General features: G+C 39.9%; 2 protein-coding genes across 7 annotated transcripts; one reads left to right on the forward strand and one right to left on the reverse strand.

Annotated features, from left to right (window-relative positions):
- Positions 1 to 34298: 34298 nt before the first annotated feature.
- RPRD1A (regulation of nuclear pre-mRNA domain containing 1A) lies at positions 34299 to 80717 on the forward strand. Of its 6 annotated transcripts, XR_014316799.1 has the most exons (9): positions 34300 to 34546; positions 45414 to 45543; positions 46830 to 46936; positions 47019 to 47113; positions 48083 to 48209; positions 48308 to 48483; positions 72127 to 72323; positions 80175 to 80299; positions 80582 to 80717. XR_014316799.1 is itself a non-coding variant. In XM_082752222.1 (7 exons), exons 1-7 carry the CDS (start codon positions 34396 to 34398, stop codon positions 50304 to 50306), a joined length of 843 nt encoding a protein of 280 aa, XP_082608348.1. In that variant the 5' UTR covers positions 34299 to 34395; the 3' UTR covers positions 50307 to 50344. The 6 variants fall into 6 exon arrangements, 5 of the variants coding, with proteins under 5 accessions (XP_082608348.1, XP_082608346.1, XP_082608349.1 ...); XM_082752222.1 differs by lacking the exons at positions 72127 to 72323; positions 80175 to 80299; positions 80582 to 80717 and adding an exon at positions 50250 to 50344 and having other exon boundaries at positions 34299 to 34546; XM_082752220.1 differs by lacking the exons at positions 80175 to 80299; positions 80582 to 80717 and having other exon boundaries at positions 72127 to 77244.
- On the reverse strand, positions 80022 to 84893 carry RMP24 (ribonuclease MRP subunit p24). The gene is made up of 5 exons (XM_082752225.1): positions 84617 to 84893; positions 84464 to 84486; positions 84023 to 84222; positions 80686 to 80894; positions 80022 to 80268 (listed from the first exon to the last, which is right to left on the reverse strand). The coding sequence occupies exons 1-5, from the start codon at positions 84694 to 84696 to the stop codon at positions 80115 to 80117; spliced, it is 666 nt and encodes a 221-aa protein (XP_082608351.1). The 5' UTR covers positions 84697 to 84893; the 3' UTR covers positions 80022 to 80114.
- Between the last annotated feature and the right edge of the window lie 59286 nt (positions 84894 to 144179).

A 144179-nucleotide genomic window follows, 5' to 3' on the forward strand; every position in this document is an offset into this window, starting at 1 on the left:
CATAAGATCCTACTGAGGCTTCAAGAACTTGGATGGTTTCAGTATTATAGCCAAGCATGTATTGGATGGAAAATTCTCTGTACTTCATAAAACAGCAATGGAGCATTAAGCAATGGAGCATTTTTTGCCCCCTTCATTTGACATTTATTTCTATCTGCAGCATTTGGTAGGACCTTTCTCAAGAAATTGGTTTTATACTATGATTCAGCCTGTCATAAAAAGTCTTGTATTTCTATGTTTTGATATGCTTTTGCAATATGCCTTTACCAACTAAGTAGCAGAACAGCGTTCAGTCTTTGTATGAGAATTTTTACTCACATATGTCAAAATTCTTTCCAAATAAGAGTTATTTATGAAACTGAGGCTTAGAGGAACAATTCAATTATTTTGGTGTTACAAATCACAAATAAAATCCAGGTTCCTTAACTTAGTCTAATGACTTTTTCAGTTCTTCCTGCTTGAAGGCTGACTTGGAAAATGTATGTGTATTCTTAATTAACTTTACTTTGAAAAGTTGCATTATTGTTAACAAACTCAGTTTGATATACAATTTTTTGAGAATAATTAATAGTCTTACTTTTTTGGTAATGGTGGTTAATACATTATTACATAGTTGGGATGTCTTTTAGAAATACGAATAGTTTCATCTTAAAGGTTCAGTGGTGCAATAAGAAGTCTTCTTGAATTCTTTTAATAATTTGGTAGACTAACAAGCTTCAAGCTTTTTTTTTTATTTTATTTATTTAATTATTTATTTTAAGAGAGGTCCCACGGGCATTAGAAAGCAAAAACAGTGGTTTGTAGACTTCTGGGGATCCGCAGTCTTCTGGTAATGAAGGCACAAGCTGTAACTAAGAACAATAGGTCTATTATCAGCAGGATTATATTTGCTATGTGGCAAAATGCCACTCCACTGGAAAATGCGTAAGGACCTGCAAATCAAAAATGACGGAAGGGTGCTGCTCTAAACAGACTGCATGCTCCTGCTCCACAACAGAGCCATGACTCGCTCTTTTGTTGTTTTTGACTTTCAAAATCCAAATCATGGCTGCCAAAAATTTTATGAGTTCAGAAATGTAACTAAAGAAATGTGTTAGAAGATCCATCAGAGGCTATGAAGTGCAAGGGGCAGCTGTAAATCAATGGAGGTGGGGAAAGAGTGCTGTGAAATATCAGTCACGGTTTCCCTGCTCTTGTGATGCCTTCTCTAGGCATCCACTGGAGGTCATTGGCAGATATGAGGTATTGGAAAAGATAGGTTTTTAGTCTGTCCTGATATAGCTGTTATTCTGTTGTCTGCCTTCAGAAATGGGTATTGTCAGTGTAGACTTTTCTTGCACAAAGAAGCAGTATCACCAGTTGCATAATGTCTTCTGTCTTCTATGTTTAGGTTTCCCCTCCCCTCCCCCTTTTTTTAAATAAATAAATAAATTAAAAAAAAAAAAAAAATATATATATATATATGTATTCTACCCTATTTCTTTCAAGGACTACTAGAGAAACAGTCCTAGCTGTCTGTTTGTGGATCAAAACCATCTTTTTGATTCTGTAAATTCAGAGTGTAAAATGTCTGAATGCTGGGATGAAAGCAACATTTCTCATATGGAGTTTTCAAATGATACTGTACACAGTGGCCACCAAATCAGGAAATTTGGCAGTAGTCCCTTCAGACAAATTTACTTCATATTACAGAACATGCATGGCCTCTAAAAATAGATCTCATAGCATTGCTGGCCAATGCGCTCATCTGAGGTAACTCCTTTTGTCATTAAAGTTGGTCCTCAACATTGGGTGATAAGTCAGAAAGTCACTGTCTCTGGACTACTTGCTGAGCTTTAGTCTAGACTTAGAATCAAAAGTCTCTAGTTTCTGTGCTGCTCCCATAAAAGTAATTTCCTAGAACAATAAATAACTTGTCCAACATCTCAAATACTTTAAAAGCTACACTTACAGTTACAGTTGGACAAATACTGCACATTTTTAATGTAAATAACTATATAAAGTTTTAAATGGTGCATGGGTCAATCTCACACTCCTTTTACATTCATTTCTTTGGAAACATAAAAGCAATGAAGTTTTAGCAGCACTTACGTTTGTGGGAACAAATTTTTGAGGTCATATGTACTAACATATTAGTGTTGATGAAGGCTAGACTGCACATATAACTATTCAGATCAGAAGGGCCTTTGGTTCACATCCCTGCTCCAGCTCAGTTTCTGTTTGTGCAAGCTAACCATACCCAGAATTACAAAGGTTATCCCAAGGTGTACATAAGCACCTAATAAGAACTTCAAAGTTTTGAGAAATTTCATAGAAAATCACTTAAATTTAGACCCTTAAAGGACTTAGATATATAAAGCTTGACTTAGACACTTAAGTCTAGAATGTATATTGTTAAAATCCTCGGTAGGTGTTTATGTGTTAAAGTCTGTCAGTGCTTAGGCTTTTGATGTGAAAGCTTCACAGGTGCCTAGAAAGCCACCTGTTGGATTATTAATAGTTCTCAAAGCAAAGAGTAGTGCTCCTCTGGTTTTCAGAAGTATGGCCTCACATGCTTCAAGAGATTGCAGCATAATGAATCCAAAGTAGAAAAGATCAGCCTATCAAAGGAAGGGGTTAAGCCTTGCTTCTGTCTGAATGTCTTTTTGTTGATGAGTTTCATCATTTTCTTGTCCTGAAGCTTCCAACTCTGTGCAATGTGTGAGGAGTCCCAGCATCTAGCTTGGAGAATGGGTTCTACCTGAGGATACTCTGATATCAGGTTCTGTGGTGCCCATGCTCCTTAACAGGCTTGAGCATCTGCAGCCAATTGCATCTCATTGAGCTAAGTGCCATCAGTGCCTTGCTGAATCTTTAAACACCTTGTTATCTTGGAAAATATGGCTGGCAAGCTGGCCTGTATCTCATACCCATGGATAGATCAAAGGGATCATTTTACTACCTCACAGAGGTGTTTCACCTCTTATTACTATTTTTTTTGTAAAGGACTAAACTGTATTTCTGATGAAAAGGGTGGGTGAGGTGACAAATACTTAACTGAACAGATCACTAGTGTGCTACAGCAGAAAACTAGGTTATGCTGATCAGATACATTTGTTGTAAATTATTCCCCAGCTTTGACTTGTAATACAAACACAACAGTGTGTTGTCTCTACAAATCTCATCTTGCCTTTTGGATTCTTTAAAACAATAACAACAAAAATAAAAGCTTCCATAAGATTAGGTGCTGGTGGTAAAATTTCCCAAGTAAAGAGGAAAAAAAAAAAAAAAAAAAAAAAAGAGAGAACGTGCATTGACATTAATAGAGTTGTTATTTTCCTTTCCAGACTTTAATCTTGAATTTTTGGATCTTGACTTACACACAGGATCCAAAAATTGCTGACTGAATAGCCATCAAAACTATAAGACGTAATGGCTGATTTTCTATTGTACTGTCTGCAGGATTTTGGTACAGAACACAAGTGGCTCTTAGGAGTTTAGAACCTTGCAGGATTAATCTAAAAAAAAATGAAGAGGGAATATATTTCTATTGAATATAGAGCTCAGCTTCACTTCCCTTTATGTTATAAGGCATTTTATGAAACAATATTGGTGAAAAAAAAAATGAGAAGGAATACCCTATGAAGACATTTAAAGAATTGGTGTACATGTGATGACCACTGAGAGTAAGGATCACAATGTAGTTTTGGAAAGGTTTTCTAAATGTGCTGCAGACATTCTTGGCTGCCTGCAATCATCAGATAAGATTCTACACAAGAATGGTGAAATGAAGAGTAATAACCACATTTAGAAGATTGAGGATTTGCATTGCTAGGTGAATAACTCAGGGCTAGAAGAAGTTAAGTTGACCTGTAAGCAAACAATACTTACTAGGTGAGAGAAAGCAATTCCTCTCTTATCTGGAACTGGAAAGTAGTTCAAATCAATGAAAAGCAATCAGTGAGTCAGTACTAGCAGCTTAGAAATGAAATATAAAGAAGCACTGAAGTTCAAAGAAATCTCCAGGCCATATTGAAGAGATCAGGCAGAGCCAGAAATAGGTAATACAGCCTTGGAAGAACTTTGTGGTAAACAATTTAGCCTCAGCTATTGTTTGACATTCTGAAGACAGGAAGGCAAAACAGCAACTGTTCTCTTCAAAATGGAAATAAATCTATGATTCTGTTCACTTTGAAGTTGCATTTGGTTACATAATCAAACAACGTGAAGCTTGAAGAGATGCCAAGGGTACATACAGCTGAATTTACTGCATATAACAGCACAGATTAACCACAGTAGAATGACTGGTTACAGGAAGAAGAGTCACCAGTAAAATCAAGAAAAGTGTCATCAAATGTGAGTCACAATAACAGTTCTTATTATTTAATAGTTTGGAGATATCCACTAATTAAACTAACAGAAGACTCAAAAAGGAATTTATTCTTATTATTTTTCCCATTTGACCAACTCACCTACTGACAGATTTCTTTAGTTTTTCTCATCAGCAGTGCTGTCCCCTGAGACGCTTGGCTTTTCACAAGCTGAGGGCCAATGGTTTTCTGTGGCCACTCTTTAATAAATTACTAGCAGCATAACACTGATTTGACCCTGGTTATTCAACAGTTATCATAAACCACAAACTGTTATGGGATGTACAATCTAATATTACCTTCCCTAATCTCATTTGGCCTCAGCATTAGACACCTGAGCCAACAGTTATTCTTTTCTGTCAGGAAGAGATTGATCGAAATGACAAATTGTAAATAAAGTTTACAGATTTTTCCTTTTAAACAGGACCAAACTGAGTGCAGTGGGGAGATTTTTCCTTTGATCTATTGAAATTGTCATTGGAAAGGAAAAACACCTTACTCCAAACTGAACATGTTACTTTAAATCTCCATAATGATGTGAGAGATATATTGGCCGGACCTGTTTTGCTCCTGAAATATATTATCCAAAGAGTGAAGTCCTGATGTTCTTGTTTACATCTTATAGAGTTTGATTTGGCAAATATTACAATACAAAAGAAAAGGCCTCGGTAACTGAAAATGTAGGCCTGTATTCATTTAATAGTTCCTCCTGTCCTACAGGTGTCTTTTTAACTGACCTCCATACCTTATACTTTTAAGTAATTTCTAAGAAGGTTTTAAAATCCTATTCATCTACCTGGCTAGGGTATGGAAAAACAGAACGACACACATGGCAAAGAAACTAGAGGGCCATTAATTTTGCTAAGTGATTTTCTGCAAATACATCAGATTCCAAGCTCTTTTGTCCATACTGAAGATGGCTGACTGGCCGCAAGCCTGCACATGATAGAAACCAGACCAGAAACTCAACAGCCAAGCAGGCAGTAGATGGGTAGATGAGTGATAAAAAGCACAGAGGTGGTAAGGTAGATAGCTTAAATTTGTACAAAGTGCAGTCTGGCTTGGATGCAGCCTAGCTTGGAAATATCTCCAGATTATAGGAAGCAATGTCTTTATTCTCAGACGTGCACACACACACACATATGCACAAAAGTAGGTTTTGATAGTGCAGCACATTAGAATTCAATTCTGATAGCAACTGTGTAAAGCAAACTTCAGACTTCTTCTCCCCAGAAGGCTTGCAAATCATTTGCAGGCCCTCATTAAAGAGAACTTTGTTTAGCACAGTATGCTAAGAAAGCATTGCCACTAGATGAGAGCATACTAAAGCTACAGTGAACCATTAGAATCAGGTATCACTTTTTCCATTTGCAATGCAAGATTTTCCAAGTCAGTGTCTGGAATTTAAACCCAAATACGTCTGAATCTCAGATGAGACTTTTATCTGGAGGAAAAATACTCCCATGAAACAAGATTTCAAACTAAGAAGGGAGCAGGCATAAAAATCAGGAATGATTTACCTTCAGTCCCATCTCCATAGTGGCTGTTTTGCCAGAAATATCTCAATGTCTGCAGGAGATCAGTGCAAACCTTTCTTAACATCAATAGAAATGCCATGAAAATACTGCATACACAAGATTTTTTAAGTACCTATGCCTGTTCTTTTGCAGTTTTTCTATGGTTGAATAACAGAATAAAAATGCAGAGTGCTCTTGGCTGTAATCAATGCAAGCCCTAAAGCCTGACAGCTGGTTGGCCTCATTATGGTGCCTCTGTATATGGAATGTAATCAACATAGCATAAGAGATTGCAAAGAACATACGCTGGAATTCAACCTGCTGAAAGATCCTTGAAGAATCTGAGAGAGTTTCCCAGACAGGGAACTGCAGCAAGGAAAACTCCTGCACAGTGAGTTTAGGAGTTTGTTCAGGAGATACTGGTGCAGAGAGCGCACTGTATTCCACAATCTCACTGTAAATTTGCTACAAGATTTTTTTAAGGAAACAGCAAAGGTTGCAAATATTCTGCTGAGTTTTTCCCAGCAACTCTCTTTCTTTACAATAAATCAAAAAGACAGAAGATTATACAAGGGCTACTTTCTAAAATTAAGTGTTCTTTTCTCCCCCACAATGCTGTCCAGTGGAGGAAGATGGTGGCACAGACGAAAGAAATGTCCAAAATCACCAGAAGCCTCTGGTAGAATGAGAATGAGCTGAAAACTGATTTCCAAATTTCAGCTGTAATCAGAAACTATGAAGCACCTCAAATTCCTGACTTTTTGATGCTCAGGAGTTCGTAAATAAGACTTAGGATAAGAGCTGGGTTCAGTGGGGGTAAAGCTCCTTCACTTTCTCCAGTGCACGAGGGAAGTGGGGAGAGACTTCTCCTTGGAGCCAGTTACTGGCTTCAGACAGCAGGGTTCATCTTCTGATGCCTGCCCAGACTCCATCAGCCGATCAATTCAAAGAAGGAAAAAATGTCATGCTGTCTTACAGAGGACAAACAGCAGTTCTCAGAAACACAGCAAGGAAGAGGCCACATTGTACACAACAAAAAGACCCAGCCCCCATGTCCTTTCCCAGTCCCCAGGAGAAAAAGCTCTCTGTGTTGATTATCACGACTCCCGATTTAGGTATTCACCTTAGGTACCAGAGCGAGTAGGCTAGGGACTACCCAGGTGTCTACAGTTGATGAGGAAGTAAAGGCTCCCAGAGTATGTAAAATGAGCTCTTCCACTGCTTTGCTCTGGAAGACCTTCTCTTCTTTCAACTGTACAAGGAGTCTTAGATGATGAGTTGATTAACTTCTAGCGAGCTTAGACTAACTTCACTTCTGCTGCTGCTGCTTCTGCACAACAAAGAGGGAGAGAAATTCCACCTGAGACAGTGAGATCAATATGCAGTTTCATAAACATTTCCACATACTTAACACCTTCTTCACTCCCTGTCCCCCAGTTTCTCAAAAGGGCTCTGGAAATCTTTTTCTTTCTTCTCCACCTCCACCCCCCTCTTTTTTTTAAGGGGAGCATATAAATGTTTCTCTTCCAACAGACTGTCCTGACTTAACACCTTCTTCTGCAGGCCCTGGGACTGGAAATGCAGAGATTTCTCAAAATGTCACATTTTCAGACTGAGGAGATTGTCTCACAGCTGAGTGCAGCTGTTGCCCATAGGACTCAGAAGTACTGTTTGCGTGATTCTATAAACAGTTCCAGGTTGCACTGAATTGTGAATCTTATTATTTGATAAATAATTTTAAAATACATAAAGCATAGGTTTACTTGAAGGCATAAACACAAGGGTTCAAATTAAAGCAGAGTTTTCAGACTTCACTCTACATTTCCTGCCTACTTGATTTAACAGTCTTTGCTTTGCTTTAGTGTTGGTTTTGTTTAGAGTAGAAATTGCTGTATCTTGCTTTGTCCGCCCCCAAAATCATAGTTTATACCTCATTCTCCCCAGACAACTTGAAAAAAATAATCAAAAAATTGGTTTAAAATCAAGAGACTTTAAAAAATGAACCTCGCATTATCTTTTCATCTTCTTTCTTAATTTCCAGGCACTTAATGAGCCTTTCTCAGTTGGATAGGTGGCAAATTCCCAAGTATGTTCTATGCTGGCTGAACTCCCAGGTGTCTGGCGTGTTAGGATTCACAAAGACCCAGTAAAGGCAAGATGGTGGTTAGGAAAAGTAGGGGATAAAGAGGAGTTCCTAGAATGCTGTGGACTATATGTTACTTGTTTAGGACACTGTCAGACTTATTATTTTCAGTACCTGCTTGTCTTGGAAAAGATAGTAAATAATGGTGAAAACAACTTTCAGAATGGTGGAGCTGCTGAAGGAATTTTATATCAAATCTATCTGAAGTATGATTTTTTTTCCAGGGATCCTTGAGCTTGGTTGATGAGAGACAGCTAGGCTGTCTGTTCTTATATCATTCAGGCATCTGAGAGCATTCACTAAGACATACTAGAAAGATGTGAAGATCCTGAAACATGACTACACAGATGATCATTTGGCATGCTTGCTGTGAAATGCATGTCTCATTTGAGAAGACGAGACTATGAGATGCTTCACTCAGATGCACTGACTGGTTGTCAGTGACATGGTACAAGGCATACATGAGATCTGGGGTAGAAGAACAGATTCAAGTGGACTTCTTAGTGACTTCTGTCAATCTACTGTCATTTCATTATTTAGTGTATCTTAGAACTTAACCTCTTTGAAAAGTTAACTTAACCTCTTTTGGAGGCAGGTTGGTAGCAGATTATACATAGAGTTGAAAAGCTACCAGATACTTGGCAGTGAAATGCTCTGAGACCCAGAACATTAGAGTGGTCTTACAAATCTTTATTATGGGAATGCTTTGTTCTATCTATACTGAAGGTAAAACTGAAGGGGAAGAATAGAGCATACCATCTCTAAACTTGCAACAGATGTCTACATGATACTTCCAGTGTTTAGAAAGACACAGTAAAATGGTCTGAAATTAACTATATATATATATATACATATATTAAAGAATGTTAACATCTCTTCCCTACTGCAAACATGAGTGGCATTGCCTTCTGGCTTCCTCAACGGCTAGTGAAATACAACACCTAATGGCTGATGCTAGCCAAAAGAGGGACTTGTCTCATAAAAAAATCTCTCCTATATCCAGCGCTTGTGTTTAAATCAGGTTGGTTACAGACTTTTGACCTGCTGGACTCCTTGAACTGTCAGATGGGAACATGTCTTGTGGAGAGATAATAATAATGTCAGTAATTTACAAAGAACCAGAGATTGCATCATTTCCTATTGGGCTCAGCCATAGAAACTTATTGGGCTTAAGCCATAGAAACTCAGGAAGACCCCTATACTATACGAGATATGGCAGCCAACTTGCTAGCAGAACAGGTTGCTGGGAAAGTATCATTCTACTGCTTTCTCCCCTACAAAGCCCCCAAGGTAACAGACTTACAATTAAGATGCCTGTCCTCTATACTTTAAGCTCCCTGTCAGCTGAGATGTAGATGCTCAAGGCATCTCCTTGTATTTTTCCCTTTCCAAGGTAGTTGTGTTCTCCTGGAATTATAAAGCCATTTGGCTTGTGACATACAGTGGAAAGTAACTGCTGAACTTTCTTTTGGGAATTTATTCTCATAAAGAAGAAGAAAAAAAGGTTGTTATAATCTGGACTAGAGCATTCGCACTCGTTTCACTTGATTTTATCTCAGAAGGACTTCACTTGGGACACCTGGGAAGTGTCCTGGAAAAGAACAGAGCACTCTTTATGCAGTCTCTGTGTTAGGGCTGTGCCTGACAGCAGATACCCTTCCACTGGGTTGAAGCAATTCTTTTTTCTCACAACATGATGACCAGAATGCCCCTCTGTCATGAAAAGAACATCATATGACTGTTCTGTAGTACCACATCATGCTTCTCTAGGCCTTGAAAGAATAGACGACATACTCTGAAAAATATCTTTTAGGTACAGTGAACCTAGAAAGAATTTCATACAAAGATAAATCATGAGGACAGCATTTCTCTACTTCATTTCATCTTGAACTGAATGTTTATGATCCACCCATGACAAAGAACTGTATTTCCATGTTAAATGCAAACATTTTTCTGACACTGTCTGGCCTCCATATGCCTTTTAGTCTAGAGAGCATTTTTTCTTTGCATGGAATGAAAAGAGCAACCTAAAATGTCTACTTGCTAAGCAGCGTGAAAGAGATCATTATCTTTCCTATTCTGACACATCTACATCTATGCTAAATCAGCTCTAGTAGACCAAAATACAGCTCTCCTTTTGAACTGTAGTATATTAGCATTTCTCTGTCTGCAACATGTGTAGGACAGGACTGAATCTTTTTCTAAAAACCAGGAAGAGATGAAAAAAAATTTGTAGTCTTTGCCCATCGATGTTATTTCATTATTAACTTGTCCCTGCCTGATTTTTACAGCCATGGTGTTGAGTTTGATTCTTTTGTCATCCTTCTTTATTTACTTATCCAACAGTAGTTACTCATTGCCAGAAATTACATATGCTAGGCAGATGCAGAATCCAGATATTATTGTGAGTTTTATTTCTCTGGGACTGATATCTGATTTTACCTTTTGCTCCTTTCCTTTTTTGTTTGAAAGCCTTTCTAATGCCTTTTTGGCTGTTATCACTCCTTTGCAACAACAATTTCACGCACAGTGCCAACTTCTGGGGTCAGCAGAAAAGAATCTGAAAGCTGTGACTCAAGACCATCCCTGAAAAAATAGATGTATAACTGAACTCTCTGCTTAAAGACTTCAGAAACAGCCATTTTAGAATCTGCTCTTGTTCAGACTGTAATCAAGAAAGAATTTTACTGCTAATTTTGGGGAAACAGGATTATCTTTGTATTTTATGATCTTAAAAAGTTGGGGAAAGAGTTTACTTCCTGATTTAAACAAACTTTAGAGGAGCCTAATTATGAAAGACGGGCATAGATGAATTCAACCACCAACCTTCATAGTCTCCTGCTCTGTTCTTTTCTTTATGGGCTCTGAAAAAACAAAACAAACAAACAAACAAATAAAGAACATGAAATAAGATGCATCAACATTCCGTTTTACAACATTTATGTTTGTAGTTCAAGACACCATCAACATGCAACAGAAAGAAATAGTTGTCTTCCATAATACTCCTGAGGGCATCTGAGACAATAAATCATCGTATTTAATTCAAGATATGTATGTGCTAGCAAACAGTTTGTTTGCTCTTTACTAAGTAATACAGCTCACTCATTGTTCATTGATGTATCTCATTGCAAGATTATTTGTTCCCATCCTTGCTCCTTTCTGAATTCTGATGACACCGTTGCAAGATACATCTGTTGTATTCAAGAGAAAGAGCAATTCTGCAATGATCCTTAAGCTCCAATGATTTTGAAATAGATATTAATGCTTATACTAGGCTCTGACTTTAGTAACTTGCTCAATTAAGATTTTAAACCACTACATTCACCAGTGGTCTTCTTTTTATCTTTGCATAAAAACATGAAATCTCTTAAATCTGATATTACAACATAATTTTAAAAACACAGACATCTGAGACAACTTCTATTATAAATGTATCATTAAGCATTTCAGTGACTAGAGTTATCCACTGTTAATAGGCTTATTCAGCTGGCATGACAACCCACACATTAATTACTCTGTGCTAACTTCACTGTTGCTGACTGAATATCATAAATCATTCTACTCTACCACTGTCTAAATGAAAAACTACTCATCTCCAAGATAATGATCTGAAGAAGGAGTGAGAAACTGAACTTCCTCACTGTTTCCAGGTGGATCTGGAAAAAATTACACTACAGCACACCTGAGAAGGGGTTATACAGAGAGTTGTGAGCAGTGGCTGATGCAAATATTTCATTGACTAATCCTTCTAATGCAATCAAATAAGATTGCATAAGCTATCTTTTTACTAACATCATGTGCCTATGTTCACAAAATAATAAGAACTTAAATTCTTTGTTTAACTTTTAAAAAATGGGTAAGTTCTATTGAATTTGTCTTATGAAGAGGGAATCCAGAGAAGTCAATTTGTAGCCAAAAGAAATGTGAGATTTTCTGATTCCCAGTACAGTCATTAAATATTGAAAAAGTCCTCTGTGTTCACAAATCCCCATTGTAGCAATCAAAGTAGAATAGCAGGTGCATCTAGGTGCATCTTACCATCCTAGGCCCATCTCTTTCCCAAAGGACAAGGATTCCTGGAGAAATGGTGTGGAGAAACAGGAACCTCCACACAGATTTCTCTGTGGTCTTCTGTTTCCTAACAGGGTAGCCATTTTTGGGTGCTCTAGCCTCCAGTAGGTGCCTATTTTCCTCTTCTTTGAGTATAAAGAACTTTATCCCCAAACTGAACAATTACAATTTGTTTTGTTTTATTCAAATTAGCTAAGGTAGTTAGTTGATGTAAAGCTTGTTTTTTGGTTCTGGTAATGAGACTGAGTCATCAGCCTCAAGAGCAAAGCTATCAAAACTTTCATTACAAAGTCTTTTTAATGAATAATTTACTTCTCATTTTCCTGATGTTTTTTTCCATGTTCACAGAAATAAACTTAATTTGAATGTTAAACAGATTTTTCACCTTTTTTTTTTTTTTTTTTTTTTTTGCCTCTTCATACAATAAATTGGTATCTACCATCTTCACCCTGTGCCTTTATTTTCATACATATTTCTTCACCGTGGTGGGAATTTTTCAGCACTTCCATGCCTTTGGAAAAATATGTGAGTGAAGATCTGATAACTGCTTTGAATTGGAGCACATTGGAATAGCTCTAGAATAGCAAAGAAGAGAAGTAGCTGGGGAAAAAAAACATAACCAACCCAAAATAAACCTTGAACTTTTTTTTCATTTTCTACACATGATGGAAAAAAAAAAAAGCAGAAACAGGAAAAAACAGGTATTTGAATATTCTTTTCCAAAAGGTCACAAACATGTTGGTGGAAAAACTAACGTCTCTACTCTTCAGCCTTCATCGACAAAAGAACTTCGGTATGGCAATACATTTTGCAAAATTATTTTTCCATGGTTTGAACCAGCTCAGGACTAAATGTTCAATTCTGGACAAAGTTCATGTCAACCAATGTGGTAATGTTTAATGGTTAGAGAACTTGTATGAATCATACTATGATTTATACCTTATTATGTGCAGAGAAGTTAATAGGATGCCGCAGCAATTGTCAAGGAACTGGTATGTTATCTTCTGCATAGCTCGCCAGCAGGACTTACACAGTTTGGATGATGTGTTAAAATACTCTTGCTTTAAATTATAAAGGTACAGCAGTAAGCTTAATAGTCCCTATCCAAGGGAAAAAAAAATAATGAAAAAAATAGGTTTGTTTGTGTTCAGTCCCAAAATGTCCTTTCTTACTAAGTACAGATCCGTGCAAGATGGGTTATTGTCAAACGTGGGGTTCAAATTTCCTTAAATTTTGCAGCGTTTGAAATCCAGAACCAGATCTGAATTATAGCTCAAGCTTAATAAAATAAACACAGGTGAAGACCATGAACCTTACAGAAATCGGTGAAAGTTTTATTATCTGCTCCAATACAGAAAGAATTTCACTCCAAACTGCACTTGGAATCAGTGAGTCTCATTGTATTAACGTTACGCAAAAATATAACTGTGCATGACTGTGAATTGGTCCGCAATCAGAGAAATGGATGAAGAATGAAAGGTCCTATTAACTTTGCCACTACAGTCCAAAGAAAATGTGTGTTGATTACATCTGTTACACCCAGGCTTTTCTAGATGAATGAACAGGATTAAATCAAGCTACGTTTCGGAAAGCTACACGTGTATGTGATGGCAGGAATGCATCTAATCATGCATTTTCATTGCCAGAAGGATTTTGGAGTTCTGCCGTTCCAGAAGGGTCATCAGGCAGTATACCATAAGGACAAACTGAAAACTCATATAACTGAATTATTATAATGCTTTAGCAGTTATTTATCACTATTCCTGTCAGGAATTCACAGCAAGACAATTTTGATTGCAATATGAACACAAAAATCCATGGAAAAATGTGGCGAGAACAATCTAGAAATCAAAACAAACTGTGTCTGGCTTTCTGCGCAAATAACTTTGTCTGCAGTCTTCTTTCTTTCTTGTAAATAATAAACGTATTTCTAACACTTGTAGTATTTGGATTCCTGTTGATACAGAGCTGTAACAGCAAGCTGTGTGTGCCTCCAACAAGACATGATAATATTCTGTCAGCTCATCAGTTGGCCCTTTATACTGCAAATACCTGGCTCAGTCACTGTGAGAGAAATCATGCCAAGGCATGAAAATAATGTGATTCCTTTAAAGACAAAAGTTGTTTAAAATGTCCTATCTTGGTTTATGAGCCAAATTCCTGCACTAAACCATCCAAGAATAATTATAATACATTGGAGCTATTGGGAGGCAGATAAGCTGAAAGAGTGTTTATTTTTAAATGGTATACTATGTAAAAAGCATCACACGTCTCAGTAATTTTGACACATTCCTGTTTATTTTGAGTAATCCCTTTTGCAAATTGCTTTGTAAATGCTAATCAGTGTGATGTTTTGAAATCAGTCAGAGCCAGCGAATCTGACAAAGAGCTTCAAACTGTCTGAGCGTACATCTAACAACATTTTGTGACAATGTGACTTTAGTGCATGTCAGCTGGATGCAGTTGGCTTGTGTCGGAGCATTTTTCAGGAATATGTTGGTTCTCCTATTTACCTAGCTCTGTGTGATAGCTAATAACCAGTATTAACACAGTGCAGTACTCCAGATGTTGTAAGCAATGTGTGACAGGACACTGACTTGGTCAGCACGTTGGTGGGGGTCTGCATCACAGGGTGATCTCTACCCAAAAAGTCCTAAAAGGACAAAGTGAAGCCTGGACTGTATCTGTCCAGCTCTAACTGATTAGACAATTGAGGTTCACACTGGAAAAAACAAGGAAGCATAACTGGTGACCACATGGGAGGTCTTACCTGAAAACTCCCTGAAAAAATAAGATGCAAACTCCAGCTGCCCTCTCCAATGGCTATGAATGCACTGGCAGAACCAAAGCAGCACAGTGGAGCTGTTAGTAACTTCACTTTCTTGTAATACATTTTGGGAGAGAAGCTAGAAGGTGACAGTAACTCAGGTGATGACCAAAAGTTGCCTTTAGATATGGAGGAGGAGAGTGGCCTGAAGCTATGTGACCAATGAATCCATGCATGGCTTATGGCACTGGTTAGAAAGAAAGAGATAGCGAAGGGAAGGGGATGTACAGACATTCAACACCAGTAGATGACTGAGCCCAAGGCAGAACCAAGCTGACAGGCAGGACTCAGGCAAAAAGACTCATGAACTTGTGAATTTAAATGACTTTTTATATTCAGCTATCTTCAGAGTGGTCTTCCAGTGTGGTGCTCTGAATCTCCCCTGGTTCACGTGGCAGGTGTCTGTAATTTCCTCAGCTCACGTTGCTTTCTAAACCCGAGCCTGAGTTTCAGACACCTGGTGTTGCTGTGGTTACTGCCTGCAGCCTCAGGAAAATGGCTAACTCAGGATCTATCCTCCTCACTCCTAGGATTTAAAGAAGTTCTTGCCTATCTGTCTTCAGGATGTATCCATCAGGGATATTGCTCCACATTCACATGAATTTATTTATCAATATTGTTGTTTTCAGCTATTTTCCTCTGCAGATAAGTGTCATGTAAGTTTTATTACAGTGTTATTTGTACTTCTTTAGCCATTTTCAAATTTTACTGTTGTGCTGTCAGTCAATCATTGATTTCTTAAGAAGGGACTCCATTGCTCCAATCCAATTCCTTGGATCATTTTAAGCTGTTTGTGGTTTTCTGCTTGATCTCCATCTGTTGTCCCAAAACAGACGGGTTTCCTATAAGACCTGTTTTGTATCTTCCAGGCCTGCACAGATGCCATAGAAGATGTCAGGTAGCACTGGGTCCCCCCATGGAGAAGCAGAGATTCTTGCTTTCAGTCCTTAATTGAAAATAGACATCCCAGGATTCTTGGGTGCTGTCCTATAAGAGCATTAAGTTCAAACCAGATGCAACCCTTTCCAGTCATGCTTTTGTCATGATTTCCCACCAATCCAATAGACTGCCAAAAAATGGAGCAACCTCATGGTTCATAACTTGATTTTAGACTTACCTAAGTCAGCGTGAGTTACTACTGTATCAGATATACCATGTCAGTTGAAAATATAGCCAAAGTGCATTATCACATGCTTACTGGTAGTGTCTTCTGGTAGGGCTGAAATGAGAATAGTCAACTAGAACAAATGCATTGGATTTTTACAGACAGATTAGGCAATTTAACCTGTGACACCTATATGTGTTCTTTTGAAGTTTTGAGAAGTATTGCTCTTTTGAAGCATCTGAGATGAACATTAGCATCTTCCAATGTCTTTGTCCTTCTTACCTCTTACCTAGATTCTTCCTTTTCTCACCAGCCTGCTGTCTTTTAACATTTAATTAATTAATTAATTAATTAATGTTTATAACTTAAAAGTCATTCATTTGTCATGTTTGTACCTCCCACTTCTGCCAAACACATGTTTTGTAGCACCCAATGAATTGAGGAAGGAGAATGCATTTCAGAAGCTTGCTGAAACACATTCACATAGTATACCCTCGTTATTTCTTTCTGTTCTACCTCCTCCACTTCTTATATGGGATTTATTGAAACTTTGTGAGTAAATTTGAAAAGAAACTAAAAGCTGTTATTTTTACAAATGTCCCATATAATTTCAGCAGAAGAACAAAATAAATTTGAATTAATCATTGCACACTATTATAACCCAACATTGATGATATCTGCAGTTACCTTCACTGTGAAACATTGTTGTATGAAATTTACCATGTATCTTTAATCCTGATACACAAATAGCATGAGAGGTGGAATGAAAAGGACTTTATTATTATTATTCTTTAATTATTAAAGAAACACTGGCCACAAAATATAGCTGAAAACTGTCTGCTCTTTCACCCCCTTGGAAATTAATTATTTTCTGGTTGTATATCCTTGTACTTAGATAAAATTAACAGGGAATAGAGAAATATGTTTTTTGTTGCTGTTGGTGGTTGGTTGGTTGGTTATTAAAAGTACAACCAAGCATTCTTCACACACCTAGACATGAAATCAATTGTATGGTTCACATAAGAAATCTTAGGAAGTTCTGGCACCCAACTGTCTATACTGGTAAAATCAAATTTGTATGTCAGCTGTGTGATTCAGTATCAAACATTCTGTCATTACCCTGTACATTGATCTGTCATGGACAAAGATGGGATATGTTCATTGGAAGTCGAGCACGCAATAGAAAATTGCCTCCATTAAGATAGTTCTTTTTCACTTCTGTGTAGTCTCACTGAAATTACTAGAAATTTTACATAAGCAAACGATAGACTATTTTGACTACAGCATCACAGAGAGGAATGTTTTGTGAATGAGAGAGGAAGATATTTAACTCTCCCAGTCAAAACACAGTATTTATGTATTTTAAAGCAGATGGCATTTTAAAAATAATATACTTTCTTTTTTCATTTATAACTGTGACATTTTTCCTTCAATGCTTTTCTAGAGAAAAAAATCCAGCTATGGATATTTAGGAGAATGATTATTCAGTATGTTGTTACCAAATGATTTATTTTCAGCTGAGAGCTAATACAGAGCTTGTTTGTGAAGAATAAGGTAGTTTCCCTAGTGATGGTAATCCTGCAAAAGCTCTTTGTGTCATGCTTTTTAGCAACTCAGGTATGTAAAGTCTTAGGATTGAGGACAGGATGTCTCTCTCAAATAGGCTGTCCTAGAATAACAGCGGAGTACACTGTCTTCAGCTTTCAAGCCGGCAGATATATCTTGTAGTGTACTTCACACCAGCCTTGAGTGCTAGCAGTAGCAACACAGGAGCAAGTGTGAGCATCTAAAGTGATGTTATTGTTCGGGAATGAACTACAGGCCTTGGATAATGTTGGCATTAGCAATTTTTTCAAACAGAAGAGGTCATATTCTGAGAGCTTAAATAACTACAGTTGTTAAAGGGAGTGACTTATTTAAAAATAACTTAGGGTCTCAACTGTAAATGAGTAGGAATTAGTCTGCCAGGTGGTTTGTGCAGCGTGAGTTATTTAGGTTGCAGAGGTTTAGTATCATTACAGCTTTTATGATGAAAACTGCTGTACCAGATGCATATAGATGGGGATTTGCCAGCCTGGAAAAGTGATGACAGAGTGGTGATAACAAAAGTCTGCAAGCAGCAGTTGGTATGGAGAAAATGAGTAGGAAATGATTATTTATGGTTTCTTCCAATATAAAAAATATGGGGGAATTAATTGAATTAATCATCAACTTAAAAACAAACAAAAGGAAGTAATTTTTAACAGACAGTAAACTTAAACTGTGGAATCCATTCTTATAGGATAATTGTGGAGATCAAAGCAAACCACAATTTAGAAATAAATTAGAAATATTCATGGAAGAAAATCCTTCAAACACAAGGATTTAACTTGAGACTGAGGAAGGAAATATTTTGTTACTGAAATGGCACTTACACACACTATTTCAGTAATAGAAATTTGTTTTCTATTTGTTGGTAGAATATAGCTATTTCTAAAAATGGTTCACATTGTCTTCTAGATATTTTTGTATCATACATTTTTAAAGATCACCAGTTTGTATTCTGATTTCAGGTATTTCTTAAAATTGACTTTTGGGGATAGTTTTTTTGCCCTCCCCTCTTTTTTTTTTTTTTTTTTTTTTTTTTTTTTTTTTCCTACTGATTGTAAAGAATAATATTTCTTGCTCTTTCTTCCTATTGATTTTTACCATTTTATCTCCTCCTTTCTTAGTTTTGGTTTGGTGTGGGAGTTTTTTGGGCAATTTGATTTTTTTTTCCAAAAAAATTTAACTGGTGAAAGCTACCACAAGGCAAAGAAACAGGAATGTTTTGTTTTTGTTGTTGTTTTGTTTGGTTTTGTTCTTGTTTGAAAACTGGATAAAATTACAGTGGAAATTGAAAAATGAATGGAACAGATGTCAGGGAAATGTCCTAGTGGACCATTCCTAACTGTAGCAGGAAGAGCAATGCCTAAATCATAATCTACTCAGATGTTGACAGAGAAGGAGAGGAGAGACAGACACAGTCAAAAAAGAATCTCTGAGGAAGATGATAAAAGTCTGTGGCTTGACAGGGTCCTGATCTCAGGCTCTTGGCCTTTAAACCTCTCGCACTGTAGCTAGTCATTAGTAAACAGATTGTTCAGAAGAGGCTGAGGAGGAACACGACAAGAACAGGGCTGCGGGAGCCAGAAACACAATGATTAATGATGTTCTGCAGACATGCAAAAGAAAATGCATTCCATGCTCACGGCATCAACCTCTGCTGCAGTCTAACAATGATTCCTTAATTGTTCTCTTGGCATATGGCACGTAGCTGTTTTTCTAAAAATTATTTTATATTAAAATTCCCAGTAAACCTTTTATCCAGACCAGAATGAGCTGAGTAGTGAAGCTTGCCCTGAGGAAAGAAAAAAATAACTTTGAGCAAAATGGCTGGAGAAGGGATGGAGGAGAAGAGTCAGGCTGGAACAAAGACTAAATATCGTGCTGTAGCCAACTGCACCACTGAATTACTGGAGGAGGATGTGAAATAGCACTGAACCTCACACGTGCCCTAACTAAGCAGACCATCTTTCTGCCAGTGAGTGTAAGACTCTGGCTAGAGCAAACTTTTCTCCTGGGACAAGCATGAAGAGTAAGGTTAGAAGTGGCAGGGCAGAACCTGAGGTACTTTCCCGATCCCTAGCAAGTAGCATGGTGCTATCAAATCCTCTGGTATAAAATCACAGCCCTGCAATGGTGCTAGGCTGGAGTTGAGCTCTACTTTGGGAGAAAGCTTATAAATGCTTAGTTTTACATTTGCATCCACATTTCCTGAAAATATCAAAAAATCTTGTACTTTTGCTGTCCTTTTGTAAGTCATATTCTACCAAGTCTGTTGATAGTTGATGTTCATGGCAGAAAAAGAACTTCATCATTTTCCTGTCATGTCCCTCGCCAGCATGGCTATCTCCCTATAGTTGTAAGGTGTTTGGGTGGTTCCTTTTTGAGGAATAAATTAGTGGGCTCAGGCACAGCCTTCAGATTGGGACCCACTTTTACCTTTCCCTAGTCTAACTCTTGGAGTTCCTACCTCAACAGGGCACAATTCCAGTGAAGAAATTTAACACATAAAACCTTAAAATATGAAAACAATCTAGATGCTGAATAGTTAGTCAGTAACTGAGTCTTTTAACTATGTCATCTTTTACTACATACCGTGAGCCCTAGTTGAGGAACAAAAAAGCCTCAGTTTTGAGTCTGCTGTCTTCAGATAAGTGTTGCTTGTTAGCTCTTGGTTTTCATCTGGGTTACTTTGTCCAAAGACTGCTTTGGTGTTCCCTGTTCTAATGTTCCACTATGAGAGCTTTTCTCTAGAACAGCTTTTCCCTTTCTTAAAATGTAATTTTGCATTGCTCTGCCCAAGACACAAAGGTGAAGAGAGACCCTGAGGTTCTGGGTGTTGCAGGTCTAACACCCAGCCATTCTGCCACAAGGGTTAGATATGGAGGGAATGGGTTGGAGGAAACAAGGTGAAGGTACAGCTCTGCCAGATGGTGTGATCAAATGTTCATCTCAGAAGATGTTAATGGAAAGGCTGTAAGGCTAGCAAAGCTGTAACCACAGGTACCTGCAGGCAGCAGAAGTGGTCTCACAGTTAAGTCACAGGGAGCCGCTCAATTCTGTGCTTCTCTGAGGTGGATGCTTTGTTTTGGCACCTACTTTCCTCTTGGACTGAACAGGACTTCTGGATTGACTTTCCAGGCATGCTGCAAGATCAGCCTAAGCCTTGGGAGGGCTGTGATAGGGTCTGGAATTTACTGGTGAAGGTAATTACAGTTTGAGATTGATTTCATCGCAGTCTCGTTGGTTTCTTATAGCCATTGGTGAGAGAATAAAGCAGATGGTTTTTCTTCAATGCTGTTTTTCTCTAGCACTATAGAAAAGCACTTATAGCCCAGAAAGGATCCAATTTTTATTAATGGAAAAAGGTAAATAATTGATAAAAAGGCAAAATTTACAATCTATAAAACAGTATTTGCAGAACAGAGTGAAATTCCAACCAGTCTTCCTATAGAGATCAACCTTCCATCTAGCACTCCTCAATGAAAATAAAATCCAGTGGACACATCTTACCTATCAAATGATAACTCCGAGCTACAACCAGAGATTCTACCTGGCTAGAAACTGGCTGCACAAAGCATTTATCTGAGATGTGCCATCAGAAACTCCTCCTTACCACACACACACACAAAGCAAAAAGCAGTCGTTAAACAAATAAAAGGAGGAATGAGAAGATTTATTCTGGAGACCCTTGAAAGCCTAACAGGAAGGCAGATTTTATTCTTATCAGCTGGGAAAACAATTGCAAAATATAATTTTGTTTTGCCTGGCTTGCAATTCACTCTCTTTCTTTTCATTTTTAAGATGATACCAGCTCCGACTTCTGTGCAACATTTTCATTTGTTTCACAGTCCATTTTTTGTTCAGAAATTCTTTCACTGGCAGGTATCTGTATGTCACTTTCTATTTCGAAGCAGACGTTTAAAATCTATTCTGTGGCACCAATACAATTAGTGGCATGTTGACTGCTATTCCTTATTTTTTTATTATTATTATATATTTTTTTAGCATTGTATCAGATAAATTTCACAGTCCAAACAGAAAATATAGAGCTAAGTGGATCTTTTTACAGCAGGCTAGAAGTACATCGTGAGCAAAGTTAGTTCTGACAATATATGTAGTGTAATACTAAGGCTGTCTGTTAAACTGAGAGTATAATTTCGTTCATAATCAAGACCAAAGGTAAATCTAAAAAAAAAAAACAGTGAATATCAGTTGTTTGTAATTTGTTCCTTTGGATAATATTTCTTAGATTAAGCACAGTGTAACTACAAAATAGGAAAGAAATTGTTCAAACCTAAGGACTCATTAGAAAATCTCGTGCCTTCTCCCTTGGAAGGTGCTGGCATCAACACAAGCAAAAGCAGGACCCAGTGCACCTCCACGTGCAGTTCAGTGCACTGCATTGTTCACAGCATCACATGCCTATCCACATCCAGATCAGAGTAATAATCTTCAGTGCAGGGAAAGTTCTAGTTTAAATCTAGTGGGCAAGGAAGATATACGCTTGCCAGCAAGCAACTGCACACTGATATCAGTGAGAGGCATGGGCTGTACAAACTAAAGGTGAACTCCAAACATTCCTGTAGGCCCACTATACATTGTTGATGTCTGCTGAGGTCACTGATGGTACTCCTTTATGGGTACCAGTATAAAGTGAGAAACAACTTTGCTGTAAACAGGAAACTCAGATTGTGAGTTTAGGAGGGAATAGGTCTGGAAACCTCAGTTAGCCCTTACCATGCTGAGAACCGATTAAAATTTCACTTACAACAAAGACCTCTTCCCCATTCTTCCACAAACCTGATGGCCTCATGATGCCAAATACTGCTTTCAGTGGTTTACCAAACCTCAAGGTATACTAACACTGAAAGCATTTGGATGCGCATCTGAACATCATGGGGATTAATAAAATTTCCAGCACTTCTCAATTGTTAACCTAATTCCTATGCATTAGGGTGAAAATGGACCTGCAAGACATGTTTCAGTGCCTGTATGATTCCCACTCCAAGCAGCAGATTTGTATTAGGATGGTCAATTTTCATCCCTAAAAGGAAAGGTCAAAGTTTGAGGGTGGAGAGGGCAGCATCTTCTTTCTGGTATTTTTCATGTTGAATGGGAGATGACCCTTAGGAATTTTTAGCAGGACTTTTTAAGCTCCATTCCTGAAGCTCTGCCAGTGCACAGCTGACAGGTGGCAACTGGTAAGGAGTAAGAGCCATGATGGCAGATAGGAAAGACAGATACATCAGAGTGGGAACATTTGGCAGCCATGCACTGAATTTTGAAAGCTATTATGCAGTCAAATGAGGAGCCTACAACACAGACACGGGAGATGTCAACTCAGGACAATTGTCTATGGTGTGTGGTTACCCTCAGTCCACATAACAAGTTTCAGATTTCCAAAAAAAGACAGGCTTGCAGTCATTGCAGGGGGGGATTTCAGGTCATTTTCAGTACAAATCATACAGTAACTGGAAGCGAGCATTGACTACTTAGAGTGAGCCAAATTTCTTGATGATATCATATGAAGTCTGTTGGCATGGTCCTGGTACCTTATGAGACCAATGGAGCTGATGCAGCTCAAGGCTGCTGGAGCTCTTTCCTTATGAAAGAAGCAATACAGGCAGTTCTGGCAATCAATACCTCCCTATCCTGCCATGATCTTCTGAGGCCATTTCATGCTCATAATGCCCAGATGATTTTCTTGAGCTTTTTGGAATATCCAGAGTTAGAAGGGATGCTGAAAAGATGGTTTGTTGAGTACCAGCAAACTGTCTTAATACAGAGGAATTACCTACTTTACATGACCTTTTTTTGTGTGTGCATTTTGAGAATAATATGCCTCTAAAGCTTTGTTTCATCTTAGTGTACTTATCTGTAGAAAATTTTAACTACCCATGCCATGAGGATTGTGTTCAAACACAGATTTGATCATACTTCTTTCTTAATGTGCTCTGAGAGATGCCTAGACCAGACAGTTGGATTGTTTCATTCCTTTTTTCATGAAACAAAAAAGACTTTGATCACAGCTAAATAAGTCTGATTTAAAATATCAAGGAGTAGCCAAAAACTATAATGCAGAATTGCTTTTATATTATTTAAATATGCTTTAAAACCTTTTTATTCTCTTGTGCTTCAGCCCAGACCAGAGATGAGAGGAGTATAATGAAATTAGTTCTGAATTGATGATGATCAGCATGACTCGGAGAGCTGAAAATGTAAGGAAATGCTTAAACTTACATCACTGAATAAGGGCTCCCTTGGGACACATTCCTTCTGTCCTCTCTGCCTGGACTGCAGTGGGAGCCATATTACTGTAGCCAGGCGATAGCAGAAGTTTTGAGGTACAGAAGTTTACTCCAGATACTTCATAGCAGTGGAGTTCTTTCCTGCAAAGACAAATTATATTTATTTTAACAGTGTGAATCTTTAGTGTGCACCCATCCCCTGATCACTGAGAATAATACTGTTATTATTCATACTGTCCATGTCTCTGTTGTGTACTCTATTGAATCTGTATATTTTCATTGAGAAGCATTAAAAATGAATTTCTAACTGCACTATGATACTCACTGAAGGAATCTCAGTAAACTGTGTTTACCTGACAAGTTCTCGGCTTCAAAGAGCTGTGCAGGTCCTGGATTTCTTCTATGTTCTGATTTTTAATGATCCTCAATACCTACCTTGAAAATACGAATAAGTTATATAATATTTTTGAGTTTCAGCATCATATAGTGCTATCATTACTGGATATCTTCTGGAAGGGTAATACAGCAGGTTGCAAGAATGTAGGAAATTTCTGGAGCTCAGATACAATTCTTTAGTGCAGGTACTTATAGGTCAACCATTGGAGGTGCTCTGCTGAATTCCTTACTTGTGAATGAGGAAGTACTGATTGAAGATGTGGTTATTACCAGATGGGTTTCCCACTGTATCTCTGTAGGAACTCAGTGAGATAAACTGGAGAAGTTGATTACTAAGTGAGTGGAACAATGGCTGGATGACAAGGCTCCAGGGTTTGTGATCAGTGGTACAAAATCCATCTGATGGGCTGTTACTAAGTACGTCCCTTAGGAAGGACCTGAAGCAAATACCATGACCAATACTGGTTAATTCCTACTAAAGACCTAGGCAAGGAGACAGCATGCACCTTCTGCAAGCCTGCAGCTGACAGTGTGTTGGAGAGTTGGTAAAGAAGTGGGAGGAAGGCAGTCAATGACCTGGAGGGCAGGGCAACCATTCTGATGGGCCTCAAAAGGTTGGAGAAACAGGCTGGCAGAAACGCCATGAAGCTCAAGAGAGGAAAATGCAGAGTCCTGGAGCTCAGAGGCACGGGCACAACAGCATCTTGGGACTGGGGCTTGACTGGCTGAGGAAGGGCTCTGTGGAAAAGGACTTTTGGATCTTGTGGCAGCAAGTGAAACAGGCATGTGTGCTGAGCCCATGAGACTGGAGGACCATCCCTTACTGGGCAGTATTACTGCACCATGGGCAGGTCAAGGGAAGTGATTCTTGCCCTTTGCTTGGCCCTTGTGAGAGCATGCCTGGGTGACTGTGTCTGACTTTGTCTTCCTTAGTATAAAGAGAAAAGCATAAGACTGGGAAAATCTAACAAAGACACATCATGGTGGTTAAAGAGACACACATACAGGCAAGGGAACTAGGTTTATTTATCTTGATGAAAATAAGAGTACAGAAGGATCTAATTTCAGTCTTCAGTTACAGAGCAAGCAAGCTCCATGCTCTTTTTGAAGGTGCACGGGGAGAAGCTGAGGGGCAGTAAACGAGTTGTAGCTAAAAGAACAAGATAGGAATAAAAATTTATCTGGCATTTCTAAACCACTACTGACACCTAGTTTCCAGTATAACTATCGGCAGCTACATTAGCACTGCAACTTAGTAAATGGATCAGACTGTTTACAATGCTGCTAACTCAGTAATTTGAATGGACTGGATAGCATAGTCCCAAACCTATAGATCTTGATAATAAAAACGTGTGCACTAAATGTCTGCTCTCATAAAAGACATGAAGTTTGAGGATGTAACTTCTTGGTGGAAGGTACTGACACTGTTTTATTTCAGACATTTCCATGTCTATGTCTGTGCTGTCTAGCTAAATCATTAATTGCTTATTAAAGACTAACTTCCTGATTGACCAAGCATATTGACATGCACTCAGAGGACCTTAAGGATGCTACTACCTGGCTCCTCAGGTAAGAAATCTTGGACTTGATGTGGAAGGAGCTGTCTCATGTGAAAGTCTTCTCTCTCAGGCAAGAGAGATGTAATAGGTTTGTCTTGAGCTGCTGTGATTTGTAGTAATCCAAAGATGCTGGAGTACTACAGAGGCCTTGAGCCTTCTTATCTCACATTGGCTCCAGTTCTGACCTGCCACCTGTGTTTCCTTATTAAATTAACTTCACAGCAACATTTTTATTTCTTGGGTAACTCTTGTACTATACATGGGTAACTCTTGTAGTGTTATACTGGCTGTCCAGGTGGGCAGTTCATGACTTCCCTTCACGGCTGGGTGGCTTCAGAGAAAAGCACCTTTGCTCAGGAGAACAAGAAACAGATCTCCTGTCTAGGAACAGCCATGTTCTCTTCTTGGGGACGAGCACAAAGCCCTGGAACACATGCTCATTTGGAAAGTCTAATGGTGAGGGACAGAAAGTCACAGATGAAGGAAGATATGGAACAGCATATCTGACAGCCCAAAGATGGGAAATGTCAGATGACAATGTATTTGAGCAGCCAGTTTCCCAGAATTGCTAAAGCACCCTTCCATCCTTACCCTGTTTTCACTTTCCTGCCTTCTGCCCACCATTTCCCAAGAGAAATGAGTCCCTCTTCTCTAGAAATTAGGGTCATTTTCTCTAACTGTGCAGCAGCTCTGGCCAGATGTGACAGGATGGGGAAATTACCCAATGGCAAAGCATGTTTTGGCCCCCATCAAAAAATGACATGTGTATTCACCACATTATAAACAGCAGAGGTCTGAAGAAACACAGCCTTTCCATTGCATTCACAGCTGACTCCCACACAAAACTGTTAGCCCATCACCACTCTGACTAGGTTTTGAGTCGCATATAGAAAAATGATACCATAGAGAACAAGTACAGCAGAGGACCATATCACTAACTATTGGTAAAATTGAGCCATATTTGAGTCATGTTCCTGAGGATGTTGCAAAAGCAACCTATGAACTCCTATTGCTTGCATAAGCTTCCTTTCTGCATAGCCCTCTCCATATTTATTGTCCTTAGCTCAAAGAGCAGGTTCAGCAGTTTTAGGGTGAACAATTAAACATTCCTGGGAAAGAGCCATCCAGCACTCTGGCAATTCTCAGGTGTGCTTTCAGTGTGAGGAAGAGAGAAGAGCTGTTAGGCATCAGAAAACATGTGGATTTTACCTATCAGCCCCCATACATTTGGGGAAACTGTGACTACTGAAGTCATTGATGTTTTTGGCAGCATAACTGATGGATAGCATGTAGAAGATATGGCTGGTGGCTCTTCACACCTGTGTAGTAAAGACTGTAATAGCAGCCTTTTCCATATCTCACTCTGCCTGCTCACTGTTCAGTAGGAGTTTGGGGTGAGGCACCCTTAAGAAGACAACAGATACTCTCTTGGAGAATCAGGGTCTTCACGATTGCCTGCTGCAGTTGTAGAGCTGATGCCAGCTGACAGCAAAGGTTGTTTTGAGATGTGCCTTTCTTCCTAAATTTCTCTACCAACATTGATTTGATTTGGGTGGGGAGATCAAATATAATGTGTCTTTCTTCTTTCGGTAAGACAAGACTGGAAAAATTGCTTAGCCCTCTGCCAGCTGGTACACCTCTATCTGTTACAGAAGAGGCAACTTGTTCTAAGGTGGATCTACTGCCTATTGTTCAAAGCATCATTGGCCTTCTCAGCAAGATGTGTATTATGGAAATAGCTTCATGTGGTCACTGATCAGCTAGAATGGACCAGTTCCCATCTGCAGGGAATACTGAAGGATCACACAGGCACACAAGTTATCTGAGATGCTTTACATGAAGGACAGTAATGTTGCATAGTTGGACAGCTATCATGCTCTGTGGATACAACTGATTCAAGACAAACAACCTTAGCCCTACAGTGTGCACACAACCTTTCTGGGCAACCTATTCCACTGACTGGTCATGTTGTGAGGGAAAAAAGAAAAAAGAAAAAAGAAAAAAGAAAAAAGAAAAAAGAAAAAAGAAAAAAGAAAAAAGAAAAAAGAAAAAAGAAAAAGGAAGGAAAAGGTTTTCTTTATGTCTAGTCGGATTCTTCTACTTCAACTTATGACCTTCGTCTGTCAGCCTCTCACTATGCGTAACCATGAAGAGCCTGATTTCATTTTCTCAGCAGTCTCCTTGCAGGTAATGGAAAGTTGCTAGTAGGTTCCCCCAAAGCCTTCTCCAAGTTAAACACACCCGGTTCATTCAGTCTCTCCCTTTGGATTCTGTGCTCTAATCATCTGACCATCATGGTAGCCTTCTGCTGGACTTGCTCAAGTTTATAAATATTTTTCCTGAAGTAGGGGACACCAAAACTGAGTGTACTATTCCAGATGTGGTTTGATGAGTGCCAAGTAAAGGTGAACAGGCACTTCCCTCAACCCTCTGGCTAAACTTGTGCTAGTACAGCACAGTAAGCTGGCAGCCACCATCTCCAAAAGCATGAGCTGAGTATACAGAAATAAAAAGAAAAAAGTACGGTCTGATCCCTATACTGGAAAACAAAACAAAACACCAGTGTCTGCTCCCTACAGTTGAATAGTCTCAGTTGAATGTGATCCTCTACTGGATCTCAAAGGTGAACTAGCCCATTTCCTTTGATTTAAAATAAAATTTAAATTTGCATTTTCCAAAATTTTGAAGGATGTTCTTCACTTAGTATATCAATACATCACAGAGTTTTTCTTTGGCTTGCAAAGATAATATTATTTATTGTTAGGAATGTGCTTTACAACTTTTATGCTGTGACTAAGAGCTATATGCACTTTAGGGCACATATTAATGATCCATTAATATATTGCTCAGATGTTTAAAATTACTCAGCCTAATGTTTCATGCCTTTCTGCACACCTGAGTTAATACATACCCTGGAGTGCTTTCTTGCCTAGTTACAGCACTCCCTCTACTAAGGAAAACTGGGACTTGATTGCATCCATATATTAATCACAGGGTATGTTTACACAGTATGACTTCACTTAAAAGCGTAATGATGAAGAAGCCGGATGTACATAGCTGCTCTGGCTGAATGCCTGACTTGGGAAAAGGGAAGGTTTTCTGCAGATGTCTTTACATCTCCACCACAGAGGACCAAAGAAATCACAGAAATGCTAGGGAGAATATTTTTGGATTTTACAATCTATCTTTCTGCATGAAACATGGGGATCCCTTGCTGGATCATATATACATATCTCAGTAAGTGGTTGTTGTTAATCTCCTCAGTAACAATTAATTGCTGCCTAATGTAACAAATTACATTAAAAGGTGAAGTGCTTTGTGGTGGGAACTTGTGGAAAAGAACCATTATTCACCCCAAGGTTTCTGGCTCCAGTAGGCAGATCCTGTGAGTGACTTCAGCAGGCTTCTTCCTTTCATTTAAGATTTCTTTTTTGTTCTCTGCCTGCAGGACTTAACACTGGTTTTTTTTTCTTTTTAAAAAATTTCTGCCAGGGATATGCCATCTTGTTATACGGTTAGCAAATTGGATTTAATGTTTCTGAAGGAATTACTCAGATGAATTACCACCACTCAGTCAGGAATCATTTTACAGCTATATTTCAGAGTCTTCATGTTGTGTTCCTCTGTCTTTCATGCCCTTATTGGGATATGCAAGCAGGATCATTTGCACAGAATTGTGTTGTGCACAAGTATACTGACAGAAGAAAATATTTTGAAGTGTGAAACTTCAGAAACCATTGTACTGAGATATGTTAGAGATGGCCTGGACACTTGGAATATTAAAAAAGAACAGATAAGTCAGTGATGTATTTTTGAGATCCAGGTAGCAATCGGTGTGCTGACTAACAGAAATACGCAGGCAGGAAATAAGACTAGAGAAAACCCATTCCTCCTTTAACAGTGTTGCATCTCCTGGGAGGGACTATTTCAGAAAGAGCTACAAAACAAAGATAAAAATGACAAAAGGCCAGCCTCACACAGGTCAAGATTTGTTCTGTTCTGAAATAAGATCTGGTTTCAATTTATAACAGGGAGTCAGTCACCAGGCAGGAGGGGGAATTGAGGAATAGATGTCCATAGCATCTCAAATTTGTACACGGCTGATGAACAGCATCTAGTAAACCAGTATATACACAGATTGTTTTACTTCTTTATGTATTGAAGTAAAATAAGGTTTCCTAAACAATTTGCGTGAAGTATGGAATATTCCCAAAGACAAATGAATCATCCAGCTACATCTCTGGACTTCAAGAGAAAATGACATATAAAGGTGACAGCTATCTGGGGGGAATATCTGAGTAGAAAGTGCCCTCAAGGAAACAACCAAAGCTAAAATTGATTCTGAAACTACAACACAACCATATCAATAAACGATGAAATGAGATACTTAGGCTCTGTGAACAGCAAAGTAGTAGGTGGTGTCTATATATTTTTTACATAGTATATTCTCCTTGGATATGGTGGAACAGTGCTGTTCTATAGAGCAATACCACTGAATTCATGCTGACCTATGTGAATGCTGAAGTACAGACAATGGTAAATTGCTCTGGAGCTCAGTGATTACATCTGAATCTCCTGAGGGAAGATGATTTCATTTATTTATTGCATAACTACTTTGGATCAGCTAAATAGGACTCTCTTGATCAAAGCACGTATGGATTATACAGTTCAAAAGACAACTTGTGAACCAAGGTAAACAGAGTAGCCCCCAGTGTATGTGAAATAATATTCTGAGTGACATGTGAAAGCTGGGGGCATGAGGTGTGTCAGGCCCTCCCTGCCATGGGAATGGAGGGAAGAAGTGAAAAGACAGAGCTGGGACAGAGACACTGTGGGGGTAAATCTGTCAAATCCCACCACCAAAAGAATAGAAGAGCTGGTGACTGCTGCTTTTGTGAGGGGCAGCTCTGCTTCTTCAGCAGTGCCCCCACACACTCAAGGGTGTGTGCATGTGTGTGTTGTGAAAGCAGCTGAAGTACTGCAGGCAACAGGGCCATCACCATTTTGTTGCTCTGGGCACTCTTTTAACCAAAGCAAACTGCCTTCTCGGCCCCCTCCTTTGGCCCTATCTGAGAGTCGGTACAGACCATCTGCCTTACCATCTTAATGCTATGATCTCTTTTGAAATTTTGCCTTTTCTTGCCAGTTTCAGAGAAAAATACCTAAATCTGTTTTACCTTATATCTTGTTTTTTCTACCTTTTAAATGTTTGGTGATAAAAAAAATAAAATAAAATGCTCCTGTCTTGTGGCAGTTTCATTTTTGTCATGGCTCCATGAGCACCAGGAGCTAAGCCCAGTCAGATCTGTTGAAGGGCTGTCCAAGAGTGGGTTCAGTGCTCTGATGAAGAGCTGGGGTGATTCAGGCAGATGAGGTGCACAAATACAGGCCTGTGCCTTGGAATGATTGCTTTTGGGAGATCCCTACAGAAGAGTCACGATGCTGTGTGTCTCAGCACCATGGCAGAATGAACCCTTCTCTTTGAATTGACTGGAAGACAGCAGTATCCAGGTATTTATACTAAAAAAAAAAAAAAAAAAACATGCACCATAAACATTGCTATTTTAGAGACAAATCAGCCCTTCTAGTGCTTAAGCACTTCCCAAGGTTCCCTCAGGGTAACAGAACTTAAATTTCTCACTTGCTACTGGAGTAAAATTCTCCTCTTAAGAAAGGTTTCAGGTGAATATCCTTGGCTGAGGGGAAAGGAGAAGCATAAAATCTGCTTTATTTATAAGTAGAAGTATTTATAAGTACAAATACATTATTTTATTAAACAATATATTTTAAATAAACATTTAAATACATCCAGATTTTATCTTAAATGTTTTTTATTTATAAATAAAAATAGCACATGTGGTGTAAGAATGCTCTACAGCCTCTTGGTGATTGCAGTCTGAAATGTAATTACATGTTTGAAGCACCTAGAGCCTCCTGATCCCTTGTTCTAATAAAATATCAACCAAGTAATTGCTTCACAGCCATCATCTTAAGTGTACACGGGTCTCACTCTGCTAGGAGCAGGAGAACACAGCAGACTATCACTAATCCATGGTGACCAGACAGAAGGGAAGCAGTGCATACATAATTTTGTTTTTCAGATATCAGAGGAAAGGTGGTTTTAATTTGAACACAGGAATTGGTGGAATAAAACTTGACATCTGTTTGCAACTCTCTGACCCTATGGATGTGGGTAAATTTTTTACAGGTAGGTGAATAATTTGTGCATCATTTCTGAATTAAAACTGAGATTTTCAAAGCTCCACAACAAACCAGTGCTCCATTGTGAATACTTCCTGTTTGAGATTTACTTTACTTTGAGTAAGTCTCATGGTAAATTTCCATGCATTGACTGGAAAAGCATAGTTTTAAAATTAGATTACTGATGTAAACATTTATTATAACAAATTTAATATGTGCTACAAAGATTTATGGGGGGAAATAAAATCTCAGTTTTGCTGTATAATATATTGTGGACTATATTATACACATAATAAATCAATCCCTTGGTATTTAAATACATTAATTTGCAGAGTAAATACCCATCTGAGAGGATTTATTCCTGTTTGCAATATGTTCAGAGAATCTAGAATGAAAGAGGAAGAGTAAACAGTAACTAAAATTGCTACAACTACTACTAAAATGCTCTATTATTTTCCTCTGCTTTTTCCTTATCTTTCTGGCTTTAACTTCTGAATTTTAGTTTGTTCCCAGATCCTTTTTAATCCAGTCTTGTAGGTGAGATAAATGCTGATTCTTCCATAGTTACCCACAAGATTCCCCTGTTAATGTCAGAATTAACATGAATGTTTGGGGAGAATACAGGCCTCCCCCCAAAAAAGGTATTTGAACTGTAGGTACTAAATTACCATTCATATTTCGTTTTCCTAATGCGTGCATCTCTGTCAACTCTGTATTAATGCTACTTCACTGGCCAGTTCTACTTAACCAGAGTGTCCTCTGCTGTACATAACAAAAATAGCAATGTATTACAAGTTCTCCCATTCATGATGATCAAAATGCAGCGAATTGAGAGTATATGAATCTCCTTGGAGACCTGTAAAGCTTATCACTTAAATTTTTCCATCAAGATCATTTCTGCAAAATCCCATCTACTTTCTCAAATATCCATGCCACAGATGATTTTGGGGAATAGAATTCAAGGGAAAACATCTTAACACTCCCCTTTTGCTCCTACCAATATTTTTTGTTTGAAATGGAGTATTTCATCAAGAACCACTATCAGGAAAATTGCCTGAAAATAATGCTCTGTGCCATCTTATCCGAATGTCAGAATGAATTAGGGAGAACATTTCGTGAAGTTTTAAGATTACAGATTGTTTCGTAACTAGCTTTCTGCTGTTTGGTGAGGACAAACTGGATGGGTAAAAGTTTATAGGAATACTATAACCTTGTTTTAAGGGTGGATACTTAACCATTGTCAGGATGTCTCAACAGTTCAGCATATGTGAGTGAGACTTGTAGCAGTTTAAGCGCACATAAGTGCATTTCAGTGTTATCTGGAAATGTTACTCTGTAATTTTTTAAATAAGAATTGGTATAAGCCATTATGAGGTGAGAAAAAGGCTAGAAATGCTCATGAAGCTGCACCTTGAGTACTGTAGTACTGTTGAGTACTGAACAGCTTTGGGCCCCTCACTACAGGAAGGACATCGAGGCCCTGGAGTGTGTCCAGGGAAGGGCAATGAAGCTGGTGAAGGGCCTAAGGGCCTGGAGCACAAGTCCTGTGAGGAGCGGCTGGGGGAACTGGGGGTGTTTAGTCTGGAGAAGAGGAGGCTCAGGGAATACCTTATTGCTCTCTACAGCTACCTGAAGGGAAGGTGTGGGGAGCTGGAAGTTGGCTTCTTCTCGCAGGTGACTAGTGATAGGATTAGAGGGAATGGGCTCAAGTTGCACCAAGGGAGGTTTAGGTTGGAAATGAGGAGACATTTCTTCTTAGAAAGCGTGGTTAGTCATTGGAATGGGTTACCCAGGGAAGTGGTGGAGTCACCATCCCTGGGGGTGTTCCAGGAGAATTTGGACATGGTGCTTAGGGAAATGGTTTAGTGGGTGACATTGGTAGTAGGGGGATGGTTGGACCAGGTGATGCTGGAGGTCTTTTCCAACCTTAGTGATTCTATGATTCTACATTAACACTAGAAACTTTACATATTTTCTGCAGCATAGAACACCTTCCATGGAAGCAGGTGCTGAACAGCCTTCCACCCTTCAGCTTGAAACATCACTGAAGACGGCAGAACAAAAAACCTTTGAAGCAAGTCGAGATATTTATAAAGAGAATCTTTTATATCTGCCACCCTCCCCTCCCCTCGCCACACCCCACCCCCGCCCCATGACGGCGCCGCCTCAGCGCGGCCGGAAGCGAGGGCAGGAGGAGAAGGGGGGCGGCGCCGTGCGGCGGTGGGGCCGCCGCCATTTTGTCAGCGCCGCCGGGCCGCGGGGCCGGGGCCGGGGCCGGGGCCGGGGCTCGGCTGGGCTCAGGCGGCTCCTCCCCTCCCCTGCCCTCCTTTGCCGGGGCGGAGCGGCGGGGCCGTGCCGGGTGAGGGTGAGGGTGGTGGTGGTGGTTCCCGGCATGTCGGCGTTCTCGGAGGCGGCGCTGGAGCGGAAGCTGTCGGAGCTGAGCAACTCTCAGCAGAGCGTGCAGACGCTGAGCCTCTGGCTCATCCACCACCGCAAGCACTCGGCGCTCATCGTCAGCGTGTGGGAGCGGGAGCTGCGCAAAGGTGAGCAATAAAATCCTCACGATTTTATTTTATTTTATTTTATTTTTTTTTTTTTTACCGGCTCCCCTCTGGGCCCTCGGTGAGGGGCTGGGGGCCTGGCGTGGCCCTCTCCGCTGTGGGAAGGGGAGGGAGGCAGCAAGCACGGGGTTTTTGTCTCTGATATTAATAAGGGAGGGCAGGGTTCCTCAGAGAGCTGCTTTTAGGCAGTGCCTCTCCTCTCGCCAGCCGTAGTGTTGGTGGCTGCTGCCTGGCATTGGCTTTGTCCATTTGTGCAGGCTGCTGAGGGTGGGCATGCTTCAGGGGATGAGCAATTAAACACATCCCAAATGGTGTCTTCACAGTTCTTACCCAGTCACTAATACCAATTAGTCAGCATAGTAAAAACTCATGTTCCTTCACCTGTCTTCAATATTTGATGTTGAGTGTGCATACTTAGATTCTTACGTGATTTTCCTTTTAACAGCACTGTTCTGGGGTTGAAAGGCAGAAATGGCCATGTGAAGGTTTATCTGACCTGACTGGAAAATAGCTTGATCACAAGTTGACACATTTAAGTATAAGTAAATAACCTGCTGGAGCTCCGCCTTGCTCTGGAACATATCACCAGAGCAGAGCTTCCAGTAGCTCCCTTTGGATCCCTGTTACTGTATGGTCCTTTAATGGGAAAAGTAGGTAGGTTTCCAGGTGGAGAGGAAAAATAGAGCAGAGTCACTTCAGAACCTACAAAAGAGAAACCACAACTTTAGTTTTGAAGAACTGGAGTGGTTGACCTGCAGGAATGACATGTAGTAGAATGCAAAGGGTATGGCTGGATCATAATTACTTGTTTGGAGTGCATAAGTTCATAACAAACTGAACCACCCTTAAAATAAAAATCTTGTGTGTGAAACAATACCGAACTTTAGAGTATGTAATATGGAAATTGATTCCTATGTGCCCTGTAGCTTTTCAGCTGACTATTGTATTTGTATTTAAAATAGGCTTTTTGCACAAAATGATTTTTTTTTTTTATTTTCAGACCCAAGTTAAATGTTTTTTGTTCTCTAGAAGAAGGAATGTCATGTTAAGGGATATATTAATCCACAAATAGAATTATTTAAATCTGTTACAGATGAATTCCTCAAAAGGAATACATATTTGGTAGCATATTTGGTCTTACGAAATAAACTTTTTTCAGTATATGGTTGTTAGCAAGTTTTTTTGTTTTGTTTTTTTTTTTTTCCCCAGTGTTCTGAGAGCATTGAATGTGTCTGCCATGTAAACCTCTGGTATTCCTGGGGGTTCAAGACAAACAGTTTGATGATCCGGGGTTCTGAATTATATCAGAAAGGTGTTTTAAACTAATTGGCACTCAGCTAGAGGTTTGGTTGCTTGTATTGATAACATGCACAATTCTCGTTCATAATAATCTATAATATCAGCTCTCAGTTCTGAACTTCTGAACTAGTATTGGCATAATTTGAATAATCGGAGAAATGAATTGCTCAAAACACGGGCTAAATGTTTGGAGGTGGCATTAAGAGGCAGCGATAATGATCATCTTAAAGAAGAGCATTCCCATGAGTTCATTTCTCAGCTTTCAATGTCTGGCTTCCACTTTTACGCCTGTTCAGAGGCTTAAAAACTTAAAACTGAGGATGTAGTTCAGGAGCTGCAAATAAGCATAGATGCTGTAATTGTCTTTGTCTTCCATTTGTTGAACTGTCTTCCAGCTTTTGCTGCTTCAAGGTACAGTTTTTCTGGTGACCTCTTTGGAAGTCGGCCTTCAAGGGTGTGTGGAGAGCATGTGATAATCCAGCTCTGGTAGGAGAAAGTTAGCTGCTTTCAAGGTTCTGATGGGCTTTTGTGCTTTTAGGCCAGGTGCCTAAAGCATTTTTTTCATATGTTCCTCTACCACATCATCTGAAGCTGGCATGGCTAGGATACATGAAATATATTTTAATTTTCCACCTCTGACAGTAGCATCTAAGCTTCATAAATGTTAGCTTACACGTACCCAGTGCTAATCTTTGCAAATTGCAGCACAGAATTTTAAGAGTCTCAAGTCACTGTGTTTGTATGCTAAGCAGACGGCAGGTGGAAGGTGAGAAGGAAAACCAGCATGTTGTGCTGAAGTGACTTGCATGTAACACCACGAAGTAGAGTGCTGGCAGTGAGGCCGTAAGTAGACTAAGTTTAATGCTCTTGACTTGTCTATTCTGGGGAATACGGACAGAAAAATTTTTAGTTTTGTCCGCTGCTATTGCTACCGAGTGTTGTTCTGGAACTGTATGTTGCCTTTCTGGAGTTTTAGTTTGATCACCTTTTTTTGTTACTCCCTTCTCTGGACCTTCCTTTCAGGCTAGTGGAAGATTTTGCTGCCACATGACCTAGTTGACTGAGTTGAACAGAATACAGCATGATACTAAGTATTTCTGGATGCTTTCATTTTTGGTAAAAGTTCTCTTGTTTCAGATCAGATTGCAGGAACTTTCTAAGATGGCTTTAGATGTTGATGAAAACAAGCGCTAGGATCACAATTCTTTTGTTCCTAAGTGTATGGTTCTGATTCTTCCACTTTTAAAACAGTCATTGCCTTTATGTCATCTTGTATTAGAGACAAAGAAAGAGGTAGCGTACCTAAAGTGCACACGATACAGGCAACATAGATGTTGGGCAGTGTAAAATCATAGTCCCCATCTGTCTGCCTGGATAATGGGTTGCCTTCAGGTCCCGTGTTAGGGTGTTTATCTTTACAGATCATCAGTTGTATATGCCTTCACGTACAGGTTTCACACAGCTGAACTTAGAGTGATTCTCTTGGTAAAATCATGTACTTTGATGTAAACTCAGATTATGGGCAAAGCTTTCACATCTTTGGCGTAACTCAGAGGAGTTGGGGAACACTGGATTTGGGTAACTGAATTGCAGCGTTGCTCTGGTTGAGACAGTTGATGCAACTGATTGCTGAGTATGCATTACATGCATCTTCCCTGATACTGCTATAACTTTTATATGAAGTTCTTCTTTAAAATACTGGCAAGTATAATTCATAGGGTCATTCTTAAAAAATAAATAAATAAAGGAGTGATGTATTCTAGAATCAACTGTTTTGCCAAAATATTGAGAGCTCTGGATTGCTGAGAGACTCCTAGTAATCTTCACAAAAAAAAAAAAAAAAGGGTAAGGAAGGGATATCATCATCAAATTACAGATTATAGAAATCATTTGCTTTCAGGGCCTGAGTGTAGAGAAGGGCATGCTGTTTAATGACTGACCTCAAATATGTGCTAATGAAAGATCTACTTAGGAACTGCACTGCTGAAGCTCAGTGCCTTTGCCTGAGATAATAAGTATTCCCAGCTCTACCTCTGTGCAAAACCACTCGGGTGTCACCCCAGGTACTCCATGTTTTGCTGTATGTAGTTGTGTTTGTTTGCTTTCATTTCTGCAAGGTACTGACTGTCTGTTGCTGTGATTAATGGAGAATAGATCCTGTAGTTCATCGATCTTTTGTTTGTTGTGGAATGATGATAAAAGATGCACCGAATGCATTTAACTTAAATTACTACTATAGTGATATAACAAAGATTTTTCCTGTTTTGACAGATTAGCAGAGGCCTTCAGTGACAAGAGAACAGCTTGTTTTCTGCTCTGATGGTGGTTAAATATTTGTTGCTTTTTTGCTGACAGTTTTGTGTGTGGTGCGAGTGCTGGAAATCTAACAAAACCCAGTAATTAGTTTCTAAATAGATGCTTTCCCTGATGGAAAGTGGTGCTGGCGCAAAGGAGACTGAGGACAGTGTTGCAAGCTTAGGCCACTGCCTGTGTTAGTACTGGTGTATGCTGATCGTGAGTCTGCATTATTTTGAATTTCATAATTGATTTATGAAGTAAATATTTTGGTGAGGAGGATGCTCTTCCAGTACCGCATTTGTACTATGTCTTGCTAGCGTAATCTGTCATTGCAGGTTGAATTTCTGTTCTAGAAGAAGTGGGAGACTTTTTTCTGGTACTTGGCAGTTGCGTGATTGTTTCACTGTAATGGGTGTGGGTTAACTTGAGTGATATTGTTGCCACATCATCTAATTATTTTTATGGAGACTATTTGATTAGGGGCTAGGGAGAATTTTGTAAAGGCTTGGAAGGTGTGTCCACTGAGGGAAAAGATCCTGCTTCAGCTGTATTTCAGATGAAATGTAACAGTTGAAGTAACATAGTTAATTACTTAACTAATCAGTAAGCTTATAGCTTCTAAGTGGTACTAATTAATTAACCAAAATGTGAATACTACAGTCAATCTCAAAATGCAAATGGTGGGCCTGTTAAAACCTTTTCATGTTGTGTCCATAAAGAGATTGTCTTGCAGGGAGTTTCTTAACAAGGTAGTGCATTTATACAGTTGTTTTAAGCCTGCAGCAACTGAGTGGCTGCAAAAAACAAACAAACAAAACAAAAAAAAGAAACAACCACACCACACTTATGAACAACAAATAAGAGTCTCTTCTGAGATGGAGACTGACTTTTTTTGTATTTGCAAATTAGGTATGTTCTCTCGCATCCATCTGTTGCTCCTGGATTTCAGGATTCTTTGCACCTGCAGGTTTTGTTTTGTCTATTTTTGTGGTGTTTTATTTTTGGGCTTGTGGTTTGTTTATTTTAATGTTTTTTTTTTTTTTTAATGAAAACGTCAATCCCATAATTCAAAGCATCAGCCTTCCAGGAGGCTCCATCTGATACTCATTGTGATGGGTTTAAAATATGTTCTGTTTAAAGTGGGGGAAATTAAGCGTTTGATTTCTATGAACAGTATGGTGCTTTTTATTTCAGGCTCCAGTTAGTTGTACTTCGTACCTCTTTTACCTGTTAACTCTTTTTCTGTTAGGTTTTCCGTGTCCAGTTATCATTTGGAATTTACATGCTAGTGATTTCTTAATAGACCTGTTGTGTGGCGTCTTTAATTTCACATTCAGGTACCTGTTTCCTGAGAGCTTGACATAGCATCTTAGGGATAAATCAGTCTCAGAAACTGGTGATGAAACCCCATGTAAACACCTGATTTCTTGTTTTGGCTGTCACCTCTGTCATCACCTGTGTCACACCATTCTTTGTCTTCACTGCAAAGCTTACCCAGGTTTGCAGAGTCAGTGTATATCATCTTTGAGACAGCTACAATAATGTGAGTACACTTGTGCCAGTACATGGGGATATATTTTTAGCACTTGACTGCCATTTAACCTGCTGTTCCAGCTTACTCTGCTCAAAGCTCTTTTCTTGGTATGAGTTGAAGCCATTCAGTGGTAGAAGAAGCAAGTATTTTTGCTTATTTGTAATTTTTTGTTTTTCTGTTTGTCTGTAGTGTTTGGGCCCTCACTTGTTCTAGCTGTTGGCATTGATGCAGTGCATTTTTCTGATCCTTGTGGTTGTGGCAGTTGCTTGATGCTACAGAAAATTGTAAGATAAAAGATCTTGGTAGGCAGATTGAGAGGGCCTGGCGATACTGAAACTGCATTTGAAAGTTGTGCTGAATTGCTCAGAGTCAGCTGCTTTGGTGCCAGGCCACAGCCGAAAGTGATGGAAATACTTTGCCCTGCAGATGTGAAGTGTATTTCAGGAGACAGGTTGCTGATTTTAAAGTGGTTATTTTCAGTACTAGGTGGTGTAGTTTTTCTTCCAAGAGAGGGGATCTTTCACTACTGATGGTTTTAAGGTTGCTTTACCTAATGGTGGCATTGTATCAGTGGATAATGTGGTAGACTTAAGAAAATAAATGGATTTTTGCTTTCTTTTATTAAAAAAAAAGAAAGATTTTTGATCATAGTGTACTGATTTTCACTGGTTAGTAGGTGATACTGAGGAGGTAAATAAGGTACTTAAGATGGTGTTGCTTGTGGGAATCCAAATGAAGCTTCCCTTTGCAAAAAGGTTCAGAGATCAACCAGAAGCAAATGTTCAAGATGAATACAGGTTGTTGAATTAGAAAATCGTATTTGTAACATGTGCTTTATAAGATGACCTGTGTTCATGAGCAACAGGTTGCCAATGTAAGAAGCTTTTGCACATTTGGATGTGTAATACAACCTGTATTACTAATTAATAATTACTAATGTAAGTGTCTGTATGCTGTGTTCCCTTCCACTGATATCTTCCAAACCCAAAGTCAGGGTGCCTGGACCATCAAACCTTGAGCATACTGTGTAGGTAACCTCCTTGCACTCTTTGATAAAGAAGCACAGGAGTTCTCAAACCTTGGTAAAATTCAACAGGAGAATTAGGTTATTGTGCGATGTTGAATACATGACCTAACTTTTCCATGACAGAAGGTTAATGAATTTTCGGATTGTACAAATGCACTTTTATGGGAAATCTTATCTCTGAATTGTCTTTGGATGGTAGCCTCAAGTTACTTTTTACAGATGTACTTGTAGTCATGTCACCAGAAATCATGCACCTAATCAGCTTGCATAAATGCTTGGTTAGAGCAAAGGGTCAGTGATATTGCACTCAGGTTTCGGTGCTGCTTTGCTTAGATAACACCGGGACTTGTAACGAAAAGTTTGAAAGCTTGCCAGGTTTGTACAAGATGTCACGTAACTTACAGGTATGAAGCATGTTACGGCACAGGAGGTATCTCATGGGTTTTGGGAGAAGTGCTGACGCTCATACTCTGCTCTTTGTAGACTAACGTAATTCCAAAAAAAACCTGAATCAAATTCTTACCTAAATCCATATTAGGGAACTTAACTTAAAAAAAACAACAACAACAACAAAAAAAAACACGTTTAGAGCTGGTAACCAATGCAGGGTTTTAAGCTATTGATGCTCATTTTCACAAAACCTCTTGTTCAGTGTTACTTGTGTTTGAGGTCTGTTGATGCAGCAGAGCCAGCCTGTAGATATTTAAAGCCTGACTTGATGTTTTTCAGGTGTGTCAATGGTCTATTCACTGGTAGCGGGATGTAAGTGAAATCCCTTGTTGCCTGCATGTTTTCTGAAGTTTCTTGCAAATAGTCATGGATGCACTGGAAAGCGTCCAATGGAGGGCCACCAAGATGATCACAGGACTGGACCAGCTCTCCTGTGAGGAAAGGCTGAGAGAGGTGAGACTGCTCAGCCTGGAGAAGAGGAGGCTCAGAGAGGATCGTGTCAGTGTGCATACGTTCCTGAAACGCTGCCAAGAAGACAGAGTCAGGCTAGGCTCCTCTCAGTGGTGCCCACTGTCAGGACAAGATGCAGTGAGCACAAACTGGAACGCAGGGGGTTCATTTTGAATATCAGGAAGCTCTTCTGTACTGAGCAGTGTTACAGGTAGCCGAGAGGCTATGGAGTCTCCTTCTCTGGAGATATTCAAAAGCCACCTGGACACAGTCCTAAGCAGTCTGCTTTAGGAGGCCCTGCTTGAGCAGGGGGTTGGACCAGACGGCCTCCAGAGCTCACTGCCAACCTCAGCCATTCTGTGCGTGTGTGAAACATCCATCACTCCTGGGGAAGAGGCGTGCAACTGCATGACACTAAAAGGCCTGTTTCTGGTAACCTCCATGGGAGCTCAATTTCTGGTGCCAGGAGGTAACTTGGAGAAGAAGAACCTGGGTGATGATGCTTGCCAGAGTTAACCTCAGTGAAATAACAAGCTTCCTGCATTACCAAGAAGTCCTTCCCAGGCTGCTAGAGTTTCTTGCACTAAAGTGGTGGTGGCTCTTGGGCATTAGAGTTCTCTAAATACTGTGAACTCAAGCCCACAATTTCAGAGTATCTGTGTTGGACTGGAAGAGAACCAGGAATACCCAGGTCAGGTTAAAATGTGCTTGCAAGAGGCATAAATTTCCGAAAGCTGCAACTTGGTAGTGAGGATGCTAAGTTGGGTACAGTAGATGCCTGACTGTCCTAGCTGCAGGTGAAATACCATGAATAACTGCGAAGTATTCAGAGCAATTGAAATGTCAGATGCATTTGTGGAACAGACTTGGTTTCAGTTTGTCAGGTGCTGACCCCAGTTAGTGTCATTATGGATGCTTTAAGGGGAATCTTCTTATTATGGCCCTTAGACCAGCCAGCGCTGTGGACCTGGTAAAATGTTTCAGAATCTGATGTTTCTGGAGCTGCTTTGGCAACTGTGGAAGCAGATTAATGATAAATTTGATACAAGCAGAAAAATTGTGTGAGCACTGCACAGAGCTTTCGAAAACCTGAGTTAGTCCAACAGGGATACTGAGCAATTTCATGTTTGCAGCCTGCACTGTTAGTGTACCGGTGACGCTACCAGCTAGCTACTTCTAACAGCGCTCTGGCAGTATCTGCACCTTTCAGATCCTCCTTTAGCCTAAGATCAGACATACTTTGCTTTCAGTTTCTTTTGATGGTGCGTTTCTAATAACCTTGCCCAGCACTGAGGACACTTCTTTTTGCTTAATTTGTCTGACTACCGTGTGATCCATCTTGGTGTTCTGACGTGTATCAAAGCCCAGGGCTGGAAAGTTAGTGCCACTGCTGCTAGAGACAGATGCTTGAAACAGAATTTTTCAGAACAGGTCTGGAATTGAGCTTTGTATTTCAGGTTCAGTAGTTAATTTGCAGTTCTAGTGGCAGTAGGACACCTTAGGATTCTTTGTCAGTTCAGAGTTGCCAGCCTCATTTGCTAAAGGTTACGTTGCTCTGGAGGCTTATGCGTAAGGTGGGATGGTAGGAGGCCAGTGTGTGACTCCTGAAGACCTGTGAAGTGGAAAGGAACACTTCTTGAAGGTAGGCAGAATATTTAACTTCTGAATTTTGTGCAGAGCATTCTTAAAGCAGGAAGAATTAAAATGTACTTTGCAATACTTTTATGAACATAAAGGCAGTATGTTAGTTGAATTTCTTACCAAAGCCAGAGATGACTGAAGTGCTATAAGGATTTTTTTTTTTTGTTCATTAAATGCATCTTCAGTACTGTTAAGTAGGAGAAGGAGGCTGAAAAGGTAATGTTAGTGGAAACAAGGTCAAAAGTGATTTTGAGTTTTACCATGCTTTTTCTAAATGTTATTTGTTGATCTCTTTATTGTAGTGAACAGACAAAAATCTGGGCTTTGTGGGAATTGCTATCACCTGACTTGTTGGCACTGCATACGTCTCCAGATTTTGTGACTCAGTTAATTCGTTTCGTTGCTGGAAGCATGAAAGTTGAGATCCATCACATTCACTGGAACTGGAGTCCTAATTTGGGGCTCCTTTGAGAAACTGGGGGCAGCGGGGTCAGGTCTGCTGAGAGGCCTGGTCTGGTTCATTTTGGTGCAGCCATAAGACAAACTGTTTTTTCAGATTGCCGTTCTTTAATAATTCAAACCTTTCTGTGTTAGAACTAAGTTACCTGAAGCATGGGTAGGAGATGTGTTGCTATATTAACAACCAGTTTTTAATACAGAAATAAGGTAGCATACATCTATAAAAATCTACATTTTTTACTTTAAGGAGATTTTGACCTAAATAAATTAATGTGCTGGGTGCTGATGTGTAGTGACTTGCCTGACTGGGGGAAACCTTTAATAGATCCACCTGTGTCTAGCACTTCCAAACTAGCTTCTCTTTGCCACTTGTTAGTTTCCCTCATTTCCGAAAGACGGGTGCATTTTTACTTTTAATACAGGTGTTTTTCACTTTGTTCAGACTTGTGTTAACTTCTTGGGTATGTCTGTCCAAGATGAATTCAGTATTCAAAGTAGAAGTTCTTTAGAGGATTTCTTCTGTAGCGCAAAATTCATATTCAGAAACACTACTTTAGAGTGGAAATACCTCAACACTGAGTGTGTGTGTGTGTGTAAAGGGGGGTCACCCTCTGGCATGTTTAAGAGATGGGAGTGGAAGTGAACAAAATGAAATCATTTGGGGAACTGAGTACAAGTTTGGGATGATAATAATACAAATGCCTAGACTGGATTTACCACGGTACTCCTTTCTCTGAGAGGACAGAAAATAATAAGTCTTTTCATTCAAGAGGAACTTATTTTTCAAGTGAGAGCATACACATTGAGGCTGTGTGGCTGTTGCAGATACTGAAGATTTTTCTGGTATTAACGCAAGATTAGAAGAGTTACAATAAGAGCTGCAGCTCTGAAATTCATAGACTAATAAAGACTAGGTGAAGTGTGAATGGCAATTTAAAATTGCTGAGTAGCAATGCGGGATACAATTTCAAAAATAACCTCTAAGGTGGAAACTTTAATTATATTGCAAATTGATGGGATTGGGGTAAAATGCTTAAGATGCTTGGAGAACTACAGCAGACAAAGTGATTTTTGAAAATGTGTTTCATGAGATGCCAGCTGCAGGCACATGAATGTTTTAGTGATTGGGCAATGAGGGGTGTAACAAATTGGTGTGGAGAGGTTGATTAGGAATTGACCATTTGGTTTGCTCAAATCTGAGGAGTTAGGTCAGAGTGAAATTCAAACCAAAAGAATGAGGTTCTTCATGTGAATGATAGCAGACCCGTGAAGCTCCTTGTTAGAGGACTTGGTGGGAGTAAGGAACTTTTGTAGACTCAAGGAGATGCTGAAATACTTGGAACAAATCCATGAAGGTTTCCAAATAAGTCAGTCACATCAGGCTCAGAAAAACACCTGAAAGTATGAAGAACATTTGGGGATATCATGTTTTTATATAATTGCTTTCAAAGATGGGGCTAGAGGGAACTTGTCAGCTTATGAAGGAGGAAGAATCTGAGCAAAGAGTTACAGCAGAAGAGAGGGAAAAGCCACTGTACAGCTTTAAATACAAAATTAAAACAAAATATAAGTGGTAGTGAAAATAAGAAAAACACGTAATTTGTCTTTTGCATTTACCGTAGATATGGAAAACGGTGTTAGTTGGAAGAACTTACATTTCTAATTATTCTGGTTTGTTCTTTTTTTATTAGCAAAACCAAATAGGAAGCTGACATTCCTGTACTTGGCCAATGATGTCATACAGAACAGCAAAAGGAAAGGACCAGAATTTACAAAAGACTTTGCTCCAGTAATAGTGGAGGCTTTTAAGCATGTTTCAAGGTACAGTAACTGTTACATGCAGTGTCCTTCATCACACTTGATTTGAGGGGGATTTAGAGCAGCCTTCAGCTCATCCCTTCTGGTGTGGCTAGTCCTTGTGAGCTAATTCTGTGTCTGAAGTCATGTTAATTTATTTAGTGTTCATCTGATCTTGGAGAGTGTCGTGGTTTAACCTGGCCGGCAGCTAAACACCACGCAGCCGTTCACTCACCCTCCCCCCTCCCTCTCTGGGACGGGGGAGAGAGATGGAAAGTGAAGCCCGTGAGTTGAGATAAAGACAGTTTAATAAGACAAAATAATAATAATAATAATACAATGATGATAATAGTACTCCTACTAATAATGTGTACAAACAAGTGATGCACAATGCAATTGCTCACCACCCGCTGACCAATGCCCAGCCTAACCCCGAGCAGTCCGGCCCCCTCCCCCCGGCTAGCCACCCCTATATATTGTTCAGCATGACGTCAGATGGTATGGAATACCCCTTTGGCTAGTTTGGGTCACCTGTCCTGGGTCTGTCCCCTCCCAGCTCTTACTGCACCCCCAGCCTGCCTGTTGGCAGGACAGAGCAAAGGCTGAGATGTCCTTGGCTTGGTATAAGCACTGCTCTGCAACAATTAAAACATCGGGGTGTTATCAGCACTCTTCTCATCCTAAGCCAAAACACAGCATTCTACCAGCTACTAGGAAGAAAATTAACTCTGTTCTAACTGAAACCAGGACAGAGAGTCTTAATGCTGTTAGATGAAGTTATGCTGTAAATTCATCTGTATTCAATCATTTTTGCCTTCAAGTGTTAGCCCTGCCTTAAATTAGGTCTTACTTTTCAGTCTGCATTTATATGCTACAGCAGTTTGATATGTCTCGTTACTAGTATTCATGATTTGTTTTTTCCCAGCAGACATCCCTCTTGTTGTATGACAAGGACGCCCAGGTCTTGATGCAGAATTGTTTTCATATAAAGCTTTAGAGCTGTTAAAGCAATGCAAAACTATTTACAGTGTTTATATAATAAGGGTACAGGCCTAGTATGGATTGAACAAACAAATAGAAGCAAGGGATTGGGAGCTGACTTTTTGCTTAGTTGTGCTTGCGAAGACATCTTGAACTGGTCTCTTCTCTGTAAAATGTAGTTTTGTTATTTTCTGAGGTTATTAAACTTCTCTTACTTTGATGTTGGTAAAGTATGCCGACATCCTTCAGTGAAAAATAGTCATGCTGTAGTAGTCTGATTGTGCTGTATTTTTACTTGGTGCTGATTTCTGCTTTTTTCCTTGTAACAGTGAGTCTGATGAAAGTTGTAAAAAGCACCTTGGCCGAGTGCTGTCTATCTGGGAAGAAAGGTCTGTTTATGAAAACGATGTGTTAGAACAACTTAGGCAAGCATTGTGTAAGTATTTTGTGTGTGTATGAAAACTCAGCCTCTTGTTTGAGGAGCCAGAGAAATAACATTTCAGTTTGTTTTCATTTAGATGGAGACAGAAAGGTGAGGAAGCGTACATATGAACAGATAAAAGTTGATGAAAATAACTGTTCACCTCGAAGTTCTCCCACTGACCCTCCACAGGTAAAATAACATCTATAGAACTCTGTATTTGCAAATGTTTTGATACAAATTATTCAGCTGCTCTTGTTTTTCAGTGGGTCTCTGCTTTTCTTTTTAATTAGTTACTTTTTATGAGCAAGGGTGACTAGACCCCTTTCTTTAGTCCAAGTGACTGAACTTTGCCCCAGTAGGATGCAAGATTACCCCAGTATTGTGCTCAGTTATATTTTATGACCTGTATTAGCTTTGTAAGGAGAGACTGCTGTGCTTTTTTACCTGTCCCTACAACCTTCTCATACCAAGGTAAGATGAATCTTATTGGCTACATAAGTTTATTTCCTAAAGATACCTCATGCTGGGAATCTTCATTCTTCTATGAAAAGGTAGTTTAACATTACATTGATTTTTTTTTTTCTGGACTACAAAGGATCTGTTGGCATTGCAACACTTTCTAGTTACAGTTTCTGAGCAATAGTTAGAAAACTATACTGTCATTTACTACCCGTTTGTGAGGTGTAATCCACCAAAGAGTTGTAGACAGTATTCATCTTCAGCCCTTGTCAAACTTTTATTTGAAGTATTTCAGGCTAGAAGTTGGAGTTCAGACATTGAGCATGCTGTAGTAGTCAGTTTGACACTAAAGCAGAATATATGTACTGTATCTTGCTTTGCTTGTCTGTCTTTTAGCATTAGTTCTGATTGGTTCTTATTTTAGGTTGTCATTTGGTTTCCAGGGTGGGAACAAAGATAAGTAGAACTTCAATGAAAAGTCTATTTTAGGAAAGTGGTCTTTAAAACTAGGAAGACTGAAACATTCTTCTGAGAACTTGTATTTTTTTTGTCTGAGAGGGGATAGATGTCAATATGATGCTGATGCCATAAATGCTTTTAAAAATGCCATCAGATTGATTCAATAAGCTTGTGATACACTGTTTTTTTACTAGAATTTGTTTACTTAAACTAGTTCTTGATCTTCCATGCTTTTTTCAGACCACAGATCTCATTAGAGCGTTACAAGAACTAGAAAATGCTGCCTCTGGGGATGCAGCAGTTCATCAGAGAATAGCCTCTTTGCCTCTAGAGGTCCAAGATGTGTCCCTATTAGACAGGATAACAGGTGAGGGTTGGGGATCTAGTAAATGAAATGCTGTTATGCAAACGCAACAACATAGAATGAAATCATGCTTTACCTCTTTCTCTCTGCTTGCTTTTTAGATAAGGAATCTGGAGAGCAACTTTCCAAAATGGTAGATGATGCATGTATGTTGCTGGCGGATTACAATGGCAGGTTGGCAGCTGAAATAGATGATAGAAAACAGCTAACTCGAATGTTGTCAGACTTCCTGCGATGTCAAAAAGAATTCCTTGCAGAGAAAGAACATAAGCTGGAAGTGCGTAATGTTTTGTTTTAGTCCATTCTTTGCTCTAGCTTGATCTTGCAAATGTTTTCAGTTTGCCTAAACAGCTTTTTTTCTCCAAAGGTAAATATTTAATTGCCAGTTAGGTCTTTGTATCCAGCATGTTATTAATGAGACTTATTTGGTTCTAGGATTCTAAATCTATTAAACCAGCTCAACTTTAGGTAATATTACCGCTTCAATCACTTCAGTGTTCGTCTTTTTGTGTTTTAGGATGTTTGGTCTGCGCAGTATGTAAAGGCTTAATTTTACTTGTGCAGGTAGAAAATCTTACCCTTAATGGTACAAACTTTACTCCATGCAGAATTAACTTTTTCTTGTTCTTTTTATTTATTGTTGTAAGTCTTAACTATGTATTACATGGTATAATATCCTTTGTGTGAAAGGGCTTGATCTTTCTGGTAGTCAAAGGTTTGTGAAGTCACGTAAAGGATAAGAATTCAATTACTGGCTTCTACATAACTTTTTAACCTGACTTGGGTATCTATTAATCTTAGTAAAACATAACTTTAGGTTCTTTAGCCTCTAATACAACTGATTACCAGCATTTTTAGCACTGGGACCAGTAGGATAGGACAAATTGTTGGTAAAAGAGGGAAGCCAAGTGAACAGCTCACTGTGAGTGGGTGATCTACTGAGTTACCCCATTCCTCACTATTACCAGTCACTTGTTTTGTTTTCCTATTGAGTAATACTGCCAAAACCCCTGGTGAACATTCTGCCTTTCTTAAACAGTTCTATAATTTCACATCCATTGCTTCCCAAATCCCTTCTCTAAACTATGAGACATAAATTCAAGCCCTGACTTGGGTAATAGAGCAATAAAATTGAAGCTGCCTTGTTTTGCAAGGGGGAAAATAGCTGTACATTTGCAGTGCCCTGTAACTGCAGCATATGTGCATAATCTTTATGTTCACGAATTAATTGCTTTTCAGGTTTCATGTAATACAGGCTTATCATGAAAACTTTTTTCACTTCGGTTTCTTTATGCTTTTGTAACCTCATAACTTGAGTTCAGTCAGGTCCTGTGTCCTGGCTTGGGAAAATGCTGTTCATGATGCATCTGAAGTTATGTTATTTCTAGGCTGTTCTTGTTTCCTGACTTCCTTTGCTCTGTGCCTCACAGAAAAGGAATTGATGAAGCTTTTTCCTGCTAACTTCACTGTATTTATCTTCACCCAAGGGGGAAGAATATCAACCAACTTCACATAAGATAGATGGCACTCATGGTAGCGTTGATCGCACTAGCAACTGATCCAACTGCACAAAGGAACCTGAAAGAACAGGAAACCTTAAATGATTGCATTCTTAGTGAAACTGAGAGATGTTACCTACTGTTGACCTGGTTTAATAGGATTTGAATTTCCAGAGAATTCTTGGTGTCTTTAAACTCTAGACTGGAGCTTTAGACCTAAATTTGCAGGTCTCTTTTCTTGTGAGGAAAGTTTACAGGTGAGTGACTTGGAATAACCAATCTTTGCATTAGTACTTTTTTTTAATAGTTGTTGCTATAATAGTTATTTCTAAACAGAACTTAATGATTCCCACCAAAATCAAGGTAACATATGCATTAGCATTGAACCTTGACAGGAAATTTTGGCAACAGATAAATAATATGAGCTATTATGTCTACACCAGGAGCTAACCGTACTGCTTAGTAGGTGACTTTCATAACTCTGCTCTGGGTAAGTAGTGTCGTTTTTAACTCTTAAATTATGTTTTCTTTAACATCTGTCTAGCTTCTGTTGCAGGTGGTGGACATGGACCTATCTCCTAATGATGTCACCATCCATTAGTACACACATCCTGCTAAAAATAAATTTAAGAATCAAAATCTTGTATTGTCTGTTGTTTTTGAAAACTGAAGGGGAGGAATCCTGTAACTACTCATACTAGACCTCTGCTATTGTCATCTATCTTCTCACAAACATGACTGAATTTATGCCTGAGATGGATGAGCGTTTATCCAGTGCCATTCCTTTTTCTTCAAAAGTAAAACTTTCACGTGGTTGTTCTTAAAATTCACAAGTCCTTTTGGTTAAATCATTCCAAGATCCAAATGCAGGAATCTGGGTGTCACTTGCATTGAAGTTGCCATAACCAAAAGCAAAGAACTGTGAAAACAAGACTTTGTCAGACTTCAGCTATTTAACTTACACTGTAGTTAATGGGCTTATATGAACATCAGAAATGATGGGTGGTGGATGTAGAAGTTGTCCTTCACAAGTGCAGTAAAGAACTTTATTGAGGTAAATCTATGCAGGTAACAGAGGAGAGGTATATTTTATAATTGCTCTTATGCCCCTTCAGGAACCCCCTCAAATTTAGGATTGCCCTAAAGGGCATTTTCCCTTCACCTTTGTAAGTTTTAAAGAAGTATAAATATTTGAGATTCAGCGTACTGCAGTTGTATTTGGAAACTTATCTGGCATTTATAGCTAGGCATATTTCTATCTTGGAGAAGACGGACACTTTTGCAGAAAGATTTTGTAGGAACATATTTTTTCCAGAACCTGGAGGATTAATATTTTCTATTTTCTACTTCGATTCATTCCTTTCTATCTGCCTTGTTGCACCCCTGTCCTGCCCCTTTGCCCATTCTTTAGTTTTTGTTGGTTAATCTGTCGGTCTCACTGAAGGCTGGGGAAGAGATATTTATGTTGTGCAGGAACAGAGAACTAGCTATACACAAATCAAGGTGCCCTTATGTCTGTGTGATAAAGACCGTGCTGTAGGTTTTCTAGAATGAACATGACCTTAAAAATACAGGGATGGCATAAACAAGAGAAGTACTTGATTTACTATTGCTTTGCTTTTGCTACTTCCACAGTCTTATTGTAGGCTCTTACTAAATTTCAAGTAAAGGCTTTGGTAGTGTGGAATCTTACATGACTTACAAGCGTGGGCGGGAGGTAATACTACCTTTTTTTCCTAGAAAAATGCTTCAAGACAGCCTGCTCTCAACTGTGTTTGTTAGAAAAAACATAGCATTGCTACACTTAGCATATGCTGGGTGACTCAATTTCTTGCATAAGGTTTATAACTACTTACCACCTTAAATTTGGCAATATTATTCTCACAAAATCTGAGTTTTTATGGAGGAAATGCTATGCTAGGAGGCCTGCTGTGTTTCAGCAGCTTGCATTTAATTAAGATGTTTGATGTTTTCTTGCATTCCTTATTTTATACAGCTATATAAACAATATTCACATCCCTGCACTCTCACATCTGGTTATAATTGTGGTTTCTTAGCATGTTGAGAGAATAGAATATGTTCAATGCACTTTTATTTAATGGTTGAGCTTTATGGCTCAATATAACTTAACTTGTCTTCCTAAAAGTTTTAATTCTGTTGTTGAATTTTACGGGTAAACAGCAAGCAGTTTCTCATCCCAGCCTGCAGCCCTGGAGTTGAAGGCTCTTTGCTTTGTTCAGTTAGTTCCAGCTTAATGGTTTCAAATATGTGAAGGAAGTCGGGTGGTAGTGGTATATTATAACAGGCCTTTGATGTTCAGGTTTTGTTTCTTAGTGCAAGACTGGACTGATGCTACAGTCTACTGTTTTCATCATGGTCTTGGCTAACAGTAAAGGCATCACAGGTAGTGTAGTGCTTTCATTGCAGTTTTTTCTTTAGACCCCTTATACTCACCTAATACATTTTTGCCAGCTTGTTTCATGCAGTGCCACGTGAACTTAGGGTGATAGATTCAGTCATTAACTTCTTAAGTCCACTTGAAGTAATTGGAATTAATTTGTAACTTTGCAGCTGAACAGCTGAAGTCTTTTGCTGTGTTTTGCTCAAAGTTGAGGAAGATTAACTTGTAGTATGAATCCTACGCTGCTTTATGGTTTAGGATGGAGTTTGCTGTGCAGCATTGTAGGAGATCTGCAAATCCCTATGCGTGGCAGAACCACAGGTTAATCTTGAATTGGAACCAAGCTGTACTGTAACTGTTGTTAGCAGTGCAATGATGACAAAATGGTTAGTTGGGAAATAGCAGGGTGTTTTCAAGAAGGCTTATCCATGCTGGATCAGGACTGTTCTGGGAATTTAAGGTCCTCTGATACTATGTTGGCAATGGAAGTCTCTCTAAGTAAGGATACCAAATATTTGTTCTATACTGTGGTTTCTTTTGACGTTGTGAATCATCACATTTATTTCTATTCAGGATTAAAGCTGAGGGAATTGAATCTGGATCGAGAATGCTTTCAGTTCAGGGTAGTGTGACTTCTCCAGAAAGAGGTGGTCAATTCAGATACTCATGGGCTGAGGAGAGCATGAATTTGGATCACTAAAAGGAAAAAAAAGGAGGAGACGCTTCACTAGGACTCTCTTGTGGGCCAATGTCAAGTCATCTTCACTGTTTTTCTTTGAGAAATGTATGTTACTGTTATCCATCAGGAGAGGATTGTAGACTACGGATCTCTGGTGAATAGATTCACTTCATTGTAGTTACCATACCCTGTACAAAACGAAATAGGACTCAGAAACAGACCCCTGTGCTTAGAGATTGGTGTAGACCTGTTCAGAGCCCTTCCTCGTACTGACCACTTGAGATCTGTCATGTGGTGTAAATGTCTTGAGGCTCTATTCCTCTTGAGTTGCACAGCGCAAGTCCTTTACTGAATTTATAATCACTGAGGTTCAGTGATCTTCAAAAAAGATACAATATCAAGATCAGTGAGTTTGCGTTATCTATCTGAAGGCGATTGGGCAGAATTCAGCCATCACAGCTGTACTCATCTCTTTTTAAGCTTTAATAGATTAGAAGTTAAAAGAACAGGAGGGAAACGATCTCTTATCTGCACTAGAATTAGGCTTGCTTAGCATGTTTACAGATTGATAATCTGTTTTTCAAATGTAGCTGTTCGTATGTTTCCTTTCTATATGAAGAAATGGCAGGACATCCAGTTGTAAAGGTTAACTTTTGTAGAAGTAATTTGCTGGACTAGAATGGAGGACTGCAACTCTTATGTCAAATGCAGCAAAGTCAAGCCATCAGTGAATTTTGTCCTTCTGTGCTGTGCCTGTTTTATGAGAATAATATTTCTTAGCTCCATTTCTCATAACCACCTTATAACCCCTCTTCGCTTGACCAATAAAAATGTTTTTATATTAACCAACGACTGGAGTCTGAGGTACCATGATGCATAGTTTGTCAATTTGTAGCCGAAAGTGTTAGGCTTCAGAGTTCTGTCACTCAGCACAACAGACATTTGCAGACTTCTACTTTTTAAATTGAATTACCAGTAATTTTGAGTATAAATCCTTGGCTTTTTTTTTTTTAACAGATTGGACAGGTTGTAGGTTGTACTTTTGCTCATCCTTGTAAAATAAGAATAATCTTTTGATTATTAGGGTGGTTTTCTAGAACTTCACTCTTTAGCTTACATTTTATTTAAAACAAACAAAAACCAACCACCAACAACAAAAAAACAAGTACAGGTACTTATACTCTGAGGTGCTTCTTGAATTCCACACTATAAACATACAGGGGGAAGATAATGGTCATACCTAGGTAGGACTTGCTGTTTACGACAAGTCCTTTAGACAATGTTCCTGGCTGTTGTAAGCCAAAACCTTGATCCTGTTAACCAAAATGAATGGATCTATTTGTCATCTTCAGAAGAACAATTTTGCAGGTATGTAATGGATTCCTTTTTTTGTGCAAATAAACACCTGAGAGGATGGGAAAGTGAAAATGGAATAATCAGTGCAGTGTGTTCCAGCTAGAACTTCTCCTTCAGTGTCGAAGGACAGCTGGAGACTGGACAATTCTGGGTGCTTTCTTCAGCAGATGTTTTGTGTTAACCAGCTGCTTATTTGCTGGAAGAAAAAAAACAACAAAACAAAACAAAAACATTTAAAGATTGAAACTGTAGTGCATATTTCTTTCAGTGCTGGCCATGTAGTTCTTGTAGAAAACGTGTAGTCTTAACTACAAGTTTTAATTCCCCACAATAATACCGTTTAAACTAGATTTTTTCAGATGCTTTTCTCAATAGGGCTGAAACTTTTTTAGGAGCCATTTTTTTCTTTATTGTAAATATGAAGTGAACAGAACTATAAACCCTGCTTGCACACCCCTCCCCTCCCTGTCCCTGTCCTCAAGTGTCTATATGCTGCAGTTGAAAAGGAAGCACTGTACTCGAGTTGCTCTTGACTGTGACCTCATGTTTCACTGCACTTCTGATAAAGATCTGCTTGGCTGTAAGGGCTGATGAGAAGTGCTACTAGGTATCTCTGACAGAAGAAAGAAGATAAATGGCTAGAACATCAGCTTCCTTTCTCTGTCAGCCTTGCTGAGACAACATAAAGCAGATTTCCTTCCATCTTAGATCCGAACTTGAGATGTTTCCACTTAAAAGCAGTGTGGTGTTAGGTACAAAAAGTGTTTTGCCTAAAATCTGATGCAGAGCTTAACAGCACTCACGTTTGTGGATGGGGCTAGTAACTCTTTGAAGAATTGTGCCCAGCAAGGAAACAGTCTACAGTCTGTGCTTGAGATGGCATTTTAAAGAAAACTTGCATCCACTTTAGATCTTGGGCAGGGTGGTAATATTTGTGTGTCTTCACATACACATAGAAGCAAATGGATTATTTTCCTGTGAGAGCCAGAGATGGCAAATAGCAAATATTTTCAAAGCCTATAATGAAATAGGGAATTACCTCATGTTATTGGGCACATCTTCATGTCTGCGTAATGGGAACTATTTGTGTTCTTGTTCTAGAATACTTCGTTATGTTGTGGTGTCAATGGACAATATAGTTTCCCTGTGTTGTTTTTTTTTTTTTTTTTTTTAAATGCAGGGCATCAATTGAAATTAGTCTGTCACTCAGTCCATCAGTTATGTGCAAACTCACCAAAAATAAAAATTTCAAAGAGCTCATTTGAATCTTGCATGACAGATATAAGGATCACACTTAATCTTAATAATTCTGATGTCAAATTATTTTGAACTCATGGTTGACCTGTTTTAATTGGGTACCAAAACTTTTGTTTTCCTGGTTCAAATTCATGACTAAACTACTGAACTAGTCATGAGGTTTCTTGTGACCATTTCATACATCTTTTATGGTCTGTATGTGCTTTTCAAATAGCTACTCATTTTCTGAATAACACCTTCAACTTTGCCATCACTAACTAAAAAACCTAACAGGTAGTTTAAGACATAATGGTACTGGGGTCATCTTCTTAGACCAGTAGCTCTCCAGAGGGCTTTTGTTTAGGAACAAATTCCTCTGCTAATTCCTTTAGTAGCAGATTGTGGAAGTTAGTACCTTCTGTATCCTTTCAGCTGAAGTTCAACGTAGAGGGCAGAAATACTGTTTAGTAGGATTCAAAGTGATTTTTTATAAATAAAAACCATCACATTTACACCAATGGCTAAGTCACTGTTACCCCCGAGACATTTTACTTAAGTAAAACCCATGCGTGTAATAAAATAATCTCCTGGTGCTTAAGGAGAGTTCAGAGAATAGTGCTGATGAAGTGGGTCAGTTCATGAAGCAGTAGGCTGAGGGTGCTAGCTGTGAAGATAACTGTTAGGGCATATGGTGGTTCCCGTAGCTGGGCTCTTGCTGATAAATCCAACTCTTAAAATCTGCTGTTATCTTTCTGTTAAAGCATGCAGATGAAATAGTTTTGAAGAATCTCTCTTTTCAGCTTGTTGGTAGCAACTGGAGTTTAAGACCGACCTGATTTTGAAAATCAAATTCCAAGAATGATAGTCTTTTTATCCTCTAGAAAAGTCCATCTGGAAGTCTTACCTTCTTACTGGAAGTGCACACGACATGTATTCTGAATCAATGCTGGAGGAGATGGCCTAGCAAGGAAGAGAACTGCAGGGCTTTCAGTGTTGCTGCAACTACCTGGACCAAATGTTCATTTTTGCCTTGATTGCAATTGGAAGCTGAGATTTTTATCGTAATATATATGTTTGTCCATACAAGCATTTTTTCCTAGCATCTTACTTCAAAACGTGTTGTCTTAGAAGGTGAATTATTTTCTCCATACCTTCATTTGTATGGTTGGACTTGATGATCTAAGAGGTCTTTTTCAACCTAAACGATTCTATGAGTTCCCTGATCGAGAGGAGTGTACCATACAGGAGGGAGAGTGGGGAGAACAACTTGGAGGCTATGAATTGAAATGTGGTTGAGGACCATTTAAAAACACCAGCACTCATTACTCTTGAATAGAGTAAAACTCCTACTCTACTCATTAGTTGTCTCTTGAAGCTGTATGTATCTAGCGGATGCAATGAACAAGCAAGGCAATTTCAGCAGCAATGAGAAAGCAATATATTCCACAAGAACTCTTGCTAAGTTAGTTTCACAGCCTGGCTGCTTTGTAAAGGGAGATATTGGAGCCTTTTTTCATAGGAGTGCTCCCCATCACCTGGTAAGGGCATAAAATGGTCCTTAGGCTTGCCTTAAAATTTAATTTTCAACCAAAAGAAAGGCCAGAGTGCATTTGCTTCTGCTAAAACAGTTGCGATGTGTTTCAATTTTGCTAAAAGAAAGCTGACTTAGTCTACTTCTGAGTTGTTAAAGCTTTTCCACTGTCAGAATCTGGAATGCTGTGGACTAATGGTAGAATAGAATAAGGCAAAACAGAGTACAGGGAGACAACGCAGGATGACATACGAATTCTGTGCATTGTCTTGATTTTTTTTCTGCTATATAGTATGAAGAAGTATTTCCCAGATAAAAAGTATGTGAAGTTGACTTGGTTAGAGAGTACAAAGCATTTTTCTAGCACATTCCAGCTGGTGTTGGCAGTGAATGGTGGACAAGGGAAGTGTGTACTGTTATTATAGTAGGCTTGTAAGTGGTGATTTCTCAGGAGACTAGACCAGAGCAGTCATGCGGACAGTCCATCAATTCTTCTTTCATTTGACAGGGAAACAAAAATAGTTTAGTTCCTTACGTTTGGCAAATTTAGTTTTGTGAGTAGTAGAGAGGCCCAAAGGAGTATCTCAGTAGCATTTCTCTCTTAGTTTCCTCTCCAGGCATTGTGTGTAGCTTGGAACCAGCTGTAGTCTCTGGTGCTTTTTGCCAAAACAATCCTTGTGGGATGTAGAAGACATCAAGAGGTTGGGTTGAGGAGGTTGGGTTGAGGATGGGGCACACTGGCTGGGAGTAACGGTGGGATGGAGAGCTGAGCTAACTTGTGTGGGATTAGGAGGGTTACCTGTTTGTTTATAGGAATCAAAAAACATCATCAGTCACTAAACATCCTTTTACCACTGTGCACTGTACACTTTTCATCTTGAAAAGGTAGTGCTATTGAGGGTGAAAGTGTTTGCATGCAATAGGATGGAAGCAGTATTCCTCTGACAACATTAGTCTGAAGAGATGGTGTTTTGAGCTGCTTTCTCCAACTTGGCTAGCTGCTTTCTCATGCCTGTTTTCAGTATTAGCTGAAATCTTGTTGTTGTTCTTGTTTTTGTTTAGTTTAGTCTTTATCTTAGTGTATTTTCACAAAAACACCTTTCTGATTAATTTTCATTGTGAAGTTGACCTCACAGCGTGCTCTCAGTGCTATGGTACTTTAGAAATACATCATGAATTCAAATCGACTTGGAGAAACTTTCAAACAGCTATCAAATCAATTCCACTGGTCTATCAAGAAAATGAAGGAAAATAAGTTGTAGCTTTTTCTAAATGAAGAAAAACTTCGTTATGTGAAGTGGGATAGTACATATTTAAATGGGAACATCCAGGGGACACTTGAATGTCTAAGTGTTACACAGGAGATTTTAATGACTTGGGTTTTGCACTTGTACACACAAACAAAAACCAACACGAACAACAAACAAAAAGAAAAGCACTTCTTAGGCCAGTGAGAAGGGTATTTTTGAGGTGCATAGGCAGAAGAAGAAGGTAATGTGACTTTTTAGACAGAAAATTACATTTTTGATAGCAGTCATAATAAGTACTCTGAAATATAAATGACTGTTTAGAAACATTATCTGGTTCCAGATTCGGAGTAGTTTCTTGGTTCAAAAGTGATCATCAGTTCTCTCTACGTAGCTGGGCATGCTTGCCACAGCATTTTTAATCTCATTTTTAAGTGGGGGTGAGGGAGAAAACAAAGAAAGCAGAAGAATGCACATACTTTTAAAAGAAATGTTAGAAGTTGCAGTAGATGCACGTTGGAGGGCTGGAATATTAATCAGTATCATTAGCACAAGTCCTGAAGTTTTGAAGGTAGTCCATGAGTCCTTGATTTAGATGTAGACAACTGATGACTAATAGAAATCATTGTAAAATTAAGCCTTTGATCTGCTGCAATTTGAATGTTTCCTCTTTTTTCTTTTCTTTTTCTTTTTTTTTTTTTTTCTTGTATTTTTATTTACATATATAAATAAAAGCTTGTATTCAGCTCTATCTTCAAGGCCCTGCAAACTGCATGGGGAGACCTAGTTTTGCAAACAGCACATGCAGTGGTTTAAAGCTTTGCTGCACACAGAGTTTAAATGTGGGAAATGTGTAGTGGCTGCTTCGTCAGTTATTACATGGCAAGGGGATGTTCAGCTGTCAACGATGCAGAGCTGAAAGTTTGGTAGGAAATGTTTGAGCTTTGAGTTCACCATTCAAAATACTTCTATTTTGAAGTCGCTTCTGAAAATAACACATTAACAGCATGTCAAAAATAGCAGTAGAACAAAATGAAGAAGGTTGGAGAAGAAAGATGGTTGGAGAAACAAGATTTACATCTAACTACAGTCTTAGGGGTCAAGTAGATGCTTCCTTTGCTCTAGTTCCTCAAATGGTAGGCACTTACTATCCCTTTCCACTCCTAATAGCATTTTTTATTTCACCCTTTGTTTCTCTTAAGTCAATAGTATTCAGATAAGGTTCATTTTATTCCAGCCCAAATACTTACAGAGAGCATGAGACAGCAAAGGAGGTAGAAGGCTAATGGATTTGGGGGTTCAAGAGTTCTGCCTGTAAATGAGTTCCTTAATTCTGTGTGCAGTGTTGAGCTAATTGCAGCTTCTTTAAAATGAGCCTTTGAGCTGTCCTGATCTGAGTAAACGTAAGCTCTTCTGATTACGAGGACAGCAGAACTGCAAGATTAACGCTTTGTAATGTTTCAAACACAACATTTTAATGTAACTTATATCTAGGTTGCTAGTGACTACCGGAGCAGGAGGAATGATTCTGCGAGGGCAGAAGATAGGAATTCAGTTGTTTTCTGCATCACATCCTAATTCACTATTTGTAATTTGTACCATTGTGATATTTTTCTTCTATCACTTATTCTGCTTTTTCCTCGTGCTGCGGCCAGTAAGGAAATGCTGGGAATGTTGCATTCTTAGAGAATTTCCTCTTCCACCCCCCTTTCCACCTTGTTTTTGGTTGCCATCCTACATATCAAGACAATAGCGAAGCTGAATCGGGTGCTGTTTGTTGCCTAAGAGACCGCAGCATCAAGATAAAACCTGGTTAAATTCTGGAGGTGTTCTAGAAATGTAAAATCTCCCATTTAAAGCTGCTGTTATCTTATGGAGATAATTAATGTCTGTCAGCCATAGTGAACCATGGTCAGAAAGTGGTGGTTCATCCCTAAGGTCAGTATATTTGATAGATAAGCAAGCTGTGCTATCGTTGTGCTTAACTTCCTGCAGGGTTGCTTTGCCTACCAGATTCTGATAATCATTTAACATCCAGGAAAAAAAAAAATGCAACAACAACAGGGTTTTAGTTAAACTGATAGTTGATGAGTAGCTTCCAGCCGTATCTTTTCAGTCTTTCTCTCATTTATGATTCCATACTAACAAATCTAAGCAACAAGTGCATGACAGCCAGTAAAACGTTTTCTTCTTTCCCCATTTTCTGCCTTCTGTCCTAGGAAAACTTTTGTTGTTGGGGCTGGTGGTGGCAGCGGCATTTATTTATTTATTTTTATTTTTAAACCAGTGATAACTTAAGCAACCTTTCGTTTTAAACAGCTTAGGTATGAATATCGTGCCACTCTCATTAGCATTGCATACACTGCCTACTTAACAAAGCAGTTTAGCATACAGTCTCGAAAGCCAGGTATTTCTTGTGCTTGCTGTCACATGTAGTGAAATGAGTGCCGTTACCAGTAGAGAAACCCATCATTTGGCATAGAAAGATAGTGGGTATGACCTCTGCGGAGAGAATTAAATTCTGTCTATGTACATACCCATTAATTTGCTCTCTCAATCACAACACAGTTACTGAGCTTAGCTATGGCATTATCTGAAGATGCAGGAGTGACAAGGCCTTATTTATAATGTCTGTGGAAGAAACCAGGTGATCTTGCTAAGACATGTTATCTCAAAGCCTTTTTACCCCCAGGCTGAAAGACTGTAGAATAAAGCACAAAATGCTGTTGCAGGTACAAACCCAAAGCACAGTCACTGTGCACACTGGTTTGTGGCAGGGGAACCTGCGCAAACTGGCCGTGCTCCACCATCAGAGAAGCTGGCTGCATTCTACTGCAGTTTCTTCCAGTGCTCATCCACTTCCTTTTCAGACGTGTTCCTCTCAAGAATATGCTGTCTTCTGGATTTCTTACTGTGCCATCGTGCTGTCTCAAAATATGGATTGCAGCAAGACATTTGGTGTGGCCAGGCTACCCTCCAGAAAGTAACCTTTAAATCACCGCTCCTTTTGTTTTCTGACTCATCTGTGATTTATATGGACTGTTAATGTTTTTTCTTGCTGCAATGGCTGTAAGAGAAAGTCATTCCTGTGCTATTGAAAATGGAACAGGCTCTTTCTTATACAATTTTGGACCCCTTGTTCTCAGCATTTCCAGAAAGAAAGCAGCACCTATATATATTTTATCCTCCTGGCTGACTAGTCTCTTCTGCCACATCCCGAGAAGCGTCCAAGTCATTTTTGTGAAACGCAGAGATCTTCCTTTATTCACAAGCCCACAGTCCAGTAGATTTGTTATGCTTAATGCTAATTCTTGAGTCATAGAGGAATCCTTCTTTAATATCAGGCTAATCAGTGCTAGTAGGATTGGACTCCGCAGGATCATGCAACTGCTTTCGAGCCAAGTAGTTTTTATATATATGCAAAAAAAAAAAAAAAAAGTGTTTTTTTTTTTTCTTTCTTTTTTTTTTTTTTTTTCCCAAATCTTAAGATTCGATATGAAGAAGCTTCCTGTCGCTGTGCTGACTGGGAGCATCTCATTTATTCCATTTCTGTCCTCTGTACGCTGCTTACACTTCTACAACTTGGCAAATATCCTAGCCCCAAATCCTTGAAGCCATGCTGGATAACAGCCACTGTAGTCAGCTGAGGAATAATGTGCTTTTCATGCAACATGCTCAGGGAAACTGTGCTGCATGATAGCAGCTGTAGATTGTAACTTTACTCTTCTGTTCAACAGTAAAGATTAATTCTTAGGGCGATGAAGGTATTTCTATGTCTGGGCTGTAAAACAATCTTGATGACTTGAACTTCAATTTTGGAGTTGTCTGTAAGTATTTACAGTAGCTGCTCTTAAAAAGCAAAAGTAATAAAGATTGAGATATGTGATCTAGGTTTTAGCTATCTTTAGTTTTAAAATGCTGAGCACAAGCTCCAAATTTGCTTCATTAGATATAAGTGGTAAACGCTTAGCATTTAAATACGTCTTTTTATTATTACTTTTAGAAAACATAATTATGTGACTTAAGGTTTAGAGCAAGTGTATCTTCTGATGTGAGCAAGTGCCTATGTATCAGTAGGAGGAAGTTGCTTAAAAATACTGAACGTAATTAGAGCTCCAATAAAAACAGCAATCAGTAGAAATGTAAATGCGAAGATGAGCTGCAGTGAGGGACAGCGGGCAGGCTCACAGTCCAGCAGTGGGTGGGAGCAGTGCTGTACTCATCTGACAGCAATGCGAGGTCTGAACTTGCATTAAAACCTTGTCCATGGGAGGTACCACCTCCGCGTGCAACATGTGCAGCAGCAGCAAAGATTTCTCCCAAGCTGTTGCATACAGAATCATCTGCTAAACTGTGTTGCCGGATTTTTCAAGGCACGTGTGTGTTCAACAATACTTTTTCTTCCAATAATCAAGTACCCAGCAGAATTTTAGGCTACGTTACACAGCTTTTGCCATATTGCATGACAAACTTTCTCCTCCACGGTTCAGTTTGTTGGACTTGTTATGAAGTATGCCCTGCACTGTTGCAACTTTCAGCGTAGGTTTTAAAGACTGTTGTGAAGGGGATTTTTTATTTCAGCGTGTCTTTGCAATACCAAGAATGTGCCAGAGCTCCCCGGTGTGACCAAGGGCCTCATCCAGCCTGCACAGCCCCTTCAGCTTGCTGTGCCTGGATAACTTGGTTTTCCACTCAGGTGGCCTTGCAAGGTGCGAGTAGAGAGATTACCTTTTGCTTTACAAGGTGAGGCCTTCCAAAAAAAAAAAAATATATATATATATATGTATTTTTTGATTACATAGTGACTTCTACAGTTGCTCTTGAAGCCTGCATCTCAAGATTTGGTGCAAGTCTTTGTTTTATCATAGATCATGGTTAAATCATTTACCATAACCATACCTTGGATTTAGAGCTCTTTGTTATCACGTTTCCCCTTTTACACAGGGCCCTTTGCGTGAGAGTTGCACTGCAGAGTGAAAGCAAAGTGACATACCCATGCCTGACACTCAAGCCCCTTACCTCAGAGCAAGTCAGAAACACGTACCACATACCCATGTATACATTAGTCATAAACTGGTCGTGTCCAGCAGACCACAAATCTTAAAACATGCACTGGCAGGTTGGTTTGGCTGTGCCCTAGAGCTTCCCAAGGCAGCATGCTGGCAGAGAAACCAACCCTGTTAACTCTTGCCTGAAATTTAGACTTGCTGGTTTTCTTCCCCTTGATGAAAGTCCCAGAAGACCCAGTCATCAGATCCTAGGCTTAGTTTATTTTTGTCTTTTTGTTTCAAACTCAATGTTTGTGAGACGTATGAGACATTGTGAGACATAAGGATGTGGGGTCTTAGGGACTGAATAAGTAGAGTAAGAGATGAATAAGTATTTTTAAAATTCTTAAATGGTCCTAAATGACTTGTAGATTTGTCTTCAACTTGCCAAAAATTGAAGGGTAACCCCCTTATTCAGCAAGAGTCAAGCCTACGTTGCTACTTCAGTTCTTGTTTTCTCCTCAGGGAATTTAAAGCTTTCCTCAGCAGAGGAATGAGGCAAATGTAATTATTTATTTTGTAGTGTGGACCTCAAATCTGATTAAAAAACAAAAACAAAACAAAGCAAAGAACCTCTTTTCTACTTCCCTAAGGGATAGTAAGGAAAAGCACAGTTTAGAGGATTGTAATTTTTTATTTGAGTTTGTAGAAATGAAAGTAGAGATGGAGTTGTTCTGGAGCCTTTGGTAGAAATTTAAAATAGCATCAAGCTTCTGAGAGTGGATTTTGTATGAATAAGAAATTTGGAATGTCTGCCATAAAAAAGAAGAAAACAGGAAACTAGGTAGTGTACTACGTGACTTGCATACTGATATGCAAGAAACACACGGCAAAACAAGGAATTTAAGCTATTTACTACTTTGTATAATTCAATTTTTTTCAACACCATGAAAACCAAAGAATTAGTTTAGGAAATGCAGTAAGGGAACCAATGAAAAATAATACCAGAGTCTACTACATAATCAGAAATCTCAGTCCTTGGAATCTTTAACAGAAAGATCTGAAACTTGAAACTTTGCAATGACTCTTCCCTGTCTTTCCCTCCATTCCAAAATGACCCATTTTTTTAAAAAACAGGATGTGAATGGAAAGAACTAAATAATCTTTTCCATTACTTGCAGTTTAACTCTGCAACATGTCTATTGAATTACTCCGATTTTTTTAGAGACACCTTAGTGATTAATTATTTAGTTATTTTAACAACATTTAACGGTTTTATCCTAATGACCTGATCTTCAAAGGTCATTTACCCATGACTGGATAGAAATCCAGACCTACAACACAAACAAACAAACAGAAAACCCACAGGTGACTTGAGCTTTTACATAAACAAGGGCAATCATTTTAAAGACCTTTTTAACAAAGTACAGGTGGCTTGAATGGATGAAAGATGCTTTAAAGAGCTAACGCATTTTAGATAGAAATGACTGCTAACCTTTGATACATGTTTTCTTTCATCAGTGGATCACAGAAAGATGTGCATTAGTGGGGTTATTGCTAGCTGTAGGCTTTTGGAAGGAAAATAGTTCATAATGGGAAAGAAAACTTCAGGAAAAACACTGTAAATGTCTTTTTAAAAAATGTTCTTTATTTCTTCTTTGTCCTACTTTCTGATGTTACTTTTTCTTCTGTTTCTTTATTTTTTATTTTTTTTTTACCCTGGCAATCTCTTTTTGTGTCCTTTTAGTTTTAAAATACAACTAGTTACATGAGCAATTCGGAGTTGAGGAAAACATGTAAAAAAAAAAAAATAAATGGGTGGGTATGCCAAATTTGCTGCCTAGAATTGTCTTTTTTTTTTTTTTTTTTTTTTTCTTTTTTTCTTGCAGCTCCTCCACGCTCTTAACTGATTTTAGTTCCCTTACACACAACTTTCTCATTAATTTAATAGTAAAGCACCGTTGTTTGTTTGTTTGTTTGTTTGTTAAATGATGGAATTTTATACCGGTTGTTAGGAAAGATTTTTCTCCTTTCTTGTTGACTGTGAATTGCAGTTGCATTTTTGCCTCATATGTAGTAGAGTTTGCATTACATGTTCCCAAAGGACATTAGAGGGGCAGTTTCAAGAATACCTACTGCTGCTGTGTAGTATTTCCATTCCACCCAGTCCTACCTTTCACACACTCCCATACCCATCACTGAGCTGTACATTTGAAGCATCTTTTTCACACTCATGAAAGGAGAGAAAAACAAAATTACTATGCAGTCTGTTTTACACATGCCATTATTAGTCACATAAACTTCAGTTTCATTTCTCAAGTGATGCTGAGCTCTTTCAACTGCCATTAAAGTAAATCAGACTCCTGAGCGCTCATCTTTCAGCTGCCACTAAATCTTTAGAACCCACGTCTATAAAATGGATGTATCAGCCTACTTAATGAAATTGTGCGATGAATTGACACGTATAATAAGATGTCTGGCTGATCAAATTTACTGATATACACACATTGGATGACCCCCTGGCATTTCTTGGCTTATTTTGAGAAGCACTCTTTAAAATCTGTTAAGAAATAGCCATATGCTCTTCAGGTAAGACTTTTCTGGAGTCGTATGGTGGTTGTCCTTCACAGCAGTTTCTTCAGGTTTGATAGAAGTAGTTTATAAAATGGGAAATTAAGAAGGAAGTTGAAAAAAAATAGTTTGAAGAGCTTGTTGAAGATGTCCTAAGATCAGTTTTGTACAGATAGTCCCGCACTGGTAGGCCAACAGTATTTGGTTCAATTGTAGCAGAAAGTCAAGGTCCTCCATCTATATTACTGATGTTTATTCCACTTGAAATACAGTGAATACCCAATCTCAGGTCAGCAGAACACTTCTAATTCACGTACTTCTCATTGATTTTTTATTTTATTATATTTTATTTTTTTTGCCTTGCTCACAGGTTAATATTTAGTGGCTTTATAGTGCAGTTGCAAAAATTGTGTATATTACCTTGCTTTAAATTTGCTGCTGCTTAGATTAGACTGCTACTATTACTTACCGTTGCTGCAATAAACCTAGGTCTCACTACTTCTACTTTATATATATATGCCTCTGACAAAAGAAGAGATAAGGACCTGAAACATTTGTCTCTTGGCCAGCTACAGATAAAACCCCTACTTAGGAAGGAGAACTGCTGCTTTTGTTTTCAGATTTACTTTTTGTATCAAAACCAGTTACTTGTAATTTTGGCTTCACAGAAATTTCATACGCTCAGATGTCCATTTGTCTCCATTAAATAATGAACATCAAAGTCCCCGTTTTTGCAGTTGGACACCCATAGCATTGGCTTTAGAAAGATGAATTGCACATATGGAATTTGAAACTGAGACCTTTGTAATGACCTGCACATAATGGTTACATGAAAAGAGGAATGTGTGTGATACACAATTTGTACAGTTCAGCTACTTGGTACAGTAAATACTTGAGCCTGAGGACTTTACACAGCTGTTCCTAAATATATTGTGAAGGACATGTTTTTTCCAATAGACCACAAAAAACTGTCAACAAAAAATCAATTTGAAGTGGAACCGTGATTTCCTTTAATTTGGATTTCTTTCAGATTTGTTTTTGAGTAGGTGAAACTTTAAGAAGCTATCTTGAAGCCTGAGGCCATTTCATTTTTATTTTCAAAACTATTCTATTTTAACCCATGTGTGTCTTAATCTGTAGAGTATCTGCTTGAATATTTGAGCTCAGTTGTGTAAAATTTTACAGAAGTGCCTGATTCCTTGTCATCAGAAATTCTGCAGAACCTCATGCTATTAGCCAACATTTGAAATGTAAGAATTTAGTGTAATTTAAGCATCTCTTGCAAGTAGGTACTTTCAAGTTTATTATAATGTCTAAGTTTTGAGAGAGATAAAAGTCTCATATTGGATGATAAAACACCAAGACCAAATTTAACTTCAAGTAGGCATTGTGAGGAACTGCTACTCATATCTGTCATCTTCAAATGCTTTCAGTTAAATTACTGTCCTGTAACAGATTCTCTAATTAAATCAGTATCTTAAAATAGTAATTTATTTTATAAATTAATATATGTTACTTTGGACCTTATCTGATAGAGTGAAGGTAAATATAAACTAAGTAAGCCTGGTGATACAGCCTGTAATTAAGCCTACATGTCCCTGTTTGGACCAACTTTTTTCCAACACAATTAATCTTCAAGAATAAAGTTTATGTAATAAAACAATGTTAAAAACAACAACAACAAGAACTTTAAACCTTTTCTTTGAGATGACATTAATGTTATTTCTCAAAGCATTGTGGTGTGGGGAAGCTATTCTTTCTGTCAGGGACATGGATTTTGTTATACTAATGGAAATCAACCTGAATTTAATGAAATTACAAGGCTTTAGGGAAAAAAAAAAAAAAAAAAAAGAAAAAAAAAAGTCTTTTAATATGCACATCAGAGGCTTCTTAGACATCACTGACTTCCATGAAGAGCTTTCCTGCCAGAGTTTCTTTTCCAGCTTGGGCTAAAGAAGACTTCTGTGATTGCAGCTATAGATGGCTACAATCTGCATGAGCTGACCATGGGCCAAGTGCCTGGTGTGAGAGCTGAACACTTCTGTGGGTGGGTTGTCCTTGGTTCCCGTGAGTCTAAGTAATGTGGAGGTGAAGCCAATGGGTTTGAGTGTGCAGAACTTGGACAAGTGTCTGTAAACGTGGTACCAGAGGCCACAGAGGTTAGGAAGGAGTCTAGGACTAAATGTTACAGTAAGGAATGGAGTAGGGGACAGGGCCTGGCCATGGGAGGAAAAGAGATCAGCTGGCTGAGAAGTAAGGGAGTGACGGGTCAGAAAAATGTAACGTCATGTAGGATTGAAATGGGAGGAACTGAAATTTATTTGGACAAAGAGAATGGGAGCAAAAGGTGGTATGAGGTGAGAGAGAAATGGAGATACAGTGTAGGCAGAGAACAGGGACAGGCTGAGTAAAAAGGACTGGGGAGAAATAGGTGGAACTGGAACCAGGAGCAGCTAAACCTATAGACAAAGTAATAATTGTAGACTGGGATTAGAGGGAGGAATTCAGACATGGAGCCAGAAAGGAAGGAAATCAGAACAGTTAGGCAAAAAACAATTGTGAGTGTATTGGGTGAGAATACAGGCATGACGGTGGGGTGAGAGGCACCAAACAGCCTTGCTGGACAAATACATTGGTTCTGGGAACAGTATTTGAGGAATAGAGTCGGAGACCAAGGGTCAAGACTAGGGTGAGTGAGGTTTGAGACCCAAGTTTATGTTGGAAGGAGCTGGACAAAGATGACTAGATTGGGACCACTGTGAAGGATTTTGCATTTCTGTCATTCACCCTTCAGATGGGAAATGTTCTGGTAAAGTACTTTGTTCCCATTTACTACTGCTGCAATCAGAAACACACAGTTTGAAGATCTGCAGTGGTACCAGTTAATGGTACCATCTATGACAAAGTCATTTAAATCCCGAGATGGTCACAAATTTAGTTTGTGGGTTTCAAAATTCTGAGTTCATTGTTTCCTGTTGCTTCATTAGCACACAAGCTGAGGAGTCTACGATATTTTAAGTTAATTTTAAAAAATGTGATTTGAAGTGTTACGTTCTTGGTAATTTTCAGCACTGGGAAAAATCCAATATTCAAAATTAGAGGATGCATTTGACTTTGATTTCTCATTTCCTGCCCAAAGAAGTTTCCTGAAGAATTAGTTATGTTTACGAATGGTGAAGTATGCCATCAGCAAACCTGTAAGGATATTGGTAGATCTGTGTACAGAGCAGAGTCTGAATAGCATGCAGTAAGCAATGCCTGAGGCAATGCGTAGAACAAGAAATGAACAAAGCAGTCAGAGGCTAGCTTGTAGGGCCATTTACGCCAGTTGTGGTAAGGCCTAATGACAAACTGATGTAAGGTTCTGACGTATGGCTAAGTTGCAGAAAATAGAAAACTCATTTCAAGTAAAAAGGGCAAAATTATAATGGAAGGTTATCCAAGTCACTCCTTCCCTAAGCTTGTCACGACTGTCCTCGATTTTTCAAAATTTTTTTTTGTTTTGTTTTCTTTTTTTTTTCTTGTGTGTGTGTGATGCACATAAATGTATTCAGACTCTGTTTAGTGCTTTAAATGCTAAGCTGTTCTGGGATTTCATTCAACCTTAGCACTGACAAATAACATGAGTCCTTAATCATGTGGGTGAAGGATGTGAGCCATGGCAGGTTTTTAAAGACAGCACAAAATTTAGCCCAGCTATTACATTTTCTGGATCGATAGAGAGGCTTGCCTGGCTCCTATCGTTCTAGCTGCCAGTCTTCCATGCACAAATACCCAGGCTGGGTGAGGCGTTATATTTTAATAAGGAGGAGCCTATAAATAAATTCTGTGTGTCTGAACTTTTAAAATGTCGATATCACATGCTGCTTGCCTTCGTCTGAGCCTTTGAAGATTGCTAGCAATGCCTGTGCTGTTCAGACAGCCTGTGAGAAGCATTTGCTCTGAGACACAGCACCCGTGTCGGCACCTGAGCCTGAAAGGTTGGAACTGGCCTGGAAAGTCAGGGATCTCAGTTCTAAATCTGATCTTACCAGCCACAGATGCCTCTGTATACTCATGCCCTGAACATTTGAAAAGCCTTTTTATCTTTTTCTTTATATTTTTTTCCTTTGTGTAATGAGAGTGTTGCTTTCCACCTTACCTTTTTTCTATGGCTGATGAGTGCAGATTAAATATTTGTGTTTTCTGTGTATCTTCTATTCTTGCTTTGCAATCAAGCCTTTTTTTCTCTCCCTTTGCTATGCATTAGTATTTTGATGCTTGCCATAGTGTTAGTGATCAGATGAGAGATCAAAGTCATCTTAATGCTGAAAAGGGAAGGCGTACTCATTAAGTTCCAAGTGGTTTTAGCTGTAGCCCATCTGTAAGATAATTGTAGAAACTCTCTATCAAAATCTGTTTCAACCTATTTCAGTTGAAAGGGAAAATATGATATGCAGGGCACAGCCTGTTTGGGCTTCCCACGTTTTTACTATTCATGATGAGTGTGGTATCTGTTCAATCAAAAATTATTTGGCTTTTTTTGCCTGGCACTTACTTGATAGAGAAATGCTGTTGATCTAGATGTGGAATCTGTAGATTTTAGCATTAGTTTCACAAAATATTACATTTGACGCTGGCAAGTAATGAAAACTGTAGTAATCAGTGGGATTCTAATTAGCAAAATAAGTTGTTCTAATCATCTCATAAACCTGCTCTTATGACTGGTAGTGCCAAAAATTATTGCTTGAAAGTAGTCTTATCTTAGGCCACTGAAGGAATTAAAGTGAATTTAATTCTGTACGTCAAGTTGCCCACATATCCCAGGAGTGAGGTTCTCCATAGGCAGCCAGCAACGCAAATTATGCTCCCTGTGGCAGGAGAAAACAACATGCTTCTGCTTGTCCTTGTCTGTCTGAAGTAAATAGCTTGAATCTAGCCTTGTTTACACAGGGGTAATTTGAAGTGTATGTTAAAATCAACATAATGAAAGTGAAATTGAAGTTCTCCAGCAGGATTTCTGTAGTTAGGAGCCTCAGCGGTGTGGGTAAATGGTTGCTCAGTTGCACAGCATCCAGCATTTCCAATGGAGCAAAAATACTAGAAGCGAAGCCGAGATATCCCCATTCCCAGTCTTCTGTTTTAATTGCTGAGTCACACCCCCAGCATATAAGTTGGACAAAAAGGATGTATATACATGTGCACAGTATTATGATAAAAGAATAAAGGCTGTACATATAAATATTGTTTCTCTTGAATTCCTGATGTCTGCCTTCCAGCAGTCAAGGACTACTTAGGTAATGACAGGACTATATCAGCAGCCATCAAAATATATAAGCAAACCCTTTCAGAACTGACCTTTTCAGAATGATTTTACATGGAATTAAACTCTAAAAAAAAAAAACAGCTTTGAAATACCTCAAAACTGCTCAATCCCTATGTTTTTAAAACCCTTTCAGACATGCTCATCAGTCATGAAAACTGATCATCTTCAGTGATTTCTAGAATGGTTTTGAGAGGGGCAGGGAAATTATGGTGCTCTGGAGGAGGTGAATCTCCATACCCAAGGGGGAGAAATGTCATGGAAAAGCAATCTCTACAATTACCAAAATTGTATAAAAATTACACTCTGTAGCTTTTAGTGAATTCTAAAGCCCTATATAATTTTTGATATATTCTAGTCTTGTAGTAATACTAAAACCTTGACCCGATTTTTTCAGTGGTCTCCATTTCTAACAAGGTACAAGGACTAAGCTTTGACTGCCCGTGAGTGTGCGTTGTGCTGTAAAGGTGTTGGTCAGGGCAAAAAGGCAATGCTGGTATATGGGAGACCAAATTTCTCAGAGCATGCGCCTTGGTGAGAAAAGGAGACACACTGTCAGTAATATTGATCGAGCTGATATTCACTAGGCAACAAGTCCCAGCTGAAATTTGTATGGAAAATGCTGGATGTGAGAAATGTGATGTTACTATGGAAATGATTTATTATCAGCAAAAGGGAAGCTTAATGGAGCCAAGCAACTGATAATCTCATTTAAGGCACATTTCTGGTTCTGGAGTAAAGTCTTGAGAAAATGTAGCTGGTAATGTGCATGTTTGCCTAGCATCACACTTCGAACCTATGAAGGGGTGCTGATTTGCTGCTTCACAGTTCTTCGTGGACAGAGAATGTATTTGGCTAGGATTCAGCTGATTCACCACTCAAGAATTAACTGCTGAAATGAGATTTTAGTATTTTTTATGTTGGTTGGTTGGTTGGAGGTTTTTTGTTTGTTTTGTTGTGTTTTCTGCACTAATATTGGGTTTAATACCAAATACCTGCGAATGGTCAGCTTGGTAGGACATATGCAGCTGACCATTTGTTAGGACATGTGTTAAGTGCAGTAAAAAAGGGGATGGTATTTATTTCATGATGAATCCTTCTCCCTTACAGGAATACAAACGCAAGCTCGCCAGAGTGTCCCAAGTACGGAAAGAACTCAGGTCACGCATCCAGAACCTGCCTGATCTCTCTCGACTTCCCAACGTCACGGGCAGCCACGTACACCTGCCGTTTGCAGGAGACATCTACAGTGATGATTGATTAGAAGAACGCCCTTCCATAACCTCTACTTTTCTGTGAAATGAGGGGTAGGTCAGACTGATTGGTACTCTTGTAGTATTATTTTTGTATATTGTTGGAGAGTGTCAGTAAAATACTCTAATAATTTATAAAAAAAAATGGTTTAAAAAGTTGATTTGTTTACTATTTTATTGGCGAGTGAACATAAGGGTACATTTATAAAAAGTGTCGTCTGCATCTAATACATTAAAGAATGGGTAATTATCTTTTGTACAGATTTTGGTTGGGTGCGCTGTAAAAAACATGCTAAGATTTTTCCTATGTACCCTATATTTAATGTAGATCAACATGTAATCAAAGCATACTTCTAACTTGAGACATTTCAGTTGCTAGTGAGGGAATGAAACATGGAAATCAGAAGTTTATGTCTGCAAGAAAGTTAAGACTATTTAATGCGAAGTTAAAAGTAATCCTACTGTCCATTACATTTAAAATACCCAATCTCAAAGCAAGTCAGGTGGTTTATTTTGAAGTAAATGTTAGAAACCAGTTTTGTATTGGAAAACATAAATCATGTTACACAGACTACATCTTTGAATGACTCAAAATGTTGCAATATGTTAGTGTAATTTAAAAGTCAGTGTAAGAAACTATACAATTGACCATTTTAATTAGGCTTCAAAATTGGAACTTTTCTTGTTACAGCTGCTTAGTTTCTAAATTGAGGGACCATTCATTTGTACTCTAATCCGTTTCTGGAACATCCATCTCCATCTAAAAAGGTTAATCCCAGAAATGCAAAGCCATTTTACAGCTTTAATTAAATTGAAAGGTCATTCTCTGAATGATCCCAATTGTTAAATGTCCATTACTAAATCCGACAACCCTATACACAATCTATACATGCAGTAGCATGGTTCAGCCAGGTTGTAAACAGTATAGAAGCTTTGGGCCAAGCCACCCCCCTCCACTGAGAAACCCCAGAGGCCAGTATAGGCTTCCAGCCCCCCTAGCTCCAGCAAACATTTCTAGATCTTGATGGTCTTCTATCATGAGGAAAGGAGGAGACAGTTCAGGACTGTGTATAAGTTAAACCGTGGAAATTTATTGCTGAGTGTTTTTTTTGTTTGTTTGTTTGTTTGTTTGTTTGTTTTAACAACCCTTTGCATGGCATGAATGTGATATTTGTTTCAAGGTAGCCAAACCTGTGAAAATTCCTTGTTTCTATACTATGCACCAGCTTTTAATTTCACTTAAAAACCTAAAGATATAGACAGGCACCTAAAGGATTGCCAGAAAGCTGAGGCTTTTTGGTCAATTGAAATTAGGCACTCAGTTGTTGAGGAGTGATTTAAAAATGTCTACCTGTACCCTTTGGCATTTAGATAACCTTAAAAACCTAGTCAGCAAGTGTGTTGAGTTGGATGGATCATCTGAGTATTTAATGATAACATTTTGTTCATGGGTTTGCACTTGTCAGACATGGTTTTGCGTCATTTAAGTTCAGAGGTTATGGGTCTAACACTCCTTTTCACATGAAAGCAAACTTTTAAAAATAATCTATACTTGTTTTCAAAAACTGCAATCATTCAGAATAGTCCTGGAGTGAAATTGTTGAAGCTAGGTAGTAATTTGTCACTTGTGTTTGACCTCTATAGGGGCAGTCCCTAGAATACTTGCTGTATTCTACGTGAAGAAAGCTCTGTCTCTTTAAAATAGTCACACTTACATGTAAGCACCCCAGTCCAATTAGCTTTTCTCACAGAAGACATGAATGAGACCTCAGTTAAGTAGAGGAAAATAAGTACAAGCTTTGGCCTAGCATTCCGTAGTATGCAATGTAGAATATTAACGTCATCAAAAATTCTGACTGTCGGGTAGGAATGCTGAAAATATCTTACCTGAGCTCACTGACTGTCTAAAATTTGTAACTATAATTAATTCAGAGGAGTGTTTCTTTAGTTCAGATTTAATATGTAAAAATAAGTAACACTTATGGCCATCTTTTCCTCTTGCATTTATGCTAAGAAAATGAACATCCAGATGCAGTTTACATATTAAATATTTCTGTTCTAATGTGTTAAAACTCAGCTCATAAATTTAGAAATACATATATGTGCATTACTGCTGCAGCTAAAGTTCAGCTTTGCTAAAGAATAGCATCAAATTAGTTATAACAGTGCAATCCATTAAGAACTATAAAACAAATCATAAACCAAGAAGGAATAATAGTGCATTTATTGTTGAATCTCATTCAGGGATTTCTGAATTTGTTACCCAGACATGATTCTAAGTGCAGTGGCATGGCTTGCTTAGAGTCCATTGAAGGATCTAAGTCATGGATACTCAAAGCTGTAGGGAATGTATTAAGCTTAAATAGCTTTTTGCTACCATAATTAAGAACAATTATAAAAAATAAAGCTGAGTGCTGGATTTCCTTGATCTCTCAAGAGAATTAAAAAAGACACAACACTTACTTCACTAGGCTCGTTTTTCCTATTCATACCATTATCTTTGTCATAATGTTGCTTATCTACAGATAATGTAGAGCTGATGAAAGAATGAGGAAAAATCTCAATGTTTTCTTGGTGTATATAAGTTTTAATTTTGAGAGAGTGCTATTTTCTGGATGTATTTTTTCTTTATTGCGATAATTGTTTACTTCAAGGAGTATTTCATAGCTGGGTTTTTGGAAATTGTCTCTCAAAATTCGTTTGGAAAAGAGGACTTGCTGAAGGGAAATGTCACTCTTATAGCAAGTGTTATATATTAGTGGCTGAAGGGTACTTTTTTTTTTTTTTTCTATGGGAAACGCATCATGTATCAACTAGTTAGAAGATTTATATTGTAGCTGTAGTAGTATAGCAAGAGGTAACATGGTATGATACAAATGCAGCCCTGTAGTGTCAAAAGATACCTCCAAATTCTCAGGTTCCAAAGCTTATTGCATATACGTCTGACATCTCAGGAAGAAAAGAGTCTGGGTGGGGAAAGAGTGAGTGCTTGGGAGCTAAAAGGGGGAGAAAATGTCTGAGTGGAAACGAGAAGCAAAACAAATGTCAATGCTTGTCAAAACAGAAATCACAATGTGAAACTGTGAGCAGCACAGTAATTACCTGTAGCTGGGGTGATACAACAGAACTGCTTTGGGGTGTTGCAACACTGGGGAACTGTGTGTGTGTACCCTGCCCATCTCTTCTAACATGGTCTGACTGTACCCAAACCAGAATGCCCACCTTACAAATTACATAAATAGCATCTGAACATTTTGCAGCAAATAATAATAAGCATAATAATCCGATTATTCGCTTCACTATATTGCACTTTTATTGAGCGTTCTTTGGAAAAAAAATAAAAAAAGACAATCCTGCAGCTCTTTGCCATATGAGAATGCTTACCTTGGAGGTCACTGGGACTGCTTGTATACTCTGGGGGCTGCAGGATCAAGCTGTATTTTTGCAAACTGTTTTGAAAACTACCCAGATCATTACCCCACTTCTCCAGTTTCAAAAATAAACGTGGAGCCCTTAGTTACAAAAATAGTCGTTCTTAGAAATTGTGTTTCATTGCTCCTTTTGAAAATTAAAGCATACACTGCAGTAACGTTAGTTTGTCTGTCTCACTCAGGTAACGTTTGTAGTAATACATTGAAGCACCTCAGCTAATCCCTAGGAACACAACCCAGACTACATGCTTAATATGTATTTTATCTGAGTAGTCTTCTGAATGTCAAACTGAGAGCTTTCATTATAATAAAATTACATTCCTCTTTTCCTGAAGTTTAAAAAGACATTGTTTTAGTATTTTCGACAGGCTAATATTCCTCTCCTGAGCCAGTGGCAGCTCAGTCTGGTAATTTAGTGATTACCCAAAATACATACTTGGGATGCGGTAGTCCCCTGCACAGATGAACATGGAGATCATGCGTAGGCTTGATTGGCCCTCTACACAAGAGCTGGGTTTTGAAACGTGAACAAACTGATTCCTGGCTTTTCTACTGTGGAAAGGTTAGTGAAATAGCAAACCAGCATGTCTAAAGTGTGACTGTTACACTGATAAATATTTAGGGCCAGTTCTGCTTATTGCTCATGCATATAATCACACTGAATATTCCTGCAAGTAAAGAAAGCAGATTCAAATGTACTGTCTGGAGTGGATTTTTATTTTTTTTTTTCATTTTAATGAATGACCAATTTTGTCTCAGCTCCTATTTCAGTGTGTCATTTATCTTGATTAAGTAGTAAATCTCTTCCATCGTGTTATTTAGAAACCTAATTCTGATTTCATCTTTACAACATTTAAAGTATCCTACTAAGCATGATGTTTTTGTGGGAATTTGCAGAAGTTCAATAGCACTCTTGTTACTTGTTTGCAACAGAAATAGACTCATTTGTTAAAAGCTAACAAGAAAAGTTTGAAATGTAAAGATGTTTCATTATTGTGCTCTTCTGACAGATTGTGTAATCCTTGTGTAATTTATGTCCTTAAAATAACACCTGTATGTATGCTCTTTCATATTTAATAGAATAAAACATTGTTGTAAAAACATCCATGAAATCACTGTTTATTGCTTGCATATTCGATCTCATTTTGTGCATTGGTCTTAATGTAAGCTGCTCCCTATACCTAAGAGGAAACCAAAATCACAGAGCGACGCTGAGGAAATGATCAATACTAATTTTGAAGTTTGTTACTCTCTGTATTTGTATTTTGTACAATAAACTGAAATTTTTCAATGAGGAAGCAGTGCATTAAGAAGTCTGGGGTCATATCTCTGAAGCTGCAATTTTTTTAAAAAGAAATATTGCTGATATACCATCAGGTTTGGCCAAGTTTTTTGTCACTTTGGGAGGGAGGAAGGGTTGGGTTTGAGGTACTGTTTGTACTGTTCCAGTCCAAGGTTCCCAATATACAAAAATGTGAAAATGTCTCAAAATGGTTTCAAAATAAATAAGCTTTCACTGAGGTGGTTATTTTAATCTAATTTTTTGTAACATTTTCAGCATGGTGTTATCATCCTATTAGTATCAAAGGTAATGCAGTATAATTGCATGAGTAGAATTATATGAGCTGGGAAATACTAACTCTCAATCCATAATTAAATACTTGTACCCAGAGGTGCGTGCCTAATAGTGAAACTTCCTGGGTTTGCTTTACAAAGTCTTGATAAAATTCTGGCCTCACTGGTATCGGTGCCTTTTCTTCTTGACACAGAGAGATGTTCTAGCTCTTCACACGTAAATGAGTAACCCTGCATGGCAGGTGTTTGGCAGGGGGGCTCAGTGACAGTCTGCTGTTGCTGCCAGCAAAGCCTTGTACAGGGACGTAATCTACTCTGAAGCGTGCATCAGATTATGTATATGTGTCTATGTATGTATATATACACAACTGATGTGTTTGTGTATACATACACACGCATATGCATGTAGTCCGGACACAGAAATATATATATTTATATGTATATTATATATACACACATTCTTAGAGGCTTAAGAATAACATAAAAGCACTTCAGATGATAAAAAAAATATCAAAACTACTTCTGCCTGGCATTTGGAAGTATATTTGTAAACCAAGGAATGGCACATACTTACTTTTCCCCATGGTAATGTAAATTTAATATCTTGCAACAGTGATTCTTTATAAGAATGCATCTGAACTTCTCTGACAACTCCTGCTGTCAGTCTACACAGAAGATGTGGTCTGGAGCATTAACAAATACCACGTTGCAGCAGAATTACATCTGGCATGCAAAATACCTGAAGCTCAGTGCCTGCCATGCACAAGACCCTTTTTGGGGCATGTGAACTTCAGATTAACTCGTGGGTTTGTGGACAGATCACCCATTAGTGGCTGGACCACATCAGTTGTGCCCCCAGAGCATGTCTTACCTGCTTTTATCCATAATCTGTTGTTTTATCCCAAAGAAATGTCATTGACATACTCTGAGACCATTCAGTGTTGAATAAAAAGCACAGTGAAAAGGGGCGGTTGGGGAGATAAGCTTCAAAACCATACTCTTGATTTGACCTAAAACATTTACGTTGGTGCACCTTGCACTAGCATATACATACCCATGCTGTTTTTGCATGAGCCTCACAGGAAGCAGAACAGGAGACTACCTAATGCACATGCTTTAAATATAAAAAATTATTCTAAAATGTTTTACAAATACATTTTTGTAATACAAATTCTCCATCACCAAGATGGCATTATTTTTACGCAGGACTAGATCATAAACATTGTAACAGATGGCTTAATACAAAGTTCTACACCAAAATGGTTTAACTAACTCCAAGGTTCACATTTCGATCCAAGAATGACAGTTAATTAGATCGTACCTGCATGTAAGAAACCAACTGGTGAACCTTTGAAACCTATTGTGTAAGTGTATAGGAAATATAAAAAGGTTACTTGCTGGCCTTTAACACATTTGCCAGACATTGCAACAAACTATTCTCTCCTGCCTCCAATTGTTTTTAAGTCTGTCAGCTTGCTGGTCCTGTTTCCTAAATGGTGCTCACTGAAGCTGAACATGCTTATTAAAATAAACTGAATGTGCTATTTATCAAGAGGGAAAAAAAATGTTAAAAAAGGGAAAACAGATCTTTAAGACCAAGAATTTAAATGTTTTTTACTGGTAGATTCTCTTTTCAGAGGGGAAACCATACGCATGCTTTGCAGAACTTTCACTGCAGACTCCACGCAGAACATAAACCCGGCCCTGAACAGCAACTTTCTGCTGTCCTATCTCCCCTCTGTGCAAACTGAACACACAAAATCTGACACTAGAGACCGCTTTAACCTTAACAATCTAACTCACACCAAAGTGTTTTGTCTGCAACAAGTTGACTACTGGGCAGTGCAAGCACAGCTTTCCAGACCAAAGTTCAGGAAGGAAGGAATTGTGGAGCCTGGTGCCTGACAAGGCTGAAAGACAGCTCAGACAGTGTCTCTTTAGCTATTTCTGAAAGAGACAAAAGTGACCCATTTCGATAGCTCCAGAGCAATTAGAAAAGAAATAGCCTGCGTTCTTTATGGCCCTGAAATTCTCATAGCAGTAACAAACCAGGGCACTGACAGTGATCTAGTGCGGATCTGTGAGTAGGTATTGAGAGCACCCACAGCACTGTGCAGCCTTAAAAGGCTCTGCGTTACCTTGGGATCAGTCCAAATCACAGGGAACATTCATTAGAAAATGAAGATACTTAATCTGGTGATAAACTGTTTTATCTTTCTTTGTATGCGAGTGCTGTCTACAAGGTTAAGTTATTCCGGAGCCTTCGTAAGGGCTGTGTAATACACTTAAATTACCACATGTCAAAAGACAGTGACACTCCTGGACAGTACATTAGACCCTTGAAAATATTGTACCTGCAAACAGTGCTGGTGAAAGCATCTTTGTTTTAAACGTGGGAAACAGGGCTGAGATCTTTGAGATCTTCTAAATTCTATCGTTATGCATTGTCTTAGAAATAGTGGAATAAGTGGAAAAAAACACACGGAACTCTATTCCCTCCCCCAGTCCTGGTCTGCCAACTTGTCTGTTGGTCCTACTGGACCACCTGATGTATCCAGTATTACCAGCTTCCACAAAGGACAGATCCTAACTTAATTCTTGGGCCACCAGTGACTGCAAAACACATTCCAGATTCCCAACCACATTAGTCTATTTCCTCATTTCCCTCCTGTGTAAACTCAGTCTTCACAGGGAGCTGGATTCTTAATTACATGGTCTACTCTTACACAAGGTACACGCTGTTAGCTTGAGTTTTAACAAAATCACCAGTTGTGTTTATTTACCAAAATCAGAACAGTGCTTACTGCTCTAATCATTATTACTTTGAAACAGTGAATAATTAAAGTAAAGTCAAGAAGGTTTTCAAATCTGCCTTCTGGCTTTTCTCTTTTTCTTCTAGGTTGAGCATCCGTTTTAGCTTAGAAAAGTGAAACTTGGATTTTCGGGGGGTCTTGGAACCAGAACTCGTTGTCACCTGTCCGGATGCAGGCGTTCTGAAAAACAAAAGACTCAAATATCTTAAAGGTGAGAAATCGTAATTAATATCAACTGACTATGACAGTGGACACACGTAGTTTAAGCAAAAATTTTAAATGTACATAGTGTGTTTTCATATACAGGTGAGCAGTTGGAAGTAGAATTTTTTAATGCAAATTTTAAGCTATATATTTCACATTAATGGCAAAAACATTATTGTGCATTCTTGGCACATGGTCACATTTCACTGACATCTTTTAAAAGTTAGGCAGTCAAAATGGATCTCCTTAACCAGTCCACTAAGGAAAAACATTTTGTTATCAATTACAGGTTTACTAAGTGACTGATCTGCAATCAGCACGCCTCCCCTTCCAACAAGATCCATTATGGTCTACTCAGACCAGTGCCTCTTTAAATAGGAGAGAAACAGATACCTGGGAAGAGATGAGGGAGTGTTCCCTTTGGATCCCAGACTACTGCAGCTTACAGGTGTCATTTTTTTTGCAGACTGAGTTTTTACATCTGGTGTCCTGAGGCTAGATTTAACAGTTGGAGTGCCAGAATTTTGTGTCTTGGTAGCCAGAAAATACCTGCTTTTACCAAAATGTCTTGTTGTTTTGTTGCATGAGGTGCAAGTAATCAGCTACGGAGAGAATAAAGAAATTATTAACCACTCTATCAGTCCTTCCCCTTTTATTTTTTAAAGCTATTGTAAGAATTATCTAAACCATTCTATCCTAAGAATTATCCAAACTCTTTATTAATATCAGTTAAATATTTACCTAAGAGAAACACAGAGGTTTCAAAAAGCAGTATTTACTTTACACCTAGCGCAAGCATTTCAAGCTTCTTAAACCAAACACGTCCCGTGGATTTATCTAGAAATGACTCCAGTCCTAGCAGCTGATTTCAGGAGACCCTCAACCCTGCCCTTAATATAGTTCACTGAAATACAGAAAACAACCCTGTCAAAACCAGAAGGTGAAACAGCACCTGAACTGGATGCATGGTATCTGTGAATATATAGTACTGGTATTCATATTTTGCTAAAAAAATGTGATGCACTAAGTGATCAAAACTCATAAAGTGTACGCTAACCCCAGTGAAGTTATACTACAAATTTTCAGAGTCTTGAGATAAATATATAAATTGCCAAACTCTCAAGAAACACCCATCCCTAACTAGTAACACCAAGTCTTGGCGAACAAAGAAGGGTCTTGTTAATAGCACTAAAATATTTACTACAGTACAGAGGAGGTTCTATTCTCTACCTGTCTGTTTACTTCTGGTCTGCAGGGAACCTCCAGCAGCACAGTACGTTACAGAGGTGCAGCACAACAGGTAACATGGGAGAGGCACAGAGACTGTCAGATACTCCTAATATCCCTTACTACCATGGCAACTACTGTTATTAAGACACACGGGAATAATACAGTCAGACAAGTTTTGAGGCACACAATTACACCGACTGAAAAACACAGTTACGTGATGTTTCTGGTTAAAAACATACTCAAAAGGATGTCACAAAGAAGTCCGAGGGGTTTTGAAAACATCTATAGCACATCATTCATTTCAAAGTGCATAAATTTACCTAAGTTCAGAGTGCTTAGAAAGAATTCAATTTAAAAATGCTTACATGAAGTGTTTTCAGGTGTTTTGACTATGTCTAGACATTATTTTGTCAGACTAACAAACTAAAAGAGAGAGAGATCATTAACTGACACAGCCTAGGTATTGATGTATTTTTAGCTCTTCTGAAAATCAGATGGGGAAAAAACACAGCACCACATGACTGTTTAGCACTCCACGGAATATAAATGGAGGCCAACGCTTTACAGTGCAGGAATCAGTGGAGTAAACATAGCAGTGCACTGCTGGTTTTCGCTCCCTGGACAGCATACACACTTAACTCCAGAAAGGCATCACAGGCACAACCTGTCATATTGCTGTTGCTTAGTTTAATTCTCAACCACACTTGAATTCTCATTTTCACAAAGCTCAGTTATTAGCTTACAGGGATCTACATTGCTAATTTTGAAAGCTGACAGTTCCTGACAGTATTTTAAATACTTAATACCAGAAATATTTAAATCGTAATCCACAGCACAAATGCAAACAGAACTGAGCAGAACACAAGTGCAGCAAACTGTAACTACATCCCAAGATTAGAGTATTATCCAGAGTTTAAACTGGCCCTGTTTAAAACTGAATCTTAAACGACTCGTATAAATGCACAACACATCCTAAGAATCTCTCTAGCTACAAAACTAAGAGCCCATCATAATTCTCCAGGACACTGTTCACCAATCGTCAAAAGAGACAGTTCTTAATGCATGCTAAATGTTTGTGATCCTACAGCAGAAAAATAAAGCAAAGCATCCAGCTTCCCAGATAGTCTTTATCTTGCTCTTTTTTGCTGGTCATTTATGATCCAGAATTTGGAAAGAGTAATAACATGGATGCCTATCGGGAATGTCTTTTTTTTTTTTTGCCGTGAGATTTGATAACGTCTATGGCATTTCCTCAGTTTGTGTCATTGACTCCTTAATAATTTTTGGTTGAGCAAATTTTACTCCCAAACGTGCAGGCTCTGATCTGAGAAAATGCCAAGAGAACCAGGAACTGCTGGGCACAGTACGGTGCTGTCACACTTTTAAGACATCCATTTACAGAACCTGTTTTCATAGTAGTGCATACCTTTGCAACACTAGATTAAACACATGCTATTGTTCTTCACAGCATTAAATCTTATATTCTTCAGTAACTCTAGGAAAAAACATTAGCTTGTTTAAATTTCAGAAGTGGTTTAGTTCTGAAAGACCTCCTATAAACACTGATACTCAGCCAAACATAAAAAATTCAGCATGTTCAGAAGGTAACGATAATCTGTTGTAGTCATGATGGTCTGCTGAGGTAAATGATGACAAACTTGTGCATTGAGCAAAAACTTTTTTAGATGGCTAGTAAAACTTAAAAAAAAAAAAAAAAAAAAAAAAGACAATCCATCAGTCACTCAAGCCCTTCTTCAAAGCTGAAACAAAAGCAGTAAACATGAAGCTATGCACACTGGCAAAAACTGCCTGACTTCAGTCTATGGAATGTTTTTCTTCTTAGGTATATTTTGGGGGATTCTTAGCAATGGATTCCTACAAATTGTAATGGATTCTTAGGATCTACGCTGTTGTATTAAAGCTTTACATCTAATAGAGTTGCCTGGTCCCAGTTTTGCCACATTCACATGAATAGGGAAAGAAAAAAAAAATAAAAAGCAGGCAAAAATCTGCCACTCCTGCCAGTTTGACAAAGTTATGCAAATGATACAGTAGTTGACAGTGGAAATGCTGGAGCTTCCTGGCAGGAAGAAATGACTAAATTTTCAGCAAGATCTCAGACATCTGCACAGTTTACTCAGATTGGTGCTAAACAGATCACAGCAAGAGCCAAGCTGTTTCCTCTGACGTGAGGGTTTTTTATTGGCGGGGGTGGAGAGGGGGAGGAAGGTGGGAGAGAGGCAAAAATATAAGATATCTGTTCTTGAAATTGCACTCTTGATCTCTTTATTGCAGAAGTTTCTAAAACTTTTGATTGTAAATGTAAGTAAAAGTTGTACCAAAAGGAAAAAAGAACTATATGCTCATGAAAAAAAGAAATATGCAGGAGTGAGCTCCACTTCTAAGAGAAATATTTCATTATTTATTTTTTTCTTTTTATGGCACTGAAAGGCTTCAGGGAAACATCTAATATTTGGCAGTCCAAAGTGAACACCCTTACCAGGACACTTTTGGAGTCCCTGTACTTTTTCAAAAGCTTTGTCTGTCTCATGTTGAGCTTGTAACTCTTTGCCTCTCGCTTAAGGATCTTCTCTATCTGCGGCGTCACCTTCATCTTTGGCCTGAGACGCACCCGGCGGCTATCGGGCAGCAGGAACTGGAAGCAGTGAGGACATATCCTCTCCTTCCCGAATTCATCATCTACGGGTTAACAGAGAGTAAAACTTCAGTAATTATGACCTATGGGCAAAAGAGTAAAACTTCAGTAATCATGACCTATAGGCAAAAGAGTAAAACAAATGAAATAATCACGATCTATAGGCAAAAGAGCAAGACTTAGGTAATCACGATCCGTAGCTAAGTGTTATAAAGCACGGCTCTATAAAGCATTAGCAATGTTTTGCCTCGCGTGGTTCAGGTGCAGCCACAACCCCTCACTCGCCTCGGCGCCTGCCCAGCGTCCACCTGCAGGGGGAGAGAAAACAGAGGGGCACTAAGTCACCGGAGGGAGAAGCCCCCAGCCCCATTCCGCCCCTTTTTTTCTCCCCTGTCCCCTTGTCCCCTCTCCCCTCGTCCCCCCCGTGTCCCCGCTCACAGCAGGAACCGCGCCTGTCCCGGGCAGGCGGCCGCCATCTCCCTGGCCGCCGCCTCCAAGAAGCGGCCGTGCACCCCCATGGCCGCCCTGCCGGAAGGGCTGCGCCTGCCTCTGTGTCTGTCTCTGTGTGCAGGGGGTGGCTCCCCGCGCCCAGCGCCATGGTTCCGGGCTCTGACGGGACCCGCTGCCTCTCTCCCGGCGATGAGAGCCGGGAGGACGGCGGCGGGGCGGCCCCGGGATGCCGCCGGGATGCCGGTCCCGCTGGGCGGCAGCCGCCCGGGGAACCGTCGGGGCAGCGGCCGCCATTGGGGCCGCTGAGGGGAGGCGGCGGGGGCAGCACCTCGCCCCTTGGCGCCTCCGAGTTTCCCTGAGGGAAAAGGAACTTTACCTGAAGAGAAATATAGATATATATACACACATATATACATATATATATACATATACACATATATATATTTCTGCCACTTGTTGCCACCTGGAAGATTTCAACCAGCAACCCCACTTACTGTTCGGAAGTGCCCCTGCGACGTGTCCGTCCAGATTGTAGCAACGGCATACTTGGCCTCGTCATTCCGCAAATGTGCTCCTATCAAAAATAATAATAATAAAAAAAATACAAACAACTCGGCTTTTCATTGTTTGATGTGTGTTTTATTAATTCCCCCGGCCCCATTCATTTGCTAGGCGTTCCTCTGCTTTGATCTGTTGGTAATGGTGTTCATTTAGGAGAGGTATTCATCTGAGCAGGCTTCAATATTCTATTAAGGAATGTGAATAAATATAATTATTTCTTATTTTCTAACACAGAGGAGCTGAGGGCTTTAGAAGTGGACAAGAATTGCATTGCTGGGCTTTCTTTAACAGGAGACCTTGATGGTACAGTCAGTAACTCTGAAGGCGTTAATAAAATGCTCGTAATGGCTACAATTAGAGCTTCTGCTGGCTTTATTTTGGAATTAGAATACATTTTTCAATGGGCTCTTTCCCCCCCCTCAGTCTCTTTCAGTCTCACTGAAGCACACATAAATTTTATTCTTCTGCTCCTGCAGCTAGGCTCAGCCGTTCCCCTTTTTCCACTAGTTCACTTTTTCCACTGGTTTCTCCTTGTGTTATAGATCCTATCGTAAAAGCAGTGCAAACAGCACCTCCCAGTGCCTTTCAGGTATAGCGTTTCGTGTCCCACTACATGCCTCACGAGACACAAACTGCTCCGCATGCTAGGTGTGGTGCTACACAAATAAAACTCTGGAAGCAGAGGGGAAAATGACCACCAAGCCTCGGCCTGCAATTTCGGGCTCTCTCGGGGTCTTGTTCTGCAGAGATCCCACCAAAAGCCTGGATTTCTGCACATCCAGTGCTGCCAGGACTAGACCCTTAAAATCAGTTGATGCTCAGCTCCCTGCTGCCGTATTTGTGGCATCACGGGGGATAAATCCACCTGCATTTCAAAGCAGAATACATTTGTCTCTGCTTTTTCCTGGTTTCTGCTCACACAAAGCACATTAGCAGACCCAAGTTACTAACTGCTTCCTGCTTCTGCTCGTATTCGGTGTTTTGTAGTTACCACGGCTGACCAACAAGCTGTAAATCTTGCCTGGTGTTTTGTAACGGAGGGAAAACCAGGATGATTTGTGTCGACTTTTGGGCATCGTGCATCATTATTGATTCGAGGGAGGGCGGTGGGAAGAGCGTAGCGCGGAGCTGCTGCTTGCAGACCGTCCCAGAAGGTGGTGGTAGCTAGCAGTCAGCAGAGGGCAATAGAGAAATACGGTTTGTGATACCTACAGGGTTTGAAGCACTGATTATGTGTTTACAAAAAAAAAAAAAAAAAAGAAAGAAAAAAAAAAAAAAAAAAAAGGAAAGAAAAAGAAGAAAAGAAGAGCCAGGAGGATAGGCTGTTCAGTTTACTACTGAAGACCTGACTGTGACAGACCACCGGGAAAACAACATTTTCAGAGAGAGGAAAGAGGACCTTCTGTAGCATCTCTCCGAGTCTCTCGTTTTTTCTTCAGAGTTACATAGGATAACTTAGCCAGAACTTACTGATGACTGCACGCTCAGCGCACTCCGAGATGGACGGGGAGATGCAGGGGAGCACTCTTTGCAAGGAGCAGAAGAGGAGGCATTTCAAAGATCCTGCAGGTGACCGAGGTGAGCAAACTCAGCTTCTCTTCCGAGTGAGATCATAGCTGTTCAGTCAGCTGTATCAAAGTCAGGAGGAAACGGAGTGATTGAAATTATGAGGGAATTTTGCTTTTTTTTCAGGCATGCTGGTGCACGACTAATTTTATCTTGGGAAAAAACAGCTAGTGATGCTACAGGGATAGGCACTTCTAAGTATACGTTATTTTGGAGACGAGCTGAAACTGGTGATTGTTTTATGTGCAATATTTTATATTAGCACTGTTTGAAACATGCTCATCATTTTGTGGTGGTTGGGACTCTAGTTTACAGGGAAATGTGTAAAGAATATGAGGCTACTGTTGTTCCTTTCAGAGGGGATTTTTTCTAAGCTTTTGGAAAAATGTGACTTGGAGATTTGGAGAAATTTACTAAGAGATTTCAGATGCATGGTGAGAACCCCCTCAGGTTTTCCAAAGGCTTTATTATCAGAAAGATACTGAGAACTGATAACAATGACTCTAACAATAGCAGAAAGAGTTAAGCCACAGAAATAAACGGGCTGACAGGGTTTGAAAAGCAGGGAAAAAAAAAAAAAAAAAAAAAAAAAAAAAAGAGATAGAGAGAGACTAAGTTAGGAAATAAGCATACGAAACACTTTTCTATTGCCAAGATCTCAGCTGGTGTCACCATAACACTTGGAAAATATCCTCAGGATGCTAGGAGCCATTAAAGCAGTAGAGATTATCAGAGGATAAACTTCCACTTCAGCTGCCACTGATACCAGAAGTGACCAATAAGAAACATTTGGGAAATGAAAGATGAAGAACTGAACATTGACATTCTGGGGATATCACAGAGCAAGTGCAAGGGTATCTAGAGGTCAGTCAGACTACCCATCTGAAACAAGCCAGGCTGATAAATAAGAGGGATAAATCATATTCTAAAAATTACTATCAGCTTCAAAAAGCTAATCAAAGGAAATGCTATCTACTGTTCTTCATGAGCCAGGATTTATTTTGTAAGTGGTGTGATAGGTAACGAAATGGCACAGTGATTTGTCTGTGCTTTGTGTGCCAAAACGTGTAGAAGATTACTGTGATGATTGTTTGTTTATTCATTGTTTAGGACACAGCTTCCTTGCAGCATGTGCCTGAGGGAGGTGAAAGATAACATATATAGAGCTTGTCACTATTTTCCATGGGTTGGCAACATCCATCTGACAGAGAAAGGACTCGATGAATGTCAGAATCCCCCTGATCTTGAAACCTACAAGTTCCAGTTCCAGTCTCCAATTTTTTCTTTCTTCATTCTTTTTTTAATCCAGTGCTCTAGGTTTTCTTGTGTACCTGCATATCCCCCAACAAGATAACAGAAATCTTAACAGATGGTCTTAAGCAAAAACCCCAGAGAGCAAGGTAACTGCAGTTTGAGGAAATCCTCACTTACGTACTAACACCTCTTTAAAGCTGTCTCTGGTGGGAGTGATTAGTTCTTGATCTAAAATGTGAAGCTCTGGGACCATAAACATTCTCTTATAGCTGGTACCTACTTTCAGTGAAATTAATGTGACTGCTTGCTGTTGTTTGCTGAGGAGTTTTCCCTTGGCTCCTATCACAACACATCTGATCAAAGGGGCTCTTGTAGTGGGGAGCCACGTGGGTCAGTGGCTGAGAAATGGGACTGACTGCTTTTTGTGTGACTTTGGTACTTTTGGCTTCCTTATGGACAGTCTGTGAAGTGGCAGAACTGGCACCTTGCTATATACCCCTTGTATATAAGTTATGGGAAAGTCCGTGGATGCCAAAGGTCTGGATGTAGTGTCCTTCAGGATGTTGACAAAGATGCTCCTGTGCCTATTCTGGACAAAAGTCCTTGTTACTTTGAGTCATAAGAAATTATTTCTTCATCTTCACTCACAAAACAGTTGTATAAAAATGTTGAAATCTCAAGCCCAAGTTCCCCTTGCAAAAAAAAGGTGCTACTAGTTAATGTGCTAATTGTCATGTAAACCTGTTTGGTTAATGGGATGTGAAATGGTCCCTACTGTTAGGAACATCAGCGAGCACAGGAGTTTGTCCCAAGCACTCGGGGTCATCTATTGCTGTGCTGCATGCAGCACAACCCGGAGCTGCTATTTCAGCCTTTTGCCAAAATAGGAACATTTTACTTTCTGATGAGTCATCTGGGTTTCACTCAGATCTCATAAGATTCCCCCACCCTGTTCTTTGCTGTGCAGTCCAGCCCCTGCCCCAGAGGCCTTGCTTTCCCAGCTGAGAGCTGGCTGTACCCTCTTCAGCAGCCCTGGGCTCCCATCCTTAATTAACTTGGAGGGGGCTGCCTGTGAACGATGTGGAGCATTTTCTCTGTCACTGGAGCAGAACATGCAGCATTCCTGGCCTTTTCTGGCCCCGAGTGTGGCAGAGAAGTGCTGGCAACTGAGCTGGAGTTCGCCACACACTGGGCTAAGTGCTACCTGCATCAAGGCAGATAGGGAACTAGGTCAACCAAAGGGGGCGGCTGTACACTTGTTCCATATCGGTCATATTTACTTATGAACAGCACAGAAGAGCTGTATGTTTCAGGAAAAAGTGCCTTTCTTTTTTTTTTTTTAAATAAAAAATGTTTATTCTTTCTAATGCAGAAGGGAAACTAGGGGAGTCTTCATTTTTTAATTTCTTTTTGCTTTGAACTCTTTTCTTGTCCTTCTAATTCTGAGCGACCTGCCCTAAGGTGGCACAGGTTTGAGCAGGAGGCTGGCCGGATCTGAAGACCAGAGGTTTCCATCCTCAACCTGTAATTTTCAACACTCTTGCTGTTCTTTTTGGTTCTTCCTCACTACAAATTATCTGGGAGAAAAAAAAGAAAAAAGACAAAAAAAAAAAAAAGACAAAAAAAAAAGTATTTTAAAATCTTTTCCCTAAGTATGGAGCAAAGAGAACAAACCCCAGGTGCTTCCCATTGCTAACAGTGCCATAGGGTAGTTATTTGCAGTTTCTGGCCTGGGTGTTTGTGGGTTTTGTCAGAAAGCTCTCCTGTTTAGGCTGCTTAACAGAATTGCTATTATGCAGAAATGTAGTCAGCTGAGGGATAAACAGTTTGAAGGCTGTACTCCCTGCTGCAATAGAAAAGTGGCTTCTCACACCTATTTATAGTATCCAAAGTTGGTTGTGTATCTGAGAAGCTGCCTCCAGTGCTGATTCTTCCGGTTTTATTCTTGGTGAGTCAGATGGCAGGAAGGGATGGAATATTTACTGCTAAATATGTGAAATAATCTGAACTTGAAAGATTTCTATCAGTTTGTCGGTAATTCGTTTGGGCTGAATTCATTCAGAATTAAACTGTTTGCCCAGCTGATATCTTTGATTCATGTCCTAGCTGAGACAGATCTTCAGAACCATTTACAAAATCTAGACAAACACATCTTCCGCCAGCCCCGACCATAAAGCTGGTAAATACGCAGCAAATCTGACTCTTTAGAGGTGACAATGATGGATATAATTTAGACACAAGGGAGGTAACAGAGAGAATCAGGCTGCTGCTCGGAGCGAACTTAAACCCAGAGTTTCACAGCTGAACGTGGGTGGGTGGTGCAGCGCTCCTCATTTCCTTCAAAACTGTTGCTGAGGCACAGTGGTAGCACAGCATATTTTATCCACATCGGGAAAAGAGCTCGCAAGTCTTCACTGCTATTAATGTGGCATTGCCACCAAAACTTGTTCCTGTTTTGAAGGAAAAACTGGAAAGGGGAGGGTGCTCAGGGGCACGGTTTATGGGTGGACTTGGCAGTGCTAACGGCTGGACTTGATTTTAGAGGTCTTTTCCAACCTGGATGATCCTATGAGTCATGAGCCTGAAGCAGCTGTAGTAAGGAGGAAAAGCTCCACATGAGAGTAATTTAATCAGACTGCAGAATTAGTGTCCTGACTGGTCACAGAAAACAGAAAACATCTTCGGCGAGGTCTGTACTGTAGCTGCAAAGTCCTCCAGGGCTGGAGGGAGCTGGCCTTTCCGAAGGTGGCCTGTGTGCAAGGCTGTGCTCCTCGGAGAGTTTGCACAGAAAGCAGAACAGCAAGGGGTAGATGATTCAATAGCATCATTTTGCCTAACGCCCCAGAGGTCCCTGCCTCAGCATCCCAAGTCAGACAAAGCTCAAAGCAGTTGCACGCACATCTGTTAAACACAAGCCGACATCAAAATTGTCATTCACTCATTGCTTATTTGAAGCATGAGGAGGGGCTGATGCAACCTCCAGATTTTATTATTATTTTATTTTTTCAGAAGGCTCATAGCCACATGTTTTTATATGATCTTTTCATTATTATTAGACAATGTTAACAGCAGTGCTCACATATGGCCTGCATCAGGCTCCCGAAAGGTCATTTCAGCCCTCAGCGAGGGAAAGATTTGTTTTCCCTCTTTGGAAAAGCCATTTTAAAGTGGCCATGCTGATGGCATGGTAGGCATAACAAATTTTGTTGATTCATTATGGGCTTAGTGCAAAAGAAAACATTTTTTCCCTTAGTGTGTCCTTACGAAACGTTTTCCCGATGTAAATATTTGTTATATTAGTCCCACCCTTCCTCCTGAGCTGCTCTGAGATCTCTGCATCCCTTAGCACTGTTTGGAGAACAGAGCTGCTTATCACGGGAGCGTGGGGGAAAGATAGGACGGTGAAAAGCCCGAAGGGGTAAATGTCCGGGCAGAGATATAGCTGCAGGTCCATAAAGAGCTTGTCACAGTGCCTGGTGGCTCTCTGCTTGCTTCATTTGCTCTGCTGGTTAATCATTCATTTATTGGAGTGCCCAGGTACCACGGTGATGGACACACTACCAGTGCCACAGGCAGCATATCCCGTGCAGCATATCCATTAAAGAACTATTTTTGAAAGGAAACATGAAAATAAACACAACTTTTGAAAATGCTCAGCATAGCTAACACTGCAGTTTACTTTCCTCTCAATACGCATTAGCATGTCAGGATATAGGCTTCTTGCTCCTGCTTTATGTTTTTCTTTCTGCTGTCGATATCCGCAGCTCTCCCATGAAAATGTGAGCACTCTGAACGGCTGCAAATTCCTTCCATATGTCAAGTGTTGCACAGTTGCGTAGCATCGCCCTTTCTGTGTAGCTATGGCGGTGTTTGTTCCGTTGTCATCGTTATTAGGGTCGGAGAAAGAGCCCTGGAATGAGAGCCAAGTGCATCTTGGATCTATCAAGCCCCAACAGTTTGCTTGCGTGACCTTTGTGAAGCGAGGGGTATAAAGTGCAACGCTGGCTTAGCTGGCCAGCAGCTAAGCGTGCTGACTGCTGGAAGGCCGGCTGGCCAGCTCTTCTGCCTCCTCCTCCAAATGTGAAGCCCTCTGCCCGAGTAGCTGCTGTGGAGCATCTCTCCTGGAGCGTCACATTCGCAGGTCCGATCCTCACGCAGGCCACTGTTGCTGCTTTTTATCGTGCCGTGCTCTTTATTTATGGCTCTGTTTGAATATTTATGGCGGCCGCCACTGGAAAGTTTGCACTGAGGGCAATTCTTCCGCAGAGGGCATTACTGCGCTCGCATCCCTCCAAGATAACTGCATCAAATATAAAAACAAACGTCACATCTTTATCGGGACTACCTTATGAGTTTGCTCCCGCTTTTGGCATCTTGAATTGCTTCACAGTGCTTCTCTCTGAACGCTGGTGCCTGGAGCAGATTGAGCTGGCAGTCTGTGAGCGCCCAGCACATGACATGCCCAGGAGACAGACAGAGCCACCGAGGAGGAAAGCAGAGCCCGATGTGAGGTATGCACTCACTGGAGCTGGATAATTGTTCCTCAAACTCCATTGATCATAGAAACTACTTTTAACTTTTGTTACAGCCCTCAGGAAGTGGAAAAAAACCACACGCACACATCCTTTCTCTCCTATATTTCCCTCACATGATAAAAAAACAACCAAATATTTTTTCAGGCCCATCTTACCATCTGCTCTGTCAGCAATTAGCTCACCCATTGGTGTGGGCTGAGTTCCATGAATATATAGTAAAAGCGTGCAGAAAAGCTCAAACCTCAGACAGTGAGGCGGAGAGGCTGTGCTGTTTATGTCTCCCTGGCACGGGGCAGGAAGGGCCTGCGGTGCGCTGCTTGCTGAGGGCTGGAGACAACGAGCAGTAAGAAGACAAAGCAGCACCATTCGAATCGACCATCATACCAATACCACCACCACCAACAACAAAAAGTGTAGTAATGGCACCAATAGGACAATCCTGTTAACATTTCAGAGGAATACCTCAGCAGTTCTGGTGCCTGAGATGACAAACAGCTACAGTGCCGAAGTTTCCCTTCAAAAAGCTTTTCCTGCTGTGTTGTTGCCAGCCATGCTGGTGATTCTTCTTGCCAGTCACTTCTTCTTTTCCATTATTCTGCTGTAGTTTCTTTGGTGTTTATTTGCATTAGACCTGGGGGATATTCAATGACATTCACAGGTACAGTTCAATCAGTTCCCTCATCCTTCCCTTCCCAAGGGAGCTCCATTTTTGACAACCACCCTAGGAACACACACGCAAGTTGAGCCTGGATAGAGGCATCTCCTCCTGCCAGCAGATCTATGCACTTGTTTTTTCCATGGGCTATTGTCTGGAACTTGGCAGGCCTTTGCAATCTTTCCTGGATGAACAATTCTGGTTTAATCACTTTTTTTTTTCTTTTTCTTTTTCTTTTTTTTTTTTTTTTGCATGAGCTGAAGTGAAAATAAACATGAACGTAGGATGCTGAGCTCAAACTCAAATCCAGTCTTTCCAGTCTCCAAATCTTCCAGTCTCCCAGTGTGAGACCAGAACTGATGGTTTCAATTTGGCCCTTTATGGATGATGAGCCAGCTACAGAATTAGGTGTTGAATCTGAATGGCATCCAGGTTCTGGGTTACTCATGTAAATATGCTGGCCTAGTGTCTGTAGTGTGTTTACAGCCTGTTATTTATCTCTAACTAGTGGCATTTTCCTTTTTAGCTACAGAGGGAGAAGCTGTGCTTTTACCATTGGTATTAGGTTGGATACCAGCTGACAGCAACAAAATCTGAAGATGTAGAAGCACCATAAACATTCAGATATGACAATCAGGTGTGAGTCTATTTCTAATCAAACTTAAATCTGCTGGAATGAACAGAGAAAGAGTGTTTGTAGTTTGCACAAGCTCAATCATTCATTATTCACTTTTCTGTCCTCAGACACTTAGCAGTTTCAGCTCAAGACAGTAGGCCCACATTCAAGCTGAGTTCAAGTTTTCCAGTTGCCCAGTTAACAACAGGCATTTGTACACCTGAAATTAAATGCACATGAGGAAAGGAAAGCAATAACCAAGTCTAGTGCTGAAAAGGTCAATAAGGAATTAAGCAAAATAACAAGCTGCTGAAGTTGTATTCAATTTTCCAGTCTCTTTGCTGTCTGCCAGTCCTTTAAAAGAGTGAAAAAAAAAATAATTAAGAAATTAAAAATATATTTTAAAGACCAATTTAAGAAACAGAACATGTAATACCAGCTTTGGAAAACGGTGACTCTCTTTTCTGACATCATTTTCCAATTTTAGTTAAGGTAAAAGTCCATTATTTCTGTGGATTTCTGGAGGAGTGGATGTGAATCTCACTTGATCCATTCTCATCCTGACAGGTTGACTTGGAAACCTTTAGTTTCAAAGAATATACGGGTGTCCAAGTGAGTTCACATGGAACAGATGGGTTTTCTGGAAAAGGTCTCCAATTTGACAGACTTTCAGAAAAAAATCACAGTACTAGCAGGAGACAAAGTGCCTTTGTTGTGGATGTTTGCTGGTCCCACTGAAGCTGATGCTACTTTGGGAATTGACTTCAGCTGAGATTATGGCTTTGGTTATAAACTCATGTGAGTGTTGCAGATGAAGGCACTGATCATTAAAGCTGTGTCAGCTTCTCAGCAGTGAACTGATGCTCTTTTTGGCTTAAGTTCAGTGCTCTTTGAATGAGAAGTCTTGATTTACGTTAAGTGTTTCTCAACTATTCTTGTGGGGATATTAAGCTGATGTCTTGTACTGTTTGTGGAGCCACCAAAGAAACAAGAAAAAAGGAAAGGAAGAAAAATAAGCCCAAACTAGAAAATATTGATTTAAGTCTGGTGGTTGCTGTTGAATGTGCTTGTCCTTCCCTCTTGCAGCTGCAAAACATACTGACACTGCAGGTGGGTCATCCGACAGCTCCCTTTCAGACTGTTGCCAATCTTGCTTCATGGATCAGCCAACAACTACGTCCTGAATTGTGCTTGCACCTGTTTCCTCTTCTGGGATAAACAGTTTTGTCTGAAAAGGGCATTGACAAAGGCCAAAGTTGCACACCCAGCCTTGCCCAGTGATATGAAGGAAATCACATTTTCTTGATGCTTGTGGAATGGAAGTGGCAGCTGTTACCATGGAAATAGTCAATTTCTGAAGGAAGAAGTTTTGAGGAGGCTGAATATCACCACTAATCTAAGAGACTGCAGTCAAGACTAAAGGTTAAAGTTGGAGATGCACTAATTAGGAGGTTGTTGCCTCTCTGGTAATGTGAGGATGGATACAAAGGTATTCTATTTGGTAAAATGCTGTTGTCCTATTTGGTAAAATGCTGTTGTCCTGCCTGATCCCATGAACCTATTATTTTGGATACAGAACGCTGATTAATCTCTGATGTAAAACCGGTAATTTGCGTTAAAATAGGTTCAAATAGGTACTATGTCCTGGGAAGATTCTTTTGAATACTTTGTTAAGAAACATTTTAAGAGTTAAGTGTTCACATTCCCCTTTTGAACACATTTTCCAGGGTTTTGTTTTGTATTTTGCAAGTATTGATGTCTTCTCTGTCCTTTTCTGTGTGCTCAATGTATTTTCTGAGGTGCTGCAATTACTGTGGTTCTTCAGATTTCTCCTTAAATGTGCTAAAAATGTTATCAGCAAACAGAAAAAAGGCTTTGTTATTTCCGCTGCACTTCCTCTGTTGATTGACTGTGCCAAGACAAAGTGAATAATACAGCAAAGTCATCATCTGCAAACAGGAATTTTGGGGCGAGATTCTCTCAGCTGTTACCAAGCGCCAAATCTTTACTGACTTCAGGAGGGTTACATCTCTCTGCAAGAGCTGAAAATATGGCAACGTACTATTTCTGTTAAATATCTCAGCTTCAGAGCACAGAAAGACCATCTGACAAACTCTGTTCAAGCATCTAGTAACAATTTTAAAACAATTCCACAGTTTTCCCTGGATTATTTCGCATAAGGCTTAATTTTTCTTAATTAAAACTCCTGTTGATTAAATTCGTGTGAGCTCTAGCTGTTCAAATAATCTTGGGCCCTACGTTCTTCAATTTATTTATTTGCTCTTACAAGTAGCCTGCATTATCGCAAAAGCCTTTATCTGTGTAATTAGTTTTACATGGATTTTGTAATGAAGCCAGTACGTGAAAAATGGAATAGTAAATGTTGTTGGATGTGTCCCCCAGAATGACACCAGCAGCATCTCAAGGCGGTAAAAAATATCACCACCACGCTATGCTTGGAAGAGCTGAGGGATGTTCTGTGACCTGTGCACATAAGCAATGCCTCTGGACGGCTGTAAAGGGTGTCATATAACGTGATACTTCCAACTGTATATCAAGGTCCAACTTGGAGGCTGTAATTTTGCCCTGACTCTTCTAGCTTGGAGGCTGTTGGAGAAAGTCACAGCCTTATTGCTAGGTCCCTTCTTTACAGCCTAAATGAATTTGTGGTGTGAATACTGTTTTTGGTTTTTTGTTTGTTTGTTTTTTCCACTTCTCTCTCTTTTTCTTTTTCTTTTCTCTCCCATTCTATTGCTGCTCTTTAAATTAAACAGCACTTATCCCACCCAGAGGTCTCCTCCTCAAGGCATGCCTAGGCAGCAATTATACCCTTACTTAGTTCTTGCATTGCAAGACTAAACAGCTTAGCTCTGTTAGCATGCTTGGATGGAGGACCTCAGAATCACACTGAATAGCTGAGGTTGGAAAGGACCTCTGGAGAGCATCAAGTCCAACCTCCCTGCTCGAGCAGGGTCCCCTAGAGCACATTTACCCAGGATTGTGTCCAGGTGGGTTTTGAAGATCTCCATGGAAGGAGACTCTACAACCTCCCCGTGCAACCTGTGCAAGTGCTCTGTCACCCTCACAGTACAGAAGTGCTGCCTGGTGTTCAGATGGGACTTCCCGTGTTTTAGTTTGTGCCCATTGCCTCTCATCCTGTCACTGGACACCACTAAGAAGAGTGGACTCCAGGTGAGGTATGACCATGCTTTGGACACTACCACTGATGTCTCCTAGGACTTCTGGAAATCTCCCTGCTCATGTCGTAGAGGCCCACTTGCCTTTTTCTCTGAAGCATCACTGTCACAGATTTAATCTCATTGCCAACTGCAGTCCTCATTTGGCTCTGCCCTGTTATCTCCTCACTTACCTTTGAACCTTCTGCACGTGACCTTGCTGATTACCCCCTTTCTATGGCTCTCGTCTTCAAGCAGCTCTGTTTGTGTAGTTTCACTGATTGTCTGCATTGACACCAGAAGAGTAGCCAGGTACAAGAGTACCTGGATCATGATGATCAAGAGCTGTGAAAGGGCACCAGAGAAGCCCCAGAATGAATCCCGAAGACCCTCACTGCTAGACCCTTGCTTAATGGACTCTATAAAACCCTTTTTAATATCACTTACCTGTCTTTTCTCCTCCTTTCGCTGTTTCTTAACCACCAAGTAAGTCTCTTCCTTAGTCCTCAAATTCCTTAATAATGTATAACACTGTGTCAAATGCATTCCTAAAGTTCTGAAGGATGAGATCTATTACACTGCCTATATTTAGAAAATCATTTACCTCATCGAAGAAAACAACATGGCTAGTTTCTGTGGTGTCCCTTTGGTGAGTTTCTGTTGCATTTTATCCCCTTTTTCATTTATCTCTGTGTCTTTATGTATTGTTTCCCTCAAAATGTGTTTTAAGGCCTTTCATACTAATGAGGTCAAATGAAATAGTTTGTCATTTCCCAACTGCCGCCTTGCCTTATTTTTCTCATGAGTTCTTCTTTAACGTAGAGACATTTTATTTCCATTTTTTTTTTTTTTTAGCTTCAATCCCAACTTGATGGTGCAATTAAAAACACTTGCCAGTGGATCAGTACTACGTGTCAGAATTTTTTAGAACCTGTAGACAGCAATTAGCCAGACTTCAAACTTGATGTGTTTTAGTTTTTGAGTTAAGTTTTCATGTTATCTGTGGTAGTTTCTATTTGCACACCCACATTCTCCTTGTTCACCCTATTTTTGTCTTTAAACACAACTTGATCCTTCCTATTGAAAACTATGGCAAAATGCTTATTCAATGCCTTTTCTTACCTTGTCTTTAATTTCTGCTCCACAGTGGCACAGCATATTCCTTGTCTTTTCAATCTGTGTTGCTGAGGAGCAATTCTCAGTATTTGTTTCATATCTTTTGCCAGACATAACTCAGTTGGGTTCTTGACAGTTGAAACTTTATCTTTGTACTTCCTGACCTCTCAGATGCTTTTAGTTTGTGGACGGTACTTTTGGTGTTCTTCGCGGACTCTGCTTATTTCCAGCACCTTCTTTTCGACGTGGTTATTCGTTTAAGTTAGGCCTGGAATCTCTAAAAGATCCTGCTGGTTGCACCTTCGTACAAGATGCTTGTTCAATTTACTGACCCTTTTCCGTGCTACAGAATAGACATAACGAGAGAACTTAAATGGCCTTTTTATTGCCATTTTACAATGTTTTGCTATGTCAGTGTGATTCCTAAGTTCCTATGCCAACCTTGCTTCTCTCTGACATAAATAATCCTACTAATGTCATAATCAAAACTATGAAGGTTATTTGTGTGAGAAAAGTGTTACAGATCAGGTTGTACGTTCCTTAAAGCACTTTCACCAGGTGCAGTATTTTCTCACAGTGATGACTTTTTTAGCTGAACTGCAAAAGCTGTTTAAGAGATCCACATGCAGTATTAATAGAAGAGCAGAATATTTTGAAAGGTGAGACTGCTTGGAAATGGTTCCACCGAAGGATGCAGAGACTCATTTAGGTGCCTAGTATTTCACTAATAACCTTTTTGCCACTTGACTCGGGTTTATTTCCGTCTTTTAACCATGTTGTTAAATTTTCTTTCGTCACCCTGGTGATTTGCAAATGTACAAGTACTGTACTCAGTGCTCAGGAAAATGGTCTTTAACAGAACTAAATTGTTATATGGAGGAAGATCACAGACTCACAGAATGGCTGAGGTTGCCAGGGCCCTCTCGAGGCCATCTGGTCCAACCCCCTGCTCCAGCAGGGACACGCAGAGCAGTGTGCCCAGGACCACATCCATATGGCTTTTGGAAATCCCCAAGGGAGGAGGCTCCACAACCCCCCTGGGCAACCTGTGCCAGTTCTCAGTCACCCACACAGCACAGGAGTGCTGCCTGGTGTTCGTACAGAGCCTCCTGCACTCCAGCTGTGCCTATTGCCTCTTGTTCTAGCACTGGGCACCACAGAAAAGAGGCTGGCTCTATCCTTTTTTGCACCTTCCCTTCAGGTATTTAAATACATTGATAAATATTAAATACTTGGAGTTTTTTCAAGTCTCAAGATATGTCATAGCAGTGTTGCATGAACACTGGAAAGGCATGTTCAATCTCTGCCCCGGAGACCTTGCAGTTAAAATACATAAAATGCATTCAGGGCCAAAGGAAGCAAACATTTTAACAGTCACTGTGAAACTTGAGAAATAAGCTGGAGTCTAGCTAGGGTACGACCAGTAGCTCACCCAGTCTCCTTGACTTCTCCGTCTCTCTCTTAATTGCAGAAAGTTTTTTCTAAGTTTCATCTACTACAGTCATTAGTAGGAGTAGGAAATTTCAGCATAATTCCGGGAATGAAAAGAGACAAATATTCATTTTTCCCCTGCTGTTTCACTTACTTTAATAATCTGTCACCGCATGACAAAGTAGTTGGTAGAAGGAGAAAGCATGGTATGTTCTTTACCGATGATACATTGCACTTTTTAGCCAATCCAGTCGAGGAGTATATATTATCTACTAATCAGTTACCGAGAGAAAGCAGCAGATGGGTAAAAACCTGATTTGGCTGTTAATTTACAAATTTTGAACAATAGGTATAAAGTGAACAAAGAAGGAGATGACAATGCAGAAAATATTTTTTGCTGTATAAAAAGCTTCCCTTTATTAGATTGAGTCTATTCATAAGTAATGTTGCACACCATTTTGAGTAGATATTAAGAAGTCTCAGTACATTTAGATTTTCAGATTAGCTGGTGAGCTCCAGAAATGTGACCTGAATTATGACTCTCCTGTGGTTTCTATTTATAAATCCTTCTTTCCACTACAAATAAATTATGAAATACTTTTAAAAGTCATGAGTTAATGAAAAAAGAATACAAAAAATCTAATGGGCACAGCTGCTTGGAACAGTGTCATTTTTTGCTGTCAGGATAATAATAATAATAAAAGAGCAAACCTCTAAATCTCTGCCTTATATAAATATACCCATTTGCTTCATCAATCAGCATCTCAGTGAATGTACATTTGACCAATAAAATTTATCTGCAATGCCACTTCTGTGTGTATCAGTAAGATTCAGGAAAGATTAGTGAGGAATCTATATGTGATTCAATACATAACAGTGTGTCAACTTCACAGGAAAACAATATCCTGGGTCATAGGAAAGAAATGGAAACAGAGTTTTGAAGAGTGTCATCTCCTGTACAAACAATGCTGTTACTTCTCTCTCTGGCAGCAAAACTACCAGTCGCACTGTAAAAAGATTTACATATTGCGTTTACCAGAAGAACAGTAACAAATCTGATAGAAGTAACTCACATAAATGTAGCATTTAAGGAATTTCTAAGAAATTTTGGTATTTAGGCTACAAGTACCTACATAATTGTCAGATACCAGCTCTGTGTTGTAAAAAGTGTTAGAATGGGGCTCCCACTGGCACCGGTGTTGTGGCTACTCACACAACAAATCTTGTCCTCAGTAATTCCTCTCAACAGAAAAAAAAAAAATCCAAATAATTTTACCACTGGAAATCATAGAACCAAAGAATCATCTACGATGGAAAACACATTCAAGATCACCATGTCCAACCACCAACATGACCTACTGACTGTCACTAAGCCACATCCCTTTGTGCCACATCTACATGCCTATTAAATACCTCCAGGCGTGGGTACTCCACTGCTTCCCTGGGCAGACCATTCCAATGCTTGACCACCCTCTGTGTAAAGAAATTCTTCCTAAATTCCATTCTAAACCTCCCCTAGCACAACTTGAGTCCTATCACTTGTTACCTGAGAAAAGAGACTGACACCCTCCTTGCTGCAAGCTCCTTTAAGATAGTTGTAGAGAGCGATGAGGTCTCCCTTCAGCCTCCTTTTCTCCAGACTAATCAATCCCAGTTCCCTCAGTAGCTCCTCATAATTCTTGTTTTCTAGTCCCATGGCCAGCTTCATTGCTCATTTCTGAACACACTCGAGCAACTCAATATCCTTCTTGTCGTGAGAGGCCCAAAACTGAACACAATACTTGAGGTGAGGTTTCAGCAGGGCCACCTACAAGGGTACAATCGTTTCCCGTCTCCTTCCTTGTACTTCTGCGTTGAGCTTTTCAGCAAAACAATTCTACCATATCAAGTACACACCCTCTGTTAGCAGCCTGTTAGACATGTGTATTGATTAAAAATCCAGAGAACGAAAAATAACTGGTTTAATTTTCAGAAATGTAAAATGTACAGATCACTAGTCGAAAAAACATATAATTTATTTCAATGCTTATTTGTTCCAAATAATGAATATTTTTGACTTGGCTTATATGCCTATGTTGATTTTTCTTCACCGTGGAGAAAAAACTACAGTACAAATAATGTGGCACGGATATTTACTCAGCAGTCTATCCAAACAAAGTGACCTGATTAAGGTGAAAATTTTTCATTGCAGCAGTTTTCTATTGGTGCATTAGGGGATTTATAGTGAAAAACATGTTCTTTTGGCAGGTTTCTTTTAATAAGAAACAAAAATACCTTCCAAAACCAAATATTCAACCATGAAATCATACTATTTTTAATTTCAAAAGGGCTCCATAATACCTTCTGAATAGTACGATTTAGATGCTTCTTGCTCCTGTCCTATTCAGGAGCCTGCTTTCCTGCCTGGACCTAATCTCCCATGACGCGCCACTATCTCAGCTTTATGCCCATGGACATAGCCTCTTCTCTGATGAATTGAGGAAAATACAGTCTAATAATGTAGCCACACAAGGGAATGAGAATATGAGTCACTCAAACTTTAATATCCGTGAGGGCCAAATGCTTGTATTTAAAGCTCCCCTGGAAAGTTGAATTCTTCTCTGCAAAGAAAAAGAAAATCACAAATATTTTTAATTAGCTCTAGACACCTAGATCTCATTTACTTTTGAATAAATATGGTGACTTCAGTAAAATTAGCTTGTAATTTCAGCTGTGCAAAACCTAGCGATGCATGTGAATGGCTTGATCCAAAGGTTGTATACAATTGGCTTCATCTGATAAGAGAAAGAGAGGGGCAGTGGTGTGATGAGACTGAACTGGGGCTATTGGTATGCTTAGCCCATACCGTATTTGTATGGAGAACGTTATTTTTGATGGATCTATTAATCCTTTCAGTTGGTAGCATTTGAGACGAAGAGCATTTTTTACACCAGAGTTGTGCGTGTGGCATGGCCCGTACAACTGAAATCCATCTGTGAACTACAGTGTCAGCCTGACATCAATTACTGCCTGTGCTTCCAGGATAGGTATCTTTAAGCATCAAACACCAAGCAGAAGTTGTATTTCAAAGCCTCGAAACCAGCTGCCTGTCTGAAAGCTCTCCAATTTGGATAGAATATTCTCAGCTTGGATCACTTAATCAATGCTCTGTCTTCACTTCATTGGTGTAAAATAATATAAAAATAAAGCTTCTCCATTAAAAATTTTCTTGTCATTTCCAAGCTGGCTGCAGAGGTCTGTGCACACGTCTGCTGAACTGCAAAATCTTTATGCCTCCTCCTCTTTGGAGAGTCATTAAGCTTAGAAGCCTAAGCCTCTACAGGGCTGATAGGATGGCTTGTTTTAAAACATGTCAAAACTGTTGGACGGCAGCTTGTTAAAATTTTCCACATTATTCCAATCATTCTGACTGACTGGCCATAAATTAATGCCAGTTCTCTTGTTATTATTTTTAACGCACATGACAAAGATACTTATACATCATAACCGAGCCTTTAAGTGTGGGCTGGCACAGGTATTTAATGCATCTCAGCTTCTATATGATCTGTGTATTAATTAGAAATCTGAGCAACTCTTCTTTCATGTAACTGCAAGACATCGAGAGCCTGATTTTCGGAAAGGCTGTTCACCTGTGTCTTCATTGGCTTTAGCTCAACTCAGCAGTGTCACTGCTCTTTGCATTTAGATTTGTACAGGGGAAGCCACAGCTCTGCAGTCAACTTATAGCCCTGCGAGGAACTGTTAACTACAAACCAGCTGTGGTGGTTTTGCCTTGCTGGGCAGCTGAGCTCCACCACAGCCGCTCTCTCACTCCCCCTCCTCAGAAGAGGGGGGGGGAGAAGAAAAGGAAAAAAACAACTCATGGGTTGAGATAAGGATAATTTAATTAAAGGAAAAATAATTACTAAGGGAAAATTATTATTAATTAAATAATTTAACTAAAGGGAAAAAAAGAAAAAAAAAAACAAACAAGCAAACAAACGAACAAAAAAAAAAACAAGTCGAGGCTGTGCAGAGGAAAGAAATTACTCTCTACTTCCCGCCAATGAGCAATGCTTACCACGTCCTTGAAGCAGGGCCTCGATACACATAGGAGTTGTTTGGGAGGACAGATGTTTTCACAAGAGCCCATCCCTCCTCTCTCCTTCCTTTTCCCACCTCGTATTGCTGAGTGTGACAGCACGTGGCATGGGCCCATTGAAAACCACAGTGCCAGGATTCATCTGAGTTCATTCATGTGAACCCCTCAGGCTTTTGGTGAGGATGGGGAGAGCAGGGATGAAGGAGAGGGGAGTTACCATCCTCCCTTCTGCCCCTGTATTTCAGGAGCAGTAGTCCTTGTCATGGAGAAAAGAGGGAATAGTCCTTGTCCACAGCAAGAACTTTTTGCTCTCTGCCTTTGCATGCACTGTGTGAGGGTGTGAGCCATGTCTTTCCTCTCATCCCCTTCCTGTCATAGCTCCAAGACAGACTGTCCACATATAAGTAGCTTGTCAGAGCTCAGGAGCAAAGGTGCAGAGCCAAGTTCTGCCAGAATACGACTTAGTATTTTATTGGTGTCAGAGAGAATTGGACCCTAGTGCCCAAGGGCAGGTTTTAGGTCTTTTGGTCTTTTTTTTTTTTTTTTTTTTTTTTGAAGGCTGTGGTCCAAGTTAAACCATTTTATGATCTGACCAATTCATAGAGAAGAATGACATATCTATTTCCTGTCTTGTATGTTGGAAATATATGGTTCCAGTGTATTATATGATTTGAGTGCATTATATTTATTATACTTTGAACTTTAAGTATTTCCTGCAATTTTCAGGAAGCCATCATTTAAAAAAGAAATACTCTACTGACCAAGAATTATATGTAGAAATGATTTGGCAATTCGTTTTGAGTAATGGAGAAAGTCCAAGGAAAAAAAATCATGGTCTACTTGGGACGATTTATAAGGAAGAAAAAATAGGAGGAAAATCATCAGATAAATGACATCATATAATTCACCCTGATATAATTTGGGACTTAAAGATTTTGAGCATTTCTTAATCTGATTTTCAGGTGATGATCTGCTGCCAGAATAAATAAATCTTAGGAAGTGCCAAGACTCAGCCATTTGCTGTGATACCACTCCCACATAAGGAGCCTGTATCATCACCTTTTTTCAAGCAGCTTCTCCACTGTGGTAAGTTTTTCTTAGATGTGTGACCTTCTGTGTCAGTTGTTTTACAAAGAGTGAGGTGAGTTCTGGAAGGTCCAGCTCCAGTCCTAGATTTTGCTGGCAGACCTGGAAGCTCGAGTTAGTAAACCCAGTCATCAGCATGTTAAACATATGAAAGATTTGGTAAGGCTGTGGAGTATAGTAAATAGCACAAAACTAAATTACGATTGTCACTAACTGTAGTTTGTATTTTCTTCATCCCTCTGAAGTGGGGATCCCCATTTGTGGTGTGTAAAATTTTATCTTATGATCTAAAAATATATTTTTTTAATATTCGCATCTGTATTTACACCTTTGGTCTTTCAAATTCAAGTCAGTCTCTTTTAATCACTCAAAAAAGAGCCCCTCATCCAATATCAAAAGCAAACAAAAATCCATAGATAATTCCAACAACTAGGTTTTGGAATAGAGACCTAATTAGCTCTTATTGAGCTTGATCCAAAGTTCACTGAAGTAATTTGGAGACTTTCCATTAAAGTTAATTAACTTTAGAACAAAGTTCTTTCTCAGATACACCAGTTTAGCAGTAGCAATTAGTCACCCCATCAGCAACAACACCCACTGTGTGTCAGGTGTTCTGTTTGACACTGTTTCTAGGAAAGGTGTTGCCTACATTGATGATGCCCCCTGGGCACGTAGAGGACATGGAAAAAACTTTATGTCCTGAGGACCCATCTATTTGGCAGTCACCAAAGCCTGTAGGTTTCACTCATTCTGGCTTCACTGCGGTGCTTTCATCAGAAGTGTCAACATTAACAAGATTTTAAACTGCAGGCGAACATAGAACATCATTTGATCCTGGCAAAGAACTGTTTGCCTCAGCACTTGTGCGATAATGTAGAGTAAGCAGCAAGTCATTGATGAATCTGTAAAGCAACAGCAGTCCCAGGAGTGCTCAGGAAAAATTGCTGCAAAGAAGAAGGAAAGACACCAAAAGTGATTAAATGCAGCAGGAGGTTCAGACCTTGGGAGACCTCCAGGGAGATTTGGAAAAAGAAAAAAAAAAAAAAAAAAAAAAGAAGAAAAAGGAGAAAGATAAAGGGAAAAGAAAATGGGGTGCAGAATGATGTGTTTAACCCTTTGGTTCTGGCTCAATAAAAACCAAGAAGAGCTGACAGATGTTGTATGTTTATGGAACCTTATCTGGCCTGGAATCATCCTTGCAGTTACCCTGGTTTTACGTACACGGTAATGATGACTTCTGATCATTCTCTATGAGTTTTCAGTGAAATTTTCACACATTATTTCAGGCCATTAACTTTCACCAGTGTTAAATGCCTTATTTGCTTTTGCTGCCCATAGAGACAATTAACAAACATACGCTAAAATCTGTATAACATTCATAAAGTTAGGTGGTTAATCTTGCTTTATGTATTTAAATGTGCAGCAAATTCACCAACAATATCCAGCAATACTTGAATGGGGATTAGAGATCTTCAGTGGAGTAACACGTCTGTCAGCATGGACAGTTGGTCCTTAGAATAACACTTCAGTGGATGCCTACTTGTTCCTCATCTCTGTTTTGTCTTATATCTGACAGACAAAGTTCAAAAGTGAAGCCAGTAGAGTCAGTGCAGATCCTTCCACAGCAATGTCTGGAGACTGGTCCCATCAATACTCGGAGATCCACGCTCATTTTCCATTTCTATTATATATTTGTGCCGTGAACATGAGCGAGTCACTCTTGGCCAGACATAACAGGGTTGACAGAGCTTCTCTCACATGCTCTGTCTGTTTCAATAGCCTGCTTTGTGGCAAGGCTTTGTCTCCTACTATATTTCTGTACCCAGAAAGTAATGTTCTAATTCCACTTGGTACCCCAGGTTACTTAAAATAACAAATTCAAGTTATTTTCAAGTAATGACATCAAGATAAAAACAAAACAACAAACAAACAAAAAACTCCCTGTTGCATTAGTAATCCCCAGAGTATTCCACACCCTTTATAAATTTATTTCAGAGACTAAGCAAGGTTATACTACAGCATGAAATACAGTGATCTGTTTGAATAAAAGTAGTTGCAAAAATCTGGCTAATACTCACATAAAGTTGAGATTAGAGAGTACATTCCACCTGCTGATAACAAAATTGCCAAGTCTGTGTACCAAAAATTAACATTCATTTAAAGAAAGCAGCTTCTAAGTGATCATTGTGAAAATTTCAATGCCATTTTGCAGCCATTTCTGTTGCATGATTTGTGCTTGAAAAGTTATTTCCTACTTGTTCTTAAACACACTTCTCTACTGTTTAAAAGTAAGACGCCTTTTACTTTGTGTGGTTGTTGATTTTGGAGATAGATGGTGATGGTTGTTAGTCTTTATCATTTACTGCAGTGTGGATGGCATTTCAGACTATATTAGCCCTAGATGATAGAAAGATCTTTAGCTACATGCTCATACCCAAGCTAGTGGACATCCAAGAGAATTTTAGCCTCCAAGGCACCATCACACAAATGGGGGGCAGTGTAGATGGGCAAAGAAGCCCATATGTGGCCAACGAAGCCCTTCCTGTTCCATGACAAAAAGGCACTGTAGGACTTTTCCAATCTGCAATAAATCACATGCTGAAGGGATTGGGCAGAAGGGGAGAAGGAAATATACTTTTTCTTTTTTTTTTTCCAACTCACAGAATAAAAAATGTTCTCTCCTGGGCATAACCAAGGTAGAAGGCAATGCCTTGCTGACAGAGAAACATATTTAGCACCACAATTTGTTGGCAGTGTTTGTACTTGTTTCCTGAGAAATACATGGAGTGTCTTGATAATGCTAGACGATAGCATTCTGCCCTGTGGGCAGATGTGTGCATAATAGATGGTGCCTAAGGCACGTCTGCCCACATTTGGTGGACTCTCCTTTGTTTACGTGACCAGGTGGCTTAGTTTTATTATATTAACTGTTGAGAACAATCTCTTCTTAATGTCAGAAATCAATACTTTATTTATAAGTATGCAGATAACAGTAATGATTTTTTTTAAGTATATGGAAAAATAGTGTGTCACTTTTTTTTTTTTTTTTCCCCCATGATTGAAGATACTTTAAAACTGGTGGACTGGCCACACTTATTGTGAAATAATCTATTTTTGCTCTTCTTCCAAATGATGTAAATTCATGGAAAATCGTGTCAGAATCTGGCTAGAAATTGCTTTTGCTTGTTTGAGAGTCTATGTAGTCTGTTTGAGAGTTTTGCTCTCAACCTGAGACTGAGATGAGGTTATTTGGTTATTTTCCTTGAAGTTTTTGTTGTTAAGGTTCTGGATGAGTCCAGGTCTTATGTTTGCATGTGTTCAAGTACACGAGCTGTTCTTCTGAAATCAGTGGATATAATCCTGACTCCACTGATGTCAATGAAAAAACTCCCACTTACTTCAGTTTTCAATCACTTTTCAATAAACAGTTTGTGGAAGGGGAAAGAGGTTGTTGTGTTTTGTTTGTTTGTTTTGTTTTGTTTTTACCAATGAATGAAGGGTAGTTAATATTTCAAGCTTTCATAACAGATGTGATACAGATATCCATGGAGAACTGTCAGAAATAATTATTTCAGTTTTGTAAAGATCTTCTGTTTTAGTAATGCCAGTTCTTTATTTCGTCCTGACTTTTACATTATATATTAATGGTAACTATATTATTATGCTGACATGAAATGTAATCTGAAGTGGTTTCAATAACATCGAGATACAATTGATGTAAAGCTTCTTACTACATCAAACTAAAACCATTCAATCATATAAAAATAAATTGACTTGTCATTATCAAAATGCTTTTGTTTTAGATTCCTGAATCTATTTTCCTCAAGACATTTGTTTAATGGGAAATTCTGAAGTAATAGCATTCTTTCTGATTTAGAGCATAATCAAACTCTGAAGGGTCAAGATTTTCTGCAGAACAGAAATGTCAGTTTTGACTATCTTTAAATGAAGCTGTTTCTTAGCTCACAGTGGCTTTTTACCAACTCAAGGAAAATCCATGTCCTAAAAGGCTATGAAAATTTGGAGCTTATTAGTCAGATGCTATTCTTGATCAAAATGACCTGAACATGTTTGATGGGAACCTTTCACGTACAGGCTAAATGGCAAGTAGCACCATAAAAATTCTTTTACTTTTGTAAGGGACCTTGAAAATCTGGTAAGTCCAGGAGGACAAGGGCGGTCAAGGACAGGCAGGATGCAAAAAATAATATTTAAACACATCATAAGCAGAAGCAAGCATAGTGAGTTTTGCATTTAAATGAAATTTTATATGCTCACAGGAAGCATCGTCTAGTGGTTAAAGTATAGAATTGGGAGCTGAGCAATGCCACTTCTATTCTTGGCCATGCTGCTGCAGATTTTCTTCCAAACACAGAAGAGCAGAGGTCAAAAATATACCTGTATAAAAGAGCTTTCCATTTTTAATAATAGCATGAGATAAGGCCATATCCCAGAGCATTAAAGAGAATCAGAACTTTGATTGTAGATAAGATTTTTATGAAAACCAGCTCAGAATTTCAAAACAGGGACCGATCAGAGTTAGATGAAAATGGGTATGAGAGGAAAGTCATATTTGGTCTGAAAATCATGTGAAGAGATGTATGTAAGCATAGTCTGGGGTCAGCAAATGTAGAAAGCACAAAGGATGGCAATGACACAATAATTAGTCAAGGGGTCATAAAATGTGTCCATCTCATACACCCACGAGATTTCAGTAGCAGGCTAGCATAGGACGTTAAAAGCCTCCTTCTGTATGAATGTAAAAATTACCTATAGAGACGGATTTGTGCAAAATTCATGGAAAAAAATTATGGTGTCCACAGGGTTCGTGCCTGCTGCTGAATGGGAATGAATTCAGACAAATTCAGCTGCTGAGCTGCACAGGTAACATTTACATGTGAAGTTGCCATGTGAAAAAATAAAATTTCAGCTGAGACAGCTTGGAAAGTATGACTGTAGTTATGCAGAGCTTTATCCTCATTTCCTATCTTCTAGCACATGTTCATGCCATCACCAGGTTCTTCATGTATCTGTAGCATCCAGGATCTTATTGAGCAGCTTACTTGTTAATTTACAAAGCCCAAATTAATGTTGCTTAGATTTCTCTTCTGTTACAGCCTGCTGCTCTATGTTCTAGATTCTGAAGCTGATGGTGCTAGGACATGCTGTAGGCACAAAGGTATATATTTCCAGGATAAGAAAATATACATCTTTGCAATCACATATGTGCAGAACAACTTGTCTCTAAATGAACACCAGGTGTAGTCTAAGTTTCTAACGTTAAGGAGTTCTATGTATACTTTAAGTCTTGGTCCTCTACAAGTCCAGAATGTTTCCAGCCTTGACATCACTGATGTTCATCAGGTTTTGCACTTCAGGTGTGTCATGATTTCATGCTTAGAAATGCATGCCTTACCTGCAGGACACGATGTCATAGACATTCTTTGAGCATGGTGTTGACACCCTCTGTTTGGCCTAATGGCATTCATGCAGTAGGGAGGTCCTGTTTCAAATCCCACTTTTGCCTGAGTAGGTATGAACTTGCATTTTCTGTCTCTCTTGGGAGCAACTTAAACACCAGGCTATGGAGTAAGCTTTGAGAAAGAGTAATGGGACATAAAGCTTGGGATTCCCATCCCTCAGTTGAAGCTCTTCCAATTTCCATGAAGTGATTAAACTTCCATTGAAGAGAGAGAGAGAGAGAAAGAAAGGTGAATGAATGAACTGTACCTAAGAGTAGAGGACAAGGTGCCAAATACCTTCAGACATTTGAAGAATTTGAACCTGGGAGTCCAGATCCCAAGCGAGAGCTCCAAGTATATTGGAGATGATCTTAAATCTATTTTGTTAGCAAAGAATGGCTAAAGTGTCCAACTTCAGGAAAGCATTAATAACTATGAATTGCAAGAGAAGAGAAATGTCAGCTGCAGCTCAGTCTAATAGCTATCCTGGGGAATAGGGGGAGAAAAGGTGCACCTCCATCTCCAGCACTGCCACGTGGCCAGCCTCAGGAGGCTGGTTTTCCACATCACACTCCGAGGCACCTAACTGTCCCCATGTGCTATCTAATAACACATCATTATTCAAGTCAGGATTTTTGCTGAAGCATTGAAGCATCAAGAAATATGTGTCTTTCTGACAATACAGGCCATCTCACTTTTTCCATCAAGAATCCCAGTGACATCTGTAAACTTCTCTGTAAAGCTATTTAAAACCTCTGAATGAAAAATGAAGTGGCAGTAGTTTTTCTCTCGAGAACGGATTAAAAATCTAAGAGAGGCAAGGTTTTAGGAGAGAGATTATGTTTTATTAGATCATCTGCTATATTTGAAGAAGCAGGCCAGCTTTCAGAGTGAGTCCCTCTCCACTGTAATCTTGATCACTGCTCATTACCACAAGGTGTTACAGAAATCAAACCCCTAGTTGGTCTCTACCTTTGTATCTCTTTCTCAATTTATTGCAGGAAGTTATTTTTTTTCCCTTTCTGTTGCTGATTTTGTGATTACTCTAGTTAGTCATCTTGCCTGAGGTACAGTTTTCAGAAGTTGGACTGCACTACCTTTACAGCTCCAGGGACATCATTTCAGCAGCAGAATACCCATCTGCTTTGTACCATCTGGTTTCCACTTCTGCCTCTGCCACCTGAATGCATGGATCCAGAGAAGTGGGCCTGGCATTTTGCAGTTTAGCATGCATACATGTAGGAAGTATATTAAATGATTAAATATTTAATAGTTAATTATTACATTTTAAAAGACGGATCTCTAAGAACAGCTGATGCTTATTTTATTGAAATGTAGGTACCCCAAGGCATTTGGGTTCATGGCTAAAAAGGTGTTAGCTCCTTGAAGGTTAAAAAGAGGAGAGAATTTAGGGACAGGGAGGGAAAATAATAAAAGTATTTTCTTCTGTATTTCTATAATGACAGTCAGCTTTCTCTGGAAAGTCAGTTTGCAGTGTCAGTCACAGTGTCCATTCCCTTGTCATTCTTTGACTTCAAAGATTCTAGTTAGGCACCCACTAATTTCTGCAAGTGATCTGCAGAGGGGACTGAACCTCTTCATTTTCTGTTTTCTCTTTAAAATCTTCACTAGCTTTCAGAATTCAAACATGGAAATGCATTAATGAGAAAGCAAAGCTGGTGAAAAATGACATGGGTTTTCAGTGAAGTTTGGCTGTAGCAGTAATACCCAGCAAACTGGAAACTGTTATGCTCTACTGAAAGCTGTCCCCAGGATCCAGTCCAGTTTTGCATCTGCCCAAATTCAAGGGGTTCTGAGAGAAGCTTTTTTCTCAAGCCGAGTCCTCAGGCTGAGATTTAGCTACTGAAGCACTAACGTACCTGTGCTTTTTTTTCTTTGTAAACAGTTCTCTTAAAATTTTGGTTCATTTTGTTGTTTTCAGCAAGTCTCCTCACAATCTCCAAGGGTTCATAATTATACCGGTTACATTCATAGGAATCTAAATTGTGGCAAGCTAACACCTGTATTTTACACTGTGATTTCAATAAGTTAGTTACAAAGTAGAGTCATTCACAGATGTGAATAAGGGTAATGATACTCTTGACTTTTGTTTTCCCATTTTCTTCCTGCTCCTTCTAATAAATACACAAAACATAAGGGAAGCTTAGATACTCAAACTTTAAAGGTTTGAGTACAAAAATCTGAATTGTGAAGAGATGACCTGAAAATGGCCAGTGAGAATAATAGGGTATAAAAAGTCAATTACTTGCAAGGCATTGGCATCTTGGGGAGAAAGTGTCATAACAGGACCACATAATGGCTCCATTATAAGACTATAGATCCTTTACAGAGCAAGGTTAATAATCTCCTCTAAAACTTTGAGGAAGGTTACAACAGTCTAAACTCACTTGCTGCCTTGGTCTAATTTAAGCATACATTAATGTTTCTACAGTCACTTGATGCTGAGTAGTGGAAGGAAACATTGTAATCCACTAAATGTGCTGTTGTAATAACAAAATTTATCAGATTTAATACTAATTAGTAAAACACTTTAAAATGAGCTAAAACTACAAAATGAAGTATAATTCAGTAAAACGAGATAATGTAAAATGCAAATCAGTAAAAATAAAGTGAATTATTACATTTAAGGGTAGAAGATACTGAACATTAACATTTTAAATTTTATTGATTTTTTAGATATTAAAAATGAGGATTTAGGTTTTGATGCAAAATGTATCGGCCTGCAGTTCTTTCAGGAGCAATGCACCACTGTTTGTTCTAACATCAGTAAATTCATTACAAAGAAGCATGAACATACAAAATTTCTTGGTATTACTGAGTGCTCTGTGCTGAGATGGTGGCATCAGTGGAGCCTTCTCCACCCGTTCTCCCACCTCCACTCCATTCAGTATTGTGGATATACTTCTGCATGTCACCAGGAGATATTAAAATGTAGCACATTTCTTAAAAGCTATTCAATTCCTTCTCTTTTCTGCAGGTGCATGAAAAATGCTTTTGTTGGCTCAGGCATTGATGTAGCAGCAATTTCTGCAAGCTTAACCATTCAACTTCATTATTTATTTGGAGAAATTTTATGAAACGGTGTAGGGAAAGTGAAACTGAGGGAAATTTATTGCATTTTAGTGTTAAAAGAATTTGTTAATTAGCGTGGAATAAGAAAGAAAAAATAAACAGAACATTCCCTTATTTAGATACAGATAAGCTTTTTTGATTGTTTGTTGTTTTGTCGTCATTGTTGTTGTTTGTTCACTTTAATAGGAATGTCCCTTCTTTCCCCTTAGCAGATTTTTTCAGTGTGTAGCCAATACCTCTCTGAGAGTCTGAGTGCTGCCCCTAAGGCATCTGTAGAACTTTGCTAAGAAAATCAACTCTATCGTGAGTAAATTTTAAGGAGCTACAAGCAAAAAAATACTGAAATCTAATGCTATATGGTAGAACCTCTATATTTAAGGGTTTTTTTGTTTGTTTGTTTGTTTGTTTGTTTGTTTGTTTTCTAATATCATTATTAAGCTCCTAAGGTCTTATCCTAAACACCATGAAGTCAACAAGAAAACTGCTAATGACTTCCAGGGCCTTAGGATCAACACCTCCGTTTATTGGGGTTTGTTTGCCTTTAATGTATAAAATTAGAAGAAGATGCATGAATGGCAAGGATTGGAGTTTCCTGACGTGGTCATTCAGCAGACAAGAGGCACTAGAAATTGGCACTGCTGAGTGCTGCACTCTTTTCCTTTTACTTGCTGCATGACATTTGCACACTGGCTTATCCCCTCAGCTTCCTTGTTGTTAATCTATTGTGAAGAGCCAGAAATAAGAGGAATCCATTTCTTTTCCTTCCAGAATCCAGCAGCTGTTAAATTTAAAGTTAAGTATCTTCAGGGGTTCTGAGACAATGCTTGAAGGCAGCAAAGCAGGCATTTCTATGTCTGCAGACAGATCCACAGTGGCCAGAAAGAGAGAAAAAAAATAATATGTGAAGATACCTGCAAAAAAGATTTCTCCTCAGAATAATAACACATTCTTTCAGGTACAATAGAGTATAGGATAACTCTACTGAAGATAACACTGTTACTGCAAGAACAGAGCTGAGTTTGGCTCTTGAGGAGCAGAGATCTTTCCCCTTATGAAAACTGCCATTCGCAGGAAGACACACGGAGGAAAAAGGAATGATGTTAAGGAAAAAGGAAGTTATGGGAGTGGGAGGCTGCCATGGTGATGACCAACCTTCCACTGCTTTAAGTCCTTAAGTGTATTACACTGTGTGTTCTGGATTTAATTACAGAGCTGGGAAGTAGCGCTAATAATGTTGCACAGTTTTGTCTTCTCCCTCTGTCTGATCCGCAGCTAATTAAAATAGACATTAATTAATATGTGCTTTGGGGTTCCTGAACTTTAGGTGATTTAAGTGTTATAAATAATATATTATAACTTATAGCACATGGATCACTATGAAACAGTTTAAATTAATGTCACTAACTAAGATGTGACTGATCTTTAATGCCCTGCATTGTAGGGAACGGAACACCTCTATCTCCATGTGCCAGCTCCTTGGAAGAAGTCAGTTCAGCTGTCAGTCCCTGGGCTGCCTTCTCAAGCCAGCTGGGGAGGGTGTTTGTGGCAGAAACTGTCCATCTTTGATCTCGCAGCCTTTTTATGATGTAAAGACTTCACCTTTTAGGCAGGTGCTTAACAGGCTAGTGCCGGTTTTATATCTGCTCTATATAAGTTGCAGGTTTTGAGCGTGGCATTTTTTAATGGTTTTGTGCTTTTAGTTCTCAGTCCCACAGCATCTATGTCTTCTTGTTGGGGGTGATACATGGGAGATAACTAAAAACTCTGAAAGCATTTTTACTAGCTTCACAATTGCTTTTCTAAGTTTTGTCTTTGCACCCATTGCTGCCTTTTTATGATGGTTAGGATTAAGCACGTGCATTGTCAGCAAACTAGGCCTCTTGGTCTTGTGGACTTATTTAGAAGAAAAATCAAATAGGCAGTAAAAATGGTGGTGAATGTTAATAAAATCTGTCAGTACTAGGTCTATGCAAGAGTGAAGGCTCCATTAGTGTTAAACAGGGAAAGTCCTGGTCAAATTGGACAGCTTTTAAATGATCAGCACAGTGGTGCAACCCTTATACACACCTTATGGATGACAATGTCTTCTCCTTCACATGTATGCAGAGAGGAAGAGGCTCACCTCCCTGCTAGGAGTAATCTCCTGCAGATCTCCTTCAGACAAATCTTTAAGTCAGACAATCCTTTAGTTTTCAGGAAAAGGTTAAAGATCTGCTTTTCAAAATGACCTCCCTGTTCTGGCCTCCCACCCCCATGCCCTCCATACACATAGTAAAAGCCTTCTGTTAGAAAGGATTCAAATCAAGTACTCTGGCTACTCACAATTTTGAATGTGTCTGGATTTCTAGACTGCTGTTGGGTGCTGATTCCTTCTTATAATCACCATGGCAGCAATACTTAACTCATTCTGTTAAAAAAAAAAAAAAAAAAAAAAAAAAAAAGCTTTTTAGGCACTTTGTCTATGAAGCACCATACCAATAAAAAAGGAAGATAAATTTTGTAATTTATTTCATGACAACACAAAATTGGAAGCCTGCAATCAGTGGGAAGTAAAAGCTTTCAGAAATAAAGCTACAAGGTGATAAGTTAAAATTGCTGGTTGTCACATCTATCCTACTGCTTTTATCCATAACTGCTCTGTTCCTTGTATAAAAAGTGTGGCGTTATTAGCATCCACTGGGGGCCTTCAGATGCCATAAAGACCTTGGGGCTCCCAGGTTAATGACTGGTATTAATTACTACCGATGTACAAATTTCTAAGGCTACATACCAGTTGCTATGTTTTATATGAGTTATATATAAAATTCCAGTTTCTTGCCCCATTTCATGTCACTGGCTCCAGCACTGAGCTCTTCTCTAAGACAAGGCTATTTACAGGTGCCACGGATAGCTGGATTTGAGTTTGACTGCTAAAAGGGTCAGAGCTTTTGCAGCAAAATGGGCCTTCCCACAGGCTTCCAGGGGAAAAAATGGAGCTGCTGCTTTGGTTTAGCCTCCTCTCTGAAAGCACAGTCATTCCAGCTCTTGAAGAAATGAAGGAACAGGGTGGTTAATGGCTTATATGAAGGATAAAGAACAAATGTCCAACTTCCCAGCCTTTTTCCTGGCCCAGCAGTATCTCTCTGTATTTTCTTACATTTGAAATACAGCCTGTCTCTATGCTGCTCCTTCTTTAGTGCTGCATTTGCACAACCAGCCATTCCTTGAAAGATCTGGAGCAGAGATGGGTACCATCTCCCCATTGGCAACCCCATAGGTTGGTTGAGCCTGCATGCCCTCTTCTGCAGACTCCAAGGTTTGCAAATAGACACTCTGAAGTTTTCTCCTCTGATGCCCTTCATGCTGGGGGACTACACTCTGCAAATATCCATCAACATCTGCCTTACCACCATGCTGCAAAACCATTTTATTCCGTAGCTCCATTTAGGAGTTACCAGCTGCATATGTGACAAAGCTGATAGCCAGTGGGCTGGCGCTGTAACTTCTCACTGGGTTAGCTTTGCCTCATCCTGGTCTTCCCACAATAGGTAGATGAGATGTGAAACTCCTTGCCAAAGGGCATGGTAGATATAAAAAATTTAGAAGGGCTGACTGAAGCTCATGAAAATAATCTGCTAAGCATTACTACATACATAAAAACCACATTCAGGTGAGAAAGATCTTGAGCTAAAATCATTAAAGACAGATAGATGAAGATAAATAGAGAAGCAAGAAAGCAAGGAGTTCCACATACGGTTGTCTGGTTCTTACTGTTCCAAAAGCATCCACTTTTGGCTATGCTTTGTCGTCGTTGTTTTATTTTTTATTATTATTGAGGCACCAGAACAAAAGATTGTCAACAGTCCTAGGAGCAAAAACTGTGTTCAGAGGTCTATCAATGTCAATTCTGTAAAAGCAGAGTGAGACAAAGGCCTCCCTGCTCTACTGGAGTGGAAAGGTCTTTGGTCTAGCCCACTGTGGCTACTTCTTATGGTGTTCTTTTATGTATCTAAAATGGGAATCAGAATCACTGTGTTTATCTGTCTGTTACCCTTTTTATTGTTTTCCCTGTAGCACAACTAAATTACTTACACACACACGGAGTATTAAAACAGCAGCATCCAGGACAAAAAAGTAACTCAAGCCTTACCCCTACATCTCACTGACAACTGAAGTGCTCTGATAAGTGTGAGTTAGAGGTCAGTGACATCTTGAACCACAGTGTTGTCTTGAACAGCAGTCTTTTCAACCAGAAGAGGGTGAAGCAGACCCCAGTGCATCTTTTATAAAGAATTTTGTGATGTTTTCCCTGTGATTTCTTCAATGAAACAGTATGAGAGATACAGCTGTGGGTTTTAGGTATTTTGTCCAGTGCATTTTCTACCAGTAGAAATTTAATAGAATCATTTTCTGCCTTTGAAATACCAGGTACTATATTGATCTTTCTCTTATAAATGCTGTTATTATGGGTTTTGATGCCTCCCTGCTTATAACAAGACAAGGAGATTTGTTGTATAGCATGGTTCTGTATATGTTTTGTAAATGAGCATAATTTTGAAGGATGAAGATTGCTTTTCTTTTTCACTGAGGTTTGAGCGAGGAAACCAGTATTTACAGGAGGAAGAATTTTTGAACATTTGAACCCCAGAGAAGGTTTTTATTTAATAGGTAATTTCGCCTTTATCTGCATTCTTTTATGTGGGATTACAAATGTAATTTATCTGTCTGAATACTAGGACAGCTGCAGGGACTAATTTTACCTGACTATTGTCTCTTAAGGAGAAGTACAAGTCCTCATTTACCTAATACCAGCATTCCCTTTATTGTAATTTTTGTTTGTTTGTTTATACAAATACATTGCTTTACAAATTTCCCAGACCTCCATCTTCTCCCAGCTCTATAATCAGTATTTCCCAGGGCAGAGATGAAGACTTCCCTGGGTGGACAGATGATTTCAGTAATACCATTTTATATCCAAACTCTCAACGAATATTTAAGCATAGATTCTCCCGTTGAAGCCGACAGGGCCTTGGTGCCTGTTGGCTCTTAGCCCTGCTACACCAGAGCGCTGGCAAAAACTGGGGGTGTATGGCTCATTGCCAGCTCCCTGACAAGGGCCAGCTCCCAGCATCACTTTTTCCTGCTGTATCATAAGCACCCACAATCTGCAGGCGATGCTGGCCATGAAGTGTGCTACATTTCACATAAGGACAGTCCCAGCCTACTATGAACGTCTTGTTGGAAAGCAGCAGTTACTCTCCCATGCTTTTTCTCATACGTGCAGAGCTGTAGACCTTGTCCCTCTCTGTCCTGTTGTCTGATTGAAGGCAGAAAACAGACAGTGCTCCAAGTTTGTATCACACCCCGCCAGAAACATCCCTTCTGTCCTTTGGCATCCAGCCCAACTGTAAGTGCCATCGCTGGACAGACTCTGATCTAGGGCTTGGCCTGTGCTGAACCAAGCATTTTTAGACTGCTCTGACCACCATTTACAGTCTTTTAATTAATTTCCAGCCACTTCACTTGATTTACTATAGGATCACATGCTGTAGTCTAGATTTACTCGGAGACACTGTATGCAGATAACATATCTAGTCTGCGTAAATGCATGACACTGATTAATCTAAGCCATTTTAATTAACCTAAATACAAAGTCCAACCAAAAGATTTTTTGTTGTTGCTATTGTTCTTTACTGACACATTGCAGATGAACTAACGACACCGGTAGTAACTAAAGACTACACTGCCGAATGATTCCTGTAAGGAATCTATAGAGTCTCAATTTCTTTGTTTTCCTTTGCCTTTTTTCCATCTTCACTCCCGCAGCTATCTGTGGGAACCTTGTGTTTTGTTATCTGTTCATTTCATTCTCAGTATTGAAAACATGATGTCCCTGATGCTGCCCAAAAGCAACTTTAGCCTTAGGAAAATAAGAAAAACAATAAACAATATTCAAGAGATACAGGTGAGTGTCTTTGATCTATCTACATCACTCTGAAAGGGTTGTTTCCAAAGTGGATGCAAGACTGATGTCCTTTGCCTCTTTCTCACCTCCTCCCATGTGGCTGCACTGGAGGCAGGCAGTGGACAATGTGCATGAGCAGGCTGTGGAAGCCATGCATAATGTGCTGGTCTTGTGAGGACACGTTCTGGAGGGCATTTCCCAGCTGTTCCAGCGAATGTACTATCAGCCTCACCTCCTGCACTGTGGTCATGTTTAGTTTTGAGAATATTTAAGCTTTGAGGATGCCCTTACTAGATGCTGTACCCATGGTCTGTGTCAGCTTGGACTACTTATTTACTATTTCTGCATGACTGTTCTTCTTTTGCAGTTAGCTGCAAGAATAGTTATTGAAGTGTATGAAGTGCTCAAATACCACACTTCAACAGTTTGAACTTTTTTTTTTAAAAAAAAAAGGAAGAAAAAAACCCAAACATGAACCCAACCCTTGTATGTTATTCCTTCCTTATGTGAATGCTTTTGTTCTCTGAGACAGCTGGATGTCTGGATGGATAGGGTGGTTGCATAGTCTTTTATGTTCTTAAGAACCGGAAGGATATACTTGTGCTCTTTTGGAGTCAAAAGGAATTTGCATCAAAATTTCACTGAATTAAAAATAATGAAAGACATGGAGGAGAGAGCAGGATGGTTCTGTCAGCCAGTTTCACTGTGCTGTATCTGCCTTTGTCCTTCACTACCAAGCAAATGTAATTAATCAGAACACTTGTGCTATTTAGGTAACAGACACATCCAGTGCAAACAGTTTGTTACTAACTTTGCCCCTTCTCCAACATGGTACAGCAGGACCTGTTCAGATACAGGTACTATAGTCAGCTGTAGGTGCTTTAGTAAATGGCTACACCTGTGTGCATGAATTAGTACAGGCACAGTTACAGCCTAGCGTGCCTAAGCAGCAACTAAGCTAGAACTAATGTGTCCTGCAGGTAGGATTCTGGATGCAATACTTGTATGGGGTAAAAAATGACTGTATTTTTGTATGTTCCATAATTTGGTATGTTCCCACACACTTCAGCATTGCTAGCGCTGGTGGAAAATAGAGGGATAAGAGCTAGTGGCATTAGAAGCTGCTGCTGCGCTAAATTTGGTAGCAGGAACCCACAGGGGTTTGCCATAACATTGCTGGCAAGTCATTGTGTAAGCAAAAATTATCAGCGGGGGTGTTGTTCTTAAATGTATCAGTCAGTACCTGGGTAAACATGCACAGCCACAGCCAGGGACTTAGCTATGCTCCTTCAGTGGAAAAAGGGGCTGGGAACACATAGACAGCAGACCCCCTCCTTGACAGGACATTTGAAAACAGAGCTTGGAGAGTGGAACATATATATATATGTATTTAATCATGTCCTTTCCCCTTCTTTGTGAATTTCCTCAAGGAAAGAGGCTGCAGTCCCAAGTTCTGGAATGGGTCCAGCTATCAAAGTTCAGTGGTGTAGTGGCAGCTCACTGCTTTAATTCAGTTTGAAGTTGGAGTAATTTAGCAAGAAGGGAATGTATCGCAAAGAGCTATTGAATCCCACACATACATTAGACAGCAAATGGACTGTACATTATTATTATATCATTTCAAATTTCTGTCAGTTGTGCTGTGGGAACAATTTTTTCATATACAGTATTTAATTCTGGAAGCAATAGTTAATGCTTTGTACTGGGGCGAAGTAGTAGTGGACAAAACCACCTACAGAGCAGCAAATTTAGAGCATCTATAAATCCATCATCGGCTCCATTATTCACCATGTTTCAATTACATACCACAGGCAGCACTGACAGGAGCTTAAGAGTGGATATGGAAATCAGTTTCTGGGGAGGTGAGTTTACGGGCTTTATTTGTGCTCCTGGTCCTGAGGCAGGCTGGGAGGAGCTGCATGTGGCCGACACCTCTGAGGCCTGGTTTGTGTCATGGTGCGGCCTTCATCCAGCCCTGCCTCCTGGTGCCCCACGGACACCAGCTCAAAACCTGCAGACATCAGCAGATGCCCACTCAGATACAGTTTTAAAATCTTGTTTTCATTGCAGATTCTGCCCCATGTTTTCTGTATAACAGAAGATAAGCCGTGAGCAGCAGCACTGGCAGACATAGGATGCCTGCAATAGCTGCCTAGCTCTCAAGGAAGCACTGTGCAGCAGCACGTCCCCAGCCCTTGGAGACATCTGTCTGAGGGTCACTGTATCAGCAAGCAGGATCACTAGAGGAAATTTTTATGTTGGTCCAGGGGTATAGCCAGCCGCATGCCTTCCCTCAGCATTATTTCATTTCATTAATTAGGTCAGTTTTAATAACCAACTACCTAACTCTGCTTTGAAAGCCGGTGCCCACAAGGCATCAGAAGGAAGGTGTTAAGTGTCTATGAGCAGCAAGCGGGTACCGGTACTGTATTTCTGTAGGAGAAGGACAGCTCGAATCACAGCTGAATAAGAGATGCCCAAAAAAAAAATTGCAGCCTGTCATAATGACAACAGCAGCATCCTTGTGCATCCTGAGGCCACAGGAGCAGGAGTCGTGTCCACAGGAGGGGTCTGGCCAGGCAGAGCATGTCTCAGTGGCTCTGCTCCCACACTGCCGGTCCTGAGGCACACGTGGAGGCTTGGTGGGATTTCCTGGGTGGTGAGGAGTAGTTAAAGTGCCGGGCCAGCTTCCCCCCTTCCTTATCCCTTCAGAAAGAGGTGCTTTTTGTTGAGGAGTTAATGCCTGGCACAGTTTTGGTTTGTCTGTGGAGACGAGCTCTCTCTGTGCTGTCTAAGCTACACGGTAATGAATTGCAGCCCACTCACAGCATAACGAGGGATTTCTTGCATGGGGACAGATCTTTTACTTACTATTGCTGGAGAATCACTCGCACAAAAATTTTCCTCTTGACCCAACGCTCCACTCTTCTGGGCTCCTGCAATAGCTATGGTCTTGATTGATTCATGCATTTTGTGCACGTTTGCTGTGCAGATGGAGAGCAGGCAACTGATCTTTTGACTTTCAGACTTTCTTTATAGGCTGACATAGGATTTGGACAGATTCTCCAGAAACACAGTGGCCAGAATGATTGAAGCCATCAAGCATAACAACAATAAGAGATATCATGGGGATGTGATGCAAACGTTCTCAGTTCAGTAGTGATGGCTGTCAGTAGAAGCCTCAAAATAAACACTTGATTTGTTGAGACTGTGGGCATTTTTTGGGCCTGTTTCCAGAACTCAGCATACACAAAGAAAATAGTCAAGCAACCTACACAAATTTGCAAAGTCACGATGTATGAATTGATGGTAAAAAATGTGAAGGCTAACTTCATAGACACAAAATAAAATATTTGGAAAAAATCATAATGGATACAGAGAAAAAACAAACAAACAAACAAACAAACAAACAAACAAAAAACAACAGAAATAAATACATCTAAATCAGCATAGAAAACAGCAGTAGCCTTTAGTATTGTGTCTGGTGGTACAACACCAGCTTAACAGAGTGTGAAGCACAGCAACCCATCCATGGCAGTGACAGGGCATTTCCATGCCACGGATTGTATGCTCCAGTAGGAACAAGACATATCTTCCATCTTATCCTTGGACCACAACTCTAGAGTAACCTCTGTGTTGAGCAAGATGCGTCGAATATGAAGCCTGAAGGGAAGCTGCTTAAAATAAAGGCCAGATGAGACACTTACCCTAAAGCTGCGAGAGCCATCGAAATAATTGCTAGCTCCTTAACCTTTCAAGAAAAAATTAGCTGAACTGTAGAAAATGAAGGATTAAAAAGTGAACGTGGGGGGGAGGGAGAGAAAACTGGGAAGAGAAAGATGCTTTTAATTTGCAACCTGCTCTCTTCATCAGAATTACTTTAGGATAATCAGGCAGATGCGGATGTTTCCTCAAAGGTAATGCTTGAGTGGTGAAGGTAAAATGCGATGGCTGGATAAAACACGCTTGCAAATTTGACAGGTTACATTATCTTTTATTGACATCTGAACAGAACTGCCAGACTCTAGAGGCTTTATTTCTGCATCAGCCTCTTTTTTTATGACATCTGCCATCTTTAGAAATTAAACAAACTTTTTATTGTAGAGTTTTAGCAGATTATCTCAAACAGACTTGACTGCTTCCTGATAAATTGTGTGATATGTGATGTACCTCTGACTTTAACCTGTATTTTTTTTTATTTTTTTTCCCCTGTAAAATCATTCAAAATAATTTATTAAATTTACTCTGTGTTATAATCTAACTTTGATCTGGGAGACAATACCAAGGCGAAATAGAAAAAGATGGATTATAGTTCCTACATTAACAGACTTGTGCCAAAAAAAAACCTTACACTTTATGAAATGAGAAAGATAAGAACATGAATTAATAATGCTTTAACAGCAGTGGCACAAAATCCTTGAACAGTAATGCTCCAAAACTACTCATATTGATTTAAAATCTATATTTAAGATGGTTAGGTCTAGAAGTCCCCCCTTCAGCCACATCAGATATAGATTTTCAATTTACAGAATTGTTTTAAATTGCAGTCTTTAATTCAGAAAATACCCTACAAAGCTTTTCATGTTTAAAAGTAAATTCCTTGCCTTTTGCTTTCTCAAATTGTTCTAGTTAAAGTTTAGCAGTCACCATTGATAAATGGTTGTGCAAGACTATGTGAAAGCAGAGCTGCCACATGTTTTACAGAGGGCTTGTCCCATGTTGCACAGTTGTAAGGCCTTGGAGCCTGGAATGAGGGAAATCCCATAGTGAATACAGATTAGAAAATGATTGGTCTCATGGAGAGCTTAGGGTCACCAAGGGCCAAACTGTGCCTGAGGTGATACGTACCTATTGAGTACAACAAGGGCTTGTGTTCATGCAAGGGCAGAGTTTGTCAAAAGTGCTTTGCTAATAATAAACAGAGATTGATGGTCTTAAAAATAAAGTTAGACAATTCTTCGCTTTATATTGAAGTAGCAGCAACAAGAGAATTGATTATTGCTTTCTTGCATTTCAAAACAGTTCTTGAGGACTTTGCTGGCAGTTTGCACTGTTCATTCAAAGGGAAAAGATTAGAGCCTGCAGCACCATTAATGTGCTAATATGTAATTAGTACAGTGTCACCTTAAACACCAAATTAATTCACAGTGGTTAGGTAAATTGTTGTGTGTACTCACATTTATTTTTCTACAAAATGATTGAAATTTTAGCGTGTTCCAGTGAGACTGTCCTCTCCCAAGAGTAAGATGAACTGGTGTGGAACAGATGTGAAATTTAATTAGAAGAACAAAAGGGTATTTGTCACAAGTCCAAAAAATGCAACAAATAATGGGGGCTGGGACAGAAAATTGATTCCAAGAGTCGCAAAAAACGTCTCCCTTAACTAGTAATGGTAACGGGTAGAGGAGCCAGTACAAAAATCCAAAGGGAAGTGCTAGTTTACATTTAATGGCTTGAAGATGAAGACAAATCACCCTGGCTGAAGTTCAAATTCACATGTGGTGGCTTCAGCATCCCTGTGATGTGTTTCTGAAACTGGAAAATAAACCCTTTCCCATCTTGAGTCCGGCCATGCCACCAAATGTTAAGGGTGGTTTTGGTGGTGGAAGGCACAGCTCCTTTCAAGCCTCCAATTTAAAGGTGGGTCTGACATGTCTGTGGGATCTGGCATGCCAGCTCCTCACCCCCGGGGCAAGGACCAGTGAGATACCTCTGTAGCCATTTGAGCAGCTGTATCTGTTCTTGCTCCTTACACAGACCACAGAAATAATGACAGCCTGCCTGATGATATCTCCACTGATTGTTCTTGAATGGCTCATTGTGGATTATGCAGACCAGCTCAGCAGAGAAGCCCAACGTGAGTGAATGTTCACGGTACCTAGCCACACCAGCTTCCCACTCCTCTGGGTAGAGGGAAGTGAAATGCCATGCAAGAGGTGATTTGCAAACCTCTCCCTTGCTCTCCATCCCATCAGTATTCATCAAGACTCAGAGTTTATAGCCATGGAGTGTAAGATGATTGTTCTGTCAAACCAGGGAAATTAATCCTTAGGAATGAGCAGGTTTCCCATTTATCCATAAATTGACTTGCCCCCGTTGGTAGTATAAAATGAGTGAAAGGATGTGTTGGATAGAGCATCCTGCTCTCTATGTGAGACGCCTCACAGAGCAGACAACCACCCTGTTCCGGAGAGGCTTGTGAACTCAGAGTAACTTCTCTTGGAAATACCTTCAGTGAGCAAAAATGAGGAGACACAAAAGAAGGAAATATAGACTAATTAAGCAGAATCTTCTCTAACCCAAACAATTTTGTGCTTTTTCCACAGGGCATCAGCAAATCTTGAAGGATGCAATTTCAGCTCTAGCCTTGAATTTTCTTGCTGTAATAGGGATGGAGTGAATCTTTTAGCTTCATCTGCACATAATTTTTCTGTAAAAAGCAGATTAATTCTGAGTCCCAAGTTTCTAGTACTCCGTGTTTTGATTTCCTTTTAGTGCCTATATAGGTACAGCTTAGGGAATTGGTTAGACAGATGGAGTTTGGCATGATTTTTTTTTTTTTTTTTTTCACACTGAATGTAAAAATTATATTTTTTTTTGTTCTACTATGCAGCTGAGATAAGAATGGCAGGTGGCTGGAAATAACTAATTTCTAGATAAATTGTATCATTCATTGCAAAACTCTCAGAATACATACATACATACATACAAAAAAGGGGGGAGGCGTTCTTCAAGTTGCAGACTAATGGCTGAAAACTTGTTGCATTAGTCATTGGACAACCTTAAGAGCCATGTTATTGTCAAACATACATTCTTTTTGATGCCCTCATGTGGAAAGCTCTTTTAATTCATAGCTTTGTCCTTTGCCTAATCTGATCCGTGACGGGTTGAACTGTACTTTATTCCATGCGCGATAAGTCTGTAAATGAACAAAGCTGATAGCTGTGGGTTTTATTTGAAGTAGATAGGAAAGTTTAAAAAAAATAATAAAAATCTTTTGAACAGAAGTTTGACATTTTAGAGCCAACAGCTTATGTAATTTACTAAATTCTATTAATGTGAGTACTTATCATCAGAGTGCCTGAACAGGCATGCAGTGGGTCACCTTCATAAAAATAGCAGCTAAGTACTCTTCATTTCATCTCCTGCTTCTTCGAGTTTGTTTGGAGAAGCAAAAGTACCAAAGGAAGCAGTGACAACATAAAAGTCATATGTAAAGAGTCAGGGACAAAAAAACAATAAATCTGCCAAAGATATTTTGAACAGAGATAGCAATAATCTTGTCTTGTACACCTGACTCCAAATTGCTGATCTTTATTGTAATACCCAGCAATGTACTGTACTGGGCTGACATTTATAAAAAAAATCTTTTCAAGCTCTGCCTTTCAAAGCATTTCAGCTGGGAATGAATTGTAAGTCCACAAGGAAAAGAAGACAAGCAAGTAAATACTGTGCTCATAAGAAATTCAACAACAGCTCTGAATATTTTCGTTAGCATTAATTTATGATTTGAGATGAGCAAGCAGTTAAAAAACAAGCAAAACAAACATAACAAAAACAAAAAAACAAAACAAAAAAAAACTCGTTCTGTCCTGTGAGTATCTGCTTAGATACATAGGCAAATTTCATTTTTTTTGAACCAGTTCAAGGGATTGTTTCTGTGGAAATTTGGCATGAAGCTTTATTAGCAGAAACTATTCTCCCCAATGCCGATTTTGAATGTAATAGTTTGAACATTTACCAGAAGTAATTTCTTGAGCTGCATATCCACAGTGTCAGTTAGCTAATTAGGCAACTAACGTCATCAGGAATGAGTCTTACATGGTTTATATAATTAAGAAATGCAGTGTGATTTGCAGATATTCACAACTCTGTACAAGTGATCTGCAAACCTGGAATTATTAATTATAAAGGCATTCATAAACAACTGTGCATAACAAATTTAGAAATGTTGTGATCCCTGTAAGGGCAATTTGCAAACAAGAAACAAAAGGCAGAATTTGTTTAGACATGATTAGGAGCTAATTATTTGCTTAGCTTTATTTGTCATTGAAAGCATAGGCACATGCAAAGTTGCCAAGGCTCCGAGCCTCCAAGTTTTGGAGATCTTGCTGGGAAGGCAGTCAGGCTCATTCACTCTACTGTGAGCTGGTGTGGCTTTATGGAGGTCAACTACATGGCAACTATTAACTCCAGGTCTGAATTTGACCCTTCTGCCCCAGGTTGGCGGCTACTTGGGTGTTTTTTTCCATTTGCAGTGTTGACACTAGCAGCCGCACACAGTGTTATCTGCTCGCTGTCCACAAGCACCTGATTTCCATTCTTCTCTGCTTCTCTTTCACAGATTGACACATAGGTTGAATTCAGAAGTGCAGGAAAAGAGCTCTGTCTGCGAAAGGAGCCTGCACTCCAGAGGGTTTGCTCTAAACTATTGTGAGACCTCCGGCTACAACACAGGACATGGGAGCTTTTCTGAACCCTCGTGTCTTGTGTTGCAGCCAGAGGGGCACATCTTTTCAACCGAGTCTGAGACAAGTAGAAGAAACCAACATGAAAGAGATGAAAAGAGAGTGAGAGACAGGTACGGGCATGGGACTTCACTGAACGTCTGAGAGAAGCAGACTCAGGAATGTGATCCTTGGCATTAGCCTTTGGAGCTTGCTCCTAGATCCAGGGATGTCAGATTTCTGCCAGTTCTTGCATGCTGATTGAGAGATTTGAATCAGGTAGTAAAAGTTACTGTGCTTACAATGCCACTGGCATTGGTCTTTTTGTTTCTGTGAATTTGACTAGCATTACTGAATTAACCCCTAGATGGTTTGCAAGTATTTTCCTGAACTGCCCATTTGAAATTCAGCACTTTGGTTTCTGTACTTCAGCAGCTGCGGGCATGAGCTCTCAGGAAGAAGAGAATTAAGTAACCTCACATACTTTGAGCAGAGAACATGCCTGTTCTTAGCACTGATTTTATTTTTTTTTTCTCATTGGGCCAACTTTTCCCCTTGTTCAAGATCTGCCTTCAGTGTGAGCCTCAGCTCGAGGAGGTGCTGCAACATGTTTTCTGTGGTTTGGCTTAGCTTTGCTGCTTGTTCAAAATATTGCATGCCAGTATGTTCCATCTAATCAATTATTAATGTTTACTCAACTGAAATCTTCCTTTTTAATACTTCATTAGACTGGATATACTAGGATATGACGTTTTAAATAGCTGTATTTAAAAATGCTTATGCCGCTGAAATACCCAGAAGGTGACTTTGAATTTGTATTTGGGGTTGTTAAAATAACATGGGAGATTACAAATGCTCTAGTTCCAGTCCTGCCATTTTCTACATCTTGTAGGAAGCAACAAAGACGTGTTGACGTGTCTTTGCAACAACATGCGACAACAAACATGGTTGAGTTTTGGGATAAGGTCTGAAAAATTTAGATTATGTTTCCAGACTGTCTATGAACATTCAGACTCTGCCCCATTCTGTATTCATCGATTTCAGTGGCAATACACACAAAACAAAGCGCTTCTCGAGGGATTAAGAATAGCAGAAGCTGGTCCTTGGATTTCATCACAAGAGTGATTGTTTTTGAAGATTCCCTTACCTGATAAATAATGTGGGTTTGTAGTCAGTTTTAGATTGCTATTTCCCATGGGCCAAACAGAAAAGCAGTTATAAGAAAGGTAAATAAATATTCTCACCTTCACTTCTCTGATCAGGCTCAGTGTTTCCTGCACAGTTTGTGTAGCTATCATTTAAATGAGAGCAAGCAAGCTTTCATTCAGCAAGCGTCCTTCTGGTTCAGTGCTGCTGGCTTAGTTTTCAATGCCATTCACAGTATTCAGTGTGATCTTTTGTGCAAGTCAGTGGAAAGAATTTGCAAAATAACGCCTGGGAGACAGATGATCCAGTGCCACCACTGCCCCACTGGGTTGAAAAGCCCAGTTGTCACCTTCCCTACCCCTCACATCTCTTTCAATCCCAGGAGCATGAAAGCTGATATTTGAAAACTCTTGAGAGAGAAGCTCAGCCTCCCACTATTCCCCTATTCTCAAATACATATAATGTTCATATGTTTTCTGAGGAATAGGGGAGTGAGAAAGGCATCCCGGTCCCAGTGGAAGAGCTTGGAGGAGAGAATGCTTCAAGAAAAAGCAGGGATATATGTACTTGTACCGAGATGTGGAGGTCTGGGTACAAATCCCTGCAGTTCCACTGGCTTCATAGAGCTACACCAGCTTACTTCAGCCCGGGCATTTTAGTAAGGGATTTTTCCCTTTTTATAGTATCCCATACACCAAAAGTTCCAAGAGTTTCTAAACTACTCACACTCAACGATGTGCTTTGGGGGAAGGGGGAGAGGTATTAGTGATATGCATTGAAATTCTTTGCTTCCTGTTGCATACATGAAATATGTATGCACTAGGAACACAAAGCAAATAGTTTGACAGTAAGATATGTTGATACCATGGGATAGGGGTATTTTTTTTGCTCTGGAATCTGCCAGTTAAATTGTACCAGTGAAGAAGATTTTTGGAAGTTGTTAGCCATCAGACTGAGGCCAAATCTTTAGTTTAAAAAAAAAAAAAAAAAAAAGACAACAGTTAAGTGTATATATATATTTTTTTTTCCAGGAAGTATTGTTATTATAAACTGTAATTAGTGGTTTTAACCCAGCAGTATTTCATTTTCCTTAAAGGAGAAAAAGGCTCCTAGCTGAGTATCTTTGTTAGAGCTGTCAGTGTCTGCATTCATAAAAGGAAAAAGAGCTGTGATCAAAAACGGGCAATTTCTTGGCAGTTTAGGTGCACACCCCACCAATCAAGAAAGCCTAGGCCTCCAAATGATATTAAAATAATAGAAAATGGAATTTTGTCAAACATTCAGGTGTTTTTCAGAGAACCCATTTGCTCAAGTGAGAAGTTTATTTGTTGGTGATGGCTGAATACTTAATTACAGTAGCTGTGCTAAATATCACTGCTGGCGCTTGAGATATATTTAGATTCATCTCTGTCTCAGAAAACACAGCAATTAAAATGCAGCACTGTAACGTAACGTAACTGATAATAGGTATAGGGCTGAGGAAGGCTTGAGATGTTGCCAAACGTGCTATGGAAACCATAGATGAAGCATGAAAATGGTGGGAGATTTTCCTGCCTCTGCTAGTCAGAGCCCTTACTCTGCTCCACCAGTGCAGCATGCAGCAGATTTTCAAGGGGATGTAGAGGAGTTAGGTGCCTCTGGCAGTAATGATCACTACAGCATTAGTCTTACTGTCTATAATTTACCTGCTTCATAAGTTTTGCCTCAAATAATGACATGAAACTTAGTCCTGAACAGATCTATGGCATTCCATTAAAAACCTCTTTTCTCTCTCCTGCCCTTTCACGTGCCATGTGTATATGTCATGTGAATCCTGAACCAGACCATGGGATTCCCACCTGGTCTGGCTTCTTGCACAAATCAGCATCAGTCAACACGATCCTGGTATCTCTCCCTGTAGGAGCTGTGATTCCACCTAGTGCTCCCAGATGGTGACAGAGGAGGAGAGTACATGTGGGATGCTGAATCTAAAAGTTTGTCCCAAGCACGCCTGAAAACTCAAGTTGTTGAATTCTATTAAGTCCTGGACCCTAAGACAGTGCCAGAAGAGATCACAGAGCAGAATGCAAGCACATCACTCCTGGATGTATTTTTAACACTGCTGTGTCATGTGCAGGAAACCAAGCACAGCACATCTTCAAGGACAAACTGGGTAGGCAATGTCTGCTTGGCACACACTGTCTAACTTTGCTGGAAGAAACCTGATTTACAACATGTATGGAGAAAGCCTGCATTGTTATGGGCTCTGAACTTCCCAGGAGTTGCATTAACCTTGAAACAGCAATGTAATGAAGAAGTATCCTTGTCCTCATTTAAGCTCTGTTTATGCTTTGAAAGTCACACACAGTTCACTGAGAGTTTCTCCATCCCTCCTCAAACAGGGAATGCATTGATTGTCAGAGCTCCAAGCTGACAGTATGAAGAAGTGACTTACCCCGTTGATCCATACAGCAGTGGCAGTGGATAAGTTCCTTCAGCCAGTGAGCCGCTTGGAAAGCAAAGGGGCTGGTCGTGTTTGCGGGCTGATTCATCCTGTGATCACTGTGTAGGAAATGCTAACAAGACTGGCAATTTATTCAAGCCAAAATAGAAATAGAAATAAAATTAAAACTCTTATCTTTCATTTACAGCACCATTCTTAAAAGCCCCTTTCTTGCAGTGTGTTTTTTAAATTGAATTATTATACGCATGTTGTACATGTCTTTATTTTCACTGAGAATTTAATTGACAAAAAGCTCATTTTCGACTGAAAAAGATGGCTTTGCTGGAAGCATAATAAGCCATGCACCATTAGGCCTGGTTATAGTCAGAAAGGAGCAGTAAAAATGTCACCTCCTAGCTCAGGTCATCTTCCTGAGAGGATCACAGGTGGTGTTTGTTCACTTTACTGACTAAAATAAATCTTATTTCCCTCAGCTGCGAGAACAATGCAGTTAATGGAGATTGAGCTGGGCTTCGGGCTGCATCCCATATATTCAGCAGAGATTAATTTTATACTTTAATGAAGAATGTTTATCAGTAGTCACGGCGCAGGGGAAGCATCCATTAAGAGCCCCGGGTGAACTTCCAGTAGCCAGACAAAGAAAGCGCCTTTGTAAAGCGAGCCAAGCCGGAGAGGAACCAGGAACATGGGTGCCGGTCACCCGGCACATTTGGGCAAGCAAGGCCAGCCTGTTGGCATCCAGCCTGCTGGCGTCCTCCCTGCAGACGAAGGACAGCATCAAGGCAAGGTCTCGAGGAGCTTTTCTGTCACCCCGACCCAGAATCTGCCCACAGTCGCCCTGGGAGCTGCAGGACGAGACACACCGGGGTCTGTGGCATCAGGGAGGGTGGAGGGGAGCCCTTTCCTCTCCGTGCTGGCCCATAGGGATAGCTGGCTGCAGGAGGGCATTTCCCAAAGGTGTGTACAGTTTTCAAAGGCACTGCTGCAGCTGTTCAAGTGCTTCTCCCCTGCTTCTGCTCTCCACAGATGAGGTGGGACCTCCCATGCGATGCCAAAGGTGCATCTTCTCCGTGCCGTCGCAGTGCCAGGGAAGAACTCTTGAACATACAGTGCCAGAGAAGATCTGTGGGTCACACAGAGTGGCTTCAGCAGGAAGGGAATGTGCTGGGATTTGGGCATCCAGTGCATGGCAGGGAGCAGAGATGCTCAGGACAGACCTTAGTGATCTGAGAGGGGTGGGGGGCAGACCCTCAGGCCCCACATCTGCACTGCCTCCTTCTCCAGGAGGCTTTGCGGTTTGTGCTTCTTGTACCAAGGTACTATTTTGGGATCAACTTTATAATTGTTTCAAATGCCATTGGCCCTCAGTGTCTGACTCAGGAACAAGAAACCACGATCTGGGCTGTAATTAGAGAAAGTGGTTGAGGCTGTTTTGGCTTCTAAAGCCATGACATTCAAAAAAATAAATAAAAAAAAAAAAATGGAAAGGAGAATAGTGCAGAAAAGGAGAGAAAACCAGTGCAAGTGTGGTTGTGTGCCTGTGGACCCTCCAGACTGTGGCCTGAGGGATCTGGGAGTTGATGCTATAGATGCCTGTTGCCCTCATGTTCATCCTGAGCAACTTCTGCTGAGGCACAGCAGAAGTTTCACAGCAGGTTGTTCAGGCAGCGCTGCAATTCAGCGTTCTCAGCTGGAGCTTGGTAATAAACACTGGAAAAGGCAAAGGCATTTCCTTCCACCCTACTAGCAGGGAAGAAGCAAGGAGAAGGAAAAGGCACAAATATAGGTGGTGTGCACCCATCCGATGACGAGCAAGCAGCACCCAGAACAGATGGGAAATGCTCCCAACGCCGTGACAGGGCAGGCTTCCCTATTCCCACACGTGGCGCAGCGTCGCAGCTATGACTCGCACAGGCATCCTGAAGAAGCATCAAATCCAGCTGGCAGGCGGCTCCCGACTTTCCATGGTGTCAGCCTCCCCAGAACGAGTCCCATTGTGCTGTCTGGGTGTCTGCCAGGCAGGAGGAGGCAGGGTTCCTATGCGGCTGTGTGCCTGCAGCCATCGGGACGTTTTCTGCTGTGCATCAGCTCACTGCAGCATGAATGTGGCTGTCGCTGTCCTAACCCCTCCTTTTTGCTTGATTTTGTCAAAAAAGATAAAAAATAAAAATGTCTTCCTTCCTTGGCCTTGCATGGACCCTGCCCGTAGCAGGAACCCAACGCTGAAGAACTGCAAGGTGCATCCTGGCTCTTCTGCTCTTTCTTCATCGGTGGGCTCCACTATAAGCAAGTTAATCAGGCAAAACACTTTAGCACCCAGCCATGTGTACGCTGCTGCACAGGCTAGCTTATATAGTAAGGGCTGACTATAGTAAGGGCTAAGAAAGGGCTTGCAAACTATTTAAAGGGAGTAGTCAGTAACTCCTGCTACGTGCTGCCTCCTTTTCTGCCGCAGATCCATCCACACAAATTATAAGAAGAGCTGAATCACTGCGTTATAAATAGACTCGCTACGTATTTTTCCTCCCTGAAAATAATTTCAAACTGAACATGCCTACTCTATTCACTTTGAATTACTGTGCCTAAGAAAAGAGAAGAAGACATTTTCTAACTCCTTCTAGTTTCCCTATTATTAGTCTCACTGTTAAAAGCCTTGACTGTTAGCCTTTGGGATGCAAACCTGCTCCCGTTTAAGTCAATGTGAGTTTTATCATTGACTTAATTGGAAGTGAGATTGAGCCACTGGGCATGTGAGTGGCTTTGTGTAGAGCTGGAAACAAAATAATAAAGGAGACTGAGGCAAAATGAAGTGCCTTTTTTTTTTCTTTCTTTTTTTTTTTCTTTCTTTATTTTTTTTTTTACATCTAAGCAATAACCCAGCTTTGCCCAGCCTGCCCACAGTCATGCTAAAAGGGAAGCCTAGGCTGAAAGGAAGTGCTCATAATATTATAGCTTAATTAGTTTATGGGAGAAAAATGCTGAAGGGGAGAGGAGTTCCTGTTGTTTGTTTTTTATTTTATTTTTTATCACTGCTAAACTGACTAACATTGTCTGCTTGATGCTAACTTAGCCGGAGTCCTTGCCCTGTTCCTCTGCAGCCTGCCCAGGTTGCTGCTCCCTCTTCAAGCCCAGGTTTTAGTTTAATGACTGTCATGCTGGGTACCTCTGAAAGCACAGAAAACACTTCTTTTCTGTGTATCTAATTTGCCCGTTATTAACATTATCCCCAATCTTTTAAGTAGCTGATTATTAAGCAAAGAAATAGCAGTGAAGCAAGGAAAGAATGCGATAGGGAGATTTACTGTGTGGGAGGCAGAGATAAAATTAGATTTCTTTAAGCTGTGTAGTACAGTTATTAGGAAGTTAGGCTAATTTTTCAAGAAGCTGTCACTTAAATAACCTCATCTTATTATTCATGCTGAGGTATTTACTACAGAAATTCTTTCCCCCAGGTCATCGTCTTTTTCCAGTGGCAGAAGTTGGGAACTCAACAATTGTTTACGTGCCCGAATAATGCAATGCCATGTTATGGTAATGCATATAGTAGATTATAAAAGGATGTGATTTAAAAACACTCTGCCAGTGCTAGTGGAATTGTTTGCTTGGCCTCTTTTAATGTTTTCACCATCTTTCTCTACATTTTCAATCCACAATCTCTAAGTAGAGACAGCAGTAAATTTCCCTTCCCTTGATTTGTTCTTAATGTTGCTTCTCTTTATCTGCTGCCTCTTCTAAAGGTGTTGAGCAGCTCCAGCGTCAGTCCCACTGACTGCTTACAGCACCCAGTATCTCCACCAACACAGGGCTCAAGGTCTATTTTTCCTCTTGGTTGCTTGCTTTTTTTTTCCAGCTGTATTCTGTAGCTCCAACCTCAGTGTTGCTCCCTGTCTTGTCCTGTGAATAAATTTCTCAGACTGGATTTTTGGCTAATCTATAGGCTCTTACAAGTATGTGTAGCTCTTAACTTGGAGTGCTTTTTCTAAGTTGTGAACTGTCTCAAACAATTTCTGGGCTAGCCAGTTCTACGGCTAAGTTCCCAGACAATGCTTGGCAAAAATTTCTACTTATGCTTCTTCCAACATAGTGTCTCCAATTCTACCCCTCTCTTTTCCTTTGCTTTACAGGACAGTCTCAGCATCTACTTCTCAACTCCAGTTTGGTGGCACATCAGCCTGCGTGCTCCTCCTGAGTATCTCGGTAAACCAGGAGAATTCTGCATAAACTCACGTGGCTTTTTACAGCAGATTCAACCTCTCAAACCTCAAGGGGACTTTGAGTCTACTAAATATGAGGAACTTAGTGGAGAACAGCAGTTTATTGTTTTTATACCACAAAACACAATAAAGGGATTGAGTAGGGGGAAAAAAAGTACATTTATCATGCCTCCATTATTTACCTTGTTAGCTTAATCTCTTGCTGCTGGTAGTTTGCCAATAAAAAGTGTCCTTCCGTTTTTAGAGGGGACATCATTGTCCTCTGTTGTGTGACTTCACATGCCAAATTCTCAAGGTTCAGAAAAACAGTCAGCACACTGTGCAGAGCTGTGCTAGCTGTACTAGGCTGCCCATTGCACACATGCTTTAATTTGAGCACAGAAAACCAAAAGATATTGAAATTATGAGGTCCTTCAAAAATGGCTAAGATTTGGGAGCCTTCTTAAAGTGGTAAATCCATGTGTGCCCAAGACTCCTCCTGATTAGACAGCGAGAGACACTCTTGGTTCCATGGGGGTATAAGCTGCTGATCTCCTGGGTTGGAGTGTGCTTAGCTGTTCCTCTAGAGAAGTTTGGGGAGATCAGAGCTACAACAGATTTCATTAAAAAAAAAAAAAAAAAAGTTTGCTTGTTTAAAATGAGAATGATATGAACTACATGGCAGGCAAAATATGGCCTTAAAACTTGGATGCTCTTCTAGTAGGGGAATGGAAACCTAGAGAAGATCCCCAATCAACTGCTGAGGATGTTACCTTCAAAATAGCAACTTACCAGAAAAATCAGCCTTTAAAGCAACCACTTTGATTCATAAACATATGTATAAAAAACGATAAGGAAGCCCTGAGACTAGACCAAAAAGGATGAATATGATTGGTTGAGGCTAGAGTGGCACAGTTTTGATAATTCCAAGAATAGGACAATGAAAATATTGTTATTGGGATATGAATTTCTCTTTGAAACTTCATACTACAGAGTGATTAAGTAGCATGAAGGAGCTTGTTTTCAAGGTGGGTACAGAACTGGTGGAGAGCTAATTTAGGACGACGTGCTACTGATGTATGTACAGCTCTTCTCACCTCTACCAACTGCTGCTCTAATTCTACGTGTGTTCCCTTCTTCCTCCTTCCTTGTCTCCTGTACTTTCTCTCTCTTTTTTTTTTTTTTTTTTTCTCCCTCCCCTTCTTCAAACAAAGCAAATACATGTTCGTTTTATTAGTACTGATAGGTGAGGCAGCTGACTTTGAACCCGCCTGGTAAATTTGCATGGCAATTTCACAAGACCATCAGGCTCATCTAATTCTCAGAAGCATCTGTCCTTAAAAACACTTGTAGCAGAAGTGACATTGTAAACAAGACAAGCGTCCCCAATGAGCAAATGAAGCCTTTCAGAACCGAGTTTCATTTAATATCACACGTCAACATTCAGTCAATTGTTTTCTTAACCTGATTATGGCATTGTGCTTTGTGAGCAATAAACACTACATTCATTTTGCTCTTTTATAAGAAAAGAAAACTTGGTGGTAGAGAATTATAACTTGGGAGTGCAAAGACAGGCAGGAAAACTGCAACTGGGACATTGATTCAAGGCAGGGTGTCTTGAAAACATCTTTCAGACTGGTTTTTGTCTCCCTTGGTGAGCTTGACCTATTCCTTCAGGCTTCTTCTGCTGCAGTACGTGTGACTGTAGGACAACAGGGAAAACTTCCTTCTCCATCATGTGAAAACAACCTTCCCCAGTCTCCAACACGCACACATACTGTCCTGCTCCTGGATGAGCACACTGCACACCTTCTGGGGCTTTGCAGATGCCAGCCAGTTGTTTTGGCAGCTGTGCATCTTCTGCGTCTTCTTCTACATCTTTCTTCTTCGCCTGGCTCTCAAGGTGCCCCAGTTGCTGTGAGTTTCTTTCCAATGTCCCAGATTTCCCTTTGTGTCTCTACACAACTCCCTCACAGCCAGTCTTTCAAAACTTTGAACTGTTCTGCCTTTGTCCCAGCCCTTTGCAAAACGTGATTAGTAAATATTTACCTGGCTGAGAGGCACACTGTGAGGCCTAGGGGCTGGCTCTGCTGTACCTGCTGTGATGTGAAAGGCGAGGAGATAAGGAGGTGAGCTTTACTTCAGCTAACCCTCAGACTAATTGAGCTACTTTCTAAAAAAAATATGCAATGTGAGAGCACACAACTTCTGTAGGGCTCCAATAGCATTTTGGGGGCTGTATTAGTTAGATGGAGCCACACGCAGCATCCATCAGAGGGTATGTTCATTACTGTTGGAGCAAGCTGATCCTCCCTTCTTATTTATGCCCTACAAAGTGTAAATTTCAGAAATGAATAGTTGATCTACTCTCTATGCAATGACACATTGCCCAAGGCCGAGCCTTTTTTTTATTTTTTCCCCATGTATCTGCTTGCTCTATCGGATCATGCCCACATACCGCTATTTCAGTTCCTAACCTAGCAATTATCCAGCTACATGCATGTGCAGCCAGCACACCGAACACGACTTCCTCCCCGGTGAGTTAAATGAAACTCAGGTATCTTTTTCCCTCCTTTTATCAAATTGACCCTTTGTAAATTATCCTGTATTTTTTTGCTTTGTGATTGAACTGTAGCCATTTAGAACTATAAAGATAAATCCTTTTAAACCCCAACTTTCTTCTCTTGACAGTTTGCAATTCTTTTTTTTTTTTTTTTTTTTTTTTTTTTTTTATGACTAATTAGCTGGGGGCTTTGTGGATAAGCTGTTGGCTTCAGTGCCTTGCTTCAGGACCCCTTCCTGCTCAAGTGTAAAAGGCAGAGAAGCTGCAATAGCACTGCTCAGCATCAGTTTTCCCCCCACTGGCAATCTGTCACTCACCTCTTTACCTCTGGGCGTGAAAAAAAGAAGAAAAGGAGCAATATGTGGGAGAAGTCCATGGTGTGTTGTCTGGCAATCTGACATGCTAATGTTTCCTTCACTGGGAAGAAGCTGAAAAGAGAAAGGACTTGTTGACTTGCTCCTCGTGCCATCCACGTGTCCATGGTCAAGTAGAAGTTGCCACGCAGTGGGAAACCAAAGCTGGCACAGGCAGTAAGCTCTGCAGAAGAAGAGAGAAATCCCGCATCGACATACAGAGGAAAACTGGTCAGCGGAAAGTTCTCAGGAGGTGGTGAACAACAGCCTGGCTGGGAGAAGACAGAAGATTGAGGGTGTCACCTGGTGGCACTGGGCAGAGGGTCCGGGAGCCCCAGGCCATGGGGGGTGCCTCCAAGGAGCCCTGCCTCCAGCACTAGGCCAACATTGCACTTGAGCAGAGGATTTCAACTCACAGGGCTCCCTCTGAGTCTCTGTTAACTTTGTCTGATGGGAAATTTTTCAATATCATATAGCAGAGCCTCGGAGGATTATCCTCTTTCTTCTTGGGGTGAAAAGGTGAAAAGAGTCAGCAAAGTTATAGACAGTGGCACCTGGTGTGATGAGGAGTTGCTATACATGCAGTGGGGTTTTAGCTATTTAAACCTCTAGATTAAGCAATAGTCTAAGCGTTAGTTGAACATCATTAACAAAAAATGTTGGTTTACCTCCTAAGAATAAATAGAATTCCAAGGAATTATGAAGGCTTATTGGAGAGTGGCTTGGAGATTTGTAAAGGTATCTGTGGGTTTGGGTGGTCAGCCAATAGATTAGATCTAGATTAGGTCTATCTAATTGGAAAATAAAACAGTCAAAAAGAGAGAAAGAGAGAGAGAAAGAGAGAGAGAAAGAGAAAGAGAGAAAGAGAGGAAAGAGAGAAAGAGAGAAAGAGAGAAAGAGAGAGAGAGAGAGAGAGAGAGAGAGAAAGAAAGAAAAAGAAAGAAAGAAAGAAAGAAAGAAAGAAAGAAAGAAAGAAAGAAAGAAAGAAAGAAAGAAAGAAAGAAAGAAAGAAAGAAAGAAAGAAAGAAAGAAAGAAAGAAAGAAAGAAAGAAGACAATTATTAAAAATGGAAATGTAAAGTTTATCTTTAAAGGAAAGCCATATAGTCGGTTCTGGCATAAGACTAATTGATTTGTACATATCTTTAGGAATTTAAAGATTATTTCTTCTAGTTCACATTCATCATGATTATAAGATATATTTCAGGGGAAGGAAAACATTTAAGCAAGGAAATGAAATTAAGCCATTCTTTACTTTTTGGGGGTCACTTCCATTAGGAGGAAGAGTCCTTGGAAAGAACTAATCTATCTATCTGTCTACCTATCTACCACCCCTATCTGTGGTAGAAATATTTGCCGTGACGCAGATGACACTACAAACACTGGGGTTCAGCTTAGGCAAGTGAGATATCTAGATAAATTGCTTTTTCTCTCTGGGGATGAAAAAAAAAAAAAAAGCATTAAAAAGTGTTATTTAATGTATTCCACACTGGAGGAAAGGTGTTTTTCTAGGGGGACTGCTGTTGTATTTCCAAGCCACCCTGCCTGTTTTATTCTGTGTGTTTATTTATTTGATATAGCCACTTCCTATTCTAATTTAATTTCAAGAAGCTGCAGCTCCTTAGGGAGATCTATTGTAGGTGTGATGGCTGCAGACTTTAAAAGGAAGCCACAGGTGATTTCAAGAGATGAGATAAACTTTCAAACACATCAAAATCCTTTTGGAGAAAACATTAAGATGAGCTTGATTTTATCAGGATTTTCTGCAAATGCCCAGATTAGCTTTCACACTGCCTGAAGGGGCACAGAGGCCTGGGGTTTGCCTTTGCAAATCTGAGGACTTGAGCCAGCTAGCCCTTGGTGTTTGACTGGGAAGCTGAACGTTTTTGTCTTTGGATACAGCCCACATTTCTCTAGAGCTATACTATTTTTTTTCCATCTGGAAACTTTGTCCTGGCAGAATTTGGAGATTTTGGCTGTTTGTCAGGAGTTTCTGAGTGCTACACAAATGAGGTACGCCTGTGGGACAACATTGCACCTCGTGGTGTTTCACAGATGGCTCATGGCTCTGTGGTGAGGTTTTGGGCTGTATCAACTCACCCAGTTAATGCAAAGAGAGGGCTGAGGTGCCATGTGTGTGTCCAGGCTGTGGAGGACAGGTAAATCTGCAGAAGAAGCAAGACCTGCACTGAGCTCAGAGACTGTCTCTGGAAGCTACTTTAGCTGGGCATGGAGGAGTTTCTCACCACCTCTGTCAAATATACAGATGGCTGTGAATGCCTGCATAGGACGTATCCATGCATGTTGCACAAAGAGAAAACATCTAGTCCTGTTTCTAGAGAAAGTTAAATGACAACATCAGACGCAATCTCAAAAAAAGCAAGTGCCTGGGAGGTAATATGTCTTCTGTGTTTCCTGCCTTGGTTCTCTGCTGCAAAATCAAAGCTACCTCTGCAAACAGCAGGCTACCAGGAACCTAAAGGAGCAGCTCCAGAGAAAGCCTAATCCCCCACTGGCTAGTGCTTGCCATTTTGTGGTAAGGTTTGTGATGTCTGGTGTTTTCCCCAAAGCCCCAGTTCTCTGAGTCACACAGTTTGTTGAGAACAGTTTTCTCAAATGTTAATTTATAGAAAAAAAAAGCCTGAAGATGTGATTGGAGTCCTCCTTCCACAATGAGAAGTGAAAAGAAAAAGGGTCAAAGTTATTGTTTTTAAAGCAGTCTCTAGATATTTAAGCTAAGTTTGAGCTTTTCTGAGATTTAATGTGTGATTTTTTGAGGCGTAGCGATGACAACAGCGCATTACAATTATGCAACACAGTATAATGATGCTCAGGGCTTCCTACCACAATCACTTTTTTTTTTTTTTGTATGCTTCTCCATCTCCTTCCTCCTTGAGTTATTCCAGCCCTGGATCCCCTTTCCCTGGCCTTTCCTCTCTCCTCACCACCTCCTTGTGCTCCTTCCAGCCCCTGCCAGCACCCAGCCAGCAGCAGCAGCTGCAGGGCTTTAGTCCCTCAGTCTCCTCCTTTTGTCCCTTCCATCAAAGAGTCGCTTTCTCACCCCGTGCTCCTGGTGGCTTCCAGGTTTGTAGAAGACAATGTGAACACCCAGTCCTTGCTGTCTCAAGTTAAGCACAGACCAGGTGGGACAGGTTTGGCACTGGGGCTTATCGGGGTTGCCACTGCAGGGAGAACACAGCCACAGCAAGAGGTACCAGGGGGTTGTGACTTCCAAAACTGCTTGGGAGATGAACTCTCAGCCATCTTGCTGATTAAGGAGCCAAGAGTGGGCTTTGCTCTGGGAAACACATGTCTAATAAAAACACTTTTATCCTTGGGTGGTGCTTAATGAGAGAGATGAAGTAATGCAGATGAAGACAACAGTCGCAGCCAGGTGGGTCTCCCAAAGCAAGAGCTTACTTGTGGCCACCATGGCTGAAGTTGGTGGAAAAGCTAACCTCCTCTAGAGGGCAATTCAAAGCAGACAATTAACTCCATGCTCTCTCTTTTCTGCGTAAGGCAGGTTAGGGACTAAGCCAAAGTTCCCTTTTCTGAATAATCCCCTTCTTGCTTTTCTTAACACGTTGCTTTGTTGGATTAAGTGTGGCACAGTGTGTGAGTTGACCTGGACAACTGCTGACAAATGCATATAAAAGCTACACCTGCAAGGAACAATTGCAAGGAATGCCGTCATGCAGCTCCACAGGCTTTCTTGGCTCAGAGCAAAGGAGGATTGGCAGGAAAGAGTGATGGCTTTATTCATACACCAGCTTCAGGTGTAAACAACAACTGCTTTATGCAAAACCGTCTGTCCACAAAGCTCTTCTCCTGCCTATGGAACCGCTGATCAATTACCAAACACTCTTCAGGTGCAGATGCTTTTTATTTTTATTTTTCTAAAGATATATATATTTACTTTTGATGATTTACTGTTCTTACCAGCAGCCCTCAACAGCATCTGCCTGAAATAACTCTTATGACCGTTTCTCCACCCTGCCGTGTGTTGCCATTCCTACTGAAATCCCGTGTAACCGCAGGCAGCATCGGCTGGTGGCACTGGGCTAACTGTGAGTCAGGTGTGAAAATGTGCCTGTGCACAAGCAAGCAACCTTCAGGCATGCCATCAGGTGCAGCTGTAAAGCAGAAATGAGCTCGTAGTGCCTTCACTGAAGGAGAGCCCCTGCTGATACTCAGGTTTAACGCTGAGGTGAGGTGCTGGTTGTCTTCAGTTTCCAGGAGTTTCTAGGGCTGGTGAGGCCATGAGGTTTGATTCCCCCTAGAAGTTATACCCCTTGTAGACTGCTAGATCTAAACCACAGCATCTAAGCTGCACTAAGCACTGATGTGAGTGAGGAGTGGGTGCCTCAAAACAGAATGGCAAGGTCTTATATGCACCTTTGGGAACATCGCTCACAGCAGGATGCATGGTTTTGTATAACAGAGGCCACAGAGATGCAAAGCCTCCAGAAAACACACAAGCTCTTGCTGAATTTTTTTGGTGCATGGAGTGCAGTGTGTGCAAGTCTGTCTGAAATCCAGAACCTGAACTCTGGTCTCTTAACTCCTCCTTCCATACTTGCACTGGCTTCTGCTTCCCTTGGCACAAATATGGGAGCTCAACAGGCTCAAGCTTTCCATTTCCCTAAGAACCAAAAAGTTAACGCTGGAAATGTTCCTTTTTAAAACACTTGTAATTGGCAGCTCCTGCCAAGTATTAGCAGGCCAGTAAAATCTCTCTACATAAATTGTGTTGTAATTAGTGTGATTTGTTTAATGTCACCTTGTCTGGCTGTCTGAGAAACTGTCTCAAAATGTAAAAACACCACATTTTTTCAGTTGAGGGAGTGGAGCATGGCTGCACGAAGACATTTTTATTTCTCTCTATTATTTCACAGTGGCCTTTTCAAATCACTCAGGCTGCTGAACTTAAGCAAAGTTAATCAAGAGTTCTCTGATGATGAAAACTACAGCCATAAGACACAGTAACAATGAGCACCACAATTTTTCTTAACAAAAGTAATATGCTAATAATAATTGATGGATATTACATTCAGCACAGAGGAAAAGACAGTAGAAAAAGCCCAACACCCTAAAAAGACCTGCCGTATGTGCAAATAAGCCATTTTAGGGGAAGAAATAGAAAGAGTGACAGAAGAAAATAGCTTGCTTGTTGGAAAGAAACACAAGTCCTTTAGAGACAACTCTGAAAATATTATCTTGGGGGAAGCAAGACGCCAAGACCCCATTATTTAAATAATGCTAATTTAAAAGCTAAGAGAGAAGCTGAATGTGTAGGGAGGAGAGAGAGTTTTGTGCCTAAAGGCCTTTTGGTGCAAAGCTGCAGGGTCTTACTGTGCTCCTGAGCGGATGTGACAGCAGCCTGCCCAGCCTGCTCTCTTCTCTGGGCAGCATCTTCTGTGTAAAGCCACTTTGGAGGGGTGTTTCCGATCCTGATGACAGCTGAAGAAGCAGTAAATAGCAGCAGGAGATGTTTCTTCCCAATCTTAAGACATCTACAGAAGCAGCAGGGTGAGGGTTGTTCTTAAAACTGGCCTTTTATACAGTTTATAACTAACCATGCTAATACGGGATTTTATAACTAATCATGTTAATATGGGCAAACATTTCTTTATTATTCATGGAAATATTTAAAAGAGCTTTGGATCTTGCTGAGCCCCTCGGTGATGTCTCCTGACAGGCTGGTTATGCGAGCAGACCAAAGGAAAAGCACACACTCTGCTTTAATCCCTTCCTTCGCCTGCTCTCTCCAGGTGAGAGCAGAGCCTTGCGAGGCAGGGTTACGTGTTAGGGGCTGACCAACTTTCTCTGTG

This window comes from Aythya marila (assembly GCF_965140915.1).
Source record: "Aythya marila genome assembly, chromosome: 2".
In the NCBI taxonomy this organism is placed as follows: Eukaryota; Metazoa; Chordata; class Aves; order Anseriformes; family Anatidae; genus Aythya; species Aythya marila.

What these genes read in the sequence shown, in the direction of transcription:
- RPRD1A (XM_082752220.1), top strand. Translation starts at nt 34,396, where the DNA reads ATGTCGGCGTTCTCGGAGGCGGCGCTGGAGCGGAAGCTGTCGGAGCTG. An exon ending in GCTTTTAAGCATGTTTCAAG is followed by an intron (nt 45,544 to 46,829) that starts GTACAGTAACTG and finishes TCCTTGTAACAG; the next exon opens with TGAGTCTGATGAAAGTTGTA. An exon ending in CTCCCACTGACCCTCCACAG is followed by an intron (nt 47,114 to 48,082) that starts GTAAAATAACAT and finishes TGCTTTTTTCAG; the next exon opens with ACCACAGATCTCATTAGAGC.
- RMP24 (XM_082752225.1), bottom strand. Translation starts at nt 84,696, where the DNA reads ATGGGGGTGCACGGCCGCTTCTTGGAGGCGGCGGCCAGGGAGATGGCG. An exon ending in GGACAGGCGCGGTTCCTGCT is followed by an intron (nt 84,487 to 84,616) that starts GTGAGCGGGGAC and finishes CTCCCCCTGCAG; the next exon opens with GTGGACGCTGGGCAGGCGCC. An exon ending in ACTCCCTCATCTCTTCCCAG is followed by an intron (nt 80,269 to 80,685) that starts GTATCTGTTTCT and finishes TTTGTTTTTCAG; the next exon opens with AACGCCTGCATCCGGACAGG.